Raw genomic sequence first — 144,179 nt, 5'->3', positions numbered from 1 at the left:
CAACTCAGGGCCCTGTAAAGCCCATCCAGCATCTTCCACCCTGGGGCATGTCAAGTCAGCTCCCTGGGTCACTTCCTATCCCCCTCTTTCCTACAGCATGCTGTGGTTTGTCCCCACAAGTGCTATCTCACAGGCTGCCTACCCAGCTGTGGCCCGCAAGGACTGCCGCTCACCGCCATTCCTTCTCCCAATCTGGCTACATCCTCCTGCAGCACTCTCAGAGCAACTCCTCCCTACCCCAGCTGAGCCCGCCGGCTCCCTTTTAAGCCCCGCCTCCAATTGGCGCATGCTCTGCAAGGGCACAGGGGCGGGATCTCCCAAGCCCAGAACTGCTCTTTAACCCTTTACTGTCCAGTGAGGGGTTTATACATCCTGTCACAGGAACACACCCCAGCACAGTATGTAATTGGTGCATTATTTTTTCCATAATAACCACCTCCCAAATTTTTTTTTGAACCATTCTTCTAGAGTTGGACTATTTTTCTTTTTCAGTAGCCTCTGCTGGTGTTTTAACTACCTGTCATCTAACCCTGCCCAGATCTGGTTCAACATGGTGGTTAAGATGCCACAGGATGCAGGTGCCCTATCTACACTCAGGCTCCCGCTGCTGGAACTGTGTTGATGGTAGCAACAGTGGGAAAATTGAATAGTCCAGTATAGACAAGGGCAACAGATGTCAGCCACAGGTCCCCTCCCCACATCTTCCTTCAACCAGGGCTGAAAACAAACGGACCAATTGGTTTGACACCCGTGCCAGAAGGGATGTTCTGCCCTGGTTGGAAGGAGGTGTTTGGCATGTTTCTGTAGCTGGTATTGAAACTGATTTGGTTCTGCCTACTAGCAGCCATGTTCTTTTCAACCCCAGTTGGGGGACAGGCTGGGAACCAGTGGTGGAAACTGATTGCCAAATTCCAGAACATTATCCTAGTGTAGACATGAGCTGGTTTGTCTGTACCTGGTCTGGATTGTAAGTGCCTTGGAACAGGGACTTTAGCTCCTTGTTTGTGTGCACAGGGCAGAGCAAACGGCTGATGCTGGCTCATGTCTGAAGGTCCCTCAGTGCTTAAGCAGAGGTGGATCTGGATGATATTCAGGCTTGAGCTTACAAGGCGGGGAAGGCACAAGTGGGTTACACGAAGGCCAGGACTTGGACCGAAAGTCAACAGGTGTGTAAATGTCCCTCATAATCCCGCTTCCTTTGGCTGAAGTGACTCACCAGGGAGGGGAGGCGCTTGTTGGGGACTCCCACCAGAGTGAAGGATGCGTTGGCAAAATCCTCTGCGGGAAACAGAAGGGAGAGAAATGAGACCTGTGGCCTTCTTGGTCGCTTCCAAAGAGTGGAGAGCGGGCTTGGCCTAGCCCACCTGTCTGGCCCAGGAGCGTGTCCACGACAAGGCACTGGGCTTTGCAGCCTGTTTGAAAACTGCCTTTGAACTGGCTCCAGACACAGCTGGTCCAGCCAGTGCAGGCACAGGGCCAAACTATTTTAGAACATTTTTTGGAAACTAGGAGTGATCCTAGATCCCAAGGGCGACCCCTGGGGTCCTGCAATGGAACAGTCTAAATAGGGCTTTAGAAAATGGCTTTAAAACAGTTTGGCCTCACCTCTGCTGATTAAAACCACGCGGGGGCAGTGTTGTCTAATGGGTACGACCCCAGGCTAGAAGTCAGGAGACCTGGGTTCCTGCCTGGCTTGGCCATTGACGTGTTGGGTGATCTTGGGCAAGTCACATCCCCGTTCCTTGCCTCAGTTTCCCCTCCCACGCTGCATCTGTCTTTGTTTGAACCAGGGAGTGTGTCTCACTAGGTGTTTGCACAGAATCTAGCACAATTAGGCCCCGATGTTTGTTGGGGCCTCTAGACTCTTCTGAAATACTCCAAATAAATAATAGTGTTCAAAACCAGCTTAGCAGGAACTGTGTTGAGACTTCAGCACAAACGGGGCCATGGAGGCCCTTTGTATGCTCGGCTGCCTCGGATGCCTGCCACCCCGGGTGCTCCTCCAGCGGTGGTAACAAGAGTGGGTATGTTAGTGTGGACGGGTGCGATGAAGTTGGCACCGCTTCTGAACTGGGGCTGATCTGATGAAGTTGGATCATGAAACTACAGAGTCAAGGAAAGCCTCTGGGCATGTGGGTCCACCCAGAGTTAGCAGAGTTGGGGCATGTTTCTGCCAAGCCAGGGACCCCGGTGAGTGATCAGCAGCTCTCGACAAGCTGGTGGAAGTAAAACAACCTGGGACAATGGGTTTGTTCTAGACAGCAGGAGACACGTCTCCCTCTCGTCTGAAGGGAGGGGGAGCTTGAGAGAAGTGGAAAATTACCAAAAGGCAGAACAAGAGCCGCAGGTGACCCCAGCAAGAGTCTATAAAGGGACTCACTGGGGAAAACTGAACTGGGGGGAGAGAGTCATTTTGCACCAGATTAGGATGAGGGAGGCTGTTGCAAGGGGCAGGGCAGGCAAGGGGGCGGAGGTCTGACCCTGCCTTGTGGAACATGGCTGATTCCCCAAAGGGAGGGTGAGCTGCCTTTCGCATGTTTGATCGTTTTCTATGATCTCCTGTGCTTTGTTTGGTACATAAAGGTGTTAGACTGGACTGTGTATCCATATTGACTGCTTTGCAACTGCTGCATGTCCCAGGGGGAGTTAGACCGTAAGTAGGAGCTTCCCAAATCGCGCTTTGGGGTGGAGTTCTGGACAAGGCTTGTGGTTAAGAACAGGGGGTCCGAAGGGTCAGCGCTGTTCCCAGTGGACGGCAGGTTCCAGCACTCGGAGGGGGCTGCCTGAGAGAACGTTTGTGCCCTAAGCGTCTGCAAGGTGACTCCCAGATTGGGGTAGTGGCTGGACTTTGTTCAGTCTACAGGGGCTTGAACCCCCCCAGGGGATTCAGAGCATAGAAGGTTGGATCCCCCTCACAGCAGCCCTAGTGGGAGGCCAAGTGGGGGCGCTCGCTAGGATCTGTGACAACAGGGCACAGACAGCTGCCTAAGGTCTCAGCTCTGTGTCACTAGGCCTCAGGATTAGAGAGCGTGACACCCCTCCCCTGGACACACAGGCAGCCCCCCCTTTGGTACCATAAATGGAAGTGCACCCCAAGATGGCTGGTGTAGAGAGGAAGGCTTGGCCCCCTGAAATCGCACTTAGGGTGACCAGACAGCAAGTGTGAAAAATCGGGACAGGGGATGGGGGGTAATAGGAGCCTATAGAAGAAAAAGAACCAAAAATCGGGACTGTCCCTATAAAATCGGGACATCTGGTCACCCTAATCGCACTCTGCATCCTGTTCTTAGCCACAGTCTCAGCTCACATCTGCAACCACTAGGAGGCACTACAACTGTCCTCACCTGACTGTGAGGATCACATGACAGTGACCTAAGATGATGTCATCTGTGACAATGTGAGCCTTTCTTGTTCCAAACATATTGCCACTATTCGAGAAGGACAATACATTTCAGATGGTGTATCAGGCCTGGCCTGTACATAAAGTGGTGGATTCCCCAGCTCTTTCTGTCTTCAAATCCGGACTGGACGCCTTTCTGGGAGCTGCTGTAGCCCCAAATGAGTCACTGGGCTCAACAGGGGGGGTGGGGGGGTCACTGGATGAGATTTAATGGCTTGTGACCTACAGATCAGACTAGATGGTCCCTTCTGGCTCTAAGCTCTATGAATCTATGAGAATCTCTTTGGGGCCATGTGACGGGGTGCTCTAGGTTAGGGTTACCATACGTCCTCTTTTTCCCGGACATGTCCGGCTTTTCGGCACTCAAACCCCCGTCCGGGGGGAATTGCCAAAAAGCCGAACATGTCCGGGAAAATGCCGGCTCTGCTCCTCCCCTGACTCTTCGGCTCTGTTTAAGAGCTGAGCGCTACGGGCTTTGGGCAGTCCCCATACCTCCGGACCCTGCGCCGCCGGAGCCCGGGAGGGGAAGTGCCCGGCCGGGGGCGCAGGGTCCGGAGGCAAGGGGGCTGCCCGAAGCCCAAGTGCTACCGGCTTCACGGTTTGCTGGGCAGCCTCCAGACCCTGCGCCCCCGGCTGGGCGCTTCCCCTCCCGGGCTCCAGCTGCGCTGGGCAAGCCCCGGCCGGGGGCGCAGGGTCTGGGGGCTGCCCGGCAAACCGTGAAGCCGTTAGCGCTCGGGCAGCCCTTTCCGCGTGGCTGGGAGTGGGAGGGAGGAGGGGGCGGAGTTAGGGCGGGGAAGGGGCGGAGTTGGTGGGGAAATGGGCGGGGCCAGGGCCCGTGGAGGGTCCTCTTTTTTTATTTGTTAGATATGGTAACCCTACTCTAGGTGTTTGCTGTGCCCTGCCAGAGGCGCTGCCAGCTTGGGGCACGGCCCTCCATGCAGAGAAGAGCAGCAAGTTCAGACCTCCAGGGTTGCCTGGAGTGGCCTCCCATGATCAGCTGCAGTCAGAACCAGCCAGCCTTGGATCTGCAGTAGCTAGAAGGGCCGACAGGAGGCGGAGACCAGTCAGGACCCAGCAGGCCCGATAAAAAGGCTGTCACTCGTCAGGGTGAAGCCAGTGCAGGGAAAGAAAGCTCTCCTGGCCCTAACCCATATAGCATGGGCAGGGCCTAACCTTGATGACACTGGCCTCGGCGAGGTCTCTGTGCAGGACGAGTGTGCGTGGTATGGACTTTAACTCCCTGGGAGCTAGTTTGAATGCAGCGTTAATTTGGTTTCTGTAAATTAAAACCCGAGGTAAGCCTGCCCTGTGGGCAGGGGTTGTCTTTTTGGGGGGTAAATGGGTACAACTTCTGCAAGTGGACGAGGCCTGGCAGGCACAAAGCTGCACCAACAGCGCTAGCTTTAATGGGCTTGTGTACATGGGGAAAGTCACTAGGACAGCTATCCCAAGTCTAATGATAGCACTCTGGTTAGAGGAGTATCACTCCCTGGGGAGACACTCAGGGAATGTCTTCGCTGCACTTGGCTCTTCACTGGGTGTTGCCCCAGCCTCCTCTCACACAAAACCTCCTCACTCAATTCCAGTGGCTGTTTCCACCCAGGCTAGCTGCCCCAGCCTGGGCTATGGATTAAAACCTGGCTGCCACTTTCACTTGGTCTGGTAATGCCCACTTTGCAGCGAGGATGCAGGCTAAACCCCTCGAGCGCCGAGCATTGTCCAGTGCCTTCCCACAATCCCCTCCTGTGCCCAGTAAGACAGACAAGTTGTCTGGCTGGGATGATTTAGTCGGGGATTGGTCCTGCTTTGAGCAGGGGATTGGACTAGATGACCTCCTGAGGTCTCTTCCAACCTGGAAAGACTCACAGAGCGGTTCAGCGCTCTGCAGCACAAAGACCCATGGGATGGGATGTGAGGACGCAGTAAGGCTTTGTAATGTGACTGTTCATACCCAGGCTAGACTAACCCAGGTGCTGATTATCTGAGTGAAGCCTAGGGTGACCAGATGTCCCGATTTTATAGGGACAGTCCCAATTTTTGGATCTTTTTCTCATATAGGTTCCTATTACCGCCCACCCCCTGTCCTGATTTTTCACACTTGTCTGGTCACCCTAGTGAAGCCGCATCCTTATTCCAGAAGGTGTCTTTTTCCAGTTTAGCGTAACCCCTTTATAGTGCTTTGTATAATTATACTGGTAAATTTCCCCATGTCAACAAGGGATTCAGCTGATTCAAATCAACTTCTGTGTATAGACAAGGTAAAGGAAATATGCTACCCCAATCCTTCAGGCAGGAAAACAGAGGCCCTGTCTATGAGGCGGTGGCATTTTAAATGCTAACAGTTCTTATTCAAAGGGGATCGTTTGCTCACAGTCACAGCGGGAACAGTTGTCTTGCCAGGAAGCCAAACAACACCTTTAGGAGGACATTGTTAACTGTGTATTCCCCAAGCCCCTAGAGAGCATGAAAAGAACTCTTTGATATGCTAACTACCCCGCAGTTGCTAATTGGGGAGGAACTGCTCTCAGTTTGGGGGAGCGGGGATAACAAACTTAATGAACAATGTCTCAGTGCTAATTGAACAGGGAGGCTGGGTTGGAGGGTTGACATTGCAAGGAGGGATTTTGACACCCTAAGACAAAGGAGCTGGAATCTATTAAATAGAGAGGATACAAGCCTTAGCCAAGGGGAGACATGCATTGGAACTGACTGAACCCAGCCTGCTGCTGGCAAGAGCAATGTAGGCCATTGCCAAGATGAAAGGAATTGATCAATAGACACTAACTATGGGATTTGGCCTGGCTAGGTAGACTTTGTGACGTCTAGACAGTCATGGCTTATTCTGCTTAACTTTTACTTGCTTTGATTTTTTTCCCCCTCCATTTTTCTAAGACAAACACATCTGGTTTTATCCTCGCTAATCTGAACTGCAGATAGTGAATGGGGGCTGTTCCTGTAGGAAGGAATCCAGGCCTGGCCTCTCAGGACTGGCCATGGGGTCTCATCTTCCAAAAAGAACTGAAAAGCTGCTGGCTGTGGGTTCAGGGATAAGCCTAGAGACCACGAGGTGTGCCCAGCTCTGCAAACCTCAGGTGAGCCCATAGACTCGTAGGACTGGAAGGGACCTCGAGAGGTCATCTAGTCCAATCCCCTGCACTCATGGCACGACTAAGGATTATCTAGACCATCTTTCTATAGAGCCAGGGCAAAGATTACAGAAGAACCCCTGGGCTATGCCACGCTTGCAAGTGCGTGCATACAAGTGAGAAGTTACCCTGGGATGGGAGGGCTTTATTATTGAAACCAGCCTAATCTTAATTTGAATACAGGTTGGTAGAATTGTCTGTCTGTGCACCAGTAGTGCACTTCATACAAGCATCAGTGAAGTAGTCAAGGGCAGGCTGCGTATTTAGCTGAGTCCCTCGGGTTATGCCGGACTCACCTGGTGCCCAGACACTGCACGACATTACAGAAGAAAGTCACCTTAGTGCAGGGGTTTCAGCAGTGCTGTGCCGAGTCTTCATTTATTCACTCTAATTTAAGGTTTCGCGTGCCAGTCATACATTTTAATGTTTTTAGAAGGTCTCTTTCTAGAAGTCTATAATATATAACTAAACTATTGTTGTATGTAAAGTAAATAAGGTTTTTAAAATGTTTAAGAAGCTTCATTTCAAATTAAATTAAAATGCAGAGCCCCCCCGGACCGGTGGCCAGGATCCGGGCAGTGTGAGTGCCACTGAAAATCAGCTTATGTGCCGCCTTCGGCACATGTGCCATAGGTTGCCTACCCCTGCCTTAGTGCCTCACCGCAGTTTCCGTGTGACCTAGGCTATGAGCCTGCTCTGGGTGACCAGTGGCTGCAGGTAGACGGAGACCTTGCGGCCCGACTTTCAGAAGTGCTGAGCAACCACAGCTCACGTTAACTTCCCTAGGAGTTGTAGGGGCTCAGCACCTGTGAAAACCAGGGTGCTGTTCTATAGGGGACAGGGATAGCTCAGTGGTTTGAGCATGGGCCTGTTAAACCCAGGGTTGTGAGCTCAATCCTTGAGGGGGCCACTTAGGGATCTGGGGCAAAAGTCATACTTGGTCCTGCTAGTGAAGGGAGGGGGCTGGACTCAGTGACCTTCCAGTTCTATGAGATAGGTATATTTCCATTTTTTTTCAGGGGGGAGGGATAGCTCAGTGGTTTGAGCATTGGCCTGCTAAACCCAGGGTTGTGAGTTTAATCCTTGAGGGGGCCATTTAGGGATCTGGGGCAAAAATCTGTCTGGGGATTGGTCCTGCTTTGAGCAGGGGGTTGGACTAGATGACCTCCTGAGGCCCCTTCTAACCCTGATATTCTAAGGATAACATCAGAGTGCGAGAAATGGTGGTGTTATCTGCCTAGCACTTTATATAGTGCTTCTCTGCCCAGGACCTCAAAGGGGGTGAGGATCATTTTCTCCATTTTACAGATGCGCCACCTGAAGCGACTCATTGGCAGCGCTACCAATAAAACCCATTCTCCTGAGTCCCCATCCAGTGCACTATCCCCAGGCCCATATTGCCTCCCAACAGAGTATATCAAAGCCCAGTGGCAGCATTACCTTTGGTGCACGCAGTGGTTGTCCTGGAATGTTCATCTGGGAGTTTGTTCCCTGCTGAGTCCATGTCCATTTGCCGTAAGGTTGGCAGGTCTGGGTGGAAAAGCCTGTCCTTTACTCCAGCCAGCATGGCTTTCCTAGGGTCCAGTGGCAGCAGCACCGCTGGGGCCGTGTAGACAGGATGGCCATCTTCAGGCCATGGTACCAAATCGATTACTTGGGCCATTCCTGTAAACTAGCAAAGCCAAAGAGAGAGCAAAATGAAACAGACAAGTGCAAAAACATGGCACTTATTTGCTAACAGCTCTATATCCATCCTGACTGACAGACCGTGCGTCCTGATAACGTGTTGTGTACAGGATGTCCACTTTATCCCCTAGAGAGGAGGCATGGTTTGTTTCCCTGTTTTGTTGCTGGTATCATAGCAAAGGGAACAACACACAATCCTGTCAAATGGAGATGGCCCAATGAACGTTTGCTAGGTGTTCCATGAGCCCCTAAATAAATCCCTTCAAAAGACACATGGGCTTGGGCTTGCTGCAGGCATACCAGGCAGGTGATGAAACATTCCACTCTCTGAGCTCAGCTATCCCTGGGCAGTCCTGATGAAGGCACAGGGACAGGTGTACGTGCAGTCTCAGGACAACAGTGGCCTTATCACTCAGGATCAAATTCTCAGAAGCGGCTCCTACTTTGAGATGCTTTTTCAGTGCCCATCTTCAGACAGAGACACCTTAACACCTGCCTTGCGCCCACGCTTCCCTCCTGACTACATCCTCCGTGCCCTATGCCCACTCCTCACTTTGTGCCTGCTTATGCTCCTAGCTAATGTGAGCCCAGCTCCAGCGGCACTGTCTAGGAGCCACCCTGGCTTTGTTCTGTTTGCATTGGTCTGTACTGGAGCCGCTCGGGACTTTTTAGGGCCTGATCTGACTCTCGCTGAAGTCAGTTGAAAGCTGCTCCCTGCAAAGGCAGTGGAATCGGGTAAACGCTGGAGGGCAGAGATTTCAGTCTCGTATGGCACCTGACCTGGTCAGCTGTCAGGAGCCATGGCCCTTACAGCACTTTAGAAATAACAATGTGCCCAGGATCTGCTGAGGGTACGTTACTGCAAATGAAGCAAAAAGGGGGAATGTAGATCACGTCCCTGAGTTTCTGAAGCAGGAGGGGGAGAAGAGACCGAGAACAATGGCTGCTTGGAAGCCTGTTTTAATCTGCAAAGCTGGGGAAGAACTTGGTTAAAGTCAATGGAAAATCTCTTACTCTGAAATCAGTAAAATCAGTGGTGAAAATTGCCTAGAAAAACATGGACACAATTAAGCCATTAAATGTACTATTTGGTTCAGTCTCTCTTGTGAGCTGATCTCACTCTCAAACGATTCAATCACCCACCTACCAGGGGTCCACCAGAATCAACACTCTGGTTTGGATCCCCCTAAATGTTGGGAAAGTTCATATCCACCTCTGAACCACCTCCCAGCGGACCCCTTGCTCCAAAAAGGGCTGAACTCAAATCCTGGCTTCTAACCCCTCTGAACTTGGGGAAGGAAAGTTCTGAAATGTGCATCTTGCTGCATTCAGGAAACACTTGGCAGGGAGTTCACGGCACTGCCATGGCAGCTGTGTGCTGAACGTTTGACTCTCAGGAGCAGGGCCGGCTCCAGGCACCAGCCGAGCAAGCTGGTGCTTTGGGTGGCAGATTGAACGAGGCGGCATTCCGCCCAATCCTCGGGCGGCACGGACGCTTTTTTTTTTTTTTGTTCCGCTCCGGCCGCCCTGTAGGGGGAGGCGGCGCGGAGGACGGGAGCGCCCTGCAGCAAACCCGGCAGGGCAGTCCTCATCCTTCCCTCCCCGCCGACTGGAGCGGAGCCCTCCCGGCAGGCGGCGCCGCGCGGCGCGGCGGGAGGGGCCGCATGGCAGCACCCAACTGTAGCCCTGTCCACCCCCCTTCTCTCTCTCTCTCTCCCGCCCACTCCCTCCCTCTCCCCCCCGCTAGCCGGTCCGTGTCGAAGGTTTTTTTTTTTGCTTTGCCGTCGAAGGTTCGTTTTTTTGCTTGGGTGGCCAAAAAGCCAGAGCCGGCCCTGCCCAGGAGAAAAGCTCCCTGCAGATCTAAAGAGAGAGACGTCAGCCCCAGGATGTGCCAGTTTTGCTGGACTCCTTAAATTCTTCCCCTGTGAGTAGGGTGACCAGATGTCCTGATTTTATAGGAACAGTCCTGAATTTTGGGTCTTTTTCTTATATAGGCTCTTATTACCCCCCACCCCCTTTCCCGATTTTTCACACTTGCTGTCTGGTCACCCTACTTGTGAGCAGGGCTGGCCGAAAGACACGACAAAGACAGTGCAAAGGAAAAGCAACACCCGGGCTTTAGGATCGAGGATAAATGTCTGTACAGAGCCTAGCACATTTTGGGGGACTGCCACAGCATAAACAGTAAATAATTATAAATACCTAAACCGAAGCGATATCTATTTTCTCAGCTTTCTTCGCATTGTCTCAGGCCTGAGGTGGACTCCAGTCATTCTGTTTACTGATCCCTTATTCCCCATGGCAACAGGCAGCCAGTATCAAAAGTAGTTGTTAGGTGATGAGGGCAGGGTTGCTAAGTAACCAGAGCAGTGTCCCTGTAGTTACCTGGTAACCGGTGACCCCCATTCAGCCTGGCTGAAAGGAAAGTTCCAAGCCCCGCAGGCCTCCAGCCAGCTGGTGCAGCTTCCTGATAAAGAGCTGGTTTGTTTGCAGAGGGAGAAAAGTCACAGGGCTGGGTGGCTGCAACCTACTGGAAAGCAGCCCTAGTGGAGAGCGCTGACGTGGCAAACTGCATCACCCCACAACCAAAGCCATCCCCAAGCACAGAGATCACATAGGACCCTACAGATCCACCCACAGTGGTGCCAGCTGCAATAACCCATGTTCAGTGCGGGAAGCTAATACGGAATTATGCACCTTAGAGAATTGAGGACACTGCGCCTGATGTTTCACTCCTGGGATAGGAAAATACTAGAGCTGTCAATTAATAGCGGTTAACTCACGCGATTAACTCAAAAAAATTAATCGCGCTTAACTGCACTGTTAAACAATAGAATCCCAACTGAAATGTATTAAATATTTTTGGATGTTTTTCTACATTTTCAGATATATTGATTTCTATTACAACACAGAATACAAAGTGTACAGTGCTCACTTTATATTATTTTTTTATTACAAATATTTGCACTGTAAAAATGATAAACAAAAGCAGTAGTATTTTTCAATTCACCTCATACAAGTACCATAGTGCAATCTCTTTATCCTGAAAGTGTAACTTACAAATGCAGATTTTTTTTTGTTACGTAACTGCACTCAAAAACAAAACAAGGTAAAACTTTAGAGCCTACAAGTCCACTCAGTCCTGCTTCTTGTTCAGCCAATCACTAAGACAAAAAAGTTTGTTTACATTTACAGGAGATGCTGCTGCCTGCTTCTTATTTACAATGTCACCTAGGGTGACCAGATGTGCCAATTTTATAGGGACAGTCCCAATTTTTGGGACTTTTTCTTATATAGGCACCTTACCCCCCACCCCCCCTCCTGATTTTTCACACTTGCTGTCTGGTCACCCTATTGTCACCTGAAAGTGAGAACAGGCATTCGCATGGCACTTTTGTAGCCTGCATTGCAAGGTATTTATGTGCCAGATATGCTAAACATTCGTATGCCCCTTCATGCTTCGGCCACCATTCCAGAGAACATGCTTCCATACTGATGATGCTCATTAAAAAGTAATGCGTTAATTAAATTTGTGACTGAACTCCTTGGGGGAGAATTGTATGTCTCCTGCTCTGTTTTACCTGCATTTTGCCATATATTTCATGTTATAGCAGTCTCGGATGATGACCCAGCACATGTTGTTTGAGTTAAGAACACTGTCACTGCAGATTTGACAAAACGCAAGGAAGATACCAATTTGAGATTTCTAAAAATAGCTACAGCACTCAACCCAAGGTTTAAGATCTGAAGTCCCTTCCAAAATCTGAGAAGGACGAAGTGTGAAGCATGCTTTCAGAAGTCTTAAAAGAGCAACACTCTGATGTGGAAACTACAGAACTGAACCACCAGAAAAGAAAATCAACCTTCTTCTGCTGGTGGCATCTGACTCAGATGATAAAAATGAACATGCGTCGGTCTGCTTTGCTTTGGATCGTTATCAAGCAGAACCCGTCATCAGCATGGATGCATGTCCACTAGAATGGTGGTTAAAGATGAAGGCCATGAAGGGGGAGGAATAGCTCAGTGACTTGAGCATTGGCTCTTAAACCTTGCGTTGTGAGTTCATTCCTTGAAAGGGCCATTTAGGGATCTGGGGCAAAAATCTGTCTGGGGATTGGTCCTCCTTTGAGCAGGGGGTTGGACTAGGTGACCTCCTGAGGTCCCTTCCAACCCTGATATTCTATGACATATGAATCTTAAGCACATCTGGCATGTAAATATCTAGCAATGCCATGCGAACACCTGTTTTCACTTTCAGGTGACATTGTAAACAGGAAGCAGGCAGCATTATCTCCTGCAAATTCTAACCAAACTTGGTTGTCTGAGCGATTGGCTGAAGTAGGACTGAGTGGACTTGCAGGCTCTAAAGTTTTACATTGTTTTATTTTTTAATGCAATAATTTTTGTACATAATTCTACATTTGTAAGTTCAACTTTCATGATAAATAGTTTGCACTACAGTACTTGTATGAGGTGAATTAAAAAATACCATTTCTTTTGTTTTTTTACAGTGCAAATATTTGTAATAAAAATAATAATATAAAGTGAGCACTGTACACTTTGTATTCTGTATTGTAATTGAAATCAATATATTGGAAAATGTAGAAAACATCCAAAAATATTTAAATAAATGGTATTCTATGATTGTTTAACAATGCGATTAAAATTTTTGATCACGTGATTAATTGCGATTAATTTTTTTAATTGCTTGACAGCCCTAGAAAATACATCAGTCATCTCAGGATCTGACACATTAAGTCGGTGCAGCCCCACTGAATGGAAGGATCTGGCTCCCCTACCTTAGTAAGGAAAATGCTCACTTTTAGGAGTCGCTAATTTTGAAAGGGGCCTCTCAGTTTGTGCGCTTAGCTGGGTGGGTGTCTAAAGGGCATCCGTTGTGCTCAGAACAGCCAGGCCCGCAGTGCTAGGGTTACCATCTTTTAATTTTTAAAAAGGAGGACACTTCATGGGGCCCCGGCCCCGCCCCAACTCCGCCCCTTCCCCGCCCCCAGCCCCGCCCCAACTCTGCCCCCTCCCCTGAATGCTCCGCCCCCTGCTCCTCCCCCTCCCCTGCTTCCAGTGAATCAAATATTCGCGGGAAGCCTGAAACAGGGAGGCAGCAGGTAAGCTGGGCCTGGGGCGGGGTGCGGCACGGCCCAGTCCGGCCCCCCTGGCTGAGTGGCTCCCTCTGGCGGCCGGCCGGCCCAGGCCAAGAGGCTCTGGCCCCGGCGTCTCCTGCCCGGCTCGGCTCGGGCCCTGGGGCGCCGGCCCCCGGCCAAGTGCCTGCCCCCATGGCCCCCGCCCCCGGCCGAGCACTGCACCCCCGGCCCCGGCTCTGGCTCCGGCCCTGGCTGAGCACCGTGCCCCCAGCCGCCGGCCTGGCACCGCACCCCCGGCCTGGCCCCCAGCCCAGTACCGCGCCCCTGGCCCGGCACCGCGCCCCCGGCCCGGCCCCCAGCCCGGCACCACACCGGCCCCGGGCCCGCACCCCTGGCCCCTGCCGAGCACCGCCGGCCCCGGCCTGGCCCCGCACCGCCGGCCCCAGCCCCAGCGGCCCCGGCCGAGCACCGCCGAGCCCTCCCTCCCTATTTTCTCGGACATGTCCGGCTTTTTGGGATTTCCCCCTGGACGGGGATTTGAGGCCCCAAAAGCCGGACATGTCTGGGAACATCCGGACGTATGGTAACCCTACGCAGTGTGAACAGCACCCAGCCACGCAGTAGAAGGCCATGGCCAGCACCTTCGAACTTGGCAGCCTAAAGTTAGCCCCTCACATCCAAACTCAGGCACCCGAAGCTGCTCAGCTTTGTGCCGCTCCGTGTGAGACATTTCCCCTGATGAGAATCGGTCACGGACTCCGTCCCCTCAAGGAGTGGGTGCAGGTGGGAGGGGAGCGTGTGTGGGGAGAACCAGGGATAAACAGGGAGTCTGGGGGAGGGGCAGATTTTGGGAAGGGACACCCTGGAGCCTAGGGAGCAGCTGCATACAGGATACAATAGGGGAGCTCTCACCTACCCCAGCCACCCCTCTGCTCTAGGATCCTCCATCCCAACAATGCCCCATTTGTCCCGACCCTTGTGGTATTGCATTCCAACCTCTGCCCACCCTGTTCCCATTAGCCTCTCCCCTCCCTGCCAGGGGGCATGAGGGGGCTCCGGTGCCTCCTTCTCACTCCATGCTGACTGCTAGCTGGCAAGGGGAGCAGAGAGAGGGGAAGAGCTCGAGCAGCCTGGCTGCCTTCTGGCCTAGCGCCAGAGAAGAAAATGGCAGAGGATAGTCGATGCTGACAAATGCAAAGTAGCACACATTGGAAAACATCATCCCAACTCTACATACAAAACGATGGGATCTAAATGAGCTGTTACCACTCAAGAAAGATCTTGGAATCATCGTGGATAGTTCTCGGAAAACATCCACTCAATGTGCCGTGACAGTCAAAAAACTAACAGAATCAGGATCCATTAGGGAAGGAAGAGATAAGACGACAGAAATATCATAATGCCGCTATATAAATCCATGGTACACCCACACCTTGAATACCATGTGCAATTTTGGTCGCCCCCTCTCAAAAAAAGATAGAATTGGAAAAGATACAGGGAAGGGCGACCAAAATGATTAGTATCAGAGTGGTAGTCGTGTTAGTCTGTATCAGCAAAAACAACGAGGAGTCCTTGTGGCACCGTAGAGACTAACAAATGTATTCGGGCATAAGCTTTCGTGGGCTAAAACCCACTTCATCAGATGCATGGAGTGGAAAATACAGGAGCAGGTATAAATACATGAAAAGATGGGAGTTGCCTTACCAAGTGGGAGGTCAGTCTAACGAGACAATTCACTTAACAGCAGGATACCAAGGGAGGAAAAATCACTTTTGAAGTGGTAATCAGAGTGGCCCATTTCAAACAGTTGACAAGAAGGTGTGAGTAACAGTAGGGGGAAATTAGTATGGGGGAAATTAGGTTTTCGTTTTGTAATGACCCAGCCACTCCCAGTCTTTATTCAGGCCTAATTTGATGGTGTCCAGTTTGCAAATTAATTCCAGTTCTGCAGCTTCACGTTGGAGTCTGTTTGTGAAGTTTTTGTTGTTGAAGAATTGCCACTTTTAGGTCTGTTATTGAGTGACTAGAAAGGTTGAAGTGTTCTCCTACTGGTTTTTGAATGTTATAATTCCTGATGTCAGATTTGTATCCATTTATTCTTTTGCGTAGAGACTGTCCGGTTTGGCCAATGTACATGGCAGAGGGGCATTGCTGGCACATGATGGCATATATCACATTGGTAGATGTGCAGGTGAACGAGCCCCTGATGGTGTGGCTGATGTGATTAGGTCCTATGATGGTGTCACTTGAATAGATATGTGGACAGAGTTGGCACCAGGGTTTGTTGCAGGATTTGGTTCCTGGGTTGGTGTTTTTGTTGTGTGGTGTGTGGTTGCTGGTGAGTATTTGCTTCAGGTTGGGGGGCTGTCTGTAAGTGAGGACTGGTCTGTCTCCCAAGGTCTATGAGAGTGAGGGATTGTCCTTCAGGATAGGTTGTAGATCCTTGATGATGCGCTGGAGAGGTTTTAGTTGGGGGCTCTAGGTGACAGCTAGTGGCATTCTGTTACTTTCTTTGTTGGGCCTGTCCTGTAGTAGGTGACTTCTGGGTACTCGTCTGGCTCTGTCAATCTGTTTTTTCACTTCACCAGATTGGTATTGTAGTTTTAAGAATGCTTGATAGAGATCTTGTAGGAGTTTGTCTCTGTCTGAGTGATTGGAGCAAATGCGGTTGTATCTTAGAGCTTGGCTGTAGACAATGGATCGTGTGATGTGGTCTGGATGAAAGCTGGAGGCATGTAGGTAAGTATAGCAGTTAGTAGGTTTCTTGCGTCTAGTGCTCACAGTGCCTCAGCTATAGGGTGGTATTTATGTGACCATCGCTTATTAGCACTGTAGTGTCCAGAAAGTGGACCTCTTGTGTGGACTGGTCCAGGCTGAAGTTGATGGTGGGGTGGAAATTGTTGATCACAGTGTCCTCTTCTGACCTTAAAATCTTTGAATCTATGACTTGAAACTTTAGGCCTGTGTGTTGATGAAGGGTTTCTGTTTCCAGACTCTGTCCTGTGTGATCAGCTAATAATAATGACGAATCACTTCCCCACCCTCTTCAGATACAGAGATGAATGAAAGCCCAGCCCTTTCTCTGCCTTGCTGGATAGTGTCACGGACCGGCCGGCTCCTCACTGGTTATTTCCCCTGGAACCTGACTGAGCCGTAGGGAAAGGTTCTGGCCAGTCCAGGGGTCCATAATGCTGCGAGTGCAGGGAAAGGAACCGCGCGCTGTCAGAGGGCACCAGGCCGGGCAGACAGCCAAAGGCTGCATGTGAGCAGGAACAGCAGGCTGAAAGCTGCAGTCTGGGAACCGGTTTTGGAGGGACGGCTGGGAAGCAGGCCGCCTGGGAGCTGGGTCTGGAAAGCTGACAGCTGGGCAAAGGGTCAGCTAGGGTGACCAGATGTCCTGATTTTATAGGGACAGTCCTGATTTTTGGGTCTTTTTCTTATATAGGCTCCTATTATCCCCCACCCCCATCCCGATTTTTCACACTTGCTGTCTGGTCACCCTAGTTCAGCATTAGCTGCAGCCACAAGACACTGCTGCAGTGGGCAGACAGGAGATGTGGGGGCCTCAGGAGGGCAGTGCAGGTGGGTCCCAGAGACCATGGACGAAATAACTGAGCTCTGCCTGGGAGATGGATGGATGGACGAGATCTCTAACTGAGATCGGCATTTCCCTGGGAGATGGATGGACTGGAAAGGGAGCAGGCCTAGTGTGAGGCTTGAGGAATGCCATGGGCATCCCCCCCTGTAGAGGCTGCGCTAGGAGCTGGTGGGTAGGTGTCCATTGTATGTGTTAAAGTCATTGTGCCTAGTGGTGTATTCGCACCTTTTATTTTTGGCAGGCCTAGGCAAATAATCCTGCTACTTCCTCCGTACGGGGAGTGTTAAAGGGGACCTAGTGAAGGCTGGAGCATTGGGTCTAGTGCTCACAGTGCCTCAGCCATAGATGCCGACTCCGTGGGTGCTCCGGGGCTGGAGCACCCACAGGGAAAAATTGGTGAGTGCTCTGCACCCACTGGCAGCTCCCCGCCCCTCCCCCGCCCCAGCTCATCTCCGCCTCCTTTCCTGAGCGCACCGCGTGCCCGCTTTCCCCCCCTAGTTCCCAGCGCTTGCTGTTTTGCGCGGCTGGGAGAGAGGAGGGTGGAACACGGTGTGCGCGGGGAAGAGGCAGGGCCGGGGCGGGGATTTGGGGAACGGGTCCAATAGGGGCAGGGAGGGGGCGGAGTTGGGGCGGGGACTTTGGGGAAGGAGTTGGAATGGGGGCGGGGCAGGGGCGGGAAAGGGTGGAGTCAGGGCGGAGCCAGGGGCGGGGGGCGCTAGGGCATGCTGGGGATTATATTATGTACCACTCTATTCCACGCGCCTTTCCTGCACCTCGGCTCTGGAAGCACAGACCAGGGTTCTGTCTTTTTGGAAGACATTTAACAGAGTTAGGCCTCAGAGCTATTGTATGCAAGGCCCTGCATGTGGGAGTTAATTACAGCCCCCAGTTCAAACCGAGTACCCCACAATTCTTAGTACACAAATATTTAACAATTGCAGAGCGTATTTGGAATGCTTATGAAAAGCTCTTAAACAAAAGCTATTAGATTGTAAATCTACTGGTGTTCCTCATACGGTATCTTACCACTCTGCTGCCACTGTCAGATTCAGTGTCGGATTTTAACATGACATTTACTTTCAATACTTTAGCACCCATGTATGAACCCATTCCCCTCTCATCTTTCAGTGATGACTTCAGTCTCTATACGGTGGCCGTAGTGTGTGCCACTGGGATTCTCCTGAGTTTGAGAAGATGCAGCACCTCTGTTCCTGTCCAAACACTTCCAAATCTTGTCAGCAAACTAAAGTCTGAGGCACGTTCCAGCTAGCAGCATTCCAGGCTTTGGGTTAATAGGACATTGGTCTCCGCAGCTCCTGGTGAGATAGGAAACCTGTACCTTCTATCCAAAGTGGTACAGGATTGGGATCCAGCCCTCACAGCAAAAATATCTCTTGGTCCTGCACTGATCAGCCACTGACTCCACAGGACTGTCTTTATTGCCTGTACTTATAACTTTTCCCCCACTGAGTGGCTCAACTGTCAGATTGTTAATATGTGTATGGCCTGCAAGCCTGCTTGCCCTTAATGGAAACTTTCTATACAGCTTCAGAAACAGCTACCAAGGATATCTAGTAACTCGCAGACCCTTCTTGTGGGTGATTCTAGGCCTTTCTAGCTCCGCTGCTGAGCAGAGGATTCAAACAAAAGTCCATGTTTCCTCCGCACCTGTTTCTCTGCCTTTCTTTAGACTTTAACATCAAAGATCGCAGCACAAGGCACAGGGGTTACAGCTGCACTCTTGGAAAGTGGCCTGGATTCTATTGCATCATGGGAAAATTTAATCTAAAGTAGGCTGAGCATCCCGCTTCCACTGCCTGTTGCATTTACAGCTCCAGTCCACCTGCCTTTCACTCTGCCAGGCTCTGAAGTCAGTGCTGATACAGGCTGACCCAGAATGCACCCACTCACCTGCCCGCTGGCAGCAAGAGGAGTGCAGAAAGTGGGCTGTGCTTGGCATGGATTGTTTGCCTGGGCAATCCAGCCCTGGACGGGAGGATTCTGCGCCCTCACTCAGCGCCCCCTGCTCTCCAGAAGAAGCACGTAAAAACAGCGAGGGAGGGATTAGGGACACCTGGAAATCCTGTTAGCCTCCCAGGGTCAGCAGTAAATGGATCAGCCTGCAGTTGGCATCCTCAGCAAAGGCAGGATTAGCTCAATGACATCCTCTGCCTACCATCAGACTTGCTTTCTCCCCCCGTGTGATAGCGGGGATGGAGCCTTGGGAGGAGGGGCAGCCCTCCGTGGGGTTCTTAAATCTTGACCTAGGGCAGAGCCTGGCATCATCCTACCCTTCGGCTTTTAGACAGATCTTTCCTGTGCCCCTAATATTTACAGTCCCCCACCTTCAGACTCCTGGTTTAGGAGACAGTCTTAGAGTCCAGCACCTCTGTGCTGGCATGCAGTCTTGCATCAGTTTCAGGGCTTACCCCTGGACTACAGTATTATGATAAACCTGCAGTCGCTATCGTTTGGGACAGCTCCGTAGTTTCCTGTACCTGAGTTTTGGGGCAGCCCTAGATCTCTGAATTTGGGGGTCTTTTCAGCGCTTTATAATGTTCACGTCTCCAGCTGCGGCAAGTCCTAAGAGGAATGTGCAGATTCCCAAGTGCCATGCTAATAAGCAGAGATCCGTGTCTGATATACAGCGCGGAAAGCGATGCAAATAGAGATCACACTGGGCTGTTGGTCAGCCATGTGGGGCATCGTTACACACCCCTGTGGTCTGAAATAGTCACGCACTTCGGTGTGTCTGAGTTATGGGACAGTCTTGTGCCTCTGGATTATAGGACAGCTCTACTCCATTAATCCCATTTTCATACGGTGTGCTCTGCTAATCCCCTGCCAGGATTAAAGTGACTCCGTGTAATCCAGGCTCTCGCACTAGCTGCTACAATAAATCACAAGGTAAACAGAGAAGGACACAAACTTCTTTCCTTAGATTCATTTCCTCTCAAGCATTTTTGGCAGGAGAATTCCTATGACACAGGGAAAATCAGGACCTCTGCATTACTCCAGACTACACCCTGTGGTAAGTCCTGTTACCGGGCGGCTGGAGTGAGCGTGGAAGAAGATGCAATGAGCGGAGAGGCTGATGTGTAGTAGAAGTGACAGGGCAACAGCTCTGGGGGTTCGTAGCCTGTGGAACTTGCTGTAGGGCCGAAGCCATAGGCTGAATCCAACTCTCTGGCTTTGGTTTTGATGTTGAAATTCTGTCTTTGAGGTTGTGGGTAAAGGGAAAGCAGGAGGAGGATTGCTGGGGATTTATTTGTGTGGAGAGGGACCATGCAGTAGGAGTGACGGCCTGTCTGTTTGCATTTTGAAATGTGACCAGCTGAGTGTTTCGGACAGTAGCCCATGGGAGCGACCCCATACTGGGAATGATTTAGAGATCCTTTGCCCCTAAATCCGCAGCTGCTGGGATCCTGGTTGGCACTTCCCCCTTTGGTATCAGGAAGAACCAAAGGGGTGAAAGGCAGAAGCCACCTACTGGGCCCCTAGGAGAATCCACAAAGGGTTTGAGGGATGTGGAGATGGGGTCTGAGAAGGATGGGGTAGCTGAAGCTTTGTGGCCTCCCAAGCTCTCAGTGATTGCATGCCAGCCCCCTCCCTGTTCAAGTTAGCTAACGGAGGGGAGGAGGTAGATGGGCCGAAACCAACATCTTGTATCCGAACATCCCCAAACTTTGGGAAAGTGTGCATCCTAATTTGAATTTTGCAGTCTCTGCTAAGAAAGGAATTGGGTTCTTTCACTAGAAACAGTGAGGAGTATCATAAACCGGTGAGTGAGAGTGGAGAGTTCAGATCGCTAATGAGAGAGAGGAGCGAGCAGTGAGTGAAGGCAGAATAACAGAAGGGTTGTATAGGATGAAGGAGAGCTCTGCTCTGCAGTGAAAGATGTGAGGAAGATGATAGACTGGGGATCATGGCAGCTTTGTACAGCTCCTGGAGGTGTTTGATCTGTAATGGGCCAGAGGTGCGAGGGACAATTGAAGCGGAATGATACAGGGAGCGGCTGTGGGATAGTGGGGCAGACGTGTAATTAGGTGACTATGAGAACATGGAATAACAGCAGGTGGGTGGTGCCCGTAGCAGAGAGTGACACTTGGTCACTTGTGCTTAACCAGTAACTAACTGAGTGACACAAGTTCAGTTCCACCCTAGGGAACTTTAAAATGGCTCTCGGATTATTTAAAGTTGCTAATAATTTCTGTGCCTCCTGCCGGTTCCAGGGCCATGTGGTATTCAAAGGAAGGAAGGCAATAGGTTAGAAACCAGCCAGGGGGCGGCTGGAGTGTGAGCGGGTACAGTGAAAGAGAGGTGCTCACTTGTTGCTGTGATTCTAGTGGAACTCTACCAATGTCCCGCCCCTGGCATTCTCAGCTCAACCAATAGGGCCATGCGCAGTGTCCCAAGATAAGCTCGTCTGGCGTGAATTGTGTACAAATACTAGTCAGTGGTAAGGAGCGGTATGGAATGGAGATACACTGCTACCGGGTGTTTGTGCGTGGAGAGAGAGACTAGCAGACATCATGTGTCTTATTTTTAACCATGCATGTGTGTGCAAAAATGTGTGCATGATTGTGCACCTCATTTGCTCATGCAGTTAGTACAATTGCCTTGCCAATGGTTACTTGCATGGGCAAATCATCAGCCTCTTGTGATTCCTGTTTCTCCTGAAAACCAACTTCTTATGAGACCCACAAATGGTTAACCCACCTCTGCATTGTACCATTGTCTGCTCAGCACTGCACCCCTATGCTCTAGACAGCAGGGAGGGCTTCTGGATATCCGGACAGCACCTAGCATGCTCTGGGGCTTGGCATCAATGATAATAATAAATAATAATAATATATATGATAAATTGCAAAACTTGATGATAATTTATCTGCAGTTTATCCTGCACATTTGACCCTCTCACCAGCACTCTGCCCACCAATCTGTCTCTGCCGGGTCTAACTATCACATTCCAAACCCATGACAATCTTCAAAGAGTTGCCATATTTTGTTAAAGCAACTTGCCAGGGAAATGTTTCCATCTTTCTTCCCATTGTGCAAGTCCCACCCTACGCACAGATCTTCCACCCCCTGAAAAATCAACTGCTTGGCGCCATATTCATTCCTGCACCAGGGATGCGGTGGTTACGTTCTACTATCTCTTGACCTTGATGGGAAGAGAGATTTCAAGCTTTCCCGTGGGAACCAACATTCACTTCTAGCCCTGGAAGATTTTATCCATGCTCATTTTGGAGGGAGTTGCATAACTTTCTCTTGACTTTGCCACTTGTGAGGGATGTGACTACCCTAAACCCCTGGTGCTAAAACCACTAGGCCACACAACCCTGTTGTGTGTTCTCTCTCCTATCCTGCTCACCCAACGGTTTCTCCAGAAGAAACCATCCCATGAAGTGATTGCTGTCCTCTGGGTCTGTTTTTGTCTAAAATCTTTTAAATTCAAAGCTCTTTGGGCAGAGACAGTTTCTGTATTTTGTGCCGCACTGAACGCACTGCTACCAAGTAACCAATAATCGCAAAGTATAACGTATAATAAAAAAGTGTCCAATCTGTGCATGCACTTTTGGTGGGAGGCAAGAGTTGCACACACAAATTAGGTGTGCAATTGAACGTGCATTTTTGCATCCCGCACACGTTTATACCTGTAGCAATCAGGGCAGTGTTCATCAGGTGCCTCACTATGGGTTTATATTGACTAAGGATCCCAAGATTTCTGAGCACGCAAAAGCTGTTGTGCTAAGCGGAGGGCGAGGGTGAACTTCCAAACCCCGAGTTGTTTCCAGTGAGCGGGATGAGTTTACAATATGTTGCAGACAGAAGGCTGTGGCTGTGCATGGGATAAACTCTCTTGCTTCCCGCTGGGTACGTGTGGATTAAGGAGCTCCAAATAGCCCCAGAAATACTTGCTATCTCTTACCTTAATGGATTCCACCTGCGGCATAACAAGAACTAGATGCTTTGAAGAGTGAGTGCCATGTTTTCCTGAGATGCCCGTAAATCAATGCAGACGACCTGAACTACACCTCTCGATACAACGCGACCCGATAGAACAGAAATTCGGATAGAACGCGGTAAAGCAGCGCTCCGGGGGGGCGGGGCTGCGCACTCCGGTGGGTCAAAGCAAGTTCGATATACTGCGGTTTCACCTATAACGCGGTAAGATTTTTTGGCTCCCGAGGACAGCGTTATATCGAGGTAGAGGTGTAATTCTTTTGCAAACAGGTGACATGCAACAGAGAGAGCTTCCATTTGCAGCAGGAAAAGAATTTGCTTCCAGATTCAGCCTTTTTGTGGTGCTCCGGTTCTGCAGGACACAGCAAGTGACTTGCAGGCATTTGGGAATATGGGCTAGCTGCCTGGGCACAGGGACTGGGGAGTAGGGCATGTATGAACGAGCAAAAGGTACAGCTGCACGGTAGCTGGGTATATGACTAGGGAACACATGAATGGGTGTAGGGTACGTGTGTGGAAGTAGGGCACAGCTGTTGGGCACAGGTCTCTGGGTGCCGAGCATGTGTGTATGGGCGAAGAACACAGCTGCCAAGGGAGCCACTTATTTGAGACAATCACATCTGTATGCAGTCAGGCCACAGCTGTAGCAAAGCAAGTTCCTCTGGTTCTGACTGTTTGCATCAATTCACATTTACGGCTCCTGGAGCATATTCATGCCTCAAGGATCGAGTCACTTTTCCATTAGAAGACGTGCTATTGTATTTTTAAACTGCCATTTCCTGTCTTACGTCCTGGTTTACATTGTGCGCAGCTGAAACTCGATTTACACTTTATTAGCCCAAATCTAAAATATTTCTTTAAAAACTATACAATAGCTACATTGTTTTTCAAGTTTTGGAGCAGCCAGGAAAACTCAAATCCGTGCATTGCTTAAGTTTTAGAACCAGTTTGTCCTGTAGCTGGACTGAGGTCCAGTTAGAGTTTGTTTTGGTGCAAATATTTAGAGACAGACATGCCATTGTAAAGCACAGTGCTGTCTAGTGGTTAGAGCAGGGGACTGGGCGTTAAGACTTCCAGTTTCTGTTTCCAGTGGGTGATTGTGAGCAAGTTCTCCCATCCATAAAATAGAAACGATGCTACTAACCTACCTCACCGGGTGCGGAGAGTTGTAACTGATTTTTGTAAAGTACTTTGACATCCTCGGATAATAGTGGTGTTATGTTAGTGCAGAATATTCCTATTTCTCTATCAACTCGGTAGTTGATTGGGCAGTGTCTTGGAGTTGCAGTTCATGTGCTTCCTTTTTTAGGCTCTGATTCAGCCTTAGTGGTTGATCTTACTGTGAAGGGTTGGACCCCCCTTCTGGGGTGCCCCTGATGTGCTGGGGTCCCACTGAGCCCGCCTGTCCCACCAGCCTGGGTTCCCCTCTGTGCTGCTGTGACAGGCTCTCAAACCCCCTTCCAGCACACACACAGGTAGAGACACACCCAGCTGTAGAATCACACAGTCTGCAATCAGCTCTGTGGGGGAGCTCGGGGAATTGCCCAGCCCCTTGGTGCACACACCCTCTGGAGTGTAAACCCCAAATTATCTTGTCTTGGGCTGTAGAGAGATTTATACAGCGTAGGTCAGTGATTCTCAAACTTTTGTACCGGTGACCCCTTTCACACAGCAAGCCTCTGAGTGCGACCCCCCCCCCTTATAAATTAAAAACACTTTTTATCTATTTAACACCATTATAAATGCTGGAGGCAAAGTGGGGTTTGGGGTGGAGGCAGACAGCTCCCGTGTAATAACCTCGCGATCCCCTGAGGGGTCCCGACCCCCACTTTGAGAACCCCTGGCGTAAGCTCATGAAATTCGCTCCTTCCTCAATGTGAAGGAAGATATGCACAGCTTCCCCCAGTTATGAATTGCACAAACTGGGTTTTGGAATAAACAAAAACCAAGTTTATTAACGACAAAAGGTGAATTTTAAGGGATAGCAAACAGAACAAAGCAGATTACTGAGCAAATAAAACAAAACACACAAACTAAGCTTAATACACTAAGGGATACAAATAATGATTTCTCACCCTAAATGTTGTTTCTAGCAGGTTGCAGTTTCTTGAAGGTAAACTGCACTGCTTTCATCTTAAATCTCCAGGGATTCCTTTTACAGGCTGACCTTTCTCTCCTGGGCTCAGCCTCTGCCTCCCCCCAGCTTAGTTCCTTTGTTTCTTCAGGTGTTTTCAGCAGTCTTCCTTCTTGGGCGGGGAGGCAGTGGAGAAGAGCCAAGATTAACTCACTCCCCAGCCTTAAATAGGATTTACATGTGGCGGGAATCTTTTGTTTCCTAGCCCACTCCCTTCCAGTGGAAAAATACCAGCTCAAAATGGAATCCCGTACCTGGTGACACGATCACATGACCTTGCAGTGTCAAAGCAGCCTCCCAGGAAGCTTCTCAGGAAGGAGGAAGATTAGTATCTTCAAAGACCTATTGTCCTTCCTAATGGCCCATCCCGGATGTTTGCATACTGTCTGGTGGGCAGTCCCCAGGTGAAAACACAGTTGTCATTTTTACATAGTCAATATTTCTAACTTCAGATACAGAAATGATACATACCTACAAATAGATTAATCATATCCAGTAAATCATAACCTTTCCAATGATACCTCACATGACCCATCTTGCAGAAAGCGTATTTTAGTTATGCCGTATTCATATCACACAGATATTCCTATGAAGAATATGGGGTGTAATGTCACACTTACATATATGAGATGCAAGATCTAACACAATGCACATTTGAGCGGCAGTCTGAAGGTGCAGTTACACTTCATCTCTCCGCCTCACTTTCCCCATCCATAAAATGGAGATCCTAGCAGTTACCTACATCACAGGAGTTCCATGAGGACTCATGAGTCAGGCTTTGTCTACACTGGAAAGTTTTTTGGTATAACTTTAGTTTTTCCTCCATAAATTCCCTTGCAGCCATACACACAATTTCTTTTTTCAATGTACCTGGCGTTTTATCCTGATTTACTTAATACCCTTTAGAAGCAACCTAACTCTATTCTAGAATGAGTTATACCTGCATTACCCTTTTGAGTTAACTCTCCCGCTTCAGACAGTCTACTAAGTGAATCACAGCTGTCGTTCATGCAATCGGACTTCTATCCCTCCCTGTTCACTGCACGGGTCTTGCATGGGTGTGTGGTTATGCGAGAGCTTCATCTATGTTAAAATGTATGAAAATCACAGGAATGGGATGACAAACACAATAGGTAAGGCAGGCAGAGTTACAAGGCGAGGCTGTGGTCAGAAGACCGGCTGTATAAAAACGGCCCCTTTTTCCTTATCAGATCAGTATGGGGAGGGGACGTTGCATAAAGGACATGTTTATACTGTGCAGCTTGGGCACATATGGATATAGGAGATACAAATCTTGAAAGTCTTCTGCTTAAGATAAAGGAAGCAAAGTAACGACAACGATTCATGGGGACTCTGGGCAGCGGTATAGTCCAGTGGTTCTCAAACTAGGGCCGCTGCTTGTTCAGGGAAAGCCCCTGGTGGGCCGGGCCGGTTTGTTTACCTGCTGCGTCCCCAGATTCGGCCGATCGCAGCTCCTAGTGGCCACGGTTCGTAACTCCAGGCCAGTGGGAGCTGCAGGAAGCAGTGTGGGCCGAGGGGCATACTGGCTGCCGCTTCCCGCAGCCCCACTGGCCTGGAGCGGTGAACCGCGGCCACTAGGAGCTGCGATTGGCCGAATCTGCGGACGCGGCAGGTAAACAAACTGTCCCGGCCCACCAGAGGCTTTCCCTGAACAAGCAGCGGCCCTAGTTTGAGAACCACTGGTATAGACCACCAAATCCTGAAGAGAAGGCGGGCAAGGGTCTTAGAACAAGGCAAGAATCGGGGGAAAACATAGATGCCAAGGCAAAGGCCAATATGCTTAGTAGTTATTGGGCTTCAGTCCATAAAAAGGCTAATAGTAACAAGGTATTTGGTGTAATAATAGTTAATGTGGAAGTAAGACAAGGCAGGATCTGGGACGAGAACTGGTTAATCGTCACTGGACTGTTTTCAGAGAAGCAGGACTCAGCGAAATTTGCTGTAGAGTGCTAAAGGGAGTCGCAGGGGAAGCATTGGACATGGTCATTGAGAACTCAGGGGGTAGAGAGGATTGGGAAAGCGTTACTAGAGTCAGCGGCGGCTCCAGGCACCAGCGCTCCAAGCACGTGCCTGAGGCGGCAAGCCACGGGGGGCACCCTGCTGATCCCTGCGAGGGCAGCAGTCAGGCAGCCTTCAGTGGCATGCCTGTGGGAGGTCCACCGGTCCCGCAGATTCGGCTGCAATTCGGCGGCGGGTATGCCGAAGCTGTGGGACGGCGGACCTCCTGCATGTGCGCCACTGACGGCAGCCTGCCTGCCGTGCTTGGGGCGGCAAAAAAGCTAGAGCCACCCCTGAGTAGAGTGTCTGGTTTTGAAGGGGGAAGGTAACCTAGGGAACTACGAACCGGTCTATTTCATTTAAATACATGGTGAATTGCTTTAAAAAAATAAATCAAAGCAGACAATTTTGGAGAGGAGAGTGAGGCGCTAACTAGTAGGCAGCACATATTTGTCAATAAACTAGTCTTGCCAAACTACCGTAACTGAATTTATTTCCTTGAGAGGATTTCAGGATTAGTAGTTAGAGGAAACACAGCAGACTTTGTACAGTATGTCATCATTTTCGTAAGGCATTCACTACAGTTCCACATGGAATCCTCAGGAGGAAACTCTAAAAGTGGATTGGATGAAAATACTGTATAATGGATACACAAGTCAAAAACAAGTTAAACACACAGGGCCATATCATGGCACCAGCCAGTTGAGTTGAGAGTTCTGTTGAAACACGAAGGGTGTAATCTACCCAGAGTAATTATTCATGGTTTGGTATCAGTAGAATCATACCAGGCTCTTTTCATTAGGAACACAGTGGCTGTGGAGAACATAAAAACAAATCTGAGGATGATACCAAGTGATTGACATTGCTGTAGATGACAGGATTAAAAGACACTAAAATCTTGACGAATTACACAAATAGGCAAAAATTAAGACTGCGAAATTCATTGCAGAGGACTATAAAATAATTCATGCAGTCTTGCATCTGAAGAAGTGAGGTTCTTACCCACGAAAGCTTATGCTCCCAATACTTCTGTTAGTCTTAAAGGTGCCACAGGACCCTCTGTTGCTTTCATGCAGGAAGACGTTCTCCACGGTACAACCAGATATAGAATGAGAACTGGTTGCAGTTAGCCATTATATTGCACAATCCACTAAAGAGAACCAACTATGGGCTGCTTGCACACACAAAATACCTGCTGTAGTCTCTTATGTTAATAGGAGTATTGCACATCACACAGTAATGATGCCACGCTGCCCTGGATCTGAAATAATTTGCTTAACTTGCACTGGAGAAAATAGAGGTTAAATATTAGCAGTGAACTGAGTGGTAGGCTTTGGAAGTCTCATCAAAACAGATTTTAAAGCTTACACGAGGCACCTACTGGTATCCAGGAGGGATGTTTGGGATAATGAATTCCAGTCTATCCAAGGACTAAGGAAAGGACTTTACCCACCAGAGTTGTCTTCAACTCAAAGGATCCTACTACTTAATACCTATCTATATTAGCTATTCCACTGAGATCTTCCATTCCTAGAACCACAGGGCCAACAGAAGGTCACCTTTCTATCCACCCACCCACACAGCCATTCACTTATATTATGTTCAAACCAGAGCACCCAAACACCTCTCTTAAATTAAAAGATGACCTGCTCTTTCTCTTCCTTCTCTGCCAGCCAGAAGCAAGCTTAGGGGGGTTGGGTGTTTTTTATTAATGAATCTGTGAGACTGAGGGTATTATCGTGGGAAAGCCTGGGTGAAGTTTTTGCATTTAGCTCTGAATGTGGTCAGGTTAATTCCTGGCCTTATATCCTCTGGCAGCATACTCCCCATTCTTGCTCTAGTTCCTGGGAAGGTTCTGTCTCCTTCGTTCATGAGATTACACTTCTTGCTTGACAGTTTCATTGTTCCAGTGGAATGCAGCTATCATGGGAGGTCGTAGCTGCAGAAGGATAGTGGATCTCACAGTTGACCAGGACCAATACCATGCAGGGCTCTGGAAATCAGGCCAGCAGCCTTGAGTTGGCTCCTGTGTTCAATGGGGAGCCGGTGCGGAGGGTGGCATAACAGGGTGTTGTGTTCCCAATGACCTGTGTTGCTGCGCGGGTGGGTTGCTGTGTTCTGAACCAAGCTGGGGCTTCCTCGGGGCATGGGCTTCCTTCCTGGAGAGAAGGAATTGCAGTAGCCTAGCTTAGATGAGGCCAGGGCTGCATTCGGTAGGATGAGGCACATTCACTTGGACACCACAGCTGGCAGTGAGCATTTCTTGCTGCTGTAGCTACTTGGGTGTCCGAGGACAGTGCAGGGTCTAGTAGGACCCCAAGTTTGCGAGCTGATTTCACAATCTGAGGGCAAATGCCTTTTCTGGAAGGGATTATTATGGAGGATGAGAGCTCATCAAGTCACTTCTCCCTTCCCACTAGCATTGCTTCAGTCTTCAGCTTCACCCAGCTGCTCTTCTCCAGGTGCTGGTTTCAGAGAGGCAGTCAGACAGCTTGGGGATGGCGCTGACATCAAGGAGAAGCAAAGCTGGCGGTTATCTGCCTCCTGCTGACATTTCAACCCGTGCTGTGTCTCCCACTAGCTCGCCTGGCGGTTTCATGTCTTCACCAATGGGCCTTTCTAGAAAGAAGTAAAGATACAAACCTCCCCTCTGCAGGTGACAGGATGCTTGGCTGGATCGAGAGAGTGGTGCCTCACCCTCCTGGGACCCCTCACCAGCCACCCCTAGTGGAGAACGGAGACAAAAACGCAGATCCCAGGGTGATAACTGTCACACCCAGGCCAGGAGAGGCAGAGCAGGTGAGCGGGGAGCAACCAGGGGAGATGGGGGAGCTAAGGGGCTGGCCACTGCTGGACTGGGCGGACTACCCATCCACTCACTTGTTAGATAGAGGGCGGGGTTACGTGTCAAACCACAACCAAACAGATGTTGTCGATGAGACTCTTCCTGGACACTGGCCGAAGTCGGGGAGTGCGGGTTAGAAAAGAAGTGTCTTGGCCAACAGTGTGAGTGAGGCTTGCACAGCGCATGTAGGCTGACAGGCAGCAAGTGTGAAAAATCGGGACGGGGTGGGGGGTAATAGGAGCCTATATAAGAAAAAGCCCCAAATATCGGGACTGACCCTATAAAATCGGGACATCTGGTCACCCTAAGCACATGCCAGCAGCCCAATACACGACTCTAGCTGGAGCTTTCGTTCTCTTGTTTTCATGAGCAGTTTTCCAGGCACTGTTTGAAATTACTGCACCTTTGGGTACGTCTATGCTTACTCCAGGTCCGGCGGCAGGCAATCGATCTTCTGGGATCGATTTATTGCGTCTTGTCTAGACGCGATAAATTGATCCCGGAAGTGCTCGCTGTCGACGCCGGTACTCCTGCTCCACGAGAGGAGTACGCGGAGTAGATGGGGGAGCCTGCCTGCCGCGTGTGGACCCGCGGTAAGTACCTTGTAGTTCGAACTAAGATACTTCGACTTCAGCTACGTTATTCACGTAGCTGAAGTTGCGTATCTTAGTTCGAACTGGGGGGTTAGTGTGGACCAGCCCTTTGTGTTAGTTCATGAGAACCAGGAAGTGAAATGGACTAGAAACAAAGGTCCCGATTCTCCAGTTGGAAGCGCGTGAGCAGACACTCACGCCCATTAACTTACATGCCTAAGTGATTCCGAATGCAGTGTATGGATCCATCTGTAAACAGAGATGAAATGGGACCAGCCTATCTATAGTCATTGTCCAGACTGTGGGAACTGTAGAAAAGGAGGGTGAAGTCATTTAGATTTTAATTCAGGTTTGATAAGACCAGGGAGTACAGGGATGGAAGTTGTAACGTCACTTTTCACCTGAAATCTTTCCTTTAATGTTTTAATCCCTAAAAGCTGCCAAAAGGAAACTCCACAGGTCCAGGAAAATCTTCCAGCTGCGGTCAGACCGAGGGTGAGTTCCTGCAAACAACGTTCCTGCAAAATCTAAACTTCATAAATGAAAACAGCAAGAGCGTATGGTAGGTCTCCAGAGCATGGCCACTCAGCCAGCTTGGGAAGGGCTCTGGGGTCAGCTATGGCTACTCATCTCTCTCCCCTGCTGGAAGCCAGACATTCGGAGTGGGTTTCACCACGTAGCAGAGTCTACTAAGCAGCGAGCATGGTCCCATGACAGGACTCAGTGTTTGCTCCCTTTACGCCAGCTCAGCTGAGACTTGCCCAGGAGACACCAGCTCTAAATCAGAGCTTCCTCCATGTCATGCCGGTACAGTTGTGCTAGGATTTCTCAGCCAGACTTCACTCTTACACGTACATTGTTCACCACTGCCCAGATACGCTCAGCCTTTCAGCCCATGCCTCTAGCCCACGCCACACCCTCTGGGCGGTGTCTCTCCTCATCCATTTTGCCTCAGTCGTAGAGGTGTACAACAGCATGTTCGCGGTGTGGCTCCCCCACAGCCTTCACAGTGCTGTCACCGCATCGCCAGGCAGTGGAGAAGCCTGTGCCGATGTTAACATGGATCTGCACACGCAAAGCTTTGTCAGGGTGCATGAGAGCGGGTTTCACATCGCCGCTGGTGTTACCTGCTAGAATCTGGCATCTCTGCACAGCAAGAAAAACCAAAGAGATGGCGATTTGAAAGTGTATTTAAAAATGTCTCGAAAGCAAACAGTCTGGCTTGCGCTAAGAAGATATAGCTATTTAGGTCCCCGGTGGTCATTCTAACAAGTGTTTTTATTTATTTATTTTTTGCTTTCATTTAGGGGCAGGACAGAAGAAAGTGACATTCATCACAACCCAGGAGCCAGGTCCATCCTCAGTGTCTTCAGCTGACAGGTGTCTTCCTCTTTTTCTCTCCCTTTCTCTTTCTCTCTCACACTCATGGCAGCGAGGAGTTAGGGTTGGAAATACCAGCTGAGAGAGGACTTTGAACCAATATGAATTCTGACTTCAGATAGAAAGCCGGGCTTTAGAGAGCTGCTAGACATCCGGCTCTGGGGTGGATCTGTGTGGAGAAGGAAACTTCTGCACCCTGATCTCCCCAATTACATACCAAAAGGAGCTTGGTTGCCTCCATGGCATCTCCTTGGTCTCACGGGGTCCCCTCCACTGAGGTCCTCTTGTGGGCAGGGAGTGGAGAAAGGGGATGCTGAGGAGGAATGGGCAGGCCAGGGGCAGGGCCAACGGAGCATTATCATCTATCCAGCTCTGTGGAACTTACTAAGGAAAGGTGACAGCCTGAGGCGGCATTATCTTTTCCCCAGAGTCCCCTCAGCACTGGGGATCTCCCTTTTAAGGCTGGGGTCTCTGGGCCTTGGGGGAGTCTGTTGGCATGGCTCCATTGGGCTGGCTGGGAGTTGGAGAGGGACCGATGGGGACACATTGCTGGAGCAGAGCTCTCAGTGACTGGCCCGATCGCCTACAGATTCCACAGGGTCCACAAGGTTTCTAGAGGATTCTGTGATCTGCTCCATGGAGGAGGGGAAACCACACTTCTTTGTGGGGGAATCTCCACAAGGGAAAGCGTATGAGATAAACTGTCCCCTGCGGTTTGATTAGCTTGGCAGACCCTAGCCGGTCCGTTCTCTTGCAGTGCTGGAAGGGGTGTACTTTCATGGCTATCTCAAGAGCTGGGAAAGGTAGTCCCTCAGCCAGCCCAGAATCCAGGGATGCTGCAGACCGTCGGGAAGAGCTTCGAGACCAGTTTGGACTTCCCTGACCAGGTATGTACCAGAACCAGATCGATGGGCTCACTCAGTAACGGCATTTGATTTTCATGCCATAGTTCCCCTATTGTGAGCAGCATGTTAGCCAGTGGCTTTAATCAGTGTTTTGTGTGTTCTCTTCAGACTGAAGTCCAGAGCATAAAGGAAGATGACGACTTACTAGGTACAATTTTTACTAATGATAGAATATTAATACTTAGCTTTTATATAGCACTTTTCATCAGTAGCGCTCAAAGAACTGTACAAAGGAGTTCAAGAGCATTATCCATGTTTGACAGATGGGGAAACTGAGGCACAGAGCAGGGAAGTGACTTGCCCAAGGCCACCCATCAAGCTAGTGGCAGTGCCAGGATAGAACTAACATCTCCTGAGTCTCAGTCCACTGCTTTATCCACTTGGCCACTCTGCTTAAAGGTGGCTGCAGGTGCAAAACGGTGAAATATCCTCTTCTGTCATCATAGGCTCACCATGCACTGCAGCAACTCACCCGTCCTGCCGGTTGGCCGCACTCAGGAGGGAGCATGTCACCTGCTGCTCTTTAGGGGCTCGGTGGGATTATACTGTATCCCCAGCGTGCTCCAGTGTATCTTGTCTTGCCCACCCCACGCGTGACTCCTCTGGAACTGAGAACTCCAAGCAGCTCCGAGCGATGAGCCCAAGCTGTCAGGGTGCCTGTGTGTGTGTGAGAGAGATCCTGGCTGAAATGGGCTGTGCACGCCCTCAGCTCCCTGTACATATACCCGATACTGAGCTCTCTAGTAATGAAAGCTGCAGGGATGGCCCTGAGCACAAGTAACTCACCGCCTGATCTTCTTCAGCAGCAAGACCGGCAGGGAAAGTGAAATCGCTGCCCAGTCTCTCCCGACGAGCGATGGGACTGGGAGAGGATTCCCCATTCTTTTGAGGGCCTCACGGCACTTTCCCTGCTTGATGCCCCTGTCTTGGTTCGCACAGATTGGAAAACCAGTCTTGGGGCAACAGGGAGCAGGCCTGAAGTTACTTAGGTTGTAATTTGGGGGCAGGGACTGTCTTTCTGTTCTGTTTGTACAGTGCCTAGCGCCATGCAGCCTAGACGCTACAGTAATACAAATAAGACAGACTAGCTGCTGGGAAGAGCCAGGGTGTACAGTCCTTCGAAGTCTCCATTGTCCCCCGTCAGCTTGTATTGTTCATTAAACCAGCCCATTGGGATTGATGCCAGGTCTGAGCAATGCTGGGCTCATAGAGTTTCGGGCCAGAAGGGACAGCAGGTCACCTAGTCTGATCTCCTGTATATCACAGGTCACCACCACCATCTGCAGAGCAAACCCAATGCCTGATTGGGTGGTTGTGGGTTAATCAGCTGTGGCTGAAGCCTACAAGGGTCCTTTGCAATCCTGGGTTTTGCATAGCTCCCATTGTTTGTTTCAGCAGAGCTGGTTAGCTGTCCTGATGCTGTCTTTTTATTACTTTCCCCCTCAAGAGATAACCACCCTCGCTCCAGATGAAGAGGAGCTTCAGGAGCATAGCGAGTTGCATTCCAGCTCAGATAATAATGCCTCAGAAAAAGGGTAAGTTCCCTTAAGCCCCCCGAAAGCTGTGTAGCATGGATTCAGTCACTTTCCTCTTTTATTTCATGCGCACGAGGATCTCCCTTGAAGCTCTAATCTGGTAGCCACCCAGAGGGGTTGCCACCTTCCCTCTTGACTCGCAGCCAGATTGGGTTGAATATGCTCACAACTGCTGTCCTGCTGGGGAGATTGGGGTAGTGTGTTGCTCTGAAGGATAATGGAGATGGTGTGTGGGAAAAATCAACCCTTTTTATTCATTGGACTGAAAACTGCAGGGGTCTTTCCCTCTTGCGCTAAGGGAAGGTGGGCCTTCCAGATTGGCTTGAGTGCCTAGGATTGAATGAATATGAAGGCTGGATTTCTCTTCACATCCCATGAAAGGGGAATCTCTGTAGGGCAATTCTGGCATCATGGTTGCCACCGGGAGTCTGTCTCCAGAGTGGTGATGCAGATTTGTTTAAAACTCCACTTCTCAAAATCTTGTCATGGTGTCTTCTTGCCTCCGGCGCCTGTGACTCGCTGTGGCCTTCTGGTCTGATAGATTTTATCGCGGACAGTGTCATTCTGTTCTAACCCTGCTGGTCCCCGGCTGTAGGGTTGATGCAGCTCTGCATTTTGCTCAGTGAATGCAATGAGGTACAAGTAGAGAGCAGAGCCCCAGGACAGGCAGGGTGCCACCAGAGAACCAATACCAGTCTCATCCTGGAGGAGGCAAAAGCAATGCCCAGTATTTCTCTTTAGTTTGATTAGTGGCGCGGGAGAGAGAGAGAGATGGATGCCCCACACTGCCCATGTAGTTTCATTAAAAAGTATGTCTAGGATTTCCCCAGAGACACCTAAGACAGCGAGGCACTTAAACCCCATTCAACAGGAGGGCACCCAACTCCCTTAGGCTACTTTGCAGATGCCAGCACATCGCACGTCTGATCCTTCCAGCTCATGGTGAATTTAATCTGGCAGCCCAGAGAAGTTTAGTGATTTGCTCAAGATCACACACCATGACAAGATTTTGAGGAGAAGTGGATTTTTAAACAAATCTGCATCACCACTCTGGAGACAGACTCCCAGTGGCAACCATGATGCCAGCATTGCCCTACAGAGATTCCCCTTTCATGGGATGTGAAGAGAAATCCAGTCTCCATATTTGTTCAATCCTGGGCACTCAAGCCAATATGGAAGGCCCACCTTCCCTTAGCGCAAGAGGGAAAGACCCCTGCAGTTTTCAGTCCAATGAATAAAAAGGGTTGATTTTTCCCACACACCATCTCCATTATCCTTCAGAGCAACGCACTACCCCAGTTTCCCCAGCAGCACAGCAGTCGTGAGCATTTGTTCAAGATCTGTCAGGGGCAGGGCTGGGGGTAGAACTGTCTGATTCCCTGGTGTGGACCCCTGATCTAATTTTGGAGGGTCTATAGGGTAGGGTAAAATATAATCTGCCTGCTATGTCTGCTCATAGAAATAATAATGGAACAAGCAGTACTGAAGCGGTAACAGCAAGCAGGGAGCACACGTAACTGGGTTCCTAGGCTTTGCTAGAGTAAAAGAGCCCAGTGTAAAAAGCTTGATTTTAGTCAGCCTCGGGCTGAATTTTAAGTGAAGTCAATGCAGGCCTGAGGAACCCTAGGTCACGAATGATACCTTCTTATTAGATGTCACAAACAAGTGACCAGAGAAGCACAGGTACACAGCAAGTTGCCCAAGTAAGAGGGAGTTTGGGGGATTTTCTCCAATGTCTTGTACCGTAGTAACTAGGTAGTTAAACCACAGTGATGCATGTGGTCTATGAAGAGATGGATTGACTCATATTGGTTAGGTCAGTGATCGGAAGTATAATTATGGACACCCAGATTACCACGTATGGCTAATGGGCAGGTGTTAACTTTATTATAGTCACGGAAGAGCATGAAAAAAGGTTCTGTATCTCAGTGGTTACATAAAGAATAGGTATAAAAGACGTGACTTAGTTCCCTAAATTTTGGGTGCACTGGATTCTCGAGATGGTGTAACTGAATCAGAACCAACACTCTGATGTGCACCACTGACTGGTCCTCCCATCTTTGTTTCTAACGTCTCCAAAGGTTGTAAGTACACACAATGCAAGACTGTATGTATGAACAATGTAGGAAACACTTTACTGTAGTTATCTGATTCATAGATTTATGTATATTAATTTTTCTGTGACTTCAGTTATATTTGTCGGTATTAACTAAATCTCAGAGAGTTGCTGTGTGCTTCACCAGTTTCATCTTTTTAATTACCTATAAGTAGCCCCCAGAATAAAGAACCTGTTGTTTGTGACAAGAACATGTTGCACCCCAATAAGCAATTTTATAATTGCAATAATCAGCCTGGCTACACTGGACAACACTCGCTCCATGTTTTTCTGAATCCCAGCCACACACCCGCACACTTGGCTCTGCAAAACTGGATTGGAAATGTTATGAGAGCAGGTGTTTGCATAGTATTTTGGTACTTCCCCTTCCAGTCTAACTCAAGTTTGGGAAACACAGAGATGCAGACAGTGATGATGAAGCTAACTGCACTCGTCTGAATTGCCAGAAAAGGCTCGGACATTTTGATTTTGCATGAGGTTTTTGTGATGGGGCTTATTTTACAAAGTCAGCTTGCCTGTTACTAGTATTTCTGATGGCTTTGGTTGGGATTTATTGGTAGACCAGGGTGAGAATTCTGCATTCTGCCCCCTCTCAGCTCTACCCTGTCTCAGGTAATTCATCAGAGCCTGATTCACCCTTCTGTCTGTCATGCCAATTTCACTTACTCTATGTATAAAATTGCACATAAGGCTCTGTTATATTGATCCCCAGCTATTCTCTGTATGTATTTAACACTGAGAGGGATTTAGGGTCCCTTGCTTGGGGGTATGTGGCCTGGAAAGCAATGAAACAGCTGAGTTCTGGTGTGGAGAGGTCTGACCAGATGAGCTAATCTAGCCGAGGGGGCTCTGTGGTTCTCTCTGCCTGCTGCAAAGTATTGCTGCACAGTGACTGCCTGTGTTAATGGGGTGAAATTCTCTGGCTTCTGATGTGCAGGAGGTCCAACTAGAATGATCTAATGGCCCCTTCTTGCCTTAAACTCCGTGAATCCATGTTGCCATGCAGGAAAAGGGGGTGATTTGGGGGTGAACCAGGTCTGACCATTGGTCCTGTGAACGATGGAGATCTGCTGGCCAAAACACCCACAGAGAAGGGATATAGAGGTTGGCAGATGCCAGTAGCACCTGGAGGAGAGTGCCTTGTGGAGATGCTTCAGGTCTCTCTTCTGTGCCCCGACTCTGGGTTTGAGGGAGGTGTGGGGAGAGATTCTGTCCTTTCCCCAGCCTCTGCAAAAAAACTGATTATTTGGGCTTTGCACAGCAGCCGAGGACTTGGCCCTTAGTTGTCGAGAGCAATCTTCCAGGGCCCGGAGGAGAGAACAAGAGAGGAGAGGCGAATGGATCTGCTCCAGCTCTAGTGAGCGTAGAAGGAGAACTGCCTAACGGTGGGTGATCTCTCTCTGCAGGACCGGCAGCAGGGTGATTAGCTGGCTGGTGCAGGGGTTTGGGAAAATGATCCCGCAGCCGGAAAACATGAAGAAGCTTGAGGTGAGTGCAGCAAAGACAAAGAAGAGATGTAGTCACTGCAGCACAAGAGAAGTACCAACACATGTCATGAGCGCACACATCCCAGTGTGTAAGGACGAGTCCTACTTTTCCATAGGTTTACAGGTACACCCACACACACCCACGCACGCACGCAACGGCTCCCCTCAACCCTTCCCCCACCACAGGTCCGTGCAGAATGGTCACTAGCCCCCTCCTTTTCTGACATTACTGAAACACAGAGGAGGAAGATGGAAGGACTAGGGACTACCGTTGTCTGAGGCCCCTTGTAATTACAGGAGTTTGCCCACCTGATCTTAATGAACATTCTATGCTCAGTGACAAGCAAGGAAGGCCCTGGCAGTATGGCCGGGGGGAAAATTGCTGCCCAGGGCCAGATTTGATGCAGGCAAAACTCCCCATGGGAACAGAAATCCGTGTTGTTAAGCATCTGCTCCATGCACTCATCCGGCTGCTCCCAATGCCCTCACGACGGTTGTTGTTTTTTCTGGAATCCCCACAAGGTGGAATCTACCAGTGCCTATGGAGAATTCCAAAGACCGATCAACCTCAGAAGAAAAGAACGCCGGCATTGTCGATTTCTCCTGTAACGACTTAGTTCAAACAGATCTTTATTCCAGTCTGTGTGATCCTTTTTGGGTACTTATGCACTATAATAAGACGATATGATCTCCAGACCGTATAGCAGTGGTCCCCAAACTTTTGAGGGTCGCGTCCCCCCTTACCCCTGTTCATGCCCCCCTGCCTCCCTCGGAGCTGGGCCAGGAGCAGGGCTGCAGCTTCGGTGGGGGGGATGTGCCCCATAGTTTGGGGTCCTCTGCTGTATAGGCTCAAGCACTTCAGCCTATGTTGTCATAGGAAGACCCCCTGATGATGATGACGACAATAATACCTAGCACATCTCATCAGAAGATCTCAAAGCACGTTCCAAAGAAGGTCAGCATCATTACCCCCATTTTGCATATGGGGAAACTGAGGCACGGACCGATCAAGTGAGTTGACTAAGGTCACCCAGCAGGCCAGTGGTAGAGCTGGAAATAGAGTGCAGGGCTCCTGACTCCCAGTCCAGTGCTCTATCCGCTAGGCCATTAATGTTGATCTTTTGATCAGTTTAGTAACTTCTTTGTATTGTCTCCAGAATTTGTAAAGTTACTTAAAATAATTTTCTCGAGTCCCCTCCCCTCCTTTGCCCAATCATGTTGTTTTAAGAAATTGGGATAACAGGGACTGCTCAAATTGTAGCATGGGACCATTCCCTGTATTGCTCTGCCAGACAACTGTGTCATCAAGAGATGGTGTATTCCGTGCATGGTACTCCGTGCACACACGGACACGTCCACAAGTCCTCTGACCCCCAAGAGTGATGGTAGCCTCTCAACCTCAAGTACACTCCACCCTCACCTTTCCCACGGTGACTCATTCTTAACATGATTTTGCAATTTGGGGAAAGCTGCTTTCTACAGGGATTGTTACTTATTGAACCATCTTTTCCTAAAGCAGTACCTAAGGCTTGGTCTACACTAACCCCCCAAATCGAACTAAGGTACGCAACTTCAGCTACGTGAATAACGTAGCTGAAGTTCGAAGTACCTTAGTTCGATCTTACCTCGGTCCACACGCGGCAGGCAGGCTCCCCCGTCGACTCCGCGGTACTCCTCTCGTCTAGCTGGAGTACCACAGTCGATGGCGAGCACTTCCGGGTTCGACTTATCGCGTCCAGACAAAATGCGATAAGTGGAACCCAGAAGTTCGATTGCCAGCCGCCGAACTAGCGGCTGGGTATAGACGTACCCTTAGTTTCATGCTACTGAAAAGTGAGGTCTGGGAAACATGCCTTGCATGCGGGCACTTATGGAGTTCAGTCTTGTTAGTTTTCCAAGAGAAGGTTAAGAAGCGTCTGGATCTCGGTTTGTAAGTAGCTGCATGGGGAAAATGCATCTCATATTAGGGGGACCTTTAAATAAGCAGGTAAAAGCATAGCCACACCCAATGGCTGGAAATGAAGTTAGAAAAATTCCAACTGGAAATAAGCTACAACTTTTTAATAGGGGATAATTAACCATTGGGACAGCTAGACATGGCATGTGGCAAAATGCACCATCGCTTGGAGCCCTTCCATCCAGACGGGATCTCATTCTGAAAGATGCTGCAGCTCGGCTACAAGTTATTGGGCTCTACAGAAGGGCAGTGCCGTTCCCTGCACTGCAGGAATGCCTGGATGGAATTTTCTGGTCTGTGTTCTGCCAGGAGCTCAGACAAGAGGATCTTAGTGGCTCCTTCTGGCCTTCTCTGCAAGGTCTCCCTTTAACGGCACTGGAGACTGGAGTCCTCTGCTTGTCTCCAGAACAGTGCAATATAAGTAGCAGATATGCCAGTCTCCAATCCTGAAGCCAAGGGACTGCTTCTAGGAGAGAGAGGGGAATTCAGTCTTTGGAGCTCATTCAATCTGTGATCTTTCTGTTGAGACTGTCAACAAAGGGGCCATTAGAGAGACAAGGTGGGTGAGGGGATATCTTTTATTGGACCAACTTCTGCTTTCGAGTTTACACGGAGCTCTTCTTCAGATCTGGGAAACGTACTCAGAGCTTCACAGCTAAATACAAGGTGGAACAGATTGTTTAGCACAAGGAGTTAACACATTTCAAGGAACCACTCACGGTGAAGTGGCCCATTAACACCCCTTCAGTCATAGGGCAGGGGGGATGTTGATTTAAGATATGCAAATCCACTACGGGGGGGATGTTGATTTAAGATATGCAAATTCAGCTACGCGAATAGCGTAGCTGAATTCGATCTATCGGAGCCGACTTACCCCGCTGTGGGAACGGCGGCAAAATCGACCTCCGCGGCTCCCCGTCGACGGCGCTTACTCCCACCTCTGCTGGTGGAGTAAGAGCGTCGATTCGGGGATCAATTGTTGCGTCCCAATGAGACGCGATAATTCGATCCCCGAGAGATCGATTTCTACCCGCCGATTCTGGCGGGTAGTGTAGACCTAGCCATAGTCACCATCCAGGCTATAACAATGCTGCAGACAAGAAAGGGGCCAGTTAGTACCGCTTGTGATATGGACACTTTTCCCCTAGCACTGGACTGAGCGCCACCAGCCCATTTTGTATGAGCCACTAGACAGCTGTCAGGTGATACTGGCTTCCAGTTACTATTGATTTGGTCCATATGTGAACTCATGGACTAGGGGTGAAAATCTCCATTAGCAACTCCTTGTGTCACTCCAGCCTCCATTATGCTAATTTTCAGAATTGCTGAAGCAAGCATATTATTCACCTTGACTGGAGTGCCATATAGGCACTCCAGGTGAAGGGTGAGCTCTTAAAATAAAGATTCCATTTCACCAGTCTCTAGAAATGAAAAATGGGAAGATAAATACAGTAATTATAAAGTGCAACAGCAGGATTGTCTCATACATACTGTTTTCCATGAGGAATCTATCGGGCTTAATACACATACGTTGACTTTCTAACAGCTCAGCCATTGTAAATGCTGCTACGGCTGTCTCTGGGCTGGTCCTCACTAGAAAATTAGGTCGTATACAAACATGAGCTTGAGGAAGCATGTTAACTAACACGCTATTAAAACAATTTGGAGTCAGTGCAGACAGAGACAAGCTGTGTTTAACATTGTGTCAGCTGGTTGTGGTTAGCCCTAGGTTCTAGCAGGTGTTACTCACAATGTTAAGTATCGTGGTTCCTGTAACCTGGATGACTTAATGGTGTTCAACATTCTGTTTGGTAGCACAACTCCTCAAGGGCATGGTTTGACATGACTTAATTTACTAGTGAAGACCATCCCATATGGAAATTTTCCTCCACCCCTGCTTGTTTTCCAGTTTTACAAATTAAACAGTAAAACTCTGCATTAAAAGAGTACCTAGCATCTGACCCATACAGATGAAGTTTGGGACATTCGGAGTTAAACAGCTAAAAGCAGCAGAAGACTTAAGTGTGGTGATACAGTGTGGTTTGTACAGGGACACACGGTCCTGCAAACCACTTTGTTCTTGGGTAATCTGTGGTCAGTTAAGGACAGTGACAGTTGTAGTTCTGACCTTCCAGTAATAATGACTGTAATGATAGTCTGAAATACCCAAGCAGGGGAAATCATCCGGGCTAATTCTGAATGGAGTTGTACCTCAAGAAGAGATCTCTTGTGAAGAAAATGAACCCATTTTTCTTTGATCCTTTATCTGATCCACCTGAGGGTATTTTCCGGCTTGTTTTTATGCCTGCCCAGCCTATTCAGGACCAAACATTGACCTGAAAGGGGAGGGGGGGGGAAATTATTTTCAGCATACAAACAAGCTTGAGGATCAAAAATAAACAGATTTCTATTGAAAGGCAGAATTCTCTTGTGAAAGCATCTTTAGCCCAAGCAGGGTATGTTAACTTCAAAGTGAGCAAGAAACACTGCCCTTTAGGTCAGGTCAGCGAAAGACCAAAGGGAAAAGCATTCTCCTTATTTTCCTGCCCTCGCTCTATTTAGGCACAAACCCCTCGGGAGGAAAAACAGATGATTTTCCATTGAGAGCATCTAGAAAAGAAAACAAACAACTTTTTATTTTATACCCAGCAGGTGACAGCCTGATTCTGCTCTCAGTTACATCAGTGTATGTAGGAATCACTCCACTGATATCATTACATGGATTGAATTACCTGGGTGTAAAACCTGTGTGAGATCAGAACAGGGCCGGCTCGAGGCACCAGCCCACCAAGCTTGTGCTTGGGGCGGCACCTGGAGGGGGGCGGCGCGGTGCTCTGGCTCCGGCCGCTGGGGAGAGTGGGGCCACGGCCGGGGCTCGCCGCCCTCCCCCCGGCGCTCTGGCCGCCGGGGACAGCGGAGCCGCGGCGGGCTCGCTGCCCTCCCCCCGGCGCTCTGGCCGCCGGGGAGAGAGGAGCCCTGACCCGGACTCGCCGCCCTCCTTCCGGCGCTCTGGCCGCCGGGGAGAGCGGAGCCCCGGCTGGGGCTCGCTGCCCTCCCCCCGGGGCTCCGGCCGCCCTCCCCTGCCGCACTGTGTGTGTGGGGGGGAGGCCGGAGGCTTTTTTGCCTGGGGCGGCAAAAAAGCCAGAGCCGGCCCTGGATCTGGATCAGAATCAGCCCTGTGAATCTGGACTGAAATATTCCTACTGGTGCTCCCACTAATTCCCCTAGTGTAGACAGCACCTAAGTCTGTCTAAGCTCAGCTCTCAAGTACACAGAAAGTTTAGTTTTAATTGCTCCTTAGGATCTGCAGGGTGTTACAATCTTCAGTGATTGCTTTTTAAAATTTAAACTCAATTAACAAAAAAAGATAGTGGAATAAATTTCCAACATTTATTTCCCCCAGAGGGGTATTGATACTGGGAGGTGTAACATGGCAAAGTAGAACGGAGCTGTCAGGTTAGCCAGAGTTGTACATTTGCCTGGGAAGTAGCAGGAGCCAATCAAATCACGCCTTCATTTCTGTCCATTTTATAAATGCTGGTTACTGTTTGTCTGCCGGGCAGCTCTGCTGTCAGGCCAAGGCATGCGAAGATGAATGCTGATGGGGTGTTGCTATTAGCTGCATCGTCACTTTAATTCAGATGTTGGCATGTCAGTCTATTCCATATGTGTTTGTATGGCAGGATGTAGAGGAGGGGAAATCTGAAGCGGCAGCCGTAAGAGAAGGTGAGTGATTTTTGCTGGGGTGAATGGGGTGCCTGACTGTAGAACTTTCAGGAATGGAAACGTCATAGTCTGCTAAGATCTTATTTCACTGGTTTTCCTCAGTATCCTGGTTTCATACTTGGCGTTGCAGGCAGTGAAAGGAAGTCGATTACTTGTACTTGTGCTGTCTAGGGACTGGTGCTGTCAAACACGGGTGCATATGGCTATCCTATGCTGATTAATGGGCTAGTACCCATCCGAGCACTCCTGGGAAATTGGTACTGGTTAGTACTCGTCCTAGTTCTCGTAGAAATCCTGGACGGATACATTGATAGCAGAGCAAAGGTATTGGGGCATTCTTTGCTGTCAATGTTTATAAATCTAGATTAAAAGGGCGAGTCTTATCCCTTAGTGCTCCACAGCACCTCAGTTTTCATTTCACCCTCTGAAACATCCCCTTGTGTGCTTGAAAGTGTTGACTTTAGACTCTGCGCTGTATTCATTTTTGAGCACAAACCAGCGACTGACAATACAGAATGACGCTTCCCCTCCACCCGTTCTTCTCCTGCTGATGAGGGTTTTACCAGAGTTTAGAGTTCAAAATGTGGGTGATCATTTGGGATGATGCAGATACGTGACTGAGAGCGGTGCTGATGCTGGTGTTTTGGTTGTCAGATTGTAAATGCCTCAGCGCAGCGACTGTCTTTTAGTTGTGGGTTTGTCCAGTGGCTAGCACAACAGGGCCCTGATCCGTGATTTGGGCCCCGGGTGCCACTACAATACAAATCAACAAGCATCACGGTGAGCAAGTGGCAGCTCTCACCTCATTGACAAGTCCTACAGCATGAAGCTCTCCCTTGTGCAGAGGGCTGGCACAGGCTGTGAGCGCAATATCTAAACCCCACTTATGCCCTCAAAATAGACCTAGTTCTGACCTTGGGCTGGGTGCTCAGCTGCGGTAGACGGACGTAGCTCCAGTCATGTTCGTTGGATCTGGCCCTCTGCACAGGGGTGGATTTCACCTACATGGCTTATGCCTTAAAGGCCTTTACTGTTTAAAATGAAACTCACGGTGTCGCTTCTCTCTCGCTGTGAACAATCCCAAGCAGAAAGTAAAGCGAGTCAGACAAGGACAGCACTAAAGGGAAGCTCTCAAGCAAGTCACAGCGTATCAGGAACCTCACAGCCGGCATCTACAGACGGCCTGTCGGGACTTGGCGCCTCTCTCTTTCCTCAGACGCTAGGTGGCGACGGTGGCAGGTAGTGCAGCGTGAATCCTTCTGAAATGTTCCACTGTCGCATTGGGACGGTCCTGGGTTTCTTAGATATTTGGGTTCCCTAATACTTTGATCTGCTGGCCTTTCCATTGCTGCCCCGTGTGCATCCCCCCGTCTTTGCCTGGTGGAACATTCATTCTAATGGAGGGAACCCAAGAACATGCCGAGTGTGTCTAGCCACCTCTGGCACCTTATTATTAATTGATTGATTGAATTAATTGGTGCAGAACAATACGCAGAGGGTGGACACAGATATAGGGTAAATTCGCTTCTTGCATTGCGGGCCCTTTGTGGTGCTAAGTCTGCCCTGGCTCAAGTGCATGCAAACCCCACCGATGAAGAAAGCAAGGGCTGTAAGAGGAGTTTAACAGGAGTTTCTGATTGGCAGCGTGTTCAAGTGGTTTGTTCAGGGAATGGAGAAGGTGATTCCACAGCCTCTGGCCAGAGGGAAGCAAGATGCGCAGGTACGTGGTTATGGGGGGATGATAAAGAGACTAAACTAACGATTGGGGGTCAGTGGGGCTCTCCCATGATGATGCGTTAACATTGGGCTGGCAAGGTGGGGTCTCTTTTGCACAAGTCGCATTGATACCCGCAGAGGTAAAATACTATGGCAGGATGTTGTAGAAGTTAGGATAATTCTATGACCACTAGCAACATTCTGATGTAATATGGAGATATACCTATCTCACAGAACTGGAAGGGACCTTGAAAGGTCATTGAGTCCAGCCCCCTGCCTTCACTAGGCAAGACCAAGTACTGATTTTTGCCCCAGATCCCTAAGTGGCCCTCTCAAAGATTGAACTCATAACCCTGGGCTTAGCAAGCCAATGCTCAAACCACTGAGCTATCCCTCTCCCCCACATGTTATCATGTAGTATTGGGGGGACACAAGGCCCTGCACCCCCGGCTTCCTGCGATTCACTATGACTCTCAGCCAGCCAGTAAAGCAGAAGGTTTATTTAGACGACAGGAATACAGTCCAAGCCAGGTCTTGCAGGCACAAACAACAGGACCCCATCAGTTAGGTACATCTTGGGGTCCCAGGGCACCCCAGCCCCCTTGGGAGGTCAGAGCCCCATCTGTCTCCCAGCCATGTCACCAGCCAGCCCTGAACTCTCTCTCTAGCCTTTGTTCAGTTTCCCAGGCAAAGGTGTCACCTGGCCTCTAACCCCTTCCTGCGTTCTCATGTTACATGCTCAGGTATTCTCCCTCGGCCAGTCTCCCATCCCCCAATGCAGACCATCCTAGCCACACTCCCCTGTCAGCATTCAAAGACCACAGTAAGAACAATCCCAGTTCGTCACACATGTACAATGTGACATTTCATAACATGGTCACCTGCAGGGATGAGGAGGAAATATCCCCACACCCCCATGCGCAGTGTTTCCAAATTGTGCATGATAGCTCAGCTTTCCCCCGCTTCCTCTAAAACAGTGGTCCCCAACCTTTTCCGTGTGGCGGGCTCCAGACCGAGGACCGTGGCTGCCGGACAAGCAGCCGCCGAGAAGCGGCAACATCAAGAAGCGTTGCCGCCAAAATGCCGCCGAAAAGCAGCGTCATCAAGAGGTGCCGCTGCCGAAATTATAGTAAATTTTTGACGGCAATGCTTCTTGACGTTGCTGCTTCTCGGCGGCATTTCAGCGGCTGCTTGTCTGGCGGCCAGTAGGCGGGCGCACAATGATGCCCCGGCGGGTACCATGGAGCCTGCGGGCACCGTGTTGGGGACCCCTGCTCTAAAACCTCAGGTGTTGGTCACTGCTGAAGGAAGGTTGCTGAACTAGCTAGACCAATGGTCTGATCTGGTCTGGCAGCTCCTCTCATGTTCCCATATCACCAGCACTTGAAAGGTCTGATCCTGCTCCCACTGAAATCAATGAAGATCAAGAACATAAGAACGGCCAGCCTGGGTCAGACCAAAGGTCCATCTAGCCCAGTATCCTGTCTGCTGACAGTGGCCAATGCCAGGTGCCCCAGAGGGAGTGAACCTAACAGGTAATGATCCTGCCATCCATCTCCACCCTCTGACAAATAGAGGCTAGGGACACCATCAAGTATAAAGTAAGGAAGAACTTACAGGGACTTAAAATGAAATTCCTCCTTTCATTACTTCAGAGCCAAATAACCAACCAGGCCAGCCCTGGAAGTTCTTCCTCCAAGCAAGCCAAGTGGCCCATACGTGTTCCAGAGGCAGTGACCGGGTTAAAAAAACAAACCCAACCCATTTTTACTACTGAATTGGATTCCATTAGCTATAAGCCAGGGACTGGTCAGCACAGCAAAGCACATCCATACTTTGCGACATCTAGTAATCCCCACCCCGCGTCCTCTTTCCAAGTGCCAACATGTTCAGCAGGGCTCCCCTCTATTCTACTGACTTGCTGTGAAAAGGCCACATGTTCAATCTGTCCTGGGAGGTTCTCCACAGGTACTTCTCAGGGTTTCTGTAGCACCCCCTGCTCTCCAGCTTAGATGTGTCGTGCAGGACTTCACCATTATTTTTGTTAATATTTAAATGCATTGTACAGCAGTTGCACAAAACCCATATCCTCCAGGACTCCCTTCGGGCTGCGTTATGTTCACCATTGAGTGAGTTTAGAGTAGGGTGACCAGATGAAAGGAAGAAAATATTGGGACTCATGGGGGGAGGGGATCGCCGGCGGAGCAAAAACAAACAAACAAACAAACAAAAGCGGAGTGCCGCGAAATATCGGGACAAATTGTGTCCCGCCCAAACATCGGACGGGACGCGGGACAAACGCCTAAATATCGGGACAGTCCTGATTTTATCAGGACATCTGGTCACCCTAGTGTAGAGGGACAATAGCTTCAAGAGCTCAAGGGAACACAGCTCCTGCTAGGTACGGCCTGTACTCTCCTGGACATCCCAGCAGCTCTGATGCTGATGCAGAGGGCGTGTGGAACCCTAGTACACGCTGGTGTAACTGGGAGCAGGATCCGGACCAATATTTGTTTTCCATTTTGGTCCAAGGAAACTAGAGTCTGCGGCCTGATGTTCTGTGCCTGGATCCGAGCAGAGCAGGTGAAAGATTCCATGCTTCTGTCATTGCTCTGACCCCTTTACCCTCCCCAGCCAGACCTCTCAGCCAGCCGGGGAAGAGCCGTCCCACTCTTTGCTAAGGCCTTAAAAGAGATCCCCACACCGCATTGTTTGCCTTGATAAATTGGGCTGATTTTTAAGGATGGTGCTGTGGTGGTTGATCCAAATCTGGCAATGTTGGCTGTCCTCTGCCTTAGAGGAGGAGGACCTGTTAAGGGGCTAGCCCTGGAGACTGCAGCAAAACCTGCGTGGTTAAGTTATCTGTGCCAATACTTAGCAATCTTGCCCAGACCAAGCCGTAATAATAAAATGTACAAACTGTGGGCCAAGGTCTTTCAGTTGCTCCACAGCAACCTCACTGAGAGAGGAATTTGGCCCTCTCTTGACAAGTATCGGAATAACTCACTTTGCCGGACATTGACATGCAATCACCTCTGGGGTGAGTCAATAGCTGTTTAACAGCACACAACAGTAGTATAGAGAAATTTAACTAGAAGAGAGAAAAATACTGTATCTAACAGAAATTGCCTGGGGAACTTAGATAGGTAGAATGGACACATTTGGCCAGGACGCTGGGGTTGACCCTGACAGTCTTACGAAAAGTGCAATGATATTTTTAACAGCCACAGATAGGACCTTGGTTTTATATTTCATTCAAAAGGCTTTTAACAGCACAGCATCACTTTCTGGGGTACTGGTTCGGGTTTGACTCAAAAGGGAAGGGTGCCATCTACTGAATTGCCAGAGGGGAAGAGTGTTCACGCTGAGTGAGAGAGAGGCTATAGTCAAAAATAGTTGACAATAATTAATATTTTACTGTTTCCTTTTTTCTTCATAGGCTGCAGAAGTTGCAACCTTGTGCCCAGTGGAAGAGAGTAAGTAACCAAGTTTCATTTGACAAGTATTATTGGCCTTTAGTGATAAAAACTGATTCAGAAAGAGGGTTTGCAGCTTCGGTCTAGAGACATCCCAGTTCTGAAAGTATTTAGAGAAGCTGTGGGAACAATATTGTTAAAATGTCAATGTTGCATTTTTGAGTTGGTTTTGACCTGCAGTACATTCTTGGTCAGTTTCAATCTCTGCAGAGTAGATTTGGGATGCTTGTTTGATTCTCAGAGCCTTTTCTTTGGTCTGGATCATGGTGTGAAAGACAGTCCTATTCTGGGGATTCATTCTCCAAATATGAAGAACATCCCAAACTGGAGTGAGTCTGTCTGTCACTGTTAGATGCTCTTTAGGCAAAATGTATGTGAGACATTTTGAGGTGCACCCTTGGGCTATGCCAGAGGACATTTTGCAGGCCTTTGGAGGTGGTTGGAATTTGGATCAAATATACATTCTAAACCCCTCCAAAGCTGCCTCTTGAAGTTAACACATGAGCCTAGACCTGATGCTCATCTACTGTATGTCCTTGGGGCTTCAGGGGCCTAGAAGGAAAATCCCTCTGCACGGGTATGGCGAAAGTAACTCTTGCCATAGTTGACACATTTGGGCCCCTAGTGAGACAGACACGTAGGGCACTTTGCCCCAGCTACTACCCTCTCCCACCATTGAATTGTGCAGCACAACTTTGTAGTTAAAAAATGCGATGATCTCTGCCTTGGCTAAGTACAGATCATCCTGCATTATGAAAGCAGGCTATGATGTTGTGTGATAATGTCAACTATACGTTACGTGGCAAAACTGAAGCATGGCATACAGGAAAATGCAACACTGTTTGTCATAGTTGATTAGTTGTCATCGTTGACAGTTGGGTTGATTTTTTTTTTAACGAGCTTCCATGTTGGGGAGCTGGGGTGTTTCCCCAAGGCAGGAGTTAGATCCCCTCCCCTCCATGAAATCTGGATTCCTCTGCCCAGGTTAGTGTTGCAATGTATGGCTGTTATACTTTTGTGGCTCTTACATTCAGCAAGTGAAACAGGGTATGCAAGTAATAGCAGGATGTATTTGTTAGCGTGGAATATATAGCTACCACCCTCTCAGCTTCACTTAAACCTCAGAGGATTTTGCGGGACTCCTGAGATTGTTTTTCTTCTCCGGCTCTTTGGGGAGTTGGATGGGCAGGTTTCAAAGATGCATTGCACAATTGACCAGATTCTGAGATTTTCATTTGGCTTCGACTTGAAGCCTCAAGCATTTGTAAGCAGGACCCGATACTCGACAGTCCCAGTTATGGCAAATCCTATGTTCCTACTGTGACGTTGCACTCTATATGCTTTATAAAAATATGTTTGTAAGTGTGAATATGATGTAACTGGAATATGCTTTATGCAAAAGGTCTCTTGTAAGGTATCATTACAAAACTTATAATCTACTGAGTGTGTTCATCCCATTTGTATGAATGTATCATTCTTGTATCTGAAACTAGGAATATGTAGCATAATTCTGAGGTCCTATTCGAATTGTGCAAAGTGTGGGCCATTAATGGTGGTTTAGAATCTTGATGGCTCCCATTAACTAGACCAATTGACTATAGATGGCTCTGTTTACTTGTAAGCCTTCCGGTATAGTGTGTGCTAGCGAGTGGAACACGTCACATGATACTGGAATCCATCTTAAACCTGGTGCTTTTCCATTTAGAGGGAGGGATGGGAACCCAGAGAGAGACAAAGGATTCCCGCCTTGTGCCAAAGCTATAAAAGGGGGTGGAACAGAACAAAGGGGGCTGCCAGTCATGAGAAATCCCCTAGTTACCACCTGAGCTGGAACTAACAAGGATTGTAACAGGGGAAAGAATTGGGCCCAGAATAGGAAGGAGTCTAGTCTGTGAAAGAAGCTTATTGGAACATCTCTGAGGGTGAGATTTACCTGTATTCAGTTTCTTAATGTATTAGGCTTAGACTTGCGTGTTTTGTTTTATTTTGCTTGGTAACTTACTTTGTTCTATCTGGTATTACTTGGAACCACTTAAGTCCAACTTTTTATACTTAATAAAATAACTTTTTTATTAATTGACCCAGAGTAAGTGATTAATACCTGGGGGAGCAAACAGCTGTGCATATCTCTCTATCAGTGTTATAGAGGGCGGACAATTTATGAGTTTACCCTGTATAAGCTTTAGACAGAGTAAAACGGATTTATTTGCGGTTTGGATCCCATTGGGAGCTGGGTGTCTGGGTGCTGGAGACAGGTAACTTGCTGAGCTGTTTTCAGTTAAGTCTGCAGCTTTGGGAGCGTTTCAGACCCTGGGGCTGTGTTGCAGCAGGCTAGCGTGTCTGGCTTAACAAGACAGGGTTCTGAAGTCCCAAATTGGCAGAGAAAACAGGCTCAGAGGTAATTTCAGCACATGAGGTGACAGTCCCAAAGGGCTCTGTGACCGAACCCATCACACCTACCTTCAGGGTGAAATTCACTAGGCTGATACTCCACTTAAGTCCCTCTGAAGCCCTATTTTAAGTGGGATTTAAGTGGAGTAGCAGCCCTGTGCTAGCTATGTACAGGATAGAATTTCACCCTCCATGCATGACTGGTGTTGTCAGATGTTTGGCTGCGTGCATGTTCTCCCGTGTGCTGTCCCAGCTCTGCGCAGACAGCTGGCACAGCAGACCTCGAGCGAACCACCCAATACATCCACAGACTCGGTTCATAGCGAAGGCACTTGGTCAGGTTTATTGCTGCCGAATCATGGTGCTAATGCCCTAGCTCAGTGGTTACAGGTACACTAACACATGTATGCCCGTGACAATGGACCGGCTTAGTTAGTGGCAGGACTTTCCACTATCCCCTAGGCCAGACAAAGACACTCCCTCTGAGATACATCTTTATACAGCAATACAAACAAGTTACATATCATCCTTGATGTATCAGGGTGCCAACCTCCAACGTATTAGGGCGCCACCCATTGCCTTGTACCTGTAGGTGCGATCAAAACACCTCTATTCATCATGCTGTCATCCTGACCTTATCCTTAAGATGGGTCAGCATATTCCTGTTATCTTTGGGAAATGTGTTTGTCGGGGTGTTCTGGTACCACCCTTCTGGAATGTGCTTGCATGAGTGTTTTGTGCCTAGTGCCTCTTAGGAATATATGTTTTTGCAATATCAATCCTATGCTTGCCAAATTCTGTGAGCAGGGCCTGCCTCTTGCTCACAACTTAACTTTGCTTCATATCAGCAAGGTTTTAACTACCTTAGCCCAGGCCTCAGGCCTCATACCAGGCCTCTAATATAAGGCCTTATGTTTCAGGCCCTCCTCTTATACAACTGGTTTAAGTGAAATCTCTGATTTGGTGTGTTGTGGCCTTTTAAATCGTTTTATGTGACAAATGCAGGCAATGACTGGATAGAATGACTGATCTGCTCCCAATCCAAACAGCCAGCACCTATATTAATGTCATCCTTCTTCTCCTTTTGTTTCAGGGGGGGAAGGGGCTTAGGGCCTCTGAAACAAATGGAAAATGAAGACCTTGGAGAACCTCCCTTGCCCAAAATAAAGCGAAAACCAGCCTGAAGAGAAAACACTACTGGGGGTAGAAAAAAAGAAAAGAAATATCTGCAAGTTGTTTACTAATTACCCCCCACTTCCTCAGAGGCTCAACTAATTCAATTGCACCATTGTTAATGAGGAAATACAGCTGCATGCCCCTGCAGAGTGAGACCTAATGCCCCCCTCGCAGGGTTTAGACACGCGACTGACTGCCTCTTTGGTGCGGGGAGAGGAGGTTCTTCCTTTCCTTTTCTGCTCCTACAGACAATCCGACTCTGATCACCACTGATAATCATTCTTTTCCCGCTTTCACTTGGCATTGACTGGTCTGTAAAACTCAGAGGTGGAGCTGTGGGCGCTTCAGAACGTGGCTGGGAGTAATGGCCGTGAGGCTGTACAAATACTGCATGTCAGCATTGAAATAGGTCCCTCATGCACCCTTCCAAAAAGAGAGCTTCCTATTTTTCCCTCTCCCATCGCTTCGGAAACCATAAAATGGTTTAATGAAAAGCCACGACATACCAAATGTTTCACACTGAGAACGCCCGCTGCAACCTGCTCACTTCTTTGAATTGAGTTCTCTTTCACAAAGACTTAGCTTGATTCAATAATTGCTTTTAACTTCTCACTGGAGACTCCTATTCTCTCTCTTCCACTAGAGGGCTGTTCTGCTTTTAGCAAGTGGGGGTGGTGGGGTCTGACCCAGAATAGCAAATGTTATCAGGTGAAATTCGTGGCACATAGAATCACAGAAGATTAGGGATGGAAGAGATCTCAGGAGGTCATCTAGTCCAATCCCCTGCTCAAAGCAGGATCAATTCCCAACTAAATCATCCCAGCCAGGACTTAGTCAAGCCGGGCCTTAAAAACCTCTAAGGAAGGAGATTCCACCATCTCCCTAGGTAACCCATTCCAGTGCTTCACCACCCTCCTAGTGAAATAGTGTTTCCTACTATCCAACCTAGACGTCCCTCACTGCAACTTGAGACCATTGCTTCTTGTTCTGTCATCTGCCACCACTGAGAAGAGCCGAGCTCAATCCTCTTTGGAACCACCCTTCAGGTAGTTGAAGACTGCTATCAAATCCCCCCTCACTCTTCTCTTCTGCAGACTAAACAAGCCCAGTTCCCTCAGCCTCTCCTCGTAAGTCATGTGCCACATCCCTCTGACCATTTTCGTTGCCCTCCGCTGGACTCTCTCCAATTTGTCCACATCCCTTCTGTAGTTGGGGGGACCAAAACTGGACGCAATACTCCAGATGTGGCCTCACCAGTGCTGAATAGAGGGGAATAATCACTCCCCTTGATCTACTGGCAATGCTCCTACTAATGCAGCCCAATATGCCTTTAGCCTTCTTGGCATCAAGGGCACACTGTTGACTCATATCCAGCTTCTTGTCCACTGTAACTCCCAGGTCCTTTTCTGCAGAACTGCTGCTTAGCCAGTCGGTCCCCAGTCTGTAGCGGTGCATGGGATTCTTTCATCCTATTCCTGGTGCTGGCCCTCTTCGCAAGGGTGAACTAATCCAGCCTCAGTAATTGCTGACTTTTCCCTAGACGATGTCACTTTTCAGATTTAGTGTGTTGAAAAATGTCAGGGTGACTCCCTACAGTGAAATTATTGCAAGAGGGGCCGTTGTATGAAAATCTCCAGTATGCACACATAGCGCATTCTGGGCTGGCTTGTCAAAAACCATCGGATGCCTCCTTTTCATGCCAACCTGTTGTTCCTCGATAGTTTCCTTTACAAGATAGGCAGCCTTAACGAGGAGTTACTGTCCACACAACCAAAATAACACATCCTAGCTGTGTTTTTATAATGTGCCCGTCTGGTAGCTGAGTGCTCTGTATTGCCCTGGTTTCATACACGCTCTAAAAACAAGAGCCGACATTAGCAGAAAAGTGTCTTTCTTCTTCTTTGTGTTTTCATAATTGTATTTCTGTAAAAAAATAAGATAAAGACAAAGTGAAATGTGTGGTGTTAGCACGATGTCGGGTAGTGTATTACTGAGTGCACATGTGATGGAATAAAAATGGATCCTAATTGTCCTTTTTCTATCTTTCTGTCTTTTTTTAATTTGGTGCATACTTTCTTATTAAACTCATCATAGGCGCCATGTGTTTTGTGGCCAAGTTCTGTTGAATCGAGCTGTTGGTGAGATCTCGGAATTACCTGTGTACTACACGGTCTGGGTAGTGTCATCTCCTCTTCTTCGTTTTCTCGCATGCATTGAGCGAGGATCTAAGATATGAACGGACAGCGGGGCCTGACCCAATGCTGGCTGAAGATAATGGAAAGAATCTCAGTGACTGCCCTGGGTTTTGGATCAGATCAGTACTCTGAGCTTTTCTCAGGGAGTAGGCCTGCTGGCCTTTCTAGGCGCCTGGCAACATATAGATTGATAGAACGTGTGGCCAGAAGGAACCATTGGATTGTCTAGTGTTACATCCGGATGTGGAGGACAGTTCCTGTGTGCAGTGTATAATGCCATAGGGCAGGGTTCATTCAAACTTGGGGATAACTCTGACTTCAGCAGGGTTACGTATGGAGGTGCACTGGCCCAGAAACGCTTCCTGGAGGCATTCTACTTGCTGAGAACACAGGCAGGCAGAAAGAGTCTGGAGGTATTGGACGAGGCCTTGAACCAGGCAAGTGTTCTAGGAGCGCAGGGTGTGGTCTACAGGCCCCAGCCTATTCACCAGAGGGGGGAAGGGAAGGGGGCCATGTCTGTGCACTGGGGTGAATTTCACCCAGCATGTACAAGGAGGGGATTCTGGCTGCTGGTCTGTAGTAGAGTACAAGTGAACAAGAGCTTTCTGGGTCTTTCCCCATCATTGCATATTTTTGCAAAAACAATCAGATTATGGCCAGAGATAAATGGGCCAGATCCTCAACTGGTGTAGATCAGTCTCGCTCCAACAAAGTCAACAGATCTGCACCAATTTACACCAGTTGAAGATCTGACCCAATAGCTGGTGTATGAGTACAGAGAAAGCTATTTTGCATAGGCAGGACTGATTCTTGTTTTGGCCTATCCACACCCATTATGGAACCCCTGAACTTCTTCCTTAGGGAAAATGGCACAAAACTAATGTCTATCACAGCTCCGGTATGACTGAAAATGATTCAAATCCTCAGCTATATTTTCTGAGTTCTGGCATATTTGAATACTTCTCTGTTTAATAACATTTATACAGAACTACATTCCACATGTAAAAATATGGTGTGGATAGATTCTTATAAAACCTGCTATCTTCACTTCACCACTTCCTCCACCATTCCCATTTCAGTCTGTATCCTCCCCGAGGGGCAGGTGGCTCTTGTGATGGAAGAGATAGATACTAACTGGGATAATGAAGCCAGAGAAGAAGTGATGCACTGGGACAATGAGGCCGAACTTACAGTGTATGCTCCTCCCAGCCGCTCACGGAGAGAGGAAATTCAGGAAGAAGAAAAGAGGTAGGAAGAGAAGGTTGATATTGGAAGGGGCTGTTGTATTATAAAGAACGAAGTACTCTGCTGTGGAGTGTTATGAAGGTTGAATATCATCCACATGTGTCTGTTCTTTCATTGTAGCCATACAATATGTTGTGTGAGTTAGTTGGCAGATGGTAATTTACACAAGGAAAGTGATATGCACTGCAGACCTCCCAAAGTTACTAAAACAAGCCATTGACATTCCCTTTGATTTCCCTAGGATTTGGATCATAGGAAATGCCAGATGGAATCAGACCAGTGGTTCTGCTAGTCTGGCATCCTGCCTCTACAGGGTCCAAGACTACCTGCTTCAGAGAAAGGTGCAACAGACCCTGTAGTAGGCAGTTATGAGATCACCTACCCCAGGGAAAGTTTCTTCCTAACCTCTAATAGTTAGAGGTTGGCTTATGCCCTGAAGCTTGAGGGTTTAGATCCCTTCCAAAGGCTTGTTTAAAAAAAATAGTTACTGTTAAAACTGGAAATTCTTGGCCCCTTCTCCTTATAATTCATCTAATCTCTTCCAAAAAACTGTCGAATGGGGTCTGGTCTTGTATCGTTGAAGTCACTGGCAGTTTTGTCATTGATTTCAGTGGGAGCAGCATCAGACCCTTATGCTACAGTGTAAATAAAGACTTACTTAACTGACCTTTTCCTCAGTCTTGTGTTAGACGCTAGCCTACAGATCTGAAATCTCTGCTGGAAAGACTGGATTGTTAGAATTCAGTCACCTACCGGCTTCAGTGTGGTGGACAGCCGAAAGATAGTCAATGGTATAGTCCAGCCTGAAATGCTTCCAGAGGGGCTGCAGTGTATTGTGAAAGCACTTTTGAGTTCAATAACAGCATTTGCAGGTGGTGAGAAAATTGTAAGTATTTGCAAGCGCTGAATTTCAGGTTTTCAGTAACACATCATTACAGAATAGAAAATTCTACTGGGAAGTGGCCCCATGTGGCTAGAGATTCCGTACATAGAAAAGAAATTTCCAAGAATAAATACATCTGTAATATAATTTCAAATTATAGCCCGTATTGCACAAGAATCAAAGGAAATCCATCCTCCTACGTAGTGTGATTTAATGCTGCCGCTCCATGGAATCAGGCAGGATCTGCATTCTCTAATGGTGGAAGAGGGAGAACGGGTAGTTTTTTTTCTTATCCTATGGGACAAGGGCGGTTTCATGAAGGAAAAGCAAAATCAGAGTCTGTCAGTGGAATCCTGCTGGTTTAATCTCATTCTGTACATCAAGCTAAACATAGTAATGGGGGCGGGGCTTGGAGAAGGATATCGGGATGAAGCTAGGAAAAGAGGGAACAACGCCTGTGATACACGGCCCTGCATAGCCATAGAAAATTGGTCACTTTGAATAAGAAACTGGGCCTGGAATATATTTCTTGGGGTATCAACAAGTTACCTCTCTAGGCTATCCACAGGGAAGGGAAGGGAAGTTGGGATGAGCCTGGCTGGCTAATGGATGTCAGCATAGCCGCGCACATACAGAAGAGGAGTTAACTTTTCTACATTGCCTTCAAACAAGCGGCTAACATCGAGGTCGTTCAGTAGCTTGCTTTGTGGGGGATGGGAGTCTCTGTACCTCTTCAGCGGCCTGCTGGCTAACTCGGTCCGCACTCCTCTGAGAGAGTGCGTGCCAGAATGGAAGCTGTGATCCCCTTTAACAGTGCGCTGAATACATCCCCACCCTGAACGAACTCTGACCAATGAGCCACCGAGTCCACTATCTTGCTGACAGTAGCCAGGAACAGATGCTTGAGAGGAAGGTGTAAAACCCCCATAATGGGTCCTGGCTAACAGTCTGCACTCTAATGTAAATAGGACCATAGAGGGGAGAGAGACAGTGGTGGAGAAACTGATCTGGTATAACAATTCCTATGTTCCTAGAACCATGTTTAAACATTGTCTTTACTGCTAGCTCAGAAATGAGACACTGAATTCTATGTGTGAATTTAACCTGCAGGGCACAGTCCTCGATAGATTTTGCTGCTCTGCAGTTCTGGAGCTGGGAATCCCATTCCTTCTCACTGATTAGCTTTCCTGACAATAAATGACGGTGCTAGCGTAAAGTGAGCCCCAGAGTTCCATTCATTCACGTGCTGCTTAATGGTGCTTCCTTCCGCCATCTGAAAATGTATTTATGGATTTGTTATGAAAATATCTTACACGTTTTTTTTCTAATGTACAGTCCTGGAAACCTAACATTCCACACGGCCAGCAGCGGATTTCCTGCCCTGGAGGGTGAATTCTACTAACAATGAGGTCTTATAAAAAAGACACTCTTCCTGCAGAGCAAGTTGAATTTTTAGTGTCCAAGACTGTATTTCTCTGTATTTATAACATTTTTACTCCATTACTCTGTAGATATTCTGTATTCACTCCCCCACCCCACTAAGAACCCACATATGATAAAGGCCTGTGAAACAAGGCATGGCCAATATCCCCAAATCCCTCTCCTCCAGATATTTCTTTTGTGGTATTCAGCAGGTACATTCCCTCACCCCTGCCCAAAGGGCACCTGAAGATTATTGCAGAGTTTGGTAGGTAGAACTGACTATATTTTATAGTCTAAAGATTTCAGATTCCCACCTAAGGCTCAACATATGTATAAGACAATGAATATTTAATATAAGAAACCTTTCCTTTTCCAAGGTTGCACTCATCATGTTCCCAGAAAGGTAATGAGGAGGAAGAAAGAAAGATTGCAGGGTAAGTGCTATTCAGAGTTGTGTGAGTTCTTTCCACTTTGGCTCAACATGGATTTATGATTTTATATCCAAATCCGTTCATGTGCGATTGCAGGCCAAAAGGTTTGGGTGCAAACACATTTGGTTTTGTCCTAAGCTGAATCTCACTGCAAACCCACAGGCAAGATTCAGTTTGGATGGGTTCATACTCTTTGCATGGGTTAACTGTTTTGCCAGAGCCAGAGGAGACAAGAGGCCATGTAGGAAAATATTGACATGATGTGCTGCAGGGGACTTCTCCCGCGGAGCACACTTTGAACTTGAAAAGCTCTGACAAACAGCTGCCTACAAATATTTGCAGAGAGAGAGAAACATTTTGTATATCTGGATGTGTCACAAAGTTTAGAGCCACAAACAGAATTCACATGAACCACTGCAGCTTTGCAAAAGCAGACCACACTCAACCTTAGGCTGAATTTGAATGTGGTGGGAATTCTGGTCAAATGTTTCACATCTTCTAATGTCCTTTCTGAGGGCAACTGATATGCTCTTTGCAAGATATGCACATATCTTCTTAACTGTCAGGGAGGTTAAGCACTGGAACAAATTGTCCAGGGAGGCTGTGGAATCTCCGTCACTGGAGGTTTTAAAGAACAGGTTAGACAAACACTTGTCAGGGATGGACTAGATAATGCTTAGTCCTGCGATGAATGCAGGGGACTGGACTAGCTGACCTCTTCAGGTCTCTTCCATTCTTATAGTTCTATGTCTCTGTGTAGGAGACAGAACTGTTTTCAGAGATCATTGCTAAAGGGCAGCCTGGAAAGGATGCTTTAGCTAACTTGGCTTATTCGAGGGCTTGCTGATGACGTGAGGTACCTAGTAACCAGCAAGTGTCTCCTAGCGACATATTCTCCTCCTTAGCAACTGCTCAGCTTCTCCTAGCAACTGCAGCCCTTTGGTCCCTAAACTGTTGCCCCCTCCCACAGGGGGTTCTGCGGCACTGCCTGCACAGCAACTCGATCCTATTAACAGGAAATAGGATTTGCAGCTAATCTGCAGACATCAAAAGCGAGAGACAGAATCAAAAATCTTGATCTCGAAGTAGTTCCAGATCATTTAAAAACATATATGTTAATAAAATGCATTCAGGATTATTATGAATATTATGGAGCCGGATTTAAAGATGGGATTGTGTGTTAGATCCACAAATGCAATTTAATACAAGTAGGTGAATTTTAAAATCGTTTTTCTGTTGTAGGAAATGGTTGAAGTGTCCACAACCTTTATAGATGGTTACATTGGGCTACGGATACATTAGAAAGCTGCTTGGCTTAGCGGAGTGGTTTGTTTTGGTTTCACATGGTGCAAACATTTGGAGTTTTATTATCTAGTATACTACTGCTCTTGTAGTACTATACTCTGCCTTTTAGTTAAAAAACTGAAACACCTAGATTGTCACCTGGAAACTGAAAATGCACTATTGTTCAATGTTTAAATTCTACAATTTTTGCTTATTATTTTATCAAAAACTGTTTTTCAGAAACTGCTGCACTGTAATTTGTTGAGCTTTGATGCAAGTGAAATCCTTTATTACTGGTTATTAGCAAAATGTATGTTTCAGTTTTGATGGCAATTGTTCTTTCAGTGCGTTTGGATTTTTACTGGAAAAGAGAAAGACTGGGTGTGTTTCTGGGATAAGATCAAAAGATTTGAGATGGGATTTTGAACAGCTTTTATTAATCAAAATGAAAACAAAAATCCTGTGAAGCAACAACTAGATGCAGATGAAAGACTCATCCTTTTTATTATACATCCTCATCGTTAAGGACCTACCTAATATGTGATAATTGTGGGCATTGCAATTTTCACGGATTTAGCTATTTTCTTATTTATTTTCTTAATGATCCCCATTTTCCATCCCAAAAAAACCCCCACAAAACAAAAACCAACCAAACAAAACAAAACACCACGACCACAACAACCAACACATTGATTTGGGGGTGATTTTTGATTAAAGCTGTTGGAGCATTAAGAGAAGATGATCGCCAACCAAAGCTACCTGATTATTTTTCCAGTTAAATGTATTAGTCACATTAAACTGATAACATTAATCTTGTGCGCCCGATTTGTCAAAGATGGATGGCAGAGTCGTATGGACAGATTTAGTTTTTGGACACTAAAGTTGGCGGTTAGGAACCGAAAATGAACATTATGTGTGACATTGACAATTTAGATGTGGAAATGAGGGGTTTAGATGGTGTATACAGGTGCTCCTGTTGGAAAATCGGGCTCTCTGCTGTTATTTGATGGCTCTCACTTAAATTAGAAATGTATTGAGCACAGCAAGATGAGTTTGTTTTCCTACAAATGTATGTTTTATATGATTTTCACTGGGTCTCCCACTTAATGTTGTTTCCAACATTATAAGAACGTCTCTTCTCACACACCAGTTAAAACTTTCATCTCATGCATTACGTTTCATTGATATTTGTCTATTTTTAGTTAAAGGCTGCAGGGTAGTGCCATGAAAAAGGTGCTTTTGTCAAAAATTTGGAATAATCAATGTCTATTTTCTTTAGAGAGGGCTTTGCAAATGGCTAAATGGACCATGGCCTCTTATCATAACAACAGTTATTAAGATTCTCTCCCGTCAGCTCCCTGCCTAGGTCTCTGGTATAGATATGTGTTCTCATTAATCTGCAAATGAGCTTGAGTAGATAGCCTTTGAAGCAATGGTTTTGCAACCTGACACTCAAGAGACCTTTTCCTTAGAGACATTTCCACTCCCCTGATGTCTCTTGTCCGTAATACGCCCAGGCTCGGAAATGGCTGGCAGAAATCCTGTTCTTATTTCGCTGCTTTTCATCTGCGTTCTGTAGATCCCTGCCTCACTCTCCTTGTGTTGCTTACAGCGGTGAGCTGGATGAGTGTGCCTTTGCAGCCGCTGGCCCGGGTTTGGAGCAGCTAGAAGAAGACCAGGGGGCTGTTCCCAAAGGCCCTTTGCTACAGGTACAAAAATGCTTCGAAGTCTTGCAGTTCAGGTTGCGAACCGCCCTCTCCAGAAACAAGTACTTGCAAGTTTCAGGATGATCCCTGTGGAGACATAAGACTTTGGTTTCTGCCCGGGTAGCTTTCTAGCTGGGCAGATTCTGCCTGTTCTTTTCTGCAGGCTGCTTCTCCTCCATCCTTGCTCCAACCCCCCTGCTCCCCCAACCACTCCCTCTTTGTCCAGGGAAAGGTCGCTTTGCCTGTGTTGTCGTGCCCTGAGATGTGCAAAGGGTGCACACCTCTTGCAAGGTCTTCCCGCCCCTTTTCTGTGGAGCAGAGCCCATACCAATTCCGCTGTGTTCAGGACCTTCGTCAGCCGGATTTGCTTCCGGGTACATATTTAGGGTTTGCTTTTGGAACTATAGAAGAAATAGTTCCCGGGGCAAGGCGCAGGGATAGTGTTGACCCACTCCCCTGCAGTCTTGAACTTACTTTGGAAAAGAAAATCTAGAAACCCCTGAAGTTGAGGGAGTTTCAATTGCTTTAGATAGAGCAGGTCAGCAGTAAGGCTAGAAAGCTGGACTCAGAAGACCCAGAGGAAAGTGAGGAGCCGAAATACCATCGTGAAGCTGGAGGTTCAGGATTGTGACATATTTAGGTACTTTATTAATGGATGCTAACAGATGGCAGCTAGACACCGTGAAAATAAAAAGTTTGAAAACTACAAATATGGGAGAGAGAGACTGCCTGGGTGCTGAATTTAGATAAATGGTCAGTGTTTCCCCTTATAAAACACTAGAAGCTCTACACTCTGCCCCACTAAAAAAAAAAGTGCATCATTCAGGGGGGCTGGAACAATTTGTACAGTGGGGGAGCTGAGAGCCACTGAACTAAACTGTAAACCCTGGATGTGATGGAAACCCCTTCAAACCAGGGGGTGCAGCAGCACCCCCACCACCCATTGCGTCAGTAAAGGGTAGGGTTTTATGCCCAGCGCTGTGTTCTGGATGCTGTAGAACTGCCAATCTACACTTTATGCTCATCACATTGTATTAGTATTTCCCGTGTGGCCCTAGAGTGTTATACAGTATTTAAAAAATTAATTGAAAAGGAAAAAAAAAATTGTCACAACCTCCAAGAAGCGTCTTTGCTCTAAAACGAATGAACCGTATAAAAGGAGCTTACAGCTGATATGTGGATCATACAGACCACCTCTGTCTTTTCTCCCCCAGATACAGGGGAACTTGTTAACATATTTTAGAAATATTAACTCTCAGTTTGCTACTAAAACTGCATTGAAATCCAACCCTTGCGTATAAAGGATTGGTTTTCTGTTTTGCTTTTTATAATGGAAGGGGAGGGTTTTCGTTAGAACTGTCTGTTTGTTTTGTGAAGGTGGAAGAGGAGAAAGCCGGAGCTGCCAGAACCGATGCTGAAGGTACAGTATATAATGCAGAATGGCGTGGAATTATTATAACCACAAAGTGGCAATGAGATGTCTGGTGAGAAAAAAACGACGGATAGACTCACCCTTTTGAATTCTTATTCGATAGAAACGAACAAGTGATTCTTCTGTGCGAGGGGCCTGCTTTCTGCGGTCTTTTACTGGTTGCAAGTATCCTATAGGAGCAATACAGCAGCAATGTTGTTATCAGTTATGCCCAGATATAAGAGACTGGTAGTTACACAGCACATAATCTTGCTGATTAAGTTAACCTTGCTGTGAAATAAGAATTTCTCCTTCAGCTGAAGGAGACATGGAGGAGAAAAAAGTCTTTTTCTCAGCTACCTTGTTTTATCTGAAAAATAACTGTCTACATAAAATGCATTTTAATTTAACATCTTAGGAGGTAACGTTTTAGTAACAAAAATTAGAGTGGGACTTGATTTGTAAGACTATCAGAGACTCACTGGGCCAAGATAATTCCTGGCATCGCTCCGCTGAGTTCAGTGGAGTTACCTGAGGGATGATTTGACCCATTGCTCTATTACTTTTTTGAGAGTTTTTTTTTTTTTAACTGCCAAGTGTGTGTTCTTGCAGCTACATTGGATAGAACATTACAATTTCAGCAGCAACGCTGCAGGGCAGGTCTTTTCTGTGACTGAAGTTCACAAGCCACTATGTACTGCTTATGTTCATATAAGCCTTGCGTTAAGAGCTTAAAAAGGTTCATAGGCATCTGCATTTAAGTGCAATTTCCCACAAGGATAGTCTCAAAATAATTCTCCTAAATCCTCCTTCAACACAAAAGTGACAGCAAGCTGAATCCAAACCAGTAACAATTAGCCAGGAAACGAATTATGGGCTAGATTCTCTGCTCCACTTAGTCCCCTTTGCATTGCTCTGGCAGCACATATGGGAGGGAATTTGGCCTTGTCTCCCCTGCTAGGGATTCAACAGCATGGGGGCCTCTCCACTGGGAGCGGAGCTGGAATAGCGCCTGCAGAGACCCTGGCACAGGGGTTGTATCAGGGACAGGCTGAGACAGGAAACAGGCATGACTAACACGTACTGTGCTCTTACTCTCCTGGCAGACAGTCCTTTGGGTGCTGTTGCCAGAGGATGCAGGTTAGAGCAGCCCCCATGCTGCTCTACCCTGCCCTGGTGCTGGGCAGAGAATCAGGGATCTGTAACCAGTTCTGTGATGCCTCCCGTGCTGTGGAAACTCAGCGCAGTGGAGAATATGGCTCTATATTTGTAGTGATTTAAATTTTCTTTTAAAATAAAAGACCACATGGATAATTCTTAGAGCCCGATGCCTGGTTTCATCATTGCCCATTATTCCCCGACACTCTCCTGCCTGGTGGGAGAGCAGAAGAGCCTTGTGTTGGCAGATGATTGTAGATGACCATTGCACATTGTATGAAAAGACCACAGAGCAGAAAAGTGATATCAACGTTACGGTTTGGGCTGCGATGGTACTCAGGGATACAACACTGGATTCCAGCAGAAGACAAATAGAATGAGGCGAGTCACAGCCTAACCTCACGGGAAACATTTTGTGTCCAAGACCAGGGATGGAGCCCTCTCTCTCCAGGATTTTACTGCCAGCGCAACAAGAACATGGAGAGAGAAAAGAGTTTATATTCCAAACAAAGTTTTCAAAAGTGTCCATTAATTCCAGGTGCCTCGGTTTTTGGGTGTCTGCTTTGAAGCACCTGGAGTGTGATTTTCAAAGGGCTGAGTACCCTCTTCGGCTGCTGTCGCCAATGGTAGCAGCAGGCTTCTGGGAGTCTAGAGGTGGGCTTCCAAAACTAGAAGCACCTAGAATGTATAGACATCTTTGAACATTTGACCCTTAATGCTTCTTTTAACCTTTGGGTCTTATCTGTGATACAGATTCATTTCAGCTGGATGGGAATAGGGATCATGAATGTCTGCCCTTCAGACTGATGCAATTCATATTCCACTAGGACTTGTGCTTTGGAGACTGCTTGTTTCGTATTCTGGGCAACTGATGAATGAGAGACATTAGATCTGGAAGTGAAAACAGTGGGCTTTGGGCAGGCAGGGGAAGTGAAGCAGTGGAAAGGGATACTTGCCCTTTCCCTTCTGGAGAACGTTGCTTGGCTCAGACGGGAGATGTATTTGGTGGTGACAGTCTAGTTCTTCAGGGGACATTTGCCGTTGCAATTTTGTCATGACTCTCAGTCTCTGTTTAGATGAGACTCCGTAGTGAAATAACGCTGGGTGCTGAAAATCAGGACAGAGGCCCCTTAGTAAAGTTGTGTGTAACCCACACACCTCCTGGGTGTGGTGTTCTGGCTCAGCGAGTGGCACTGGGACCACTAAGAGAGAGGGAACTTAATGAGTCTGCTGTATGGCCTTAGCAAAGAGCCCTATGGCTTTCAGCTCATGCAGTAGCAGCTCGTGCATTTAGCTCCTTAGGTCCCAGGTTCAATCCCACCTGCCGGTGTTACATGTGTAAGGGAAGCCTGTATGGCACTTGCTACCTCTGTTCCTGATTCTAAGCTATTAGCTTTCGCCCTTGTGAGCACTAAAACAAAAATCACCACCAATGTTGTATTTCTCTTTTAAAGAAACAGCTCATCTGGAACTAAAACAAGACTGTCTCACCTGATTCTATGTTTCTTGTTGCAGCTTCAGACGCCCTGTCCTTTGCTTGAAGCGCCTAGGCTCCTAGCATCATGTCCAAGCAAACCAGAGACGTTGAGTTAGATCGCCTGGTGCATGACCAGCCGCTTGACTGCAGGAGCTCCTCCCCTTGCTCCCAAGGCACAGTAGAGCAGCTACCCAATGTTCCCAGCTACCAATTCTCCACCACCTCCCGCATCCCCGTCCTCATCTCCAAAAAGCGAAAGTCTGGTGTGGTGAACCCCAGTTTTTTGAATGAGGAATGGTCCCCTTCTCATCCTTTAGGTAGTATAGAGGATGGCTTTTCTGATGTGCTTGCATGGCTTTGGGCATGGGCTTTTATCTCTGTGTGTCCTTTCTGCTGCTCTTGTTTTTTAAAAAACATGTTCCGTATTGCAACATAGTGATACACGTTATTTCTATAATGGAATCATTTTGTATTAATATCACTGAATTATAATTACAGTATTGTCAAGTTCACCCAACAAAGAACATTAAAACAGGTCTGGGTTGCAAAAAAACAACACTACCACAACACCAACAAAAACCCCTTACAACAACAAAACCACCACTCCCCTTCTCACTGCTCCAAAATCTCAAAAGCAACCCACAATTAAAGGACAAAATCTCCACTACACGGACACTTTCTGTCGCTAACACGCCCACATACACGCTCAGCGAGAACAAAGGAATGGGAAGGGGAGTCTTGTTATTAGCAGTTTAGTCCATAAGCGTTAACCTTGCTTTTGTGGATCTGTTTCCCAACGAAAGCGCCGGGTTCTGCCATTCTTATGTCAAACATGAGCATCCTTCACAAATAGCCCCACAGAAACGGGTGGAACTCCTTCTGGCACATGTGATAGAACGACATTAAAATTCACCACTCTGCATGAGTACGGGTGGCCGAACCTGCCTCTTAATGGCCTTTTAAGGCTCAGTAGTGTTTGTTGTGTGATGTTTCTTGTGTTTTGCTTGCCTTGTCACTTCTAGCTGAATATCTTCTCTGGTGAACAATGTAGAGGTTTGAATGGGTTTGTTTGTGCATGCGACTCTCTCTCCTGTGCTTTTGGGGTGACAGTCATCTCTGGGCAGAAAGCCCCCCACTGAATATAAGTGGTGCAAGGCCTTTACACACGAGGCTGAATTTTCACCTTTTGTAAATAAAAGTTGCAAGGACTTGCTGGCTGGGATTTTAGATATCATGAGGGTAGGTTTTGGCAGGTGAAGGCCAGGCATGCAGAGTGGGACCCGGGTGCCGGCTGTGCTCCTAACTGTAACGTGCATGGCTCGTTGTTCTGAGATTCCTGCCAGATTGATTCAAGAACCTTCAAATTATTATTTAAATAATGTCTTATTTGGGGTAAAAACAGGCAGTCATGCAATTTGAAATCTACAGACTGAATCGGAACTCTAACAACGTAATACTGATGTAACACCCCTTAGAAAACTTCATGGGTGTGTGTATGTAGGAGTTGAGGGACTTTACTTATGGATACCTTCCTGGCAGCTTTTGATGTTGATAATCTGAGTCACTTCACTGTATTTTTTCCCATAATGTGGAACGAGCGACTACAATCTGTCCAGGATATTTAAAAGACAACATCACTCTCAAGCTATGAGAGCACAAGAGAAGCATCTCGATCAATTCACGTTGTGATGCTTAATGGGCCAGATCTTCAGCTGATGTAGGTGACTGAAGTCAATGAGCATCTGGCCTGGTTCTCCCCCCCCCCCACCGCTTTCAGGATGGACCTTAACTTTGAATTTTGTGGCTTTGTTAGTTTCTTTTCCAAGCTGAATGGTACTACATGTGCTGTCAATGTACATAAATACATAAGGCCTGGAGACAGCTTAGATTAACGTCAGTGGCAGCAGGTTGACTAATTTTGACGTTGAGCAAAAACACTGGTCCCAAGTGATTCTAGAGAGATTTTTGCCCCTTAATGTAGCCCGTTTCCTTTTCTGATTCTTTTTCTGTTTTTTCTCTCCAAGAGCCATCGTCCAGTAGATATCCCATTGTAAAAGTCAAGGATGTCGACGCTAAAAGCAGCTCTGCAGGGGTGCAGAAACACGACCCCCATCTGCCCCCGCCTTCCCGGAATAATTCCCACACACTCATGGTACCAGGCGCGCCTGTGGCTCCGAAGAGGTATGGGTCTGGAAAATGTCTTAAATGCTTTGTGTTCTGCCTGACGTTAGCTCTAGGAAACATGACACCCTGACAAGCAGCCCGTTAACCATTACCTAGGGGTGTCTTTAAACCATTCTCTTCAAGTCTGCCCACGAGTGTGGCACCTGTTGTTCCACACTTGGGAGATTGCAGGTGTCTATAGATCCCAGGACAAAAATCTTTGTTAAGGAGAAGTTAAGAATGTTTCAGTGTAGCAGCCAATTTTCCAGGTACCATTTGACACTGAGCTGGAGTGTCTCCATATACGAACTTCATATGAGCTAGACGGTGAAATTAGAGCACTTACCTGAGAAGAGCAAAGATCAGTAAGTGACAAACTAGCTCGCTTAGCATCAGAGAGGAAAGTGGTAGGAAATAGATCTGAAAACCAGTGTTCAGTGGTGCACCACTGTGAAACTACGTGCCAAAAAAGGGATGATGGTAGGCTGGGAAAGCTAAGGTAGTTTTGGTACCTAGTTTGAAAAGTGCCAACTTAATTCTGCATTTTGAGTACTCCAATCTTGGCTGTGTGCCTGAAACTTTAACTTCACCAGAACAAGGATTTTTGGAGATGAATTTCCTTAGATTATTTTTAAAAAATGGTTGCCATGTTTTCTGTTCCTGCAAACCCTAGCAGGTCCACAAGATGGGACAACCAAACCAGTAGACCTTAGGAGGTCTGGGGGAAATGCCCCCTTAGGCTGCCGGTCACCGAGCCTCCTGCTAACCACTGTCCTCACCCACCATCTTGTGTCCTGATGCTGCTGGTCTCATACAGTCTGCAAAATGGGAGCTCCATTCCTGAGAATCTCTGTAGGTCTTCAGGATCAGAGCTTCTCTCCTGTAGTGATTCGGAGATATGCAGGAGGGGGTCCCTCCTGTCAACTTGCTAGTGTGAGAAGGACTGAGGCTGTCCTCCAAAGGGCCACGGGGAAGGGGGGGAATGTGGGTGGAAGAAGGATTGGAGGTCAGTAGTACTGCCGGTGGTCCTGGGGCATGAGGAACCCTTCCCTGTTCTCTTGCTGCATAAGCTTGTTTTTCGTATTTGAGACTGGAGCTGGGCAAAGAGTGGAAAAGATGATTTGTGAAAGTGTCAGTGTCTGACGTGATTCAGTCTGACCCTGTTCAAATCTTTTTAGTCTGCTTTTCCATGACCATCGTGTCTGGGTTCCCTCTGCACAAATGCGTGTGGGGCATACAAATAGGGATATGTGCCTGCGCACAGGGGAACAAATGTACTCCTGAGTGACAGAGCATGTTTGCACTGCGAGGACTCACCCAGCCTCTCCCTGGATCCATGTGTTTGGAAGTGAGAGTGTTCAGAGGTAGGGAGAGACAACAGGCGTGTTTTGAATCCCTGAATCTAAGGGCTTGTCTACATGGGGAAATTTATGTCACTTTGGAAGTGGTTTAGGCTAAACCAGAAAAAGGCACTCTCATTCCCCTCTCCCTCCCTCCCTCCCTCCCTCCCTCCCTCCGTGAAAGCAAGGGCAGACAATCGTTTCGCGCCTTTTTTCCTGGGTTACCTGAGCAGATGCCATACCACGGCAAGCCTGGAGCCCGCTCAGCTTACCGTCACCGTACGTCTCCTGGGTGCTGGCAGACGTGGGACTGCATTGCTACATAGCAGCTTTTGCCAGCAGACAGTGCATTACGATTGGTAGCCGTCGTCGTCGTATTCCTGGTGCTCTTTTAGCCGACCTCGATGAGGTCGGTCAGGGGCACCTGGGCAGACATGGGAGTGACTCAGCCAGGTCATTCCCATCTTCTGCCAAGCACCGAGGAGATGACGATGGCTAGCACTCGTACTGCACCGTCTTCTGGCGAGCAGCCAGGAGATGATGGTCGCTAGCAGTCGTACTGCACCGTCTGCTGCCAGCCTAAGATGTAAAAGATAGATGGAGTGGATCAACACAAGAAATTGACCCAATTTGTTTTGTGAAATCAATGGCCTGCTAAACCCAGGGTTTTGAGTTCAATCCTTGAGGGGGCCATTCTGTGTGACAGTTGTTTGTATTTCTCTTGGATGCAAAGCCACCCCCTTTGTTGATTTTAATTCTCTGTAAGCCATGTCGTCAGTCGCCCCTCCCTCTGTCAGAGCAACAGCGGACAATTGTTTCAGGCGAGGCGGCGACGGCAGCGCGGTGACGAGAGTGATGAGGACATAGACATGGTCATAGACTTCTCACAAAGTACAGGCCGGGCAATGTGCCCCGGCAATGTGCACATCATGCTGATGAGCTCTGCATGGTCACCTGCGCTGATCAGCTCGCCATGCTGGCCAAACAGGAAATGAAATTCAAAAGTTCACGGGCCTTTTCCTGTCTACCTGGGTAGAGCATCTGAGTTGAGAGCACTGTCCAGAGCGGTCACAATGGAGCACTCTGGGATAGCTCCCGGAGGCCAATACTGTCGAATTCCATCCACACTACCCCAAATTCGACCCGGCAAGGTTGATTTCAGCACTAATCCCCTCGTCGGAGGTGAAGTAAAGAAATTGATTTAAAGAGCCCTTTAAGTCGAAAAAGAGGGCTTTGTCATGTGGACGGGTCCAGGGTTAAATCAAGGTAACGCTGCTAAATTCGACCTAAAGTCGTAGTGTAGACCAGGCCTAAGAGTGTCCATCTGGGGAGTTATACCAGTATAATTATACTAGTATAGTTATGCCAGTAAAATTTCCCCTTGTAGACAAGTCCTAAATAACTACAACATCCACATGAGTAATAGCGAGAAGCAGAACAGAGAGAAATCCTTTGCCTGGACTTACTTCGAACATGTTCCAGCCTCAGAACCTACAGCAACATGCTGACGCCACGGACAGATCTTGCGGAGGGTGGAATAGCACCAGGTGCAACTCCCTTGTGAAACCTCCTCTACACATGACACGGGGTCATGAAGGCTCCTGCTGGCGTGATGTCAGAAGATTGCCAACAGGGAGGAGGGCTGTGAGCCTCACCACCACTGTCAGGGAGAAATAGGATGCTGTTGCTTGCTGGCCTCTCATCAGGGAACAGAAATTACCAGTCACACCGCTTGAACCCCAAATGTCCATAAAGACTATTTGCTCCAAAATCACTAATGAGGCCTGCATTTATAAAATGCCAGATCTGTTGTTGGCTGATCCGTGAACCAAAAAAAAGTATCAAATCTGAGTCCAGGTCTACACTTCAGACCTATTTCGGTAGAAGTACGTCACTTGGGCGGTGAAAGATCTACACCCCTGAGCAGTGTAGTTATACTGACCTTACCCCCGCTGTAGACAGCACGATGTCAACAGGAGAGCTTCTCCCGTCGACCGAGCTGCCACCTCTCGGGGAGGTGGAGTAACTACACCAGCAGGAGACGCTCTCCATCGGCAGAGTAGTGTCTTCACTACAGCGCTACAGCGGCTCAGCTGCACTGCTGTAGCAATGTACGTGAGGACAAGCCCTAATAAACTGTTCACAATGAATAGATCAGAGAGCTCCAGATACATCAGGGCCAGATCCTCAGTGGGTGAAAACTGGCCTAGCTCCATTGATTTAGTCCAGCGGTTTTCACTTCCTTGTTTGCTGGAGGATCGGAGTGGGACAGACCATCACAAGAGGCTGTGAGTTGAGATGCGACTTTCTCAGCCCTTAGTCGAGACAGTCTATGACTCAACACCCCCTGCCTCCTCTCCTGAGGACTGGGAGAACCGCAGCCCAGGTTTCAGTCTGCTGGACGGTAACTACCCCAACCCCAGTCTCCCAAAGGATGCCCCACTAAAGCCAGGCCTCATATTTCTAATCTAAAAAAGCAGCAGAAAATAACTTCTTCTTTTTTTCTTGAAAGAGGTGAAATTCCTGGTCATTCTCATCATATAGGACCAATATAAATCAAAACCAAAACATGTTTTCCCTTTGCAGATCACTTTTAAACATATTCTTGTCCTAGCTTAATGGAGCTTTTGTTTTCCAGGTCCCTAAGACCACCCACAATGAAAGAGCAGAAACCACTGTAGCCCAGTTTACCAAATAGGTTTATTAGAATTGGAAAAAATAGATTGAGAAGTATCAAGTAAAATGCCAAACGGCAAATAGTTGACAGCATGAAGAAGATCTATTGTTAGCAAGTCACTGGATTTCACCAAGGGGGATTTTATTTTTCTTTTAGACCTAAAGACAAAGATTTTCCAGTAACAATGTGATCCCAGCTGGAGAGCCGGTGACATTAATCTGACACTGAACCGCCTTAAGCTCAGCATGTGGTTAAAAAAACCAATAAAACAGATGAATAGAACCCCCTGTGCTGAGTGAGTGACTGGTGAGCGAAAGGATTTCATCTTTACCGGGGTCAAAATTATGCAGTGCGGCGTCTAGAGCTGTCAGACAATCGTTTCTACCTTTGGTCTTAATTCCAGGGCGCTCTAATAAAAAGGACTTTAAAGGTAGTTTAGCTGCAGTCAGTGCCAAGGTAAAGGAACTGGCCCGGAGGAGTGTTTCACCTTTTGGAAAAATGAAAATGAGGGATAATTTTTTGAGACAGAAAAGCCAGTGGCGAGTATGTCAGCCTTTGGTTTGCTTAGTTGCTCGCTGTCCTGGACAGTCTGTCTGTTTTGTCTCTCTGTGTGCAGCTCCTATGTCATTACCAAAATCGGCAGAGAAGGCTCTTCCCTGTCCACCCTCTTCAGTAGCACAGACGGTTCGCCTTCCTTTTTCCTCTTGCTGCCGTGCCACAGCAGAGGAAACACTGAGATTAACCACGGCGTCAGACACTCCGTTCAAAAGTTTCGAAACCCTGGTCTAAGCTAGGAAAACGATCTGTTGCAAGGACATCACCAATCAGTGGTGTCGAACTAATGCTGAACATGATTTGACTGCAAGTGTAGCCACAGACAAAGCACTTCCCAGACCGTTTCAGAAGCCATCATGGTTCCTAAAACAGTGCTGAACCTGGGTTGTACTTGGCTACAGCTGCAGTTTGAACCAAATTCAGATCCCTTTTAGCTGCACCTGTTGCTGATATCCATTGTCAGCATGGAATATTATTATTCCTTGCTAACAGTTGTCGTCAGGAACAGGAACTACGGTAGCATAAACAAGGCCTAATGCTGCAGGTGAGAGGTCCAGTGACTTCCATATATTTAAATCTGTTGCAAACCCTGGACTGTATTCCTGGTGCTTGTGTTTCAGAGTCAAGTAATCTTCCTCCTCCCACCAGGTAGAGATGTAAGAATTCTTGAGCTGGCTTAATATGGCAGCTTGTTATTAAAGGTGGACCGAGATGCAACATTTTGACCCAGTGTTCAATCACCCCCAAATCAGAGGCTTTGGGATCTGTGGGTTAGTTTTGGACTATTGGAGAGATGGGAACCAGACAGAAATTTCAGAGTTGCGTTCAGATTCTAAACAGCCACAAAGTTCAGACATAATCGGACACTGGGTTTTGGCTCAGACCCATCTATTCTTATAGAGGTGGCCTTTAGGTATTTAGATTAGATATTTTTGACATATGCATCTGTGTCCTGGAGTAGTCTTGTTTAGCATGTGCACACTAGAACCTTCGTTTACATCTTTCTCTGCATAGCCCTTTCAACCATAGCAAGATACCTCATTGTGATGCTGACACCTAGTAGACACAGGAGGAACAGACAGTACAGATCGCTGTCCTGGATTGGTGGATCCCATATAACTACTGCCTAGATAATGGTCATTCCTTATCAATGGTGTCTGTCAGTGAGGTGAGAAAAATAACTTGTAAATCCACAGTGTGCATATGGTTTGGAGCATTTCAAGCTGCCTGCTATATGAGTATTTATTAAAGGAGCAGACAGTGTACTCGCAGAGTGTGTTATATCTTGTTTGTGTGATGTTTTTAGTTCAACCTTCTTAAGATGACCACTAGAGGTCCTGTGCCTATACTAAGAGTCTAAGGGCAGGTCTTCACTTGGGGGGGGGGTCGATTTAAGATACGCAAATTCAGTTATGCGAATAGCATAGCTGAATTCGACCTATCGGAGCCGACTTACCCCGCTGTGAGGACGGCGGCAAAATCGACCTCCGCGGCTCCCCGTCGACGGCGCTTACTCCCACCTCTGCTGGTGGAGTAAGAGCATCGATTCGGGGATCGATTGTCGCATCCCGACGAGACGCGATAATTTGATCCCCGAGAGATCGATTTTTACCCGCCGATTCAGGCGGGTAGTGTAGACCTAGCCTAAGATGCAGTAAATCATCTTCTATTGAACCTTTCATGGGCACAATATCACCCATTTTTGGAGGGGGAAAATATACATCTAATTCATTTTAATAGAGGGAAAAATCTACTAGAAGTGTTTTGCATTCAACAATTTGCGGGTCATGCACTGGGAAGAAAGCATCATAAAACCATATTTCAGTTGTGCTGCAACATTTTTGAGGCCTCATTCAAGATTCCCGGGTCTCTTTTTTAGTCTTTCAGGAGTCCTTCGCTAGTTTCTCTGAGGGGTAATAGATGTTCTAGTGTAAGGAGTCTTGGACGAGTCAACAGTTCTTTGCCTACAGGCATGAGGAAGTTCATCTTAGCACTGGCTTGCTTGGTGTCTCTTGAAAAATTGTGTGTCAGGATAATTCTGGTCACTGCAGTAAATAATGTCTTTTTTCTTGATAAGTGGGCTTGGATCAAACAGTATAGATTGCTTACTAGTTCCTGGCTACTTTATAACTATTTGGTTGCTTTGGTTGAAATCAAGTGGTGTAACTTCCACCCTGATCAATAACCTGTTTTTCCATGATCTTTGTCCATTTGTCTCATTTCTTTGTCATCTGATGACTAAGATGGACTTGGGGTGATATCATTTTGATAAAGTGACACTTGTCCTACATGGTTTAGATCGATAATATCATGCTGAATGATTCACAGTTTGTTTAATGAGTGTCTTGGACACAGATTCTCCATGAGTCACACCATTCCTTTTTTTTGTGACCACAATGAGTTGTGTACTGTCATATAAAACTAAAATTTCTCTGTAAACCAATGGAAGTTTTAAACTTGAAATGAGTGTCAGTGGTTTGGTGTGATTTTCATAGAATCATAGACTATCCGGTTTGGAAGGGACCTCAGGAGGTCATCTAGTCCAACCCCCTGCTCAAAGCAGGACCGATCCCCAACTAAATCATCCCAGCCAGGGCTTTGTCAAGCCGGGCCTTAAACACCTCTAAGGAAGGAGATTCTACCACCTCCCTAGGGAACCCATCCCAGTGCTTCAATTTTGTCAGGAATGTCAAAGTGCACAAATGCTTTTCTAGCATAGACCCAATGACTGCTGCTGCTATTAAATATTCATATCCATTGCACATTGAGCATCTTTTGATGCAGATGAATGAATAATGGCCAGTGGCTACTGGGTTATAAAAGTAGAACTGGTTGAAAAACAAACAAACAATAATGAAAATGTTCCCAAATCTCCCCACTTCTTTTAAACCAACAGTGAGATCCTTCAAGGTGTTTAGTACCTTCTAACAGAGGATTTCAAAGCACTTTGCAGATATGAATGAATCAAACTCATAACAACCCTACGAGATATGGTAGTATTGTTCCCCATGTTACATGTGAGGGGGAAACTGAGGCACATCAAAGTTAAATGACTTGTTCAAGGTCAGAAAGAAAGGATGTGGCATAACTGGGAACAGAACTTGGATTCTAAAGAGTTCCTATACTTTGGTGAAGAGACCAGTATAAATATCTAGATGTACAGATAGATAGGCAGAACCAAGATCCCCGGACTTTGATCTTGATACATTTTTATTTTCCTTGCTTCCTTTCCGTTGTCAATGTTCCCAGTTGGCTGATGCACTAAACCACAGTCCGCTAATGCACTGAGCAAGCAAAATGCACATTTTGTTTTATCTGAGAGAGATTAAAAAAATCAGTGAAATTCATCATTCATGGAGTATTTGAGCTGTTTGAGTAATCACAAGTCTTTGATGCTCCCTCTCTCTGCTTGAGCCTGTCTCATAATCAGTTCCCGCAGCTTCTTAAAGGCCATCATCTCACTGATATTTGACACAGTTTAATAAATTACTTTTGAGGTTAAGTGTGAAAAATCTTCTAGCTCTCTCAAAAAAAACCAAAATGCTTCTCATGAAGGTGTAAAATAGGACACAGATAGAACTGTATTCATTCTTTCTCTGTCACAGGATCCTGTGTATGTCCCAGTAGCACGTTTTATATTTATTTATATTAGGGCTGTCAAGCAATTAAAAAAATTAATTGTGATTAATCGTGCTGTTAAACAATAGTGTGGAAGCAGTAACTAAGTTATCTGGGAGAGACCTGCTTAGCTCTCTCCTCTGCACATGTGAGAGTTAATAAAGCTTCTGACTTGCTGTACCTAAACAAAATAGTGAGAACTCAGTTTTTCTCCGACAATTGAATACCGTTTATTTAAATATTTTTGGATGTTTACTACATTTTCAAATATATTGATTTCAATTACAACACAGAATACAAAGTGTACAGTGCTCACTTTATATTTATTTGTGATTACAAATATTTGCACTGTAAAAAACAAAAACAAAATTATTTTTCAATTCACCTCATACAGGTGCTGTAGTGCAATCTCTTGATTATGAAAGTTGAACTTACAAATATAGAATTATGTACAAAAAAAATCTGCATTCAGAAATAAAACACTGTAAAACTTTAGAGCCTACAAGTCCACTCAGTCCTACTTCTTGGTCAGCCACTCAGACAAACTAGGTTGGTTACAATTTGCAGGAGATAATGCTGCCTTCTTCTTGTTTACAATGTCATCTGAAAGTGAGAACAGGCATTGTCATGGCACTGTTGTAGCTGGTTTTGCAAGATATTTACGTGCCAGATGTGCTAAAGATTCATATGTCTCTTCATGCTTCAACCATCATTCCAGAGGACATGCGTCCATGCTGATGATGGGTTCTGCTTGATAACGATCCAAAGCAGTGCAGACTGACACATGTTCATTTTCATCATCTGAGTCAGATGCCACCAGCAGAAGGATGATTTTCTTTTTTGGTGGTTCGTGTTCTGTAGTTTCCGCATTGGAGTGTTGCTTTTTTAAAACTTCTAAAATCATGCTCCATAGCTCGTCCCTCTCAGATTTTGGACGGCACTTCAGATTCTTAAACCTTGGGTTGCGTGCTATAGCTAGTTTTATAAATCTCACATCGGTACCTTCTTTGTGTTTTGTCAAATCTGCTGTGAAAGTGTTCTTAAAATGAACATGTGCTGGGTCATCATCCGAGACTGTTATAACATGAAATATATGGCAGAATGCAGGTAAAACAGAGCAGGAGACGTACTATTCTCCCCCCAAAGGAGTTCAGTCACAAATTTAATTGACGCATTATTTTTTTAACGAGCATCATCAGCATGGAAGCATGTCCTCTGGAATGGTGGCCGAAGCATGAAGGGGCATACAAATGTTTAGCATATCTGACACCTAAATACCTTGCAGCGCCGGCTACAAAAGTGCCATGCGAATGCCTGTTGTCACTTTCAGGTGACATTGTAAATAAGACGTAGTCTCCCGTCAACATAAAGAAACATGTTTGTCTTAGCGACTGGCAGAATAAGAAGTAGGACTGAATGGACTTGTAGGCTCTAAATTTTATACTGTTTCGTTTTTGAATGCAGTTATGTAACCAAAAAAAAATCTGCATTTGTAAGTTACACTTTCACGATAAAGAGATTGCACTTCAGTACTTGTATGAGGTGAATTGAAAAATACTATTTCTTTTGTTTATCATTTTTACAGTGCATATATTTGTAATAAAAATAATATAAAGTGAGCACTGTACACTTTGTATTCTGTGTTGTAATTGAAATCAATATTGAAAATGTAGAAAAAGATCAAAAATATTTAATACATTTCAATTGGTATTCTACTGTTATAAGTGCAATTAATTGCGATTAATTTTTTAATCATGATTAATTTTTTGAGTTAATCACGTGAGTTAACTGCGATTAATTGACAGCCCTAATTTATATACTTAATAGAACAGGAGTACTTGTGGCACCTTAGAGACTAACAAATTTATTAGAGCATAAACTTTCGTGGGCTACTGCCCACTTCTTCGGATGCATCCGCAGTAGCCCACGAAAGCTTATGCTCTAATAAATGTGTTAGTCTCTAAGGTGCCACAAGTACTCCTGTTCTTTTTGCGGATACAGACTAACACGGCTGCTACTCTGATACTTAATAGAGGAAACTGGTCTTGTGGTTAAGGCACTGGATAGGGACTCAGTAGATGTGGGTTAAGTTTCCAGCTGCCATAGATATGAGCAAATCATTTAATCATTCCGTGCCTCAGTTTCCCATCTATAAAATAGGGCTAGTAGTACTTCCTTTGTCTTTCTTGTCTATTTCGCTTGTAAGCTCTTCCGGGCAGGGACTCTCTCCCGTTCCGTTTGTAGCATTCTGTGCCTAGCACAACAGAGCTGTTAGATCTTGGTTAGAGCTTTCATTGCTACAGTAATACAAATGATATATTTGTAAGGTACCTATCATAAGCATCCAAGCACAGTGCAACAAAACACACAACAGTAAAGCTAAATTTTAAAAAATCACTTTCAAGTATACAGTCAAAACGAGCCAAAAGATCTGCCACCAGGACAAACCTGATAGCTTTTAGGCCTACCACACTAGAATTAGGTAATCTTTGGCCACTCACCCTGATACTTTAACTAGATCATTTTCTGCTAATCATTTTTTCTTTTCAAAATTCAGGGCATTATCTCTGACCCTGCCGAAACTCTGGTTCATGCTTTTGCTCTATTGCCACTGAAGCATTGCATTCATTTCTGTCTTGGTTTCCCTGCCTTGTCAGGTTTTCCAAGACAGTCTTTTCAGAACACTGCAAAATGCATGACTCCTCCCTTTCCCCTGCCCAAGAGCTCACATTTCTCATGTGGTGTCTTTATTTAGGCAAATACTTTAGCTACCTGTGAACATGAAGACGCAATTTAAATTTGTATGACTTGTATTCAAAATCCTTCATACTTCAGTTCCTTCAAATTTGTGCAACGGGGTTTGTGCATATCTTCTTGGCTGTGCATCACACTCTGTGTTTTAAAAATCTTCTTTTCCTTTAGTTATTTGTAGATTCATGGCTGCAAGGCTCTGTTGGGTTTGGTTTTCATCTTGTACAGCACTGTGAACGCTACTTTCTAAGTCAATAAGTGACAATATTCTACAATTCTTTAGATAGCTCAAATAGGTCCTAATACGCATATGTATTGTTAAAGTGGAAAAGTGTGCAGAATTCCGTAACTAGAGTACACACTTTGGAATTTGTGCCGGAGCTTGTATTGTTGATTATTTATTCTATCTCTTTCATGCGTAACTTTTACTTCATGTAAACACACTCCTATTAAATAGTTATGCCATCTTAGCCATAGAGGATCTGTTCCAAGGCCCATTTAAATCAGTGGATTTTAATGGGCTTTGAATCTAGTCTTGCCAGCCCAGGTTTGACCTTTGCTGTAGAGATATAATGCATATTGACTTCTTTTGAAGGTGCAGCTGTAGTGTATTTAAGGGCAAAATTAGCTCATAGAGTCTTGCAGAAAAGGGCAACAAAAATGATTAGTGATATGGACCACTGATGAGGAGAACTTAAAAAGACTGAGACTGTTCAGTTTAGAAAAGAGACAACTGAGGGAATATGAAGAGGGCTATAAAATCATGAATGGTGTGAAGGTAGTGAATAGGGAAGTGTTATTTACCCTTTCACGTAACTCAAGAACTAGGGGTCACATTATGAAATTAACAGGCAGCAGATTTAAAACAAACAAAAGGAAAAAGTTCTTTACACAACGCACAGCCAATGCGTGGGACTCTTTGCTATGAGATGCTATGGTTAAACACTGGAATAAATTGCCTAGAGAGGTTGTGGAATATCCATCATTGGAGATTTTTAAGAGCAGGTTAGACACACACTTGTCAGGGATGGTCTAGATAATACTTAGTCCTGCCATAAGTGCCGGGGACTGGCTAGATGACCTCTCGAGGTACCTTCTAGTCCTATGATTCTATGTTGTGAAGGCCAAAAGTATAACTGGGTTCAAAAAAGAGTTAGATACGTTCATGGAGGACAGGTCCATCGATGGCTATTAGCCAGGATGGTCAAGGATGGAACCCCATGCTCCGGGTCTCCCCAAACCTGCAACTGCCAGAAGATGGGACTGGATGACACAGAATGGATCATTTGAGATTGCCCTGTTCTGTTCATTCTCTCTGAAGTATCTGGCACTGGCCACTGTCAGAGGCAGGAAACTGGGCCAGGTGGACCGTTGGTGGTCTGACCCAGTATGGTCATTTGTATGTTCTAATGGGAGTATCACACAGAGATTCAGTACTTTCTCAGGCAATTAAGAAACTGAGGCCTGTTAGGTAAATATTAACTTCCTCAACCCACATGGATATCTTCAAGGTATTTAGTAGTGATACCCCAGGTTCCCACAGAACCCCTCCCCCACAAGTGTTTAAAATCAGCTGAACTGTAAATTCCTTTCTTGGTAGGTTGTAACATCTGCCAGGAAAATAGATGAGTTGCAGCCACAGCAGACTACCAAAGCCTTTTCTCTGAGTCCCCAGACATTCAGAATTGCTAGAGGACAGATCTCTCTTTCTTATCTTCCCAAGGGCATTTGTGTTAATTTAAAAATAAATTTAGAGGCAGGCATTCTTCCCAAACTTCACATGACACAAAAAGACGGATTGCATGTTCTGGAGGATGTGAAGGATGACTTTAAAGTGTGTCAGGTAAGAGGTTTTAAGGAAATGAAAAGAGGGGGTTGTACTTTTTCAACAAAGCAGGAAGTTTGCTTTTCCTTAAAGAATGACTGTTACTTTCAAAAATACATTTGACCAACTCTGCAAACCAGTGTATGAGGACTACTCTTTTTATTTGCATTCTTGTAAACATGTGGGCTTGAATAATAAAGGACATATGCAGTTAGTGAAAATATGTTGGAGTCTCTTGCTAATTCGTTTTTTGACTGCAAGGCATCCTTATACAATGGAGGCCAGCGACGACTCACGTGAGTTGTTTTGGTACCAAGTTACTGGAATGTCTTGTATCTAAAATTTAAGTCCAGTACGGTGCAGTGAGGTTTCAGATCTCTGTTCGGTGAATTAGCTTTGTTTAGAACTATCAGTTGCATGAGGCATGATATCATAAAACCCGTGCAAAACACGGAGTATTGTTGGTTTTATCTCTGAGTCTGTTGAAATCAGCTGAGGGCAGAATTTGGTTCTTGATTTCCTATAATCGATTGTGTGTGTTTGTGTTTGGTCTGGCAAGCAGAGTGGCCCCAAACAAATGTGTGGGATTCAGTGAGGCTCCCCCAGACTGACCTTTGACCAAGGCTAACCAAGGAGGGAGTTTCTCATATATTGTGGGCTGACCTGACTTAGCGGGTTTGTAGAGATACTGCTTAGCCATTCATTATGACCCATAACTAATTTATGGGTTATCTATTTCCCCACATAATTACATTTCTCACATGCCAGGTGTATGTGCAAACGAACCCTCTGCGCGTTTAGGATGTCCTACAACCTCCTCCTAGGTTGCAATGTTAATGTTCAGGCTGCGGCTGATGGTGCAAAAGACTGTTACATACAATAGCCCTTATTCGCAGAGACTAAGTATGTTAAACACCTGTATGATGACTACGTCTTCCTCTTGCATAAGAAACAAGAATCCCCAAGACTGCTCCTGAACTTCAGTTTCCTACATGGTAGTGCAGTGCACTACCGACTGATACACTGAGACATCCTCATTTTATTTTATTTTATTTTATTTTATTTTATTTTATTTTATTTTGATAATTATTTATTATTTACATTAAATAGCGCCCCAGTAGCAATCCGGGCCCCACAGTGCTAAGTGCATTCTGTAGCTGAGATACAAGAGACAAGAACAGATTTAAAATGTTTATTAAAGCTAATGTTAAAATGATCTAATACACAGGTTAAGGAAAGAGTGTCTATACATTTGGTATAATGCTTAAATTATCCAAAAGTACAAAGTTTGGTTTAAAATTCATACAATAAATATAGTACATAATCTGCAATATCCCCAATTTAGGTTAATAAATGTAATGATACAGTTTAGATATTAGCTTCCAAATATTTGGATAAATCACTCATAAAAGGTTATACTAAGAGTAGCTTGTGGAAAACAAATATAGCAATGAGTGTAGATTGTCCCTCAGTAATTGAGAATTTAGGGTAGGTTGTCCCTCAGTAAATACAATCCCTCAGAGAAGTATTTCACTTACTTTCCTGACTTTGCTTCTCAATGGCACTCCAGCTCATCTCTCCTGGTATTGCCGATGTCCGGTGATGTGTTCTAAATAGATGTCCCTTGACCACTTGATGGCGTCCTATACCACGAGTTGCCGAGATACAGCAGACAATATTAAAGCTCTCTCTGAAGTTCTGTTATTTTACATAGTAAATTACTCTGATTTGGTTTAACATTTTTAAACCTTATGTGGAGGCTTGTGTGGAGTGAGTGAGTGAGTGAGTGTGTGTGTGTGTGTGTGTGTGTGTGTGTACGAAGGGCAAAGACCATTTTCTTTCTGATTGTTTTTGTTCCTGATGCCGTTTACTCATTTTTCTTTAGGAGGAAGCTACGCTCTGAGGAGGACAGCATAGAGGATGCATCCCCAGTTGAGTCTCCAGGCAGAGCCTCACCTGGCCAGTCCAACCTACAGAGAAAAAAGTGAGTTAGGTGTACTGCTAGAATGAGAGGCCCAGATTCATGAATCAATGTAGTTATTAAGATTTCATATTTTGGTGCATAGATACAAAGGTGACTAGCACCTTAGAAATACCTAAGATACAAGAGAGAAATGGATAGATGGATGGATATCTTGCACTGATGAGTAAGATGGTTCAGCGCAGTGAGTAAGGAAATATGCTGTTACCAAAGTTGAAACTGTTCCTGTCATTCTTCATGCACTGCGATGAAAAATGTTCTCCTAGATTTTGCTGGCCTAGAACTTTTGCAACAAAAACCATAGACTGTATAAGTAGTGAAAGGATAATCTAATTTTGAATCAAAGATTTGAGAACTCATTTAAAAGCTGCATTTAATAGCTATTCTATTTTCTAATACAGATTCATATTTAAGGAAGATTTAAAAAAAAATACCATTGCCAAGTGCTGCCAGATTTGTAGACATCACTGAAAGATTTGGCTTAGCTTGCAGAGAAGATGGCTGCATTTTTAATTGGAACAGTATTACAGAAATGCGGTGCTGCCAACTTGTATTTGTTGTTGAGAAACATGTTTCTCCTTTCTGGAATGAGAGGGCATTTTACATCATGTGTACTCAGTCCTGGACTTCTTTACGGTGTTCTACTAATGCAACAGTCCTGAGAGGAACCTCTCCCATCGAGTGCTTGTCTTCATTAAAAAATTGGATCATGCGAGACCATGGCCTTGAGGAGGTGCTTGAACTAACACAATGTTCAACATGATTTAGCAATCCATGTAGACAGAAATTGTTGTGTCAGCTGATCATGAATAAACCCTATTAGAACCCTAGCGTTCACAACACTCAGTTGACATGCAGCTAAACATGACCTGTCTCTGTCTACACTGAGGTTAAACATGACTTTGCAATCATATTAGTTAACACAACCCAACTTTAACATGACCTATTTTTTAGTCAAGACAAGCTGTGGGAGACTGAAAGGGGAATTCACAGCCTACATGTTCATAGGCTTCCCCTACCTGTCCATAGGCTTCCCCTACAGCTCCATCCAGTGGTTCTCAACCAAAGCCCTCTCCTGGTATGACAGAGCATGGCGAGTGATGGCAGAAAGTAGCACGTGTTCTTAATAATTACCAAGTCGTTTCTAGCACTGTCTGCCCTTTGAAGCAAACGTACTGTATGACCTTGTGACACTGTAAGCACCTAGAGGATAATACAGCGATAAATAATAGCCAACATGATTTGTCAAGAACAAATCATGCCAAAACAACCTAATTTCCTTCTTTGACCAGGTTACTGGCTTAGCAGATAGGGGGAAAGCAGTATATGTGATGTCCCTTGATTTTAGTAAGGCTTTTGACGCAGTCCCACATGACATTCTCATAAGCAAACTAGGGAAATGTGGCCTAGATGAACTTATTATAAGGTGGGTACAACTGGTTCAAAGACCGTACCCAAAGAGTAGTTATCAATGGTTCACTGTCAAACTGGGAGGATGTATCTAGTGGGGTCACTCCAGCGTCTGTCCTGGGTCCGAAACTATTCAGTTTTTTCATCAGTGATTTGGATAAGGGAGTGGAGAGTGTTCTTATAAAAATTGCAGATGACATCAAGCTGGGAGGGATTGCAAGCACTTGGAGGACAGTACTAGAATTCAAAATGACCTTGATAAATTGGAGAATTTGTCTGAAATCAACAAGATGAAATTCAATAAAGACAAATGCACAGTATTACATTTAGGAAGGAAAAATCAAAGGCAAAATACAAAATGGGGATTAACCAGGGTGGATTGTTTCAAATCAAAGCTATTTAAATAACTGATTTTAATCATGATTTAAATCAGCAAGCAGGAAACCTTGATTTAAATCTCTGATTTTAATATGTTTTGCATTTGTATTTTTTAGTTATTTTACTTAAGAAAGGTGGATTCTCATTGGTTGGTAACAATATAAAAAAGTTGATTGACACCTAAATACACTCCTTTCACTAAATTTGGTGTTTCTTTTTGAAAACTAGGAGAATACACTATTTCCATATACATTTATTTAAGCAGTTATATAGCTGAACTTACGTTTATTCCGGGTCTTATTTTTTACATTTTTTATTATGTTAGAAAATGGTGAATAATGCATTTCTTATTTACTAAATGAATAATTTTGTATTTGTGATTTGTGTGAAGCTCTATTTGGATGGGAATTTGAATGCAATTAAAAATGCAAAAAACCTAGCATTTTAAAGTTGTTTTTAATTAGTTAAATAAAACTACCTTAACAGTGCTGCATACAAAAGAAAAAAGTTTATCAAAACATGTTTTGCATTTAAAACTGATTTATTTAACAAAGGAAATATTATCAGTAGTTAGTGAATTGAACTGATTGTGTCTTGTCTCTGTTGTCCTTTAAGATTTTAGAAATAGTCGGTCTCATCCTCTCACACCTATTTTTTTATTCAAAGATTAGAAGAGGAAAACAAGCTTTCCTGTTTTTCTCAACTTCCTATTGGTTTTAAACTTTGAATGAACGATCATTGAATTGGACTAGTTAAATAAACTGAAATGAAGAAAATATTCTCTCTCCTCTGCAGAAGAGGCTACTCCTGTCAAAAGCTGGTTTAGCACGTCAACAAACCCTGGCTCGAGGTGCTTAGCTAGTGGCTTCCATCAGTTCAGTGGTTGGACGTTCTTTAAAACTTTGGCAGTAAACATATACTGCGTAATTAAAAAAAAAGTTAAATTATTTCAATAGATTAGAGTAAGTTTAGGGCTAACATAGGTTGTCATAATTTCAAATTTAAGTTAAAAAAACCCTCTATTTTATTAAAATAAAATCTGTTTTAAATAAAAAAATCAGATTTTTAAAAAAGAATCATCAACTTTTATCCATCTTGGGAATAACTGGCTCGGCAACAGTACTGCAGAAAAAGATCCAGGGGTTATAATGGATCACAAATTGAATATGAGCCAACAATGTGATTCAGTTGCAAGGAAGGCTAGCAGCAGATGTAATGTATGTAAGACACAAGAGGTAAGTGTTCCGCTGTGCTTGGCACCGGTAAGGCCTCAGCTGGAGTACTGTGGTCAATTTTGTGTCTGTGCCACATTTTAAGAAAGATGTAGACAAACTGGAGAGAGTTCAGAGAAGAGCAACACAAATGTTAAAAGATTTAGAAAATGTGCTCCAGGAGGAAAGAGTAAAACCTGGGCATGTTTAGTCTTGAGAAAAGAAGACTGAGGGGGGACCCGATAAGTCTTCAAATACCTTAGGGGCTGTTACAAAGAGGATGGTGATCAATTGTTCTCCATGTCCATGGAAAGTAGTTACAAGAAGTAACCAGCTTAATCTGCAGCAAGGGAGATTTAGGTTAGGTATTAGGAAAAACTTTCTAACTGTTACTCTAGTTAAGTAAAAACAACAAGGAGTCCAGTGGCACCTTAAAGACTAACAGATTTATTTGGGCATAAGCTTTCGTGGGTAAAAAACCTCACTTCTTCAGATGCATGGAGGGAAAGTTACAGATGCAGGCATTATATACTGACACACGGAGAGCAGGGAGTTACTTCGCAAGTGGAGAACCAGTGTTGACAGGGCCAATTCAATCAGGGTGGATGTAGTCCACTCCCAATAATAGATGAGGAGGTGTCAATTCCAGGAGAGGAAAAGCTGCTTCTGTAATGAGCCAGTCACTCCCAGTCCCTATTCAAGCCCAAATTAAGGGTGTTAAATTTGCAAATGAATTTTAGTTCTGCTGTTTCTCTTTGAAGTCTAGTTAAGTAGTAGAACGGGTTACCACTACTTAGGTTGTGGAATCCCCATCACTGGAGGATTTTAAGAAGAGGTTAGACAAATACCTGTCACGGATAGTCTAAGGTATACTTGGTCCTGCCTCAGCATGGGGAGACAACGACCTCTCGAGGTCCCTTCCACTCTATGTTTCTATGATTCTCTGACTGACTGTAATCCATGAGACTGAATTTACTTTAGTTGTCACACTTGACCATGTACAGTTACGCAATAGCAACACGGACTGGGTTGAATTCTAACTAAGGATCCTACAGGTGAAAAAAAAGGGCTGTCACCTGCTTTTATTTTACATTAGTAAATTCTCTGATGGTTTTTCTGCAGCTTGCCAGAGCGAGCAGGTTCAGCAACAAGCCAGAACAGTTTGACAATCAATGACCGGCTGCAGGAGCTGGTGAGGCTCTTTAAAGACAGGACTGAGAAAGTGAAAGAGAAACTGATTGACCCAGATACTACCTCTGATGATGAGACCCCTGTGGCATGTGAGTTACAGCTGGGTTTGGGGCCTCTCAGTAGACCGGGAATACTGAGCAAGAGGCAGAAGTTACTGAGCCGGAGAAACTGGTTTCGTAAAGCCCAAGCAATAAAAATGATGATATGGTTTTGTAACCTGGAAACTTAGCAACTTACCTGTCTTCCATGAATAGATAAAGGGTACATAAAAGGAGACAGAATTGTTGAGTAGAAGTGTGTGGAAATGATGGTTCAGTGGATATAAGTAGCCCCCTTAGCGCGGTGTTGTAAGATCCTCAGTGAAATGATTGGTGGTTTTTCCCTATGCAAAAAATGCACATTGCAAACAACCAAAAAACACCGCTCCAGATGACGTGGCATAATTAGCAATCGTTACCCAATAAAAAGGGAGGGAGGATGGTCTTCTGTTTAAGGCAAAGGGCTGGACTTAAAGAGAGCTGGGTTCTATTCCTTACTCTGCTACAGACTTGTGTGACCTTGGGCAATTCAGGTTAATCTCTTTGTTCCTCAGTTGTTTCATCTGTAAAATGGAGTAATAATACTTCCGTACCACAGCAGAGTGTTGTGAGGGTAAATATACCAATCGTTTGCCAGAGCTTTGAAATTTACAGCTGTATAAGTGCAGAATCGAATATTATGATTATGAAAGACACAGGAGTAAGCTGGCATGAAGGCTGAGTTGCTTCTTTGGCCTGGTCTACACCGGGGGAGGATTGATCTAAGTTACGCAACTTCAGCTATGTGAATAACGTAGCTGAAGTCGACGTACTTAGATCGACTTACCGTGGTGTCTTCACCGCGGTGAGTCGACTGCTGCCGCTCCCCCGTCGACTCCGCCTGCACTTCTCGCAGTGGTGGAGTACAGGAGTCGACGGGAGAGCGCTCGGGGATTGATTTATTGTGTCTAGACTAGATGCGATAAATCGATCCCCGCTGGATTGATTGCTGCCCGCCGATCCGGCGGGTAGTGTAGACATACCCTTAGTCTTTGAGAGAGGCTGGTCTGTGCAGAGAACATGAAAGTCATGAACATTAACCAAGCTCTTAGCTAGGAATGCAGACTGGCCTTTCATGAAGAGGTTATGTTAATAAGAGAAAAGTTGAAAGACCAGGGACAAACATGAGAACTTCAGCCTGTCAGAGAAGTTCGCGCTGCTTTCAATAATTCTATGAATTTTCATAGCCCCTTCCAAGAAAACCTCTGCAGAACCACCGCCGCCACCAGAAGAAAAAGAGACAGCAGCTGAAGTGGAGGCACATTACTGTGAGATGCTCTGCTGCAAATTCAGATCCTGCCCCTGGCCAAGCCGTGTGAAAAAGTATCGGTTCCCAAGCAGCATCGACCCTCTCACCAGTAAGTAACTGAAAAATACTATTGGTTGAGATAATGCTGTTGCTCCATGTATGAGAAAGGGAAGATAAAAGTAGAGCTGGCCTGGAAAGAAAGCAGGAGAGGAGGGGAAAGAAATGGGAGAATTGGGAGTGTGGCAAGGACACCAGGGAAGGAAGAAAGGAATGATTTAGACCCTGTCTGATTGAATTTTTTTCATTTGGAAGAGCAGAAGGAAGTGATAAATTCCATTAGGGATCATAGCTAGCCTCAGTTGTTGCCCCAAAGCTGGTGAGGGTGGCAATGCACCAGTGCTTTTTGGCCATTTTATCTGACAGACTTTGTCAGACTGCTCTGAAAATCTCCTGAAAACCCAGTTCCTTCTCCGCCAGCTACTCACTCTTCTTAACCACCTGGCTCATCTCGAAGAGCCAGCTCTCTCCAAAAGCCAGCAGCTAGTGCAGTGTAGTTGCAAAAGAAGAAGAAGAAAAAAGTGGTTATATCCTGGAAGCAGAGCAAAGACAGTCTGATATAAGTGCTTGGAATGTAGGAAGTTTTGTTCCCTTTAATTTTTAGTACCTAATTAATTCATCCTTACAGTCAACCCTGTGGACAATATGCGGCTATTCTCTGTCAACTGCTCTCTAATTTTGGTCTGTGCTTCCCTCTGCTTAGATTTGATGTACGTGCTGTGGCTCTTTTTTGTTGTTCTGGCCTGGAATTGGAACTGCTGGCTGATTCCAGTACGCTGGGCCTTTCCGTACCAAACGCCTGAAAACCTCCATTGGTGGCTACTTGTAGACTATCTCTGCGACCTCATCTACTTTCTGGACATCACTGTCTTTCAGGTCCGCCTGCAGTTTGTCCAAGGAGGAGACATAATTGTAAGTGGCGGCTAGTAGCGGTTCCCTCACAAGGCAAAATTTCAAACGGGACTTTGGCTTGCTTTGGGTACCACCTGCCAGGGCCGGCTCTGGCTTTTTTGCCGCCCCAGGCAAAAAAGCCTCCGGCCGCCTCCCGCGCCCCCCACCCCCACCCCAGCGTGGCAGGGGAGGGTGGCCGGAGCCCCGGGGGGAGGGCAGCGAGCCCCGGCCGGGGCTCCGCTGTCCCCGGTGGCGAGCCCGCCGCAGCTCCGCTGTCCCCCCTCCAGGTGCCGCGCCAAGCACAAGCTTGGTGGGCTGGTGCCTGGAGCCGGCCCTGCCTCCTGCTACAATACTTGAAGTCCGTAGAAAGGTTTTTTTGGCAAATGTTGGAAGATAAGAACATATAGCAAAAAGGCAGCTCTCCCGCTGCGTCCCTTATTTACTTCATGGGCCCTGAGTGAATTTTTTTACCCACAGAGCACACCGTGAAATGTTCCCTGTGCAGAGGAGAAGCTATGTAAGAGGCTTTTGGAACGACAATTTACTCAATGTCCTAAGGAGAATGTCCTCGCAGCTAAGCGAGGTTGTTCCTCAACACCCCCACCCCCCTTTTATCAAGCCACGTCTCCTTGTTCCCTTATACAGAAGATCTACCATGTTCACTGTGGCGAGGTCATGGCAGTATCTATACTATGGTGGGGAGAAGATGTCATTTCTCTCCTCCCCTCTTTCCCATCCCAATCCCTTTCCCACATAATTAGGTCTCTTCTGCTCCCCTCTGCTATACAATAGGAAGGAAGAGTATGGTGATGCTGTGTAGGTGCCTCCTTCCTGCCTTTTCAGTCAGGTGCAGGTCAGTAAACCTCACTGCCAACCAGTGATGATGTTTCCCTCTGTTTCCTGTTCTTGTCTAGACTGATAAAAAGGCCATGAGACAGAACTACCTGAAATCCCGACGCTTCAAGGTCTGACACACCGTGTTTGATTTTTACATGTATTTATTATTATTTAAAGGACACATTACAATCATATTTTGAAATCCATTTCCTCTTGCTATTAGTCACACCTCTGAATATTAGGACCGGAATAATGTTTAAAATATGTGTGATAATTATCTTGACAGATGTAGATCAGGTTTAGCATGGCCCTGTCTGGGTAGGAAAGGAATGGAAAGGAGGCTGGGTGTGTGTCTGGACAAGGGCTAGCCATAGATAACTGGGGATCGCACTTTGATAGGTAAGTGCCAAATAGGGTGACCGGATAGCAAGTGTGAAAAAATAGGGACGGGGGTGGGGGGTAATAGGTGCCTATGTAAGAAAAAGCTCCAAAAATCAGGACTGTCCCTATAAAATCGGGACATCTGGTCACCCTAGTCCCAAAGGCAGCAGTAGCCTCCTCAGAGAGGGCTAGGAAGAGGAGAGCTTGTTGGAGGTGGGCAAGAGAATATGCTGCACACAGTTAAGGGTGGTGGAGATCCTGTTTCAACGTTGGCTTCCCCTGCGCCCCAGTTGTTATGTGTACAAATGTATGGAAGTTTGTGCATAATCATGTCCGCAGAACATGAGTTTTATTTCCATTGACTTACCCTACTGCCCCCCTGGATCCCCGCTTTTGATTTCAATGGAAGTTGCTTCCTAGTAAATGAGGCCAGAGTTGGGTCCCGAATACCCTTTCCTGAGTGCTGCTAGAAGCAAAAGAGCCCCATGATGGTTTCAATTTACCACCGTGTTTTCTGTTGTGGTCTCACATGTGAGTTTTAGATGGACGTGTTGTGCCTTCTTCCCCTGGATTTCTTTTACTTCAAAGTTGGCGTAAATTCTCTCTTGCGGTTGCCTCGCTGTTTAAAGGTAAGTCAGGAGGAGGGAGACTGCATTTTTAGTGAATGTAACAGAATCGCGTAGTTTTTTGATGCGCTATTCCTGTCTGCAGAAGTAGATTAATTGTAGATGACAGTATAATTGCATGGGGGCAGGGAGGGGAAGAGGTTTGTCCTTTTGAAGGTATTACTAAAAGTTGCCATATGTTTTAGTTGTCATTAGGAGCATCACAATTTCTTTTATTTGGGGGGACGGGTGGGGACTATAAGAGCACATACTAAGGGTCTGATCCTGTGTCTATTGAAGATAATGGAAGTTTTGCCATTGATTCCAATGACAACCATAGGCGCTGACTCCGTGGGTGCTTTGCACCCCCCAGCAGCTCCCCGCCCCCCCCCCAGCTTGCCTCTGCTCCGCTCCGCCTCCTCCCCTGAGTGCACCACGGCTCCGCTTCTGTTTCGCAGTGGGAAGTGCTGGGAAGGTGGCGCGCTCGGGGAAAAGGTGGGGCCAGGGCGGGGATTTGGGGAAGGAGTTGGGATGGGTGGGGCAGGAAGGGGCGGGGTGGGGTGGAGTCGGGGCGGTGCCAGGGGCGAGCACCCAGCGGCGCATGGAAAAGTTGGCGCCTATGATGACAACAGGAGTGAGTTCCATATCATATGATTATAAAGTTTCCACATTGCTGTAACGGGATCTGATGTAAGCAGGGAACAACTCTCCTGTGAGAGATTTTGAAGCAATTAAGGTTTTAAAAGAAAGTAAAAGAATGTTTTAAAAATGTGAGGACAGGTGAAAGAGTGCCTATGAAAGCTACTTTCAGCTAGATTAGACAGCTCAATGGGCTATGGAGTCACTACATCAAATCTAAGCCATGTTAGTAGCAAGTGAAAGTCATTTCCACCTATTTTGTGGCATATATGAAATGAGACACTCGTCTCAGGATGGTCCCTAATGGACTGGCAGTAATCGGCAGGATTAGGGGAAAGGCCAAGATTTGAAAGGTTCATGGAAGATTTGAGTCTCCAGGGCTGTCAATCCAGCACCTTTCCCCAACTCTAAAACATACTTAAAATTGTAAAATACGGAATAAAATAAAAAAGATCAGTGATAATTAAAAGAAGCATTGGAATCTCTCATCTCGCGCCTTTTGTAGTTTTTAATACAGAACTACTCTAGGAGTACAATTGAAAGGAAAATGAGATTTTTTGGAGGATGCCTGGAGGTGAAACATAGTTTTGCTAGTTAAAGAAGTAATTCTCAACCTGGGGTAAGCGTACCCCCTGGGGGTACACAGAGGTCTTCCAGGAGGTACATCAACTCATCTAGACACGTGCCTAGTTTTACAACAGGCTCCATAAAAAGCACTAGCGAAGTCAGTACAAACGAAAATTTCATAGAGACGATGACATGTTTATACTGCTCTATAGACTATACACTGAAATGCAAGTACAGTAGTTATGTTTCAATTGATTTATTTTATAATTATACGGTAAAAATGAGAAATGTAGCAATTTTTCAGTACTAGTGTGGCTGTGACACTTCTGTATTATTACATCTGATTTTGTAAGCAAGTAGTTTTTAAGTGAGGTGAAACTTGGGGATAGGCAAGACAGATCAGACTGCGGAAACAGGGACAGTCATCCGGAAAGGTTCAGAGCCCCTGAATTAAAGGATTCTCATTCAATGCTATTGAAAACTAGTTACCAGCTGTGATTGATGGGAAGCTAATGCGCATTGTATCATTCTCCTTAACAGTACATGGCCTTCTTTGAGTTTAATAACCGGCTTGAAGCTATCCTGAGCAAGGCATATGTTTACAGGTGAGACAAACCACTGATACGTTTGTATCTTTTTGGAGGAAGATATTTTTGGGATTGTTCTTTTATTGGAGGCGGAAGAGGTGCAATTTGGTGGAGATGCAGCAATCTCCAGCCAAACATAGTTCCTCTTTGTTCCCCATATGTGATTCAATCATAGTCATTCTAGATAGAGAAAATTCTTTCTCCTCCTTACTGACTGCCACAATCGCAGTGACTTCGGCTGAGGCTGGAAATGTCTCCTGGGAGGCTGACAACACTAATAGCACATCATGAGATGATTGGCAGACACACGCCGGAATCAAACATCACCTTAGGGCCTCTGCAGCCCAAAGCGTATTACTTTTCCAGCTCTCCCTAGCCAAGAAGCAAGCAACTCATTTTCGGTCATTCTCAACTCTGTCTTCTGCATTGTAGCACATGGCACTGCTTCCAGGATATGTCACAGATCCACAATACGAAAGATGACTCTAGAAAAATTATCTATATTAATAATAGCCTTTAGTCATTACCGTCTTCCCAAGTGCAGCTCCATGTGATAAATGCTATCAACATTATTTGTAATGATCTCTTTGTTCCCAAAGCAGCCGGGGGAAGAAGTGGTGGGGATAAACGTGTAAAGCAGCAGATAAAAATATTCTTTCCCCTACATTTTCAGAGTTGTGCAGAGCTTTAGCTGTGTGACTGGCAGGGAATCCATTGGAATAATTAGTCAAATGTTTCGAAGCACTCCTTTTCTCTTTCTCATAGGGCTATAAATATCAGAGCTTGCCCTGTGTTTCCATGAATTAGTTTTCACTTTTAACCATGATATTTTGGGGGATTTGAAGGTGTTTTTCATTATCGGGCACCTTGTAATCTTTCCTCTTTTATTGTTGCCTTTCTTTGCAGAGTGATAAGGACCACAGCCTATTTACTCTTCAGCTTACACGTGAACTCATGCCTGTATTATTGGGCATCGTCGTACCAGGGACTGGGTTCTACCATATGGGTCTATGACGGGAAGGGAAACAGGTACTGAGTATGCGTGCCTTCTGTTTTCAAATTGGCCAATGCAGCAGAATAGGAGTGATAAAGAGACAGTCAGGATGCAGCCAAGTCTGAATTAACACAGCACTTTTGACATATGAATCCACCTTTTAGTCAAAAGCCTACCCTTTCCAGTACAGCATCAGCGCTATTTGATTTATACAGGCAGGGCTGCCTATTATTAAGGTTGCCTGACACTTCCCATTATAACACTCTCCATTGCTTATAACTTTGGTAAACGTTAACCATTTAAGTTGAAATTTTACGTGCCGTGCGTCTGCCTGAGTCTGAATGATTATAATTATTATTATTATTATGTTATGTTTCTGCCAAAATGGTCCAGCCATTACTAAGAACTAGACTAGGGGGAAAAATACATTCCTTTGCCATTTAAAAAAATTCTGAAGACTTTTTCTCTAAGAAGCTCTAGTGCCCCCATGTTTTCCACCTGTCCCCTAAACTTCTTTGTCTTTGTAGGTTTTCCAGGAACGTTTGCATTTAAGGGAGAGGAGAGGCTTTCACCCCCTTAGTTTTCCCCTTTTCACCACATAACCGTTCTCTCTGTAGTTTCCAAGTGGTCTCTTGCTGAATGCGTCAGAGCAGTTCTAATGGTAGAAAGCAGATACTGACTTTTCAGGTGAAGGAAACTGGTTGAAAAGTTGTTCGTTTTCCCCTTTATAGTTATATCCGCTGCTATTACTGGGCTGTCAAGACTCTAATTACTATTGGGGGACTGCCTGACCCTCAAACATTGTTTGAGATACTCTTCCAACTTCTGAACTACTTCACAGGGGTCTTTGCTTTCTCTGTCATGATCGGCCAGGTAAGTGAATAATCAATCTGTCTTCCCATCTGTATGATGCAGGTTCACCGTGTTTGTTATTTTTAAGGTCACCTCTCTGAAATCATATTTCAGTTTCCCAAAAAGTACCCGCTGGGCTTTCCAACTTCATACATTGAAAAATCCCAATAGCATCACTGTTCATTCTGGCATTATTTCAAGGTTTGTTTTACTAATCTGGAGGGGCTCCTGACCTGCTGCATGCCAATGGTTTTAGAAGTCCGAGGATGCAGATCCTCTGTCGTGATCCACAATGTATGTTCAGTCAAAGAAGCTAGTTGTTAATAGTCTTTTGGATACTTAACAACTATAAGGAATGACAAATAAACTAGTTCCTTAAATTTTGTTCTCTTCCCCTCTCCAACTCAGATGAGAGATGTAGTTGGCGCTGCTACAGCAGGACAAACTTATTATCGGAGTTGCATGGACAGTACCATTAAATACATGAATTTCTACAAAATCCCCAGATCCGTTCAGAATCGGGTCAAAACATGGTATGAATACACTTGGCATTCCCAAGGCATGTTAGGTAAGAATTAGCTGTATTTAGGGTTACTGTCTTTATGTCTTTCTGATATTTTAACCTTGGCCTATGAACATCAGTGGAAGCTGGCAGCTTACAAGGTTTTGTGAACTGGTTATCAGTGTCAATTGCGGATGGTCTAGAGCAGCGTTTCTCAAATGCGGCCACTGTGGCCGCCTGCAGCCACCTAGGACTTCTCTTGTGGCCACAACCTCCTGGGCAGTGACTGGGAGGGGAGCTAAGCACTCCCTCCCCCAGGGCCACCCAGAGGGGTTGGGCCAGGCTCCCCTCTGGAAGCACAAATGCCGGAGTAGCAGACAGGTTGTGTGAGTTCCCCACCTTCCCGGGGGTGGTGGAGCTCAGGCTTCCGGCTTTAGCGCTGGGGTGGTGGGAGGCAGGCTCCAGACATGCAGCAGCAGGCTCTGGACATGGGCTCTGGCTGTGTGGTGGCAGGTTCCAGCCACGGGCTCCACCCCCCAGCCGCAGGGCCTGGCAGGCTCCATCCCCCAATCCCTCACCCATCCACCCTATCAGCCTTGGCCCCCACTGCCTCCCTACCCTCCCATCTGACCAAGGCTTAATTTGTCCCCTGGCTTGCCAGGCCTGAGTAACTCTGCTGTGAAAAGTGATATTTGTATGTTTGTTAATATCAGATTTCACTGCCTCCCAGCTAGCTAGCAAGTCTGCTGCTGTGAAAAGTGATATTAACAAACATACAAATACCACTTTTCACAAAAGCAGACTTACTTGCTAGCAAGTCTAAAAAAACCCCGAAACCAAAAAAGCAAAAGAAACAACAACAAAAGATAAGACATGCAAAGCACCTTATTTGTGTTTCTCTTCTGTTTAGGTCCAGTAAAGAATAGACACAATTGTCCATTATTTTTATTACTGAATCTGCAAAAAACCCGACATAAATAGATTACTATGATTTGGACGTGTATATGTGCATATTTATTTGTTTTTCCTAAAGTTAAATATTTTAGGGAAAAGTGTCATAGAGGCCACCAGCAAGAGTTGGTGGCCGCACTCTGAGGCCACCAAAAATTTGTTGCGAGAACCCCTGGTCTAGAGCAAGAGATATGTGTCATTCTGTCTAGTCTCCCTCCTCCACAGTTAATTGCACTGAGATTTTCCATTAAACCCAAAGGGGCACTGCTGAGTTTTGGAAAGTCACTGCAGTCATTTTGCAACACCAGTGGCAGCACAGCATGAGGGCACTAACCCTAAGGATTTTGTGGGATTTTTTTTTCCCTTTCTCATTTTACTTATATCTCTATATTTCTTCCTTTTTTTACCTTACTTCTATACTGTCCACTACACTAGTCCCAGGATTCTAATTCCCAGCCTGTTAGTGAACTAGCATGATCATACAACAGCACATTCCAAGATTGCAACTCCCAGTCTATAGATGAAGTTAGTTGAATTGAGATTGTTGGCCAAATCACAACCTCCTGTGTAGGAAAAACCTGCCGTTCCTGCTAACTCATCCCATTATGGAAAAGCACGATCTGCACTGACTTGTTACCGAGCTCCATATTGGAAAGCTAGGTACATTTCTGTACGTAGCCAGTTCTTTGTTTTGTTTCCCCTTTTAACAGACGAATCGGAGCTGATGGTGCAGCTGCCAGACAAGATGAGGCTGGATATTGCTATTGATGTGAACTACGACATAGTCAGCAAGGTGGCGCTCTTTCAGGTACTGTCGACCTTCTTAGATGGTACATTACTTGACTCCTGAGAGGCTCCTACAAATTAATTAATTCCACTTCCTCTTTTGGGTTCAGGGCTGTGACCGGCAGATGATTTTCGACATGTTGAAGAGGCTCCGATCTGTTGTTTACTTACCTAATGATTATGTGTGTAAGAAGGTAACAAGCATTTTCCTTACATAAATTCTCTTTAGAGACTTGGAATAAAGTGATGCTCTATGCAGTGGGGAAGAGGCAGGGCCAGAAGTGGAAGCTCGTTGCTGGAACGATATGGATTTTGTTGGCCAATGCGTTTGGCAAGGAGATACACCAGGCTAACCCAGAGATGGGACCATATTGTGGTTGACACTGCAGCCACCCAGAGGCATAAAGAGATCATAAAGGTTTCCTGGGGAATTCCCCCGGTGCAGAAGTAGCTTAAGGCTGGCTTATGCAGCTTCACACTACCCTCCTGTGCAGCCAGGAGCGGCTCCAGGCATCAGCGCAGCAAGTGCGTGCCTGGGGCAGCAAGCGTGAGGGCGGCAGTCAGGCTGCCTTCGGGGGCATGCCTGCGGGAGGTCCTCCAGTCCCGCGGTTTCGGTGGCAATTTGGAGGCGGGTACGCCGAAGGCGCGGGACTGGCGGACCTCCCGCAGGCATGCCGCCGAATCCGCGTTACCAGCGGACCTCCCACAGGCGTGCCGCCTAAAGCCGCCTGACTGTCGTGCTTGGGGCGGCAAAATACATAGAGCCGCCCCTGGGTGCAGCCTCTTGAGTAGGTGTATACTGAGAGTGTGGATCAGACCGAGAGAGTTATGTTGGGGACAAGAGTGAGAGTGGATGGAGCGCAAAGGGTTCCAGCTCTTCTGAGCTGTAGAGCAGCCCACAGGCAGTCATACCAGGCTGCTATAAAGTAAGGCAGCCTCTTGGTTATGCTGGGAGCCACAGCAGTCCCCAGAACGGTATAGCCCCTTTTGGCCACTCCTGTCTTTCACCTCCGGTGCTGCACTTCCTGAGAGCTACCTGAAGCAATGAGAAGGGCCAGGCCTGGCTAACACCAGGAACTGATTAAGTTAGGGTGACCAGAGAGCAAGTGTGAAAAATCGGGACAGGGGGTGGGGAGTAATAGGAGCCTATATAAGAAAAAGACCCAAAAATCGGGACTGTCCCTATAAAATCGGGACATCTGGTCACCCCAGATTAAGTTGTGCAAGGGAGATTCAAAGCAAAAATGTGCTCTGTGTCACTTATCATATTGTGCAAAGAGCGACCTCTGCTGATTTAAATGTGCACAGCACTAACACCAATTGGAAAAAACACCGGGGGGGAAAGCAGCTGTCAGTGCTCATTAAACAATAACCACTGAGAATAAGCCGGATAAAACAACAACAAAAGGCAAGAATATTGAGAAAAAATGTTGAGACGCATTTGTTTAAAAAAAAAAAAAAAGATGATAAAACCTATTCCCCCGTTTTGGAACCTCCAACAGTCAAGACCAGCAAGTGGAACGCGATGAACAGATCTTTATGAGACAGAATAAAACAACATTAATGAAGTAATTGAATAGTTTAACTTGGAGCATCAGGGTCGCTATACATTTTCCATACGTTTTCTTCCCCTCTTTCTGGGTTCCAGCAGGATGACCAATGCGCACCCCACACGTTGTTCTAATCTTTATTTCAGGGGGAAATTGGCCGAGAGATGTACATTATACAAGTTGGACAGGTGCAGGTGCTTGGAGGACCTGATGGCAAAACTGTGCTTGTGACACTGAAAGCTGGATCGGTGTTTGGAGAAATAAGGTCAGAGAGAGGATCGATGGGGAACTGGGAGAATAAAGTGTAAGATGAAGATTAGAAGGAAGTTGGGGAAATAAGGCAGAGATGGAGAAAAATAAAGTTTGGAAATAAGATCTGGAAAGGAGGATCCATTGGTAGGACCTGTTTGCTGTTATAATGAAAAGGGGTTGGTCACAATTTAACACCGAGATCTGTTAACACAAATAAATTCCGCTTTTTAATTTGAAACTTTCCAACTGTCATTGTCTCCCTGACTCCATTCTCTGTAAGTCTACACAGTCTGAACTGACTTGGTTGTCTAGTGATAGTTGCAAAGGCAACTCTCCTGGGGAAGAGAAAAAGGGGAAAAGAGAATGGCATATATTGGTCATCAACAACCATCCTGGCTGATTAAACAGCATTGACAAGAGTCCTCTGCAGTGCTTCTCAGCTGAAAAGACCGCTGACCACAATATGGTCAGAAATAGATAAAAATGGGGATACCACAGGCCTGCAACAAGGATATTGAGGATCCCCCTGGATAAAAACAAATCACTCAATAAACTGTATAGTTGATAAATAGAGAAAACTGATTATTCCAACATGGATCACCCCTTTCCAATACCAGCAGAGTGAAAAGAAATCATAGCAAGCTTCCTGTTCGAGGCCATTTGCCCTGTGCTGATATGGCTTCAGGTAGGGAATCCATGTGAGTGAGAATGGGTGAAATCAAAGCACAGTGAAAATAGCTCATCGTTATCAGGAAGAGAACATATTTATAATGAGTTAGGCTGGCTGTTCAGGTCATCTGACCCCAAAGCAGAAACAAGAGCTTGAGATACAAACATGAAAACAAAATATTATAGTTTAAAAAAATCTGTGCATCCCTACTGGCCATGATCTACATACTCCGCAGTGGTAATAAAGAAGGGTGGAACGAAAACGCTGACCTGGTTATCTTACATAAAGTTTCAGAGAGGTAGCCATATTAGTCTGGATCTGTAAAAAGCAACAGAGAGTCCTGTGGCACCTTTAAGACTAACAGATGTATTGGAGCATAAGCTTTCGTGGGTGAATACCCACTTCGTCAGACGCATGTAATGGAAATTTCCAGAGGCAGGTATAAATATGCAGGCAAGAATCAGTCTGGAGATAACAAGGTTAGTTCAATCAGGGAGGGTGAGGTGCTCTGCTAGCAGTTGAGGTGTGAACACCAAGGGAGGAGAAACTGCTTCTGTAGTTGGCTAGCCATTCACAGTCTTTGTTTAATCCTGATCTGATGGTGTCAAATTTGCAAATGAACTGGAGCTCAGCAGTTTCTCTTTGGAGTCTGGTCCTGAAGTTTTTTTGCTGTGAGATGGCTACCTTTACATCTGCTATTGTGTGGCCAGGGAGGTTGAAGTGTTCTCCTACAGGTTTTTGTATATTGCCATTCCTGATATCTGACTTGTGTCCAGATAAATTTATCCGGATAAATTTACCTCACCCTTCCTGATTGAACTAACCTCGTTATCTCCAGACTGATTCTTGCCTGCATATTTATACCTGCCTCTGGAAATTTCCATTACATGCGTCTGACGAAGTGGGTATTCACCCACGAAAGCTTATGCGCCAATACATCTGTTAATCTTAAAGGTGCCACAAGACTCTCTGTTGCTACATAAAGTTGGTTACTATGGTAGTATGTAAACGAAAGTCACTACTATTGTTAATATCCAACACTGGTACATAGCTGCCCAGAGTGCAGAAGTGATTTGTAACACACTGGTGGTCGGTACTTTTCTGTCTATATTAAGCTAGTTTTAAAGAGCAATATTACAAAATAACTACAATGAAATCATTTTTATGTAGTGACTTTCATACCAATGTATCACCAAAACACTTAAAATATTAGATGCCTAAAATGTCATGGTTGGCAAAAGTTGAGCTCCAAGTACACAGGCAACACATCTCCTGCAGCAAACTCTGCTATCAAACCATGTGAAAGCTCAGATTTTAAATGGTAAAAACTGTATTGGCCTTACATACAATAGTTTTAACATCTCTTGGTATTTTAATTAGCTTGTTGGCAGTGGGAGGTGGAAATCGTCGCACAGCAAATGTTGTGGCTCATGGATTTACTAACCTTTTCATCTTGGAGAAGAAGGACTTGAATGAAATATTGGTGCATTATCCAGAATCTCAGAAGCTGCTGCGTAAGAAGGCTAAGTGAGTGACAGGATGTTGCTAAAATGTCATTTATCATAAACATGCAGATACAGTACAATTGTCAAACTCTGAAAGAACAGGCGATCTTTGGGGTTGCACACTGGAGAAATTACACCCAAAGCATTAAGGGAAAATTTTCAGTGCTAAACACATCAGACTGTACATGCATCTTCTTTTTGGGCCTCAGTTACATCAGTTCTCATAAACGAAGCAGACTTGAGCCTGATCAGGACTTGGGTAGAGATAAAAAACGTAAGTGCTCCAGGAATCGTTGATGTTTCAGCAGACGGTGCTCTTCTCTGTGAGTTAGCATTGAGCTAATGGCGGTGCTGTTGGAATTGCGGTTCTGTAGATGGGACGTTTCACTGAGATCCTAATAATTTGTGGTCATTTTAAAATTTCCATGGCACTTTTCACAAGAAAATGTCATTTATCTGCCTTGATCAAATTGCAATGTAAGGGCAATGTAACTTTAGGAATCACTTTGCTCTCCTACATATACAACCCAAATCACAAGTAGCAACACAGAGGGTGAGCAGCCTCTACTTCCTGTTTCACACTTATGATACTGGGGAGTGAGCAGCGCCTTGGCTCCCCCCACTCATGCACCAGCCAGTCCAGCTGAGCCAACATGTCAAGGCAAGTAATCTGAACTAGGTATAGAGGTGAAGCAGATTATCCCCACGTCCTCTTGGAGCAAGAGCGGGGAGCTAGCCTTTGACTCTCGGAATCACACACTGGTTCCCGTTCCACTTGTGAGCAGTGTAACTATCTTTCCTTGGGGATGGTGTCACAGCTGAGTCTTAAGTAATTACATTCTGACTACTAAAAATCCCAGCTGTAGTTAAAGATGTATTTTTTCATCAATTTTGCTGAGGAGAGTGCTATTAATTTCCTTTCCTAATTTATTGCTGTTTTCATCCTAGGCGTGTCAGGATATCATTTGCACTTCAGGAATGGAAAAGACTAAATAGGGCATCTAGTTTATCCCTCTGGCGTTGCAGAATGGTTCCCTGTTTACTTGTGTTTTGTATGGTCTACGTTTAAATGTGTGGAGCAACGGGGCTGCTACCACACCCTGTGAAAAATTATTCCTTGATATTCAGCCTAAATTTTCCCCTCTAGTAATTTAATCTCAATAATTAATTTTCATTCTATTCAACACAGCAGCACAGAGGTTTAGAATTCTACTACTACCTAGCTGCCATGCTAGAATGTTAGAAGTAGACCGAGGGATATGGGTAGGTGGGCAACGTGCAAGTGACATGGACATATGTACATGCTAATGTAGCTATAACACGGCTCTGAAATGTATGTATTTGTGCATGCACATTTACAATTGGCTTCTGCAGAGAATGATGCATGCGACTAAATTTGTTTTCTGCACACATTTGTACCAGTCAAACTTTATCACTCGAATGCACACAGGAACTGTGAATGCACCATGGGAACAAACACAACCAAAGCAGACTCGTCGAATCATAGACCCACAGGGTTAGAAGGGACTGCCAGGATCATCTAGTCTCACCCCCTGCCAAGATGCAGGATTTGTTGAGTCTAAACCATCCAAGGCAGGTGGCTCTCCAGCCTCTTTTTGAAAACCTCCAGTGAAGGAGATTCCATGACTTCCCTAGGCAGTTTGTTCCATTGTCCTGCTGTTTTTACGGTTAGGAAGTTTTTCCTGAGATGTAAACCAAATCTGCCATGCTGCAGTTTGAAGCCTTTTCTCCTGCCCTCTGTGACATGAGAGAACAATTTTTCCCATCTTTTTTATGGCAGCCTTTCAAGGATTTGAAGACCGTTATCATATCCCCCCTTAATTTCCTCTTTTCCAAACTAAACACATCAGTTCCTTCAGCCTTTGCTCACGTGGCTGCATTCCATCCCTTTGATTATCTTTGTCGCTCACCTGTGGATCCTTTCCAGTTTCTCTACGTCCTTTCTATACATTGGTGACCAAAATTGGACACCGTACTCCAGCTGAGGCCTAACCAGCGCCAAGTAGAGCAGTATTATCACCTCCTGTGACTTGCATGCTATGTCTCTGTTAATGCAACCCAAAATGGCATTTGCTTTTTTTGCAACAGCATCACATTGCTGACTCATGTTGAGGTTGTGATCCACCACAGCTCCCAGCTCCTTCTCAGCAGTGCTGCTGCCACGCCAGTTATTCCCCATTCTGGATTTGTGCATCTGTTTTTTCTTCCCTAAATGTAGCACCTTACATTTGTCTTTGTTGAATTTCATTTTCATACTCTTAAAAATTTGAACAAAATATTCACAGGAATTTTTCCCCCACAATTTTCCCAGCTCTACTCTGCAACAAAGTCTAATGTGTTGAGAGTGCCTTTAACAGCTGCAAAACTTGAACTGTCTGTGTTAGAAAATTAATCCAATATTGCATGTCTCTGGACAAAATTAGTCTCTTTCTTATTCTAGGAAAATGCTGAAAAACAACAGTAAACCCAAAGAAGAAAAAGGCATGCCAAAAGATGTCCTTATCATTCCTCCAAGACCTGGGACACCTAAACTCTTTCAAGCTGCCCTGGTAGCTGCAGGAAAGATGGGAGGCAAAGGAAAACTTGCCCATATCAGATGGAAATTGCGAGAGCTGAAAGCGATGCAAGCTATGCAGGTAAGGACAAAGGATTGGAGTTTTTGTTCTTTCATTCACAATTAAACTATCATCTTGCAACACTGTTCATGGAGACTTAACAAGAAACAGCAGCAAGTCTATATTTCAGCTAAACAATAATGAACCATTGGTTGATCACAATCTACATGCTCATTCTTTCTTTCACTTTTCTGCTCGGACTATCTACAAGGGTGCCAATTGATGGCAATCATGGACAGAAATTTGTCCATAAGGAAATCAGCGGAGATAACCAACTCATTTCATATGAAGTCAGACTAAGTTTGAGAGCAATATGGAATAAATGGAAAAGCTTGAAATTCTCCTTTCTCTCTCTGCCAGACATATTAATTCATGTTACTAATACTGTGGTAGTGCCTAAGGGTCCCACTCATGGATTAGGGCCTCATCACTTTTACTTTGTTTTATCTGTGTTCCAGGAGTCCAGTTCCACTCCAGTTCTGCTGAAATTACCAGTCCGCCATGATTCATCTAGAGCCTCCTGCAAATCAGGTGACCACCCTGACGAGGAGGATATCATCTCAAAGTCTTCAGATAATTCAGTCTTTATTCGCATGAGTCCTGCCCCACAAAGCAGCGAACAGATTCTTTCTGTGGAGGTTTCAGACAAGGAAGAAAAGAAATGAAAAGCAAACCACCCGCTGTCCCTCTTAGAAAGCCGCTGCCATGAGTTTCAGCCAGACAACTGCATCCTATAGAAGCTTTTACTGGCTACCGATTTCTGTTCAATGGCTTTAAGCGTCGCTCACGAAGCCACCTTGATATGCTCTGCCTTTCTCGGGTACTTAGACCCCAAGGCTGCTGTTGATAAGGCTCTTTGCCATAGGGCCCAGAACCGTACAAAGCTTCTGCACTTTGGAAGTCAACATTTATTGAACTCCTTTATAAACATTCCCACTAAATACCCGGCCAACCCTCCTGCCTCCAAATCCAGCCTTACGGTGAAGGGAGCCTTGCAGTAATGAATACTGGCTTTTTCCAGTTCTGAATGGTTAGTGTCCGTTTGCATCAGATATCCGTGCAGCCCCTTCTGAAGGTTGCCGTTGTTTTTCCCCCTTAATGTGACTCATAATTTACTCAAAACAAACAGAAGAAAAGCCAAGATTCCTGTCCATTTGCTGCAAGGTTGTCATAGACAATGCTGTGTAAGACGCGGAAATGATGGAAAAACCGACATGGTTCTAAACAGCAAAGAAAATTAGCATAACTGATAGCCTGAAAGACAGGACTTGTCCCGAGTTCGGAATTCCGAGATATGCAAACAAGCATGTAATTTGTTTCAATGGGGTGTGTGTGTCACCACATGAACATAGCTTGGTTTCATAGGCTTATCAACGTTTTTAACATCATCTTTGCAGTTCCTTTGTTACTTGTTGGATCTCAGGCCCTCTGCCTATAAGGAAGCAGGCTACTGCTTCACACATTGCTTATTGTAGTACTGTGCTCGTCCTCTCTTTGGTTCGGTGCTCATCCAATAGACAGTACTGTGGTCGGGACTCAGGCTGAGCAAAAATTGATCTTTTGGTTCAGCGTCTGAACCGAGAAATTTCATTTGGGTTGAACGAACATTTCCCTTCTTTGTGTAAAGAAGAAATAAGGTGTTTGCTACATGGGGCAGTCCCAAAATGTATTAAAATAGAATTTCACTCATTCAATAAATACTCATGCTCTAATTAGTAGTGCAGACCTCACAAGTTTACATATGGAATGGCCATGCTGTTAAACGAGTAGGATGCCACTGTAACAATTACACTCATATGTACATTATACATTTGTCACTTTTCAGATCTTATTATACAGGGAAAGTTTTGATATGAAATGACTGACCTTTACCTTACCCCTTCTTCACCATTTACTATCATGCATACAAGTTTTCTCCCTCCCAAGAATGGTCTTCGGAGAAGCTATGTGGGGTTCTCTGGGGGCAGAAATACACGTCAATGCTGATTAGCAGCATCTTGATGTCTGTTAAGAATTCTTACAGACCGCAGCACATTTAAGGAACTCAGATATGTTACAAGTACAGCTGAAGTCACCACTGCTCTTAACACTGCAGGGTAAAAGCTTGAGTTTTGATAAGAGTGTTGAAACGTCCCTGAATATTTCTTATCCCATGAAGATTTGTACATTATTTACAGTTTCCTACATTTTGGTGGAAAGTGTATAGTATTTTTTCACTATATAAACATTTTAAAAGTCAAAACAGGAAATCTGTGCAAAAATTATAGGTGAAAATGGGGTTTTGATTCCTGGGTATATTTTGATATGGTTTGTAAGGATAGTTTACATGAATAATATGCCTTCTGCTGCAGTGGCTTTCATATTCCAAAGCATTTTCATTAAACTTTTAAATTATTGTTCATCATGTGTGGGTTCATTTCTGGAACAGAGAATGTGTTAAAAATTCTTGCTTATTTTAGCTTTGTCTATTCATTTGCTATACGTCGACAAAACAAATTTATGTGCAAGCTTTTAGGACAATTTTCTCAGACTTAAAACAACCCCAAACTAACGTTACAAATTTGTCATAGAGCTATGAGTCTTTATGCCATATTTCACCTGAGCACCTGGACAGACTCACCTTCTCTGTGCAAATCAAGAAGTTCAGTGGTAACATTACCACAAAGCCAACTCGCTAGACAATACACCCAGAATTCTTATAGTTACGTGCTGATTGATTTGTGTAAAAGTTCAGACTGCCTTTCAAATGTCACCAAATTTTTAATTGCAGCCGCCAGAAATTTTTGAACTCACTGTTATCAGAGGCTAACAGCCTGAAAACGTCTCTCAGTGAAATCCTGGCGCAATTGCCCCATAGCATGTCACTGCCTCTAGTTTTTAACTGCATCTGGTTGTGTGTACTTTTGTTCCTCTTAGCTCTTCAAATTTCCTGCATCGCAATCATTTTTAAAAAGAAAGTCAATATGCTCAACAAGCCTGCTGAGTTCAAGGTAAATGTGTTGGCTCAGGCCAGCGTCTAATTCTATCCCCATTCCTGGTTTTTATATTTCCTTATTCTTTAATGTCACTTTAGAAGCTTTGAAATCCAGCATTTGTGGATGGGGAGGACCCCGAACCGATCCTCTGGTTTCTAGCAGATGCGTTCTATCATTTCGGCACCTATGCTAGTTATTATGGATTCATTTACTGTCCTCACCTATTAATCAGGAGCTTATGGTTTTTTTTCAATCTTCCCTCTGGAAAACACAGCACTGCTGTTTTCACATGCGTTGCTTTCTTAGTAAATGTCACATCCAGTGGCTGCAGATCTATCGCCCAGACAGTGTTTTATCACATTTATTTTGCTAATAGTGTTTCCAAGCAAATGACCCTAGAGTGCCGGGTGCTGTGCATACACACTGTAAAAGACAGTCCTTCCCATGTAGACGTTACTAGCTAAATAAATGGAACCGGAGGCTGTTCAAGACAATCTGAGGTGCTAAGCAAAACTTAAGTGGGCCACCCCATCTGACTTCCTGGAACAGAGGTTCTCCACCAGAGGGGGCATGTTGGACCTTCTGCAGGGGGGGTGTCGAGCCTTCTGATGGTTTGGTGGTTATGGTAGAAATGGGGGAGGGGAGGCAAGCACCAGGTTACACTCAGGTTTGGCCCAATTTGAGTGAGTGGTGTTGTGACCTGACGTGCTGGATTGCAGCACTGCTTTGGTTTGGGCTGGACATTCCTGCTGCCCTAGACTCAATCTGACACCCGAGACAGCTGCCTAATTTGCCTACAACTAGCAAGACGCTTGAGACAGACCCGCTGACATGTAATGCTTTGTTATAATAACATTAGGAGGTACTTTCACTCTCCACATTAAAAGCAACTATTCACTAAAGGACCAATGGAGCTGATATGCCTTAACAACCTAAATTATTTTAATCTTTAAGGAAGAGGAGATGAAAGCTGCATTGCCGCAGCTCAACTGGTGAGAGGCAGGGAATGCAAAGCCAAGCCATTGGTGCAAGTCCAGAATGCAACTAACCCACCATAATTCTGTTTAGGGACCGGGGGAAATCAACAGGATAGGTCATCTGGAATGGTGCCAAAATGTCTAATCTGGGGGTAAAGGGGCCGAAATGACTTGAAGAAGTTAAACAACCAGCACTGATATTGAGGGAGTTAGTGAGCCGCCTGCTGCCAAATTGAGGATTAAATCTGAGGCAATATTTTACGAGCACCTTCCTGGGTGACGACTGATTTGATTAATAAAATAATATGGAATACATGAGGCGTGTTTCAATGGCAATGTCACCTTTTATTAACTGTGCGGTAGCTCCCCTTTTTTAAGTGCCTTCAGCCTGGCCAGCTCTGCACTGTACAGACGCTAGATTACACTCAGGCAGGGCAGCCATTCGATATTCCACAGCTGAGGGGAGCTCGTGCTCAGACTGTTTTTGGCGGGGTTGTCCCCCAGTAGCTCGCGCCTCGACCGTTATTAGGCGGGCAGCCGATAAGACACCAAAACAACGTCCTCTTCCCTTCCCGCCTTCATAGGGCAAGCGCGCTTCCCCTCCCCCTCCTGTTTTGTACTGCAATCCCTGGCGCGGGGCACTGGCAAGAGTGGCTAGCACAGGGGTTCTCAAACTGGGGGTCGGGACCCCTCAGGGGGTCGCGAGGTTATTCCATGGGGGGTCGTGAGCTGTCAACCTCCACCCCAAACCCCGCTTTGCATCCAGCATTTATAATGGTGTTAAATATATAAAAAAGTGTGTTTCATTTATTAGGGGGGTCGCACTCAGAGACTTGCTATGTCAAGTCACCAGTACAAAAGTTTGAGAACCACTGGGCTAGAAGAACTAATAGCCTCTGAGGAGTTTTTAGGTCAACCCTCCCTCAGGCTGTTAGATGTCCAACCCCTACCATCACAGAAGGAAAGGCGCCGCGGGTGGGGGAGAGGGGAAATCCTGTCAAACACGGTTCAGTCCCCTTTCCCGACCCCAGCTTGACCCTGCGTTTCCTCACCGCCCCAAAGCTTCCAAGGGAGAGGAGGAGAGGCTGCTCCTCATTAACTCACGGCTCATGGGCTCTGATTTCTATGCATTTTAAACGGGAACTTTCAAACGATGTTATCACACCAACAGGAACTGAGAAGAAAAATTAGCTCTCTGCCACAGAGGGGCAGGGTGAAAATACAGAACGAGAAGTCTGTGCTCCCATTAAGGGGAGGAGGTTAATAATATTATTAACTCATACCAGGAGGGTATAAACAAAAATGACCAGGGCGGAATGGTTTGGGACAGCTATACCAATTGCAAGAAGATTAAAAGCTATGAGCGCTTTTTTATTTCGCCTGACAGCTGCCAAAATTTCTCTCATCCCTTTCCTGCCATTGTATTTCCACTTCTGGCCGAGCTCCAGCATACAGTCTGGATGTCTCTTTGAGACTAAGCAACTAGTTTCCATTTTTCTGCTTCCATTTTTGCTAAAGCTGATGGTTAAAATGAACATGTAAAGATGATTGTCTCTGCTTATGGTATTCTGTGTGTTTATGATGCCCAGTGCCTTTGTGTGGATCGTTAATCTTCATCATATTAAGATTATCGCCTACTGTGGACAGTCCCTCTTGTTACAATTTTAAATCCCCCATTTTAAAAGTTTTAAGTCTGCTAAGAAGTTAGCAGAATGTGAAATGTTTCTAGGCAGCAATGTTAGCATACTACGAGGAAAAGAAGCCCTTCAACTGTGGAATAATACAGTTAGCAATGAAAGGAGAGAAGCTAGAACTATCCACAATGACTCCAACATCTCTTTCTTGAGTGGTAACAGCTAATTTAACTCCCATCATTTTGTATGTATAGTTGGGATTATGTTCTCCAATGTGCATTGCTTTGCATTTATCAACATTGAATTTCATCTGCCATTTTGTGACCCAGTCACCCAGTTTTGTGAGATCCCTTTGTAACTCTTCACAGTCTGATTTGGACATAACTATCTTGAGTAGTTTTATATCATCTGCAAATTTTGCCACCTAGCTGTTTACCCCTTTTTCCAGATCATTTATGAATATGTTGAAAAGCGCTGGTCCCAGGACAAATCCCTGGGGGACACCACTGTTTACCTCTCTCCAGTCTGAAAACTGACCATTTATTCCTACCCTTTGTTTCCTGTCTTTTAACCAGTTACTGATCCATGAGAGGGCCTTCCCTCTTATCCCTTGACTGCTTACTTTGCTTAGAGCCTTTGGTGAGGGACCTTGTCAAAGGCTTTCCGAAAGTCCACGTATACTATATCCACTGGATCCCCCTTGTCCACATGTTTGGTGTCCTCCTCAATGAATTCTAACTGATTGGTGAGGCGCGATTTCCCTCTACAAAAGCCGTGTTGATTCTTCCCCAACAAATTGTACTCCCCTGTGTCTGATAATTCTGTTCTTTACTACAGTTTCATCCAATTTGCCTGGTATTGAAGTTAGCCTGGAATTGCCAGGATTGCTTCTGGAGCCTTTTTTCAAAAATGGGTGTCACATTAGCTATCCTCTAGTCATCTGGAATACTTCAAGACCAATATATTAACAGATTTTTAAAAAATCAGCATAGTGGACTAGGAAGTGGGCTGTAGTCCACGAAAGCTTATGCGCTAATAAATTTGTTAGTCTCTAAGGTGCCACAAGTACTCCTGTTCTTTTTGCGGATACAGACTAACACGGCTGCTACTCTGAAACTAGGAACTTTCTGTTATTCTCAGTTAGATTATCCCTACAAGCCTCTGAAAGGTGAACAATAAAATTATCTTCCGACTCCTTTCTCTGAATGGTATAAAGAAGACAGTAAACTGAGACAAAAGCTAGTGTTTATTGATTCTCAAATTTCCCAGGGATCTTCCGGTGGAGATTAAAAGGTACATGACGCTAGTGATCAAGATCTTACAGAACTTTTGCATAACATTGCCAACAGAAAGAAAAATAAGCAAGGCATTTCTGTTGATTAATATGTGCCTGATGGTCTCAGTTTTCAGGATGAAACATTAAATGGTAATGCTAATATAACTGGTAATTCTATATATTCTTGGGCATTTGGAATTGTTCTACTTAGTGATGTGTTGATGACTTCTGTTCACTGAATAGCTGAAGATGTGCTGTGGGATTATTTAGAAATGATAGACCTTCTAGATCAATATGACAAACTAAGAAGGTGGACAGCTGTAGCAGCATTTATTATCTCTATTATTGTTTTATCATAAAATGTGGTTTCCGCTGGACACCTTTTATAAATCCATTTATTTTCCATGCCTTATTGCGCTGCATTTTTGCTGTATTTGCAATGGCTTCCCTTATATCGTATCCTATTGAATATTTTACAGCCTATGCTTACCACAAAACGGCTGTGTCTATGACCATCAGAATGGTCTCTGAAAGATATTCGGAATGCTCCACGTATCTTTATTAGGTTTCTGATTGGCTTTTTATCATTTAGTGTGAGGCAATTCAGGTTTGGTATTTACATGACACAGATGCCTCTAACTACAAATATCATTTTTATTTTTCATGCAGCACTTGAGTGATCTTATAATGCAGCAATGGAAGTGCCCAGTACCACCTTATCACTGGATGTTCTGCATGGCAGTCTTAGCTATGGGCATTCATTCTCTGCCATATTATTGTATAACAGTCTTTTGGGTTTTCATATTCATGGAAATGATGTGTTCTTGTACCCACCCTTTAGTCTTGGTTTCTTTTCAGGCTTATGCTGAATATATCTCTCCCCCTGGGATTGCAAGAAGTGTTAGGTTTTTGCTCTTCTTCTTTTATTTTGGCCCAGGTATGACATTTGGTGCCTGTATTGGTAGTTTTGTATATTCATATTGTGGATGCAAGATTTTCTTTCAAGTCTATGCTGGCTTATCTTTTGTAATACTTGTTCATAGATCCCTTTGAAGTTTGTCCTCCCCAAAAGGTTGTGTAGCTTTTCAAGAACTTTATCTGTACAAAAACATCCAGTCAAATGCACTTTAGCTAATTTACAATCTGATTGTTCCGATACTTCGATGGAGATGGAATCTACTAGTTTTATTATGAACACGGGCAAAGTCCACAGTACACAATCCCTAGTAATATTAGACATAATAGATTTCCTTACATATGACTATATATATCTCCTAAATAGCTCTCTGCTTCCTGGTGTTGATCTTGGGAGAGACATGGATACAGTTTATATTGCTCAATTGAGCCATAATTTTTGATGGGAGGGACCAACAGCTTTTTAGAAGAATTGGGCATTACAAAAAAATCTATGCTTTTTAACATGGCATAGTTTTAATAGTAGTATTCAGATTCTTCTCTTTTTCGTTAGACTCCAATGTTACTCATATTAAACTGAATTTAAATATAGAATAATTAATGTATATTATCGAAGTGACCTTCTATAAGATTATTGATGTGTAGGTGGTGACCTATTCTGTGAACATCTAATAGTGGCTTATTAATGAAAGGGCAGATTGGGATATACCTACTCCCGCAGAATAGCACTTTGCACCATGAGTGGTCTCAATGAAGTCCACAGGGCTGCTTGTAGAGTAAAATACTTCTCAATGTATGTACCACAATCTATCATGAAGTGATAACATACATACGTGTAGAAATAGAAAGGCAATGCTGAAGTGGCCTGGGGTTTGGTGACGGCAAAAAAGCTTTAATCTTTGATTCTACAGCGCACACATTTGGAGCTTTTCTATTCTGAGAAATTACATCATGTTAAAATATATCTCTTAGGAGTCATGCTAAGGCCTTGGCTACAGTGGGAAAATGAGTTGTGCTGGAAAACTTTTTAACTAAGGGTATGTCGACACTACGGGATTATTCCGATTTTACAGAAACCGATTTTTGGAAACAGATTGTATAAAGTCGAGTGCACGCGGCCACACTAAACACATTAATTCGGCGGTGTGCGTCCATGTACCGAGGCTAGCGTCGACTTCCGGAGCGTTGCACTGTGGGTAGCTATCCCATAGCTATCCCATAGTTCCCGCAGTCTCCCCCGCCCATTGGAATTCTGGGTTGAGATCCCAATGCCTGATGGGGCAAAAAACATTGTTGCTGGTGGTTCTGGGTACATCCTCCCCCTCCCTCCGGGAAAGCAACGGCAGACAACCGTTTCGCGCCTTTTTTCCTGGGTGAACACTGCACTGCGGACGCCATACCACATCAAGCATGGACCCCGCTCAGCTCAAGACAACAGTCATGAACATTGTAAACACCTTGCGCATTCTCGTGCAGTTTATGCTGAACCAGGACCAGAAAAACCAGGTGAGGAGGAGGCGGCGACTGCAGCGTGGCGACGAGAGTAATGAGGACATGGATATGGACACAGAATTCTCTCAAACTGCGGGCCCCGGCGCTTTGGAGATCATGTTATTGATGGGGCAGGTTCTAGCCATGGAACGCTGATTCTGGGCCCGGGAAACAAGCACAGACTGGTGGGACTGCATAGTGTTGCAGGTCTGGGATGATTCCCAGTGGCTGCAAAACTTTCGCATGCGTAAGGGCACTTTCATGGAACTTTGTGACTTGCTTTCCCCTGCCCTGACGCACCAGAATACCAAGATGAGAGCAGCCCTCACAGTTGAGAAGCGAGTGGCGATAGCCCTGTGGAAGCTTGCAACGCCAGACAGCTACCGGTCAGTTGGGAATCAATTTGGAGTGGGCAAATCTACTGTGGGGGCTGCTGTGATGCAAGTAGCCAAAGCAATCACTGAGCTGCTGCTACCAAAGGTAGTGACTCTGGGAAATGTGCAGGTCATAGTGAATGGCTTTGCTGCAATTCCCTAACTGTGGTGGGGCGATAGATGGAACCCATATCCCTATCTTGGCACCGGAGCACCAGGGCAGCCAGTACGTAAACCTCAAGGGGTACTTTTCAATGGTGCTGCAAGCACTGGTGGATCACAAGGGACGTTTCACCAACATCAACGTGGGCTGGCCGGGAAGGGTTCATGACGCTCGCATATTCAGGAACACTACTCTGTTTAAACAGCTGCAGCAAGGGATTTACTTCCCAGACCAGAAAATAACCGTTGGGGATGTTGAAATGCCTATAGTTATCCTTGGGGACCCAGCCTACCCCTTAATGCCATGGCTCATGAAGCCGTACACAGGCAGCCTGGACAGGAGTCAGGACCTGTTCAACTACAGGCTGAGCAAGTGCAGAATGGTGGTAGAATGTGCATTTGGACGTTTAAAGGGACGCTGGCACACTTACTGATTCACTCAGACCTCAGCCAAACCAATATTCCCATTGTTATTGCTGCTTGCTGTGTGCTCCACAATCTCTGTGAGAGTAAGGGGGAGACCTTTATGGCGGGGTGGGAGGCTGAGGCAAATCACCTGGCCGCTGATTACGCGCAGCCAGACACCAGGGCGATTAGAAGAGCACACAAGGAAGCGCGGCGCATCAGAGAAGCTTTGAAAACCAGTTTCATGACTGGCCAGGCTATCGTGTGAAAGTTCTGTTTGTTTCTCCTTGATGAAAACCTGCCCCCTTGACTCATTCTCTGTAAGCAACCCCCCCTCCCCCTTCGATCACAGCTTGCTTTCTAAGGAAATAAAGTCACTATCATTTAAAAATCATTTATTCTTTATTAATTGATTATAAAAAGAGGGAGAGAACTGACAAGGTAGCCCGGGTGGGGTTTGGGAGGAGAATAGGGGGGAAGGAAAAGGCCACTAAAAAAGTTCAAAGTAATGACAGCCTTTTGGTTGGGCTGTCCACTGCGGTAGTGTGCGAGAATGCATGGAGCCTCCCCCCCCACTGCGTTCTTACACGTCTGGGTGAGGAGGCTATGGAACATGGTGAGGGTGGAGGGTGGTTATACAGGGGCTGCAGCGGCAGTCTGTGATCCTGCTGTCGTTCCTGAAGCTCCACCAGATGCCGGAGCATGTCCGTTTGCTCATGCAGCAGCCCCAGCGTTGCATCCTGCCTCCTCTGATCTTCCTGCCGCTACCTCTCATCTCAAGCGTCTCTCCTCTCCTCACGTTGGTCCCTTCTTTCCTCACATTGGTCCCTCCTGTCCTCACGTTCACTGGCCTCTTTCGTGTACTTTGAAACCGCGTCCTTCCACTCATTCAGATGAGCTCTTTCATTGCGGGTCGATTCCATGATTTCAGAGAACATCTCGTCTCTCGTCCTTTTTTTTTGCCTCTTTATATGAGATAGCCTTCGGGACGGAGGAGGGAGGCTTGAAAAATTTGCAGCTGCGGGAGGGAGGGAAAGAAGGGAGAGAAGTATTTAAAAAGATACATTTTACAGAACAATGCTTATACTCTTTTCACTATTCACATTACATAGCACATGTGATTTCGGTACAAGGTCGCATTTTGCATCTTAATATTGAGTGGCTGCGGCTTTGGTGTTAGAGAGCACAGATGCAGGTCCGGGCAACAGAATTCGGCTTGCATGCGGCCATGGTAAGCCATTGTCTTTCGGCTTCTGTAGCCTTCAGAAAAGCAGCGCCCTGCTTTCGCACATACCCAGCAAAGCCCATTGAGTGCTGCGGTTTTTCTGTTAACGTGCAGCAGCAGAAACCAAACTACCTCACCCCCCGATCCAATTCTCTGGGATGATCGCTTTATTCCTCCCCCTCACCGCGCGGCTGGTATCCGGGAAGATCCCTGCTAGCCAAACACGAAAAGCTCAGCGCCAATGATCCCCCTCCCCCCGCTTGGCTAATTGCAGGGAAGGATTTCTTTTCAGCCACAGGCAAACAGCCCAATAGGAACGGCCACCTCTGTTCCCTTAATTAAATTCCCATATTTCAACCAGGTTACCATGAACGATATCACTCTCCTGAGGATAACACAGCGAGATAAAGAACAGATGTTGCTTGAATGCCAGCAAACACCGGGACCATACGCTGCCAGGCTTTGTCATGCAATGATACCAGATTACTTGCTACTAGCATGGCGTGGTCAAGTGTCCTACCATGGAGGACGGAATAAGCTTGCACTGCCCAGAAACCTTGTGGAAAGGCTTTTGGAGTACCTCCAGGAGAGCTTCATGGAGATGTCCCTGGAGGATTTCCGCTCCATCCCCAGACACGTTAACAGACTTTTCCAGTAGCTGTACTGGCCGCGAATGCATCCCAAGTCCTCAGGGCAAATTAATCATTAAAAAACGCTTGCTTTTAAACCATGTTTTAGATTTACAAAGGTACACTCACCGGAGGTCCCTTCCATGGCCTCATTGTCTGGGGGTTGGGAGAGTACTTCTGTCAGGCTGAAAAAAAGATCCTGGCTGTTGGGGAGAACGGAGTGCTGTGTGCTCTCCGCAAGCTCGTCCTCCTCCTCATCATCATCATCTTCCCCATCCGCAGAATCCTCAGGCATGGCTGAGATTACCCCCGCCTCAGAATCCACGGTCGGGGTGGGGTAGTGGTGGCGGCCCCCCCGAGAACTGCATGCAACTCAGCGTAGAAGCGGCATGTCTGCGGCTCTGCCCCGGACCTTCCGTTTGCTTCTTTGATTTTCTGGTACGCTTGTCTCAGCTCCTTAACTTTCACGCAGCACTGTAGTGAGTCCCTATTGTGGCCTCTCTCCATCATGCCCCTGGAGATTTTTTCAAAAGTTTTGGCATTTCGTCTTTTGGAACATAGTTCTGCTAGCACGGAATCCTCTCTCCATATAGCGATCAGATCCAGTACCTCCCGTACGGTCCATGCTGGTGCTCTTTTTCGATTCTCGGACTGCATTGTTACCTGTGCTGATGAGCTCTGCATGGTCACCTGTGCTCTCCACGCTGGGCAAACAGGAAATGAAATTCAAAAGTTCGCGGGGCTTTTCCTGTCTACCTGGCCAGTGCATCCGAGTTCAGATTGCTGTCCAGAGCGGTCAGAATGGTGCACTGTGGGATAGCTCCCGGAGGCCAATACCTTTGAATTGAGGCCACACTAACCCTAATTCGAAATGGCAATACTGATTTCAGCGCTATTCCCCTCGTCAGGGAGGAGTACAGATATCGATTTTAAGAGCCCTTTATTTTGAAATAAAGGGCTTCGTTGTGTGGACGGGTGCAGGGTTAACTCGGTTTAACGCTGCTAAATTCGAGATAAACTCCTAGTGTAGACCAGGCCTAAAACATGTTAATTAAGCCATTGTTAAACCATACTTAGCACCTAGTGTAGACAAAAAGAATTGTGTTTAAAAACATATTAGCTGTTCATGGTCAGCTGGCCAACTAATGAACAGCAACTAATGAACAGGTTAAACGTGTTTGATCACACAGTGTGTACAAGGTCTGTCACGTTTAGCACATCAGCTTGCTTACCCATTACCAGCTTATACAACGCTAAACATGTTTAACACTGTGTTAGCTACCACTATTCCTCAGGGTCATGTTCTAACACGACATAATTTCCCTATGTGGACAAGCTCTAGCTGAGTAATAAAATAACCAAGAAAAAAGGAGAGCAACCATAACAATTGTGAATTAAATCAAATTTTGAAATGAGATCGCTAAAAAGATCATCCGATTTTGAATGGAGATCAATGGCTCTGAGCTATGTACAGATACAATATAATGTAAATGCACAAATCAGGTTTCATTAGCCAATTGACCCTCTTTCAAGTCAAATAAACGTTTTATAAGAGGAACACTATAGTGCAGGCTTATGTAATTGAGAGCATGAAGCTGAAGTACCTGATTTGTGTAGCTGTACTATTATTACAGTACACCTAATATAACTCATTCATTTACTGTTGTATAAGTTAACGGGTGATGCCACCTTTTAATCAGAATCTACAGTGTGATGTCATGAAAACCTTGTCAGTCAGACTCTCTCACAAATATAAATAACCATGTTTAGTCAGAATGCTCAACGGTCTTCTTAGCATTTCAAATGTAAAATTCAAACAAGCAAACAACATTAGATCCATAGTTTTTAACTGACATCTTTAAAAATGTTAGCAGTTAGAGATTTTTCTGTTCAATAACATTTTTCCATTTACAATTGTTTTTAGTTTAGTTTGTTATTTAAAATCTGATGAAAAACGTCCTGCACTGAGGACGGAAGAATCCCATGCACTGCTACAGACTAGGGACCGAATGGCTAAGCAGCAGTTCTGCAGAAAAGGACCTGGGGATTACAGTGGATGAGAAGCTGGATATGAGTCAGCAGTGTGCCCTTGTTGCCAAGAAGGCTAATGGCATTTTGGGCTGTATAAGTAGGGGGATTGCCAGCAGATCGAGGGACGTGATCATTCCCCTCTATTCAACATTAGTGAGGCCTCATCTGGAGTAATGTGTCCAGTTTGGGCCCCACACTACAAGAAGGATGTGGAAAAATTGGAAAGAGTCCAGCAGAGGGCAACAAAAATGATTAGGGGGTTGGAGCACATGACTTACAAGGAGAGGCTGAGGGAACTGGGCTTGTTTAGTCTTCAGAAAAGAAAAATGAGGGGGGATTTGATAGCTGCTTTCAACTACATGAAGGGGGGTTCCAAAGAGGATGGAGCTTGGCTGTTCTCAGTGGTGGCAGATGACAGAACAAGAAGCAATGGTCTCAAGTTGCAATGGGGGAGGTTTAGGTTGGATATTAGGAAAAACTTTTTCACTAGGAGGGTGGTGAAGCACTGGAATGGGTTACCTAGGGAGGTGGTGGAATCTCCTTCCTTAGAGGTTTTTAAGGTCAGGCTTGACAAAGCCCTGGCTGGGATGATTTAGTTGGGGATTGGTCCTGCTTTGAGCAGGGGGTTGGACTAGATGACCTCCTGAGGTCCCTTCCAACCCTGATATTCTATGATCCTAAAAAAGGCAAGTTACAAAAAGAACAGTTTAACCATGTGTTAGGTGTACAGTAAGGTGCTGCCTGTGGTTAGAAAAGTGGGCAGGTATTGTCTTGCTGTTTATATTTAGAGTACGATTTTTTTAAAATTTAAAACTATTTCTGTTTAATTGCACGTAAGACAATAATGAAAGTAAAGGCAAAAAAGCAGGCTCATGGATTAGAGTCTCAGGTCTAGAAAGAAATTGCATGATATGCAGAAGGCCTCCCTAAATGGCACTTAATTATAAACCTTGGGATGAAATTAAATACCTTAATCCAGGAGACTGGAGTACTTAATACTCAGGTCATGCTACTAATTCTGTGAACAGCCTACAGACCACTTTCCCCATGTATTCTTTGTATTGTATGTATTTAATCTGAGAATTAAAAAAAAAAAAAGTGTGAACATCATGATTGTGAAAATTACAGCATTCTGTACATCCACTATTCCTTCTTTCTCAATTCACAGTAATGTAATGGGGGGAATTCTCCCATATTCTAAATATCTAGTTATTTTTGCTAGTCTTTCAATGTATCCTCTGATAGGTGAGCTAAAAATATGTTGTATTGGGGCTGCATTTGTACAGAATACAGAATCTGAACCCTGCCTCCTGCTTTGTTTAAAAAGTTTGGATCTAGATACAGACTTGGCAGCTCACACTTATTCCTGTGATGGGCTGAAATAGGACACTGAATCCAAACATCCCCAGCTCTGGACTTTGGGGAAATTTAGATTCAGAGTCAACTCTATATCGGAACTCCATCTACATCTGAGCTTTGGCTACATCGCTACTTTTTATAGAGATTTTACCACCTATAGTGAACAATTTTTAGTTGGTAAATTTTGATCACCACCAGCTTGGCTAGGATTTCAACGGGTAGCCTAAAAGTGGGAATCTATTATATTAACAGTTCTTTATCCAGTCCCCTGAGGGCTAAATATTTTGCTTCTAGGTAAGGATGTAGATAAAACTGTCCTGTTATGGAATAAATCTCTCCAGTGTCTAAGAATCTTATACAAACTTTGCTGGTAGAAGGGAAGGAGAAATTAAGCAGCAAACAGCTGGTGTTGTGCTCCTGTAACCTCAGCTGAAGAATTGGCCCTGAATTCTCATTTGTATCTATTTATAATGAAATGGTGGGGCTGGGCCTCCACAGAGCTGAGCTATGGGGATTGGAGCATTGCCAGCCCCAAGTGTTCAAAAATCAGGTCTGACCCCCCCAAAATCAGAAGATTGGTTTAACCATCGCAAGATTTTTTTAAAACAATACATTTTGAGTCTTTTCATTTTTCTTCTGGTTTCTGAGCCTTCATGGTTCACTCTTTCCAGGTTTTCTCTGCAGCCATGAGGACTAGAGACTTACCGTTCTAACAATAAAAGCTACGACTCTCCAATATTCACATGACTACAGGAAGTGGGGCTGTAAGAAAAACCCAAATATTGCAAGACTTGCAATAAAAGTGCAAGACCAGCAACCCTGTCCTATGTGGGCTTGCAGCCCAACAGGGATGGGTCCTGGGGCTTTAGCTAGGATCAGCAATTGCCAAGCACCAATTATCTGGCCGTGTAATTTTAAGAAACCAGGACTAACACTGGGATTACAATTGTCTCCTCCTCAACCCTGGCCTACCTTTGATCCTGAAAAATGATGTTCTATGGTCTTATTCTGGACCCTGTTCCTGATCTAGCAAAGTACTTAAGCTCCGCCTTAATTTTAAGTACACCTCTACCCCGATATAATATGACCCGATATAACACGAATTCGGATAGAACGCGGTAAAGCAGCGCTCCGGGGGGGCGGGGCTGCGCACTCCGGCGGATCAAAGCAAGTTCGATATAACGCGGTTTCACCTATAATGCGGTAAGATTTTTTGGCTCCTGAGGACAGCGTTCTATCGGGATAGAGGTGTACACGAATAGCTTCATTGGTATTAAATTTAAACACATACTTAAGTGCTTGGCTGAATCCGGGTCAGAGCACCACGCAGGTTGGGGTCTTTTATGAAAGAATGTTTGTTTATGTATCCAGATCAGCGTTTGTCAATAGCAACCATTCTAGTTAAGAATGCATAAAGACTTCATAATCCCGTGTTCTCACATGTTCTTAATTTACTCATTCTCATTTTGGGCTGAAACTTTCAAAGCTTGGTCTATGTCCAAAGGTGAATTTCTTGGAAAGTTTGAGAAAAATCCATTAAGCTTTTTTTGAATTATGTAGTAGGAAAAAAACGTTTTCTTTGCATGTGGAAAACTCAAACAACTGAACTCTAAAAGCTGAATCTTCCCATCTGGCTAGTCCTCACTGAGGAATAGTTTCCAGGTGAAATTGATGTGTGTGGGTTTATAATATGCAATTATAAACAACTGAAAAATAAAGTAAGATTACACTTGTTATAGTTTTGGGAACTAGTGGAGTAGCAAAAACACAGAACATCATTGTTAGTTGCATACGTGGTTTTGTGCTGCTATCTCAGAGGAGTGCCATACTTGCATACACATTAGACCTTGTGCAACTATAGAAGTCCACAGTAAAATCATTATAGAATTTCGTTTTAGCAACCCATCCACACTACAATGACAACCATGATTTTAAACTGGTTTGTGGCATGGTCGCTTTAACCATTTACGAATTAAAATTGTTCATTTTGGTTCCACACCATGGAATTTTTACCATCACAACCATGTTTGCACATCTGAATCTACAACATTGACCAACTGTGTTTCTATAAGTACAGCTATCGGGGAGATGAAATCCTGGAGGATGTACACACAGAGTAGCTTCAATAGCTTATGGGGCAATGCACTCTGGGATGCCTACCTTACAAATATCTAGGAGGAATGAAGATGATCTAAACTAGTTACACAGGCAAAAGATAGGGGTCCTGTCTGTACTGCACTACCAAGTGTTTACAGGAGGACAAATGTTACAGACCAGGATAATGCAAGAGTGAAAAACTGCTACCTATCATGATTACTACGTTAGTGTTAATCAGATGTGTGGGACACAAACTTTGAGCCAAATCGTCAGCTGGCATAAGCTGGCATAGTGCCATTGGATGGAACGATGTTTAGAGTTACCCATGCCACTAGCTGGTTACAAACTAGATTCCAAGTTGTCATGCAGACAGCCTGTTAGTCTCCCCTTAAAGACAAAAATAGAAAATAGAATGCAAAAGTACACATTATGCAATACTAAGGCTTCAAATTCATGCCCTGATACTACAAATCCAATAGGACTATTCACACATATACAGTTATTCATTTGCACAAGTCTTTAAAGGTTCAGGGCCTTAAACACTAAAATTAGGCAATCCAGAAGGGAAGAGGTTCTCAAGTGACATTAAATCATCCACATTGCCCCTACACTACCACTACACACTAAGGTCTGGATTTTAAAACCTCACCTAGTCACGAAATTTTACTTATTAGGTGATACATGCATTATGGGTTACGTGCTGTTGTCAGACGTTCCCGGTGTGGTACTCTGCTCTGTTCAATGTTGATATCAATTGGCTGCGTGCGTGTTCCCACTGTGTGCTGCCCCAGCTCTGCGCAGATAGCTGACACAGCAGATCCCAAGAGAACCCCAATGACCACAGACTCTAGTAAGGTACGAAGGCACGTCGGCCAGGTTTATTGTCGAAGAGAAACACAGTCTCCAGCTCCCCGGCAAACGAAGTCCAAGGTGCTGCTAAGGTGCGGCTAGCCAGTACTTATGTGCTCCCTGACAATGGACTCAGCTCAGTTAGTGGCAGGACTTTCCACTGCCCCCTAGGCTGGACAAAGACAGCCACTCAGGGATGCATTCTTATACACAGGTGCAAACAAGTTAAACATCACTCCTGACATATTGAGGTGCAACCCCTCTACGCAGCAAGGTACAACCCCTCTAGGTAGTAAGGTGCCGCCTCTCACCTTGTACATGTTGGTTCGAACAAAACAACTCTATCCATCATATTACCCTTTAGGCCCTGTCATTGGGATGGGTCGGCCTGTTCCATGTTATCTGTCTGAGAACGTACAAGTATGCGAATGTTCTGATAGCTGGTGTCCAGTACCTTTTAGGTATGTCTCTTTTTGCAGCATCAGCCCTTTCCTTGCCAGCTTCTGTGAGCAGGGCCTGCCTCTGGCTCACAGCTTAGCTTTGCTTTATGTTAGCAAAGTCTTGACCATTACTTTAGTTCAGGCCTCAGGCCTCAGACTAGGCCTCTGATAAGGGTTTATGTTTCAGGGCCTCATCTTACTACACATGCATTATGCATTACATAGGTTAATATGTGATATGAATGTGTTAAGGTTCACCTAGTAAACGTATGCACTTCCTGATTGTTTTGGCATTTAAAGTTGTAACTTTGATATGGTAATGATGTCATTTTTATTTAGCATTCATACACTTATTTCTAAAGTGTTTTCCTGGACACTAATAATCTTTGTGTGGTTTTCTGGTTTATTTGGGTTTTTTTTTGGGGGGGGGGGGGCATGTTTGTTTGTTTGTTTGTTTGTAAATTAACCCAATATGATCTGGATATCTTGGCAAGTAACTTACAGAATAATAACCTACGTCTTTTCATTTGATCGGTGTTTATTTTGCAAAACTAAGCACTTTCACACTTACAGACTGGCTTCTATGAAGTGTCTTTCAGCTTGAATTTGAAAGGTAATCAGTCATATTGGGAACAGTAGCATGCATCATGATTTCCCTTCCTTGAAGGAGATGGGATAGCTTTGTGTTGCTGCTTAAACAACCGGGTTCTTTGAAGTCCATTGAGTTACTCGAGATTTACAATGGTGTAACTAGAACTGAAAATGTTTCCTACTGTATTTATTTTTCCACTCAATTGCACCTCCTAGGACAGTCACCTGTGCAAACGTAAACTTGTCTCCAGGTGACTCTCTGTTTACGTGATGTATGGGTGTGCATTACCAAAGGAAAGGAACTGCCTGGCACTAAACTTGGAGCTGGTGAGAAAACATATCACTGAAATAATCATTATTTATGGAGATTTTCAAATACCAGTAATCGTCTAGTCATTACCAAGATAAAGAACAACCTCTCCAATAAAAATAATCCAATATAAATTTGTTTGTCTAGGTGGGAGGAAGCTGAAGCTGTTTGTAGATGTTAATAAATAGACTAGGTCAGCAATTTAACTCGCACCAATGGCATTCGTGGGGATGGACTTTTAATCTGCTTTCATTTTCTTAATACACAGACAGATGGGGATGAGAGGCGGTGGGTTGCTTCGTCAACCCCTTTTCACGGATGGATCAGAGCCATTACTTGTTCAGATTAGCTGAGAAATCTGGCACAAGGCAATCTTCAGCTCCTGGCCGTTTTCTCCACTGTTAATTCACTACTGAGCAGAGGTTACTCCCGAGGACTATACTGATCTCCTCCAGGGAGGAGTGAAAAAGTTATTTCTGTTTGCAGAGTGCACTTCCCACTATGTGGAACTAATGCTCCAAGACTGGCTCAGCGCTGAATGGTGTCTCTAAATCCGGGGAAAGGAGAAAGCTGTTGCAATTGAGGGACCCAGCCATGTACTGCTGAATGAAGAGACCCTGCAAACACTGCAGCCAATGCCCGAGCCCTACTAGGGGCAATTGTCAGAGAGCGAGTCTGCTGTGTGCTTTAGTCATCAGGGAAAGCAAGAAAATGAGCATTCACTGGGGGATTTAATTCCTCAACTCTGGTGGGATCGTTGTGTGGACAAAAGAAACGTATGATTCCGGGGGGGAAAGATTTCCAGTTTGCTCTGAAGATCAACCACGCGGAGGCCCAAGTGCTGCCCATGCTCCACAGCACAGTGCCCCGGTGAGTGTGCTCAACATCTTCTGCTAAAGCTCTCAGTATCCATCTCCGGCCTCTCGAGAGCCCCTCGGAGAAACTTTCCGAGGTGAGTTCTATTAAAGTATCCCTGTTGTTACTAAGCAGCAGCAGCAACCCCATGACTCCAGCTTGCTCTTTGAGTCCTGCCCTTCTTACATCGCTCCAATGGGCATTACACGCAACCCAACAGGGATCATGTGATGGTCAATGCCACTGCTTGGACCATTACTAATGCCCAGTCTTGCTCTGTTGCAATCAGCTGAAAAGTTCTGCTCTACATAGCTCTTCTGCGTGGCCAGGCAAGCCCTATCCTGCCATGTACGCCCTATGCTCTGTGGTAGGGCTTTCTGTGCACCGTCTGCTCAAAGGAAGAATAAAAGGGAGCGAGGAAGGTAAAAAGACTCAGGCTAGAGAGATTGCTCCCGGCCGTGGCAAGAATGGGACTGATCCCAGCTCCACAGGAAGATCTTTCTGCAGACCTGCTAGTACCAGGCACGGAAATTCTATTAGGAGGAACAGCTCAGCATCAGAGCCGGCCTTGGCTTGCTTACAGGTGAGAAGCAATGACGCTTGGCCAAAATGTACACATGGACATGGGGCATTGTGCAGCACAGAATCAGCATACGCAAGGTTTGAGAACATATCAGTTACCTATGATGGAAACCCAAAAGTATCTGTTGGGTCTACGCTGGTTTCACAAATACCAGAAATGGTGTTTCTATTATTAGCGCTGCTGGAAATGAGCAGGACTATATCATTTCCAGGGGTTGTCCTCAATTCATTCTAAAAGAGCTCTGTCCAAGGTGGATAATTAATCAATTGGCAGCAGAACGTTTTTCATTTGGGACGACTGCCTCAAAAGCAAGGCATTTTAAGGGGGCATCTAGACAGAAAATTATTAGACTAGGAGATTTTAGTTCCCTAGTGTCTTATTCCTGGTTCTGCCACCTGTACCATCCATGCTGGTCAGTGCCTTCTTCAGGAGCTAGAGCAGTGGTCCCCAAACTGTGGGGCACGCCCTCTTAGGGGGAACGTTCAGGGGGCACAGCCTGAGGCAGTCCCCTCAAGGGGTGGGGAGGGGGCACCACACAGCCCCACTCCACCCCCAGCTCTGCTCTGGCCCCAGCCACAGCCCCGGCCCCACATCTGGCCCCACACTTGGCCGCAGCCCCCAACCGTGGCCCGGCCACAGCTCCGTTACTGGCCATGGCCCCACTCCCGGCCTCAGCCTCAGCCCCCTACCCCTGTCTGCATCCTCCCTCCCCCCTGGGAGCCATGACCCTGCTCCCAGTCCTGGCTCCAGGGGGACGCAGATAGCGGTCAGGTGGGGCACAAACCTGAAAAGTTTGGGGACCACTGAGCTAGAGTTTGCCAAGCAATTCATATTTTAAAGACTTCTTTTGTAATGCCATTGTTTTAATTTTTCATAGACAAAAACCAAGTTTTTATATATAGTCCCATTATAAAAGTCTTAACCATCACAAATGGAAGACTGATATTGAAAAAGCAAACTAAAACCTTGACTGTATTATTCTGCTTCATTTATCTGTTTAGATTTCTCTCTTGCAAATGGGTTTACATATGGTAAAAATGCAAGTTACATTATAGAGGAATTTGTAGCATAACCTGTTCACGACATTCTTCTGCTAAAGTAACTGATTGTAGGGAGGGGACTGCAGTATTGCATTAGCCAAATGAGACATTTTTCATTAATAGCACCCTGTTCCGCCAGTTACATTTTGATTGCTTAAAGGAACACTTACATAATGCCCCTTTTTTATGCTTCTCTTTTCTACAAAATCTCTGAAACAACAAGTGAAGGATGTATGAGTGGGGCAGCGCCTGTTTTAAAACAAACATTACGATCTTGCACGTAATGGGGAATGCAGTGCTGGCATCAGGCAGCAGCCCATGAATTAAGGGGTTTGTTTAATAGTCATTGTGCATACTCTGTAAAAGAGCCCTGTTGTAAAATCTCACTGCCCATTGTCACATCACTACATTCTCTTTAAAGCCTGGCATGAAGGCTGAAAATGGTAAATCCAATGGTTAAATATGGGGCCTGATTCTCCTCTCTCTTACACCAATATAAATCAGGAATAACACCATTGAAGCCAAAGAGGTTACACAGGTGTAAAACTGGTCTCAGGAGAGAACCAGGCTCTCTTTTTACATCTTAAAAAATTGATAGACCACTACAAGATATGACACCTTTGCAGTGCTAGGCCGGCCTGCAAATCAAAAGCCATATCTTTTTATTTTCAGATTGTGTGACTTTCTGTAGTGGAGCTTCCATTTATCTCTTTTTTTTCCTTCTCCCACACAAAGGGCTAGGACATGCCTCTGCAAATCTTCCTGCACAAGCATCTTCCCCATGTGGATCTCCCTGTGATGGGGCCTTCACCCCACACTGGCATGAAGGGGGTTAATAGAGCCCTAGGGAGGCTGTGCAGGAAGCAGCCAATAGGAGAGGGGCTGTGAGGATCAGCCATTCAGGGCCCAGCAGGCACATATAAGAAGAGCTGCAGGGCAGAGCAAGGCAGGAGCTGCCTGGAGCTGGAGGAGGGAAGCTTGTGTCTGCAGTAGGCTGCAAACCTGTAACACCTTGGACAGAGCAGCGCAGGCTGGAAGGAGGAGACGGGCTGTGGAGACTGAGTAGGGTGCTGTGGCTGCGGGGAAGTTGCCCAGGGAAATGCAGTGACAGTAGAGTCAAAGGAACGCAGTAAGTGAGCGCAGTTCAGAGGATCCCTGGGCTGGGACCTGGAGGAGTGGGCAGGCCCAGGTTTCTCCGCCCTCCCCGCACTTGGGGAAGTGGCTGGACAGTTGGCTGCAGGGCCCCTGGAAGGGGGGAGCACAGATCGTGACATGGACAGAGGGCTGTGTCATGAAGAGGGTGCTGCAGTCCGTGGAGTCAGGGCTGCCGAGAGCGGGTTTGGGCGGACCGGCTAAACAGGGCTGACGAGGGGGGGGGGGGGCCGGGCCGGGCCGGGCCCCCTTCCGGACCGCCGGGGCCCGGTAATTTGTACCGGTCCCCCCCCCTCATCGGCCCTGTGTGGAGTTACTTGGGTGTGAGAGCAGATGTGATGGCGGGAGAGGGCTTAACAACCTGTGAAGCTAATCCCCAAAATGGCCAGCAGGAGGTGCCAGTGTGGTGGGCGATGCCTTGTGACACTCCCCTCTTCTACTGAAGGGGGCTTCCACAGCATGCTCTCTTTGTGTGGTCCAAGAACTTAGCTTGTAAAGGGCTTGGAGACCGAGCAGGCTGGGGGGGCCGGGTTTAGAGAGGATGCAGATCACCCGCCACCCCCATCCAGCCTTGTGGACGTTATGAGGAAAGGTTTCAGAGTAGCAGCCGTGTTAGTCTATATCTGCAAAAAGAAGAACAGGAGTACTTGTAGCACCTTAGGGTACATCTACACTACAGCAGGGAGTCGATTTAAGATACGCAAATTCAGCTACGTGAATAGCGTAGCTGAATTCGACGTATTGCAGCCGACTTACCCCGTTGTGAGGACGGCTGCAAAATCGACTTCTGCCGCTTTTTGTCGGCGGCGCTTACTACCACCTCCGCTGGTGGAGTTAGAGCGCCGATTTGGGGATCGATTGTCGCGTCCCGACGGGACGCGATAAATCGATCCCCGAGAGGTCGATTTCTACCCGCCGATTCAGGCGGGTAGTATAGACCAGACCTTAGAGACTAACAAATTTATTAGAGCATAAGCTTTCGTGGACTACAGCCCATATATGCATCCAAAGAAGTGGGCTGTAGTCCACGAAAGCTGATGCTCTAATAAATTTGTTAGTCTCTAAGGTGCCACAAGTACTCCTGTTCTTCTTTTTTGTTATGAGGAAAGGCAATTAGTGCCAGAACTGCTGGAGCCCAGAACAAGTGTGAGGCACAAGGCCCTTGTGAAAATGGTGCTGATCTCCCAAGGATCCTTATTGGCAGGTCGGCACCCTTTTCCCTTGCAGGGTCAAACGTAACCGGTGATGGGACAATTTGGGGGGAATCTCTGTGAGGGAATCCGTGCAGAGATGTTCCCCCTGAAGTCTCCATCTGTGGCTTTTAATGAGGAAGGGCACAATCCAGCTTCCCAGATATGGAGTCATTGAAGCTAGCTAGTTGTGGATTGGCAATATGATTATACTTCGAGGAGACAAAGTGACCTGTTGACTGTGAAATTCATATATGAAAACTGATGTTTACAGTACATTACTTTTTCATAGATTGTATTCTAAAAAACAATAAAAATTACGTATGTATTTAATGGTATAGAATCATCGAAGTGTCGGACTGGAAGGGACTTCTCTAGAATGGGTCATCTAGTCCAGTGCTCTGCACTCAAGGCAGGACTAAGTAATAACCAGACCAGCCCTGACAGGTGTTTGTCTAACCTGTTCTTAAAAATCTCCAAATGATGGAGATTCTACAACCTCCCTAGGCAATTTGTCAGGGTAATTAAGCACGGAACAATTAGGAAGTTTTTCCTAATGTCCAACCTAAACCGCTCTTGCTGCAATTTAAGCCCATTGCTTCTTGTCCTATCCTCAGAGGTTAAGGAAAACATTTTTTCTCCATCCTCCTTGTAACAACCGTTTATGTACTTGAAAACTGTTATGTCCCCCCTCAGTCTTCTCTTCTCTAGACTAAAAAACCCAAGTTTTTTCAGTCTTTCCTCATAGGTCATGTTTTTTAGACATTTAATCATTTTTGTTGCTCTTCTCTGGACCTTCTCCAATTTGTCCACATTTTTCCTGAAATGTGGCACCCAGAACTGGACACAATACTCTAACTGAGACCTTATCAGTGTGGAGCAGAGCAGAAGAATTACTTCTCATGTCTTGCTTATGACACTCCTGATAATGCAGCCCAGAATGATGTTTGCTTTTTTGCAATAGTGTTACACTGTTAGTTCATGTTTAGCTTGTGACCCAAGATCCCTTTCCACAGTACTCCTTCCTAGGCAGTCATTTCCCATTTGTATGTGTGCAACTGATTGTTCATTCCTAAGTGGAGGACTTTGCATTTGCCCTTATTGAATTTCATCCTATTTACTTCAGAGCATTTCTCCAGTTTGTCCAGATCATTTTGATCATTTAATCCTATCCTCCAAAGCACTTGCAAGCTCCCATCTTGGTATCGTCCGCAAACTTTATAAGTGTACTCTATGCCAGTGGTTCTCAAATTTTTTTTTCCACTAACCACTTGAAAATTGCTGAGGGTCTCGGCGGACCACTTAATGATCTTTCCAAATATTATTTGTACCGTTAGCTAACTATTGTAAAGTGCTTTGGAGAAAACCGCTATATAAAAAAAACTTAATAGTAATTAACTTTTTTTGTTCTACAAATAAAAGCACACAACTCATATTTTAATATCAGTAGTCTTACCTTTCTAATACGATGGATGTGCCCTCTCTCCCCTGCTGCGGCAGCCCCCGAGCTGGGGATGGGAAGGAGGGGTATCTCTCCCCGGCAGCCACAGCCCTGGAGCGGGGGAAAGTCACCTCTTTCTCTGACCGCCACAGCCCTGCACGTCCCAAATTCCACCCACCCCCTCTTCTCACCTCACTTCCCCCTCCCACCTACTCTCTATTCCTCCCAAGGCCACCACCTCACCTTACTTGTGCGTCTTCTCCAGGGTCCAGGTACCTAATTAGTGGAGCCACACCTGCACAGCTCCACTAATTAGGTGGGTGGCCCTTCATTCTCTCGTGTGCGGCCGCTGAGGCACGCACCTTAGAGCAGTGGTTTTCAACCTTTCTTTCTGGGGACCCAGTTGAAGAAAACTGTCGATGCCCACGACCCAACGGAGCTGGGGATGAGGGGTTTGGGGTGTGAGAGCGGCTCAGAGCTGGGGAAGAGGGTCGGGGTGTGGAGGTAAGGGCTGTGGGGTGGGGCTGGGAATGAAGGTTTCAGGGTGTGGGATGGGGCTCTGGGCTGGTGCAGGGGATTGGGGTGCAGGAGGGGGTCAGGGCTCTGGGTTAGGCTGGGGATGAGGGGTTTGGGGTGCATGAGGGGGGGCCGGGGTTGGGGGGGGCTTAGGGATGGGGTAGGGGGTTGGGGTGCAGGAGGATGGTCAGGGCTCTGGGCTGGGGATGAGGGGTTTGGGGTGCAGAGGCAGCTGGGAGCCCCAGGGCTCAGGGGTGAATTAAAGGGCCCGGGGCTCTGGCTGCCGCGGAGCTCCGGGCCCTTTAAATCACCACAGGAGCCCTGCTGCCGGAGCCCTGCTGTCGCTGGGGCTCCGGCAGCCGGGCTGGAGCCCCTGACACTTTAAATCACCGTGGGATCTCTGCCAGCGCTGCCCCGGGGTAGCGGCAGCAGGGCTCCAGCAGTGATTTAAAGGGCCCAGGGCTCCCCGCAGCGGCTGGAGCCCTGGGCCCTTTAAATCCCCACCGGGGAAGCCAGTCCAGTCCAGCATGGCGTACCAGCTCTTGCCGGTACGCCGTCCCGTACCGGCTTACTTTCACCTCTGCTTGTTACCCTTTATGTCTCTAGCTAGTTTAATCTCATTATGTGCCTTGGCCTTTCTAATTTTGTCTCTCACTGAAGATCTTCTGGTTAAACCAGGGTGGTCTCTGGCCATACAGTACTTCCTATCTTTCCTATGCAGTGGGATAGTTTGCTTTTGTGCCCTGAATAATGCTTCTTTGAAAAACTGCCAACTCTCTCAGACTGTTTTTCCTCTTCGACTTGCTTCCCATGGCTCTTACCTCCCAATTCCCTGAGTTTGCTAAAGTCTGCCTTCTTGAAATCCAGTTACTGAACTGTAGTTAAGATAAAGCAAAATACATTTTATGCATATTAATTGGGTACAATTGCTTGTATATTTCATTGTACTATAACAAGAAAAATTAAGGTGAGATGGTGGTGCCAATTGACTCCACCAACAATTAACTCAAAATCAAGTACATTTTATTCATTTAACCTTGGGGGAGTTCGCAATGGATTTGTGACTATTCTTTCACCTGTAAACAGTAGCACTCCATTCATGTGGGAATCAGAGCTAGCATACAGGTGAACCTAGCGTAATTACTTAAGATGAATCGTCCATGTATAAGTATACCCTATGAAAGGAGGCTGCATGTAATAATAAAATATATGGAGATATACCTATCTCATAGAACTGGAAGGGACCTTGAAAGGTCATCAAGTCCAGTCCCCTGCCTTCACTAGCAGGACTAAGTACTGTCCCTGACAGGTTATTTTTTTCTCCCCCCATCCCTAAATGGCCCCCTTAAGGATTGAACTCACAGCCCTAGCTTTAGGGGGTCAATGTGCAAACCACTGAGCTATCCCTAGCACCATTTTAAGACAAGGCACAGGAAGGGACTCATGTCCCAGTAACAGACACAACACCATCCCTGCAATGGCTCAGCTGGCATGGACACTGGAGAGGTGAAGTCAGTGCTTGGCCCACTCCCTACCCCCTTGCTCACGGTGGAAATAGCTGTTATAAAGTGCTTATCCCTATGTGTCTAGATCCTGGAGAGGCTACACCGAGGTGGGGTTTATTCTCTCTTATGCCCCGGCGCAGCCATGTAGGTTGGGTCATAATCTGAGCCTTACCATAGGGAGTAATATCCTTGGTATCACTGCAGTTCATTTCTAACAAACTGCACCAAAAATGTGTAAATCAAAATAAGTTTCTAGAGAACAGCCCTTTAAAAAATAATCCTAAAGGTTTCTACTTTTATACCTATTATTTTGAGGCATTTCAATTGCCTAGCATTACAATGCATGGCCCGATGTAGCGACATACACCTTATGTGGCAGTAGTACATGATATGTGTTAATATAGTGTTTCTGTCTCATTAACGGGTTAGACTGGAGAACTTTCGGCACAAAAGCTGAAGAATGATGCTGTACTATAATAGCTTGTTTACACGGCTGAGTAGCAGTAACAGGCAACGGGTAGTAACAACTCGATGCTTGAATAAACTCTCATCAGGAGACACTAAATTCTTATAGCTGGTAGAAAATGTTCTGAGCAAACCTTCCTTGTTGTTGACTACCATGACCCCTAATGGTGGCAGCGGGTACTAATGCCACTGCAGCAAATAGCAATGTTACTCACCTCAGGGTTCTGCAAGCAGACCAATGTCTAGCAACTAAAGCAGTTCAACAAGAATGCTATTTCATTTTGTTGGGAAATAACCTAGTTCTTATTACCCACGTGCACACTATAATTATTCACCTGTTGTGTTTTGACTGTGTGACTTGGAATTTGTACTTGTAAAGTGTGACGTAAGTGAACCAGTTTTATCCATCCTTCTGTCACATTGTTCTTTGTATGGCTATACCTGTTTCATTAACATAGGAAATATCGGTCTCGCCCTTAACTGCACAGGAGGAATTATGTGTAAACCCTAAAACGATGCTGTGTTAGTTCTGTTCTTGGGTACATAGAAAATAAACCTCAGATGTTTTCTTGCTTACAATTCATAATAGTAACTGAATTCCATTTCCCAGATCTGAAGAGGTTCTGGTCCCGACAAGAAAGAGCTGAATGTGTTTCATTATACAGGGTGGGTTTTTTTACCCCAAGAGACTCTCATTTTGTATACACCAACATAAATCAGAATCTATATCCTCATAGCAGAAAGAGCCATGTGCCACCTAGCTACTTTGCACTGATGTGTCTGTATCTTTCTCAAGATGATCACTTAATGTAACATTTCCCAAATTGAGCCGTGGGTGTTTTATGAGATTGAGTTAATTTGCTCCCCATTTTAGTTATCTCTCACCCCTCCCATGTTTTGCCAACAATGACTCAACATCTGCAATGTAGTTTACTGACTCCATCTTCCACTGCAGGTAGTCTAGTGAGTCGCACTCCTAATGCTCAGCATTGGGTGGTGGGCTGCCCTCTCATTAGACATACACAACAAAACTACATTAACTGGATGTAATCTGACAGAGGTCACTAAGATGACTGGGATAGTAGCTTTTTGTCTTCTGGATCGAATATTCTGGCTACTAAAAGGACTGAATCACTTCATGGAGTGAAACAACTTTTGGAATGTACTTACAATCAACTGACCCCTTAGTAAAAATGTTAAACGATATTTTATTGAGAGAAAATTGTATTTATACTCCCTATAGGAGCAGTTTTTCTTTCCTCGCATTTTTAGTGCTATTGAGATTTAGGAGATAATTCACCAAAGCAAAACCAACTCCCTGCCCCCAACTCCCTACAACTTTATGGATGAGCCAGAGCTAGTGCAAAGTCATCATGGCTTCCCTGAAGCTAATGAAGCTGCACCAGCTTCCGCCAGCTGAAGATCTGGCCCAGTACATTTAAGGGAGCTATCAAGAGGTGCAAGTGTCTAAAACTGAGTAACCACATGATGTTTGCTGTAACCTGTGTCCTTCCTTACCCCGCCCCCTTCTCTGTTTGTCACTCCAACTCATTGTATCACCTCTAAAATCTGATCATAAGCATTCCCGGGCAAGGACCATCTCTTTGTATTTGTTCAATAAAGACTAGGACACTTTTGAGTGTTGTAAAAATAATCAATAATAATATTCCTGAAAGTGGGATTTATTTGTAAGGGTAATTTATTGCTTCTGCATGTTCCTCTATTGAAGTCATAATCCTCTCTTGGTACATCATGATCATTGTTTATCTTAGCTGACGAGGGGATCAACTAATTGCAGTGTCACAAATGGGATTCTGACTTCAGGTGGGGAATAAGCAGCAGGAGCAGAGGAGTCCTTGAAAACAAACTGAACACGACTGTCTTCATGCAAGTCTGTTACAACAGATGAAGAGTGGAAAGGTACAGGAAAAAAAACAGTATTGTTTGAACTTTCTTTTGAACTTTCCTATAGATTAGCAGTACCTTCTTAATGTAGGTTTCAGAGTAGCAGTCGTGTTAGTCTGTATCCGCAAAAAGAACAGGAGTACTTGTGGCACCTTAGAGACTAACACATTTATTTGAGCATAAGCTTTCGTGGGCTACAGCCCACTTCATCAGATGCATAGAATGGAACATATATATGTATATATATCTCCTCACTATATGTTCCATTCTATGCATCCAATGAAGTGGCTGTAGCCCACGAAAGCTTATGCTCAAATAAATTTGTTAGTCTCTAAGGTGCCACAAGTACTCCTGTTCTTTTTAATGTACATATGAATCATAGAATCATAGAATATCAGGGTTGAAGGGGCCTCAGGAGGTATCTAGTCCCACCCCCTGCTCAAAGCAGGACCAACCCCCAACTAAATCATCACAGCCAGGGCCTTGTCAAGCCTGACGTTAAAAACCTCTAAGGAAGTTATGAAATGTGCTTTGAGGAGTCTCTGATTACTTCCTGCTCATATCATCTTATATCACTTCCAAAACGAAACAAAAAATCCATCCATTAACTCTTTTAGTACTTCTAGATGTACAGTATAGCACACATCTGTCGCTAAGGCACTTGAGAGACCTGATTCACTGTTGGTGCTGGCTGGGAAAGCATTGTCAGACAGTCCATCCCTGAAGGTGCTTTCTGGCACATCACTGAAAGACGTAAGGATAATTGTCCGTGACTAGTAGAGAGGAGACTGCAGAGTGGTCTTTTCAGGCTGGTGTCTATTGGTGAAAATGCCTTGAATTGAATTAACCCGGTGATCAAACTGCCCCCTCAGAGGGCAGAGTCCTTTCAAGTCAGAATTAGAATATGTCACCATGGTATTACGGGACAGGCTTATACTTGCCAGAGCTATCTTGCTCTCATTGTTAACCTTTTTTCTAGGAGTGCTTTATAAGCAGAATCCCTCACTGGTTAATTCCATGAAACATTAATGACCTATTGGATGAACTGTGTATTCTTCCTCGGGGCGCTATCTGGTTTCGTGGTTCCTAGGCAGCCATCAGAAACAGCAGAAAGCCGGGACTATGCTGTACAGGCATGTCTGAGACGTTGTTCAGCAGGGGGGGCGAGGAAATGGACATTGTGTAGTGCACAAATATGCAGCATTAAAACTAATCACTGGAAATATTCAAGAGATCGTGTTTGAAAGGGGAGTTTGAAAAATATGACAAGAGTAAAAGGTAGGTCGCTTAACAGAAGCAGAGACCATGAGTGGAGTGGTGCAGCTTTGGCACGAAAACAGCTTTGTGCTACGGTTCTTGTCTGTCTGTGGGGTTATAGTCTGTCTGACAAACGTTGTTTTAATACGAGTGTAAAAATGACCCGGAGTATAGATGGAGTACGGCTGTGATTCTTTTCCCTCTCCTTGGCCTTAAGTCTGTTTCATACTAAACAAAAATGAAAAAGGTTTCAGAGCGGTGGTAGCCGTATTAGTCTGTATCAGCAAAAACAACGAGGAGTCCGGTGGCACCTTAGAGACTAACACATTTATTTGGGCATAAGCTTTCGTGGGCTAGAACCCACTTCATCGGCTGCATAGAGTGGAACATACAATAGGGAGGTATAACTTAGAGAATTTTTTCACTTGACCAGAGCTCAGAGAGTCAGGAAGCGCATGAAAAGATGGGAGTTGCCTTACCAAGTGGGGGGGCAGTGCTAAGGAGCCAATTCAATTAAGGTGGACGGGGGGGCTATTCTCAGCAGTTGACAAGAAGGGGTGGAAATCACTTTTGTAGTGTTAATGAGGCCAATGTAAGCAAGGTGGCCCCCTTCAAACAGTTGACGAGAAGGTGTGAGTATTTAGCAAGGGGAAATTAGTTTTGTAAAAACAAGGAGGAGTACTTGTGGCACCTTAGAGACTAACAAATTGATTTAGTTTGTGTAGTGACCCATCCACTCCCAGTCTCTATTCAGACCTAATTTGATGTTTGCAAAAATGAAAAAGTTTATTAAATCCTATCCAGGGTGGGTGGTTATTTTGTTTTGTTTGGGGCTTTTTTGTGCATCAATTGCCTCGATTGGACAGAGGGGGAATTCAATATGGGAGACCGAGGCAAGTCCATTGGCCCAGTATGGGCTAGCTAGTGCGTCGCTTACAGAAATTAAAGTACAGAGCCTGGCTTTTTCTAAGACTGGTTTGGGAGCTTAGTGCTTTTTGTGCATACCAGTGACAGATTCATGGTAGGAAACTGAGGCGTTCACCACTGATTGCATTGGGGTTGTGATGGTTTAGTCTCCTACATGGTACATTACAAAGGGACAGGCTCTGGGCCAGAGCCTCTGTCACTCTGGTGGTACAAAGCGGCCCGAAAGCCAACTCACTTAACTGGCCCGTTGAAGATTCCTCGTGTCTAGGAGAATCCTCAAGTGGCGTAGAGCTGCAGTAATAGCAGCTCCATGCTACCCTTGATCCTGGTTGTTGGTGCGGGGGCATGGTCATGGAAAAGGGGTGTGATCCAAGCATCTCTACGTTCCAGTGATCCCCGCCTGCTGGAATGCTCCCTTGGGGCCATGCGCAGCCACCATAAACTACCAGAGTCCTAAAGCTATGACTTTGATCCATTGGCCATCTGGATACGGGTATGCAAAAGTGGTTAGGTCACTTTTATAAGACTCCCCTCCATGTCCTGAGCTGTGTTGAATGCAAGTTGGCCATATCTCAGGATCTGGGCCTCTGGGTTTGTGTATTTTAAAATGAGCACAAATGTCTCACAAGAAGCTTAACCTTTGTCACGAGCTTTGATATCCTTGGATAAAAGATACCGTGGAAATGCAGAGTATTTATTATTATTTTATTAATCAATTTATATAGGGTTTGGCAAATCGTATCTCGGCTGGTCCCAGAAACCTCCTCACAGTTTAAGGTTCCTGTGCTGCAGTAAAACTGTACTAATGAGCTAGGCTATAATGAAATGGTCTCTAGAGACACATTCTCATTACAATTGATCTCTCTAGTGGGGGGGTTTCAATAAGGAGAGTCTAGGTACATAGAAGACTTTAGTTCTGCTCCTGTCTGCATTTCTGGATTAGTGATTTTTTTTTTTCATCAGGTTGCTTGTGTGGAGGGGCAGGGAGGGAGTTAAATTTTAGCCAAGATTTTGTGGTTCTCTACCCAGAGGTTTTACAGATGTAGGTTAAATATTTGCTTGGGGCAGAATGCATGGCTAATCCAAAAGGCACCAATCACAGATATGTTTCGATTGTTGTAGCTTCACTTAGTTCATTGCACTGCATTGGGCAAGTAAAATATGAATGAACTTGCCTGACTTAACAGCTAATTTATTTCTCCATATTTAAGAGTTTGCTGAGCATTTCTGCTTAATGAAAGTGACTCTCACAACATTGGGCAAGCTTCTCTCATGCAGTTTTGCCAATGCATATCAATTCTGACCCCCAACATTCCAGCTAATGAAGTTAAGGGATTTTCCTGAGCAGACAGCCACAACTGTGATGATTTTGTGATACGAAAAACGATCTACTAAAGAGAACATTGAAACTTACCAGACTAGTGTATTCATTAAATTACATTTGAATCCAGAGGTAAACGAACATTTATTAACCACAGCATACCTGTCAAGTACTCCTTTTTCCTCTTCCACTCCAAACTTTCTTGTGTGACTGCTTTACTTCCGTGTGGGAAAATGTGAATTTGAGGATTTCTTGACATGGAATTAGCTGGGGTCACTGTGCAATCTTCAATTCACTGCAGTGTATATTGCGGTCAGGAATTCATATCCGATGGAACTGGTTCTAGGGAGTTCGGTTTGTCCCTTAAACAACACCAGGACTTACCTTAGCCGTGCTCACTGGGGGGCAGATCTTGAAATCATTTCCCACGTTTTACTCAGTCCTTACTCAGGCAAGCTCTCATGCAGTACAGTGAAAGTTTGTCTGAGTAAAAACAGAGTAAAGATTTCAGAATATGACTCTATGTGATTATCATTATGGTACTGGTGGACTGTTTGTCGTGTTATCGGTGGAGTGTGTATGATTTCGTGTACAGTGCATTCTGTGAATAGGCTAATGTAATTTAGCGTAGAAATTGCTTGATAGTTGTCCACGTGTTTTTAATTATTAACTTCCAGCTGAGGATAAGGCACTTGGTACCTTGTGGCCATGTTTGGAAAGCACTGATTCCAGTGAGTCCTGTGATAAGGTGTTATTTTGCTTGTGTTTCTCTGTGATATCATGCAAACTGATAACTCGACAAGCACTTTTTAACAATGTAGCCAGCTGGAGAGAGAGGCCAGGTACCAGGCAGGTGCCATCTTGTTTTCGGAAGAATTGTGGTTAGTAACATGAGTAGGTCTGTTTTCCTTTCTCGTTTAGAATCATATATGCATTAAAAGCTCTTGCCTTTTCTCTTGTGTGTAAGTAAAATTATCTTATCACTGAAGCCTAAACTAATCTCTTTGAAGGTTCTTTTTTGATGACTTTGTCTTGCTTGCTGGATGTGTTGTCATGTGGATTTGACCACCGACCATGTAAGTGGCCAGGTGCTCTATGTAGAACTTTTATCCCATAGGGCAATTGCTGATACTCCTTGCCTCAACATTTGGCCACACCGCAGACACCTGGCTCTGTTTGCCATCATCACACTCATAAACGCTCCTCCCCAAACACTTCTGTGAAGAAAACCCAGTCACCTAAAAGTTCATAGTGAAGAGAACAACAACAACAAAAAAAGGAAATAAACATGGCTGGATCTGATCAAGCTCTGAATCTGATTCAGCCAATGTGCTCATGAATAAATTTTTCTACTCTTCACCTAGTTTTCCTACTAATCAGTACTTTCCCCAACCCGGTCAATGAATCCTTCTGTTCCCCCCAAATCAATTAACACTGCTCTTAATCAGTTCATTAATTCTGCCCCTCCTCCCCTGGCTTTTTTCTAGGGCTTTTCTGCTGTGTCTCTATCACTCTCTGAGGAGCACCAGAGATCTGTGTGCTCCCAGCTCCTCTTGCTTCTGAGAGCTCTGCTCCTCGTTTGCCAGCCTGTACTTGGAAAGCTCAGCTCAGTGGTCACTCTGATCCTCGGCCTCTCCCCTTCCTTCTCTGAAAACAGTAGCAGCAAAGGGACTTCTCCTCCTAGCCTGTGAAAAATCTAGTGTGTCAGAGGCCACTTTTATCCTTCTCCGGTTTCCTGGCACAGGTGTTCAAAATGGTATGGTATGTTTAGTTGAAGCTCTGCAGCATTAGTTAGCAAAACATTATCTCCCAAGTTCAGACAACCTCTTCTCAAAATTGACTCTTCCAAGAGATGTGCTCCTGTACCTCTCAGGGCAAACACAGCATATAACGCTCTGAAAGGGGTAGCTTTCAATTCCTCGGCCCCACCCTCAGCAACTATCACCTCTGATTCTTCCAACTTGGAATGGGGAGCCCATTTCAACAATTTACCTAGTCACCAAAACTGGAACTATTTGGAGAAGAAGCTACAATCAACATACTAGAACTGAGGGCAGTTTGCTGAGCTCTCAGGTCCTGTTTGCTGGAAGTACAATATGTCTGGATAAATTCCAGGACACAATCGACTTGCAAGTGCTATGACCTCAAGTGAAAAAGATTTTGAGTTTGGGCATCCGTTAACAACATCACCCCAATGTCAGTTTCAATCCAGTCTATACCTGAATACTTGCTTCACTTGAAACTTTCCGGTCACTTCTAATCACCTCCTCTGAAAGTTCATTTAGCAGCCATATCTACTGTCAACATGCTACTGTACTTACTCGTGACAGAATAAAGAGATTTATGGAAAGTTTAGTGAACTACTATCTAGGAGTCAAAGTCCAACTCCATCATGGGACCTTAACCTAGTCATCACTTATGAAGCCACCCTCTGAGCTGCTGAATGAGTGTTTGCTGTTTCACCTATCAATCAAAAGAGCCTTCATTATAGCCGTAACATCTGTCAGAAGTGCAAGTGAACTTCAAGCTCCCATGGCTGATCCACCCTTCACAGTTTTCCCTGGGACAAAGGGGTTCTCTGTAACCCAAAATTCTTACCCAAGGTGGTAATTGATTTCCATCTCAAGCAAGCAAGCAATCTGCCAGAATTCTTCCGCAGACCTCACGCTCATTTGGAAAAGTAACTCCACACACTAGATGCTAAAACGAGTTTAGCTTTTTATCCAGGGATCCAAGAGTTTAGAAAGCCACCAAATCTTTTGATTTCTTACACACAAAATAATAAAAGGCAGGCAATTCCCCACGGAGATCGCCTTTGTGAAGTACGGCGAGGCCTTGAAGAAAGTTACAAATGAGCCTCTGTCCCTCTCCAGATAGGGATAAGGTCACATTCCATGAGGGCAGCGGTAGACTCTGTGGCATGCATTTGGCATATTCTCATTGTAGAAATTTGCAGAGCTGCAACATGGCGCTCTGTTCATACATTTACAAAACACTGTACACCACGCCTAGCATCCCAGGTGGATGCTCAGTTTGGTAGAGCAGTACTTCACTCATTGTTCAATTAGGATTCCACATCTCACCTTCCTAAGGCTATGTCTACATTGGCAGAGTTACAGCGCCGCTCAGAGAGCGCTGAAGGGAAACCGCTGTTGTGTGTTCACACTGACAGCTGCCCGCACAATAGCGTGTTCACACTTGCAGCACTTGCAGCGGTATTCGGAGCGGTGCACTCTGGGCAGCTATCCCACAGAGCATCTCTTCCTCTTCTGCCGCTAAGAGTTGTGGGAAGGCGGAGAGGGTCGCGGGGCATCCTGGGTCCTGTCCCAATGCCCCGTGATGCATTGCTTCGCATCCCAGCAATCCCTGTGTGTACATATTGGGTTCCAGGAAAATCCACTGCTAAAGGATCACCCCTCAGCCTAAGGGGAAGATCTACAGGACCCGAAAACCAACTGATTATGGGGGACAACTAATGTAATAACAGGGACAGGAGCGTGGTCAAAGGGTCAAAAGAAGGGAACCTGACAGGGACACCGAGCAGAGAACCCCGGACAGCGCCCACTGCTCCTCAAAGGTGTCAAGGGAGCCAGTGGACGCCGTCCAGAGGAACTCTGCCTGGATACGTGAACGGACAGAGGATCGGAAACAGGCCCCACAGTCACAGGAACGTCCATCGGCCAACCTCCTCTCCCTGGTTTATAGATGGCCTGTTTAGCCAGGGCCAAGAGGAAGTTGGCCAGGAGGCCCCGTGACTTTGTGGGGCCACGGATAGGGAGTGTGTAAATGAGAAGGTGAGGGGGAAAGTGCAGCCAGAAACGCAACATAATATTGGTGAGGAGCTGGTGTAGGGGCTGCAACCTGGTGCACTCCAAGTAAACATGAGCCAGGGTCTCCCTCATGCCGCAGAAAGGGCAGGTGTCTGGGACAGGGGTAAACCGTGCCAAGTACATGCCTGTGCTCACGGCCCCATGAAGGAGCCACCAGCTGATATCCCTGGCGGGCCGCAGGACCAGGATGGAGTGTAGGCTGGCCCACCGGGGCTTCTCACCCTCTACAGGTGGTAGGAGGTCCCGCCATTTTGTGTCGGGGCAGGACATGAGGGTGAGGAAGTGAAGGGTGTGGAGCACGAGCATGTATAGATGTTTCCTTGGCGCGGTCTGGAAACGAACCGGCTGCAAGTTGTGCAGCCGGCTCATGGAGAGGGGGTGGGGGTGGGGGCTGGTTAGGTCCACGGGGCAGGGGCCCGATGAAAAGGTCCGGAGGGCCTGGGGTGGAGGGTGGGTGGGGAGTGCCCTCTTGCAGGACCCGGTCGAGGTAGGCCCGAGCAGTGGGCGGCAAAGAGGCCCTCATCTCCTGAAGTACGCGCCGGGGAGTACAAGGCCTGGACGGCCCCATTCGCCAAGCGAGTGTCAGGGGATCCAGCTAGTCTCCCCAGTCGTAATCCAGGAGGTCTCCGACTCTGGTGATTTCCGCCAGGACCAACCTCTGGCTCACCGAAGGGGACTCCGCCACCTGCACACGGAGCTGGGGATTGTGTAGCAGGGGCCTGTGGCAGCTTCCCTGCACGCCTGGGGAGCTGTCGCACGGCTCCCCGGGCCGGGGGGTGGGGAGCTGCCACTGGGGGGAAATTGGGGGCACCGCTTTTTGGCGCCCCCAAGTCTTGGCGCCCTAGGCAACCGCCTAGTTTGCCTTAATGGTAGCACCGGCCCTGTCCCAGGCCCATAGAGGTACTGGGTGGTAGAAGAAAGCAGCAGGTCAAACCCCCTTGCCTGTGATGAGTGGCTTTTGTACTGCAGTCTGCCCCAGTGAGTGGGCTAGGTGAGCCCTGGCAGTACCCCAGACTGAGGCGAGGTGGGGGTAGTGGGTGGGGGTTCCCCGGGGAAGGGAGACCTACAGAGATTGTTGGGGTATTGCCAGGGGGCAGCACCTCATAGAAAATGGGCACTGCGGTCCGGCGGGGACACGGGGCCCAGTGGTGGCGGATCACCGGCCTGCAGAGAGCGCTCCGGGCTGGAAATTGAGCTAATTCCCTGAGAGACCAGCAGGAGGCGCCACAGTGGTGGGTCCACACACTTACACTGTGCTTCCATCCGCATTTGGCGCCATCTTTCAACGGTTTGTGTATTGCACACCCTACCTCTTCGGTCTGCAGGAACGGATCCCGCACAGTTGACCAATATGCTTCTCGGTCTCACTAACACGTCACGAGTGGCAGTGGAGTTATTCCTTAAACTACAAAGGCAAGAGCAGTTTGACATTGATCTCACCACGTGTAGCAGCTATGACACGAGATTGCTTGTGGCACTCACGGAGGTGCTGACCACAGTGGAAAGCCGCTTTTGGGCTGAGGAAACAAGCTCTGAGTGGTGGGATCACATCGTCATGCACGTCTGGGATGATGAGCAGTGGCTGCAGAACTTTTGGACGAGGAAAGCCACATTCATAGGACTGTGTGATGAGCTCGCCCCAGCCCTGCGGCGCAAGGACACGAGAATGAGAGATCCCCTGTCATTGGAGAAGTGTGTGGCGATTGCATTGTGGAAGCTGGCTACTCCAGACTGCTACCAATCGGTCACTAACCAGTTCAGAATGGGAAAGTCGACCGTTGGACTCCTGTTGACGGAAGTGTGCAGGGCCATTAATTGCATCCTGCTCTGAAAGACCGTGACTCTGGGCAATGTGCGTGACATTGTGGATGGCTTGGCACAAATGGGCTTCCCTAACTGCGGAGAGGCGATCGATGGCACACACATTCCAATTCTGGTACCAGACCGCCTAGCCACCAAGTACATTAATTGGAAGGGGTATTTCTCTATGGTTCTCCAGGCACTTGTAGATCTCCATGGACGTTTCACAGACATTAACACAGGCTGGTCCGGAAAGGTGCATGACGCACGCATCTTTCGGAACACTGGCCTGTTCAGGAAGCTGCAAGCCGGGACTTTCTTCCCAGACCAGAAGATCACCATAGGGGAAGTCAAAATGCCCATTGTGATCTTGGGAGATCCTGCCTACCCCTTAATGCCGTGGCTTATGAAGCCATACACAGGGCACCTTGACAGGACCAAGGAGCGGTTCAACAACAGGCTAAGCAGGTACAGAATGACAGTTGAGTGTGCTTTTGGCTGTTTAAAGGCCCACTGACACTGCCTATATGGGAAGCTGGACCTGGCTGATGACAATATTCTTGTGCTTATAGCCGCGTGCTGTACGCTCCATAATATTTGTGAAGGGAAGGGTGAAAGCTTCACTCAGGGCCAGACCGCTGAGGCTCAGTGCCTGGAGGCCGAATTTGAACAGCCAGAGACCAGGGCTATTCGAGGGGTGCAGCGCGGGGTCATAAGGATCAGGGATGCCTGGAGGCAGCAATTTGAAGCTGAAAGCCACTAATATTTGTTGCTATGCTCGGGAGTGCAGCGCTTGTAATGCTAGGAGTTGATTGTGATTGGTGCAGACGATGCACTATGAAGGTTTACGAAAATTGCCTGTTACTTTGCAGGGCTCTGTTTGCTTTCAATTAACAGAATAGAGATTGCTTTCAAACCAGAACAATTCTTTAATTAAAAAACAACTGGAGGAGAGAGACAAACAAAAAAACACATCAGCACTGAGGGGAATGGGGGAAGGGAGGGTCCCAGGAGGAGGTCGGGTCCCGGGACTGTTAAAGATTTGTGTATGTCCAGGTATCATATCCAAGCTTCTCCTTTGGAGTACAGTGCAGCGGGTACTGTACGTCAGCAGGGGTAAACTGCAGAGGGGCGGGTGTTGAGTGCAGGGGGTACTGGGAGTCTGCAGGACTGGACTGTGACGGGGCGGGAGTGGAATGCAGCGGGTACAGACTGGAGCCAGGAGGTTGATAAGAGTGTGTTGGCGGTGTCTGGGGGGCACATGGGAAAGTGTTTTGCAACAGCGGCTGCAGGGGAGGGCGGGCGCGGAGCTGCTCGGTTTGCAGTGCTAATAGCGCCTGGAGCGTGTCTGCTTGGCGCTCCATAATGTTTAAGAGCCGCTCCGTGGCTTTATTCTGGCA

General features: G+C 46.0%; 2 protein-coding genes across 3 annotated transcripts in view; one reads left to right on the top strand and one right to left on the bottom strand.

The window, feature by feature from the left end:
* The window catches only part of TEPP (testis, prostate and placenta expressed), a 19,474-nt gene extending 8,946 nt beyond the window's left edge, over positions 1 to 10,528 (bottom strand). Inside the window, exons 1-3 of the mRNA XM_034788955.1 lie at positions 10,435 to 10,528; positions 7,987 to 8,218; positions 1,217 to 1,278 (exon numbers count right to left, since the gene is read on the bottom strand). Coding sequence (XP_034644846.1) covers positions 1,217 to 1,278; positions 7,987 to 8,209 — 285 coding nt within the window. The 5' untranslated portion in view covers positions 8,210 to 8,218; positions 10,435 to 10,528. The remainder of the gene's footprint in view (positions 1 to 1,216; positions 1,279 to 7,986; positions 8,219 to 10,434) is intronic.
* Positions 10,529 to 59,428: 48,900 nt separating this feature from the next.
* On the top strand, positions 59,429 to 105,655 carry CNGB1 (cyclic nucleotide gated channel subunit beta 1). 2 transcript variants are annotated; one of them, XM_034788683.1, is made up of 21 exons: positions 59,429 to 59,736; positions 61,425 to 61,521; positions 62,896 to 62,938; positions 65,603 to 65,881; positions 67,589 to 67,745; positions 82,379 to 82,477; positions 86,596 to 86,753; positions 87,929 to 88,099; positions 88,751 to 88,959; positions 89,853 to 89,903; positions 90,699 to 90,785; positions 92,508 to 92,572; positions 93,461 to 93,583; positions 94,280 to 94,421; positions 94,809 to 94,968; positions 96,564 to 96,661; positions 96,750 to 96,833; positions 98,336 to 98,454; positions 100,492 to 100,638; positions 103,078 to 103,273; positions 103,711 to 105,655. In XM_034788683.1, the coding sequence occupies exons 4-21, from the start codon at positions 65,650 to 65,652 to the stop codon at positions 103,915 to 103,917; spliced, it is 2,505 nt and encodes an 834-aa protein (XP_034644574.1). In that variant the 5' UTR covers positions 59,429 to 59,736; positions 61,425 to 61,521; positions 62,896 to 62,938; positions 65,603 to 65,649; the 3' UTR covers positions 103,918 to 105,655. The 2 variants fall into 2 exon arrangements, with proteins under 2 accessions (XP_034644574.1, XP_034644575.1); XM_034788684.1 differs by having other exon boundaries at positions 61,392 to 61,521.
* Positions 105,656 to 144,179: the final 38,524 nt, after the last annotated feature.

This window comes from Trachemys scripta, chromosome 13 (assembly GCF_013100865.1).
Source record: "Trachemys scripta elegans isolate TJP31775 chromosome 13, CAS_Tse_1.0, whole genome shotgun sequence".
NCBI lineage: Eukaryota > Metazoa > Chordata > Testudines > Emydidae > Trachemys > Trachemys scripta.
This window is presented reverse-complemented; position numbering and strand designations above follow the sequence as displayed.

Excerpts from the sequence above, each read along its gene's own strand:
- CNGB1 (XM_034788683.1), top strand. The coding sequence starts at position 65,650 with ATGTCCAAGCAAACCAGAGACGTTGAGTTAGATCGCCTGGTGCATGAC. Across the intron at positions 88,960-89,852 it reads TCCAAGGAGGAGACATAATT|ACTGATAAAAAGGCCATGAG; the intron begins GTAAGTGGCGGC and ends GTTCTTGTCTAG. Across the intron at positions 92,573-93,460 it reads AGCAAGGCATATGTTTACAG|AGTGATAAGGACCACAGCCT; the intron begins GTGAGACAAACC and ends CTTTCTTTGCAG.